General features: G+C 42.1%; 1 protein-coding gene across 2 annotated transcripts; it reads right to left on the bottom strand.

Moving 5' to 3' along the window:
* Positions 1-74256: 74256 nt before the first annotated feature.
* Positions 74257-142392, bottom strand: TFEC (transcription factor EC). 2 transcript variants are annotated; one of them, XM_028746793.2, is made up of 8 exons: positions 142194-142392; positions 105853-106098; positions 104568-104663; positions 91300-91414; positions 88486-88536; positions 86796-86871; positions 81472-81619; positions 74257-78831 (listed from the first exon to the last, which is right to left on the bottom strand). In XM_028746793.2, exons 1-8 carry the CDS (start codon positions 142284-142286, stop codon positions 78454-78456), a joined length of 1203 nt encoding a protein of 400 aa, XP_028602626.2. In that variant the 5' UTR covers positions 142287-142392; the 3' UTR covers positions 74257-78453. The 2 variants fall into 2 exon arrangements, with proteins under 2 accessions (XP_028602626.2, XP_028602625.2); XM_028746792.2 differs by having other exon boundaries at positions 88486-88542; positions 142194-142391.
* Between the last annotated feature and the right edge of the window lie 1787 nt (positions 142393-144179).

Below are 144179 nucleotides of genomic sequence, written 5' to 3'. Positions count from 1 at the left end.
ATGAATAATCAAAGCACCAACTTATATTTGTTAAAATAAATTAAAGTGACAGAAAACAGTTTAGTAGTTTAAGAGTTAGAAGGAATAACTGAACACCTGTAAATTTCTTCAAATTAAAGGGAACTATTGTACTTTCAAGTCATCCCCTCGTGCTCAGTCATTGAAGAACACAGAGTTGCGCATAGATCAGAGGACCGCAGTTCTAGCTCAGCACAACAAGGTGAGCGAAACGCTACCTGCCTGCCTTTTGTTAGTTCATGTCACAACCTTAAGATTACTTTCTGATGATGAACTGCTGCCAGGGCATTGAAGCTGCTGTTTGAAAGAGCTTTAAGATTGTGAAAGCCCAGAGCCCAATTGCCTTATCCAGCATTAACAAACTATTTTGAAGGGTGGGTGGAAAGGCACGAACCTGTTCACATGAGATCTCATAGCTGATCAAATCCAAATGTATTGGGCAGCTAATTTAATTTCCAGAGGGCATGACAGAATGCCCCATTGACAAGAGAGCCTCTCGCCTCATACTGACTCTGTCTTTCATGGATGTTTCCTTTATCAGCATCCTCAAGCAGCTAAAAATGAGAAGAAACCGAAAGACAAAATTGAAGAGAGTTGCCCTACTATGTGACTGGCTTCTTGAAGTCATTCTCCTAAGCCACCACCTGGCCGCTTCCAAGACAATGCGCGCTTGATTCTTTTCAGCTGCATCGATACCCTGAAGGCCAAACTAGATGCAATGTTAATTGTGAGAATGCAAGACATTTTTTTACTGTTATGAAAACAAAGTCTGATTGGAGTCAATGGGAGGTTCCCTTGAAATATAAACAGTAGTTTTGAAGAGGTGATTTTTGTCAAGGCTGTGAAAGGGAGACAGTTAAATTTCTCTCCCCTTCCCTATCCAATAGTCCCAAGACTGCTCAGGCTTACCCACAAAGGCCATTTACACAGACGGTTCAGGAATTGGATAATTCCATACCCTCCACATTTCTCCAATGAAAACAGGAACATCCTACCATACCCTCCAACATTTCTCCAGTGAAAATATGCACACTGAAATGTATTGCTTAAATTGTACCTAAGGAAAAGCGAGACATTCCGCGATCAAAACAGAAACAGGGATGGCTTCTCTAAATCAGGGACGTCCCTGGAAAATAGGGACACTTGGAGGGTCTGAAATGGGCCACAAAGAGAGCGCAGAGCAGGCCTTGCAAGAACCATCCACTTCTAGGGCAATATTTTCCTGACAAAAGTTGCTCCAGCTGGTCATTCTCATTTTTTTAAAGAATGCACTGCCTTTCTCTTAAATTCAAGTAATCAAATGTAATGTTTCGTTCACAAAATTCATTATTTCTCCCTTTTATTTAGGTTCAAATAAACTGATCTCTGGGATATTTGTTTATATCCCATGTAATGGAGCATTTTAGTTCATGGCCTAGGATGCAATGAACTACTATTAAATATGTAAGAGAGGGGAGGGAAACACTGCTAAATATTGAAACTTTTAATTGAAACTGATAGCTGATATTTTTACAGTCTCACAATCTTACTGTCATAAATGCAGTTTCAGTGTGGGATCCATTCCCTGATTTAATTGGCATTATCTGCTAATGCCAAGGCAGAGCAGCATATTTTAAAATGTCGAGATGGATCGACAAGGAGACAGATATATACAGAGGTGGACAAGATGAAAAGAGAAAACAGGATACTGATTGCACAGACTAAAGTCTGATTTCCAGTTATTTCCCAGAGCCAGGCTGTGCATAATCTGAAACAGTTGCCCTTAAAATTACAGGAGACAACTGCTAAATAAATAAAGGGCCATAAAATAACATAAAATAGAGCATCAGTGTTGGATGGAATAAAATATCAATTTGCCATGTGTTATTAATGCCGACATTTGAATAGATTCCATATGATAATTCCTTCAGTTTAGTTTAACAAGAGCAAAGATTAGAGGCTTTTCTAAAATCATCATGAAGTTCATGCTGTTTTTTTAGGAGCCAAAATATAGCGCTGAGTTGTGAGCCAATTTAGCTCTGTACTTGAGAACAAAGAGTAATTTTTTCCCGCTCAGCGCTTCTCAGTGGATATGTAGATGAGCTGTGAGATGCTGCCTGCCTGAAATATTCAGAAGAGGATTCCCAAACAGAATAAAAACTGTAATGTAGAACATATCATAGCTTCCCACCCCCCTTTGACTAATTTCTAGCTCTGGGCTTTATTCTTTACAACATTGCTTCTATGACTGCTGGCTTGTGGAACCTTTCTGGGCCCGGTTGGCTTCTCAGCTGCATAAGGCATACTCCAGTCTCTTAACCATAAGAAGAAAGAATTGCCTGCAGCTCAGCCTAGTCTGAGTGGCACATATGGCAATTGATTAACTACATGCACTATCAGAGGATTTCAGCTACATTTGCCTGTTCGTTAATTATCTTTTCTCTTAACTTCCGATAGTCAAATGCTCAAATGGAGTTCCGGATCTACTTCGGTGTCGAAACTGGTGTCGGAATGCATGCCCTTTTTAAGATAAAGGGAATACACAAAGGGTTGGAAGGCCACCCTACTAGCATCCTCATGTCAAGGTACTTTTCTTGCCCCTCCCCCCCCGCCCAGTATAGATTGTGGCAACCTATTACATGGGCAGAAGAGTGTAGACTTTATGCAGTAATGTGGCTAATCCATGCACATCTGTTAATTGTCAAATCATTTATTCAGGTACTCAGAGAAGTCTAGGACACTCAGTAAGGACTTGTTCCTCCTCTCCTTCCTTTAATGTAACTTAATGTAAAATCATTGTGTTTTAATAATCTGTTGGAAGCCACCCAGAGTGGCTGGGGAAACCCAGCCAGATGGGCGGGGTATAAATAATAAAATACTATTATTATAATTGGTAGTAGTAGTAGTAGTAGTAGTAGTAGTAGTAGTAAGGTAAAGGTGGAGGGATTCCTGACCATTAGGTCCAGTCATGACCGACTCTGGGGTTGCGGCGCTTATCTCGCTTTATTGGCTGAGGCAGCCGGTGTACAGCTTCTGGGTCATGTGGCCAGCATGATTCTGGCGAACCAGAGCAGCACACGGAAACACTGTTTACCTTCCCGCTGGAGCGGTACCTATTTATCTACTTGCACTTTGATGTGCTTTCGAACTGCTAGGTTGGCAGGAGCAGGGACCGAGCAACAGGAGCTCACCCTGTTGTGGGGATTCGAACCACTGACCTTCTGATTGGCAAGTCCTAGGCTCTGTGGTTTAACCCACAGCGCCAACCACGTCCCTTTATTAGTAGTAGTAGTAGTCTACAAAGGGTTCAAGGCAATCTCTGTCCCAAAACTGTGACAGAAACCAGACTGATATGGATCCAGGTGATCAGTTTCATCCAAAAGTGCCTGGCTATCACTCAGAAATGGCAAATTAGAGACTGGCCTTTAGTTGCCAGTTTCAGCAGAGTCCAATGATGGTCTTTTAAGCAACGGATTGACCACAGTCTCTTTCAAGGCAGCTCGAAGGCACCTCTCTATCAATGAGGCCCTAGCCACCATATTGACTTGGCTAGAAAAAAGTTGGCTGATATCAGCTATGAAGTGCAATGGTCAAGCAGCCCAGTCATGGCACTCACCTTGTCCTCCAGGAGCTCAAGTGAAGAAACTACCTGCAAAGTGCCTTGCAAAGAAGTCACAGTGATCTGCAGATGGCTCCATATGTTTTGTAAATTATGACTGCGCAAGTCCCTTAACCCATCAGCAATATACAGAGGAAATGTTGGTGGAGAGAATTTCTTGTGGGCTTTCAAATAGGGTCTAAGCCATGCTTGGTAAGATTTGGTCAGATTTCTCACAGATTTTCCACCTAGTCATCATTCTAACAGCTTCATTTCCAGCAATTTCCCTGAAAACCCAGGACTACGCTCAACCTAGGATTAAATTCTGTATTCTTGATGACTTTTGGGTACCAGCCTACCATTAAACAATAATTGTCATAGGTTAGGTGGCAAGCTGAGGCGGCCTCCAAAACCCTCATGGCTGAGGATTATCAGGAAAGGAATAATCACTACTCGCTTTACTCTTCTCAATGGTCCATCTATACCCAAATGCCATATCTATCAAGTTGCCACCAACGTACCATCTTATCAGGAGGTCCATTCCATACAGTATAGGAACTGGGCCTTAAGGGTGGTAGGCCCTTCTCTTTGGCACTCCCTCCTGGTAAATATCAGACAGCCCCTACCTCTTTTGTCCAAGACCTTGCTTTTTCAACAAGCCTTTTAAGTGGAGACCTTTATCCCAGTCTGTATTATTGGGCCTCCAATCATTTCCACATCATTCACATATATATATGTGTATATATATATATATATATATATATATATATATATATATATGAGAAACTGTATAATTGTTTTTATAGCTGATGCTTTTATTGTGAAACCGCTTTTGAGAGTTGGCAGGCGCTGGGACTGAGCAACGGGAGCGCACCCCGCTGTGGGGATTCGAACCGCCGACCTTTCGATCGGCAAGCCCTAGGCGCTGAGGCTTTTACCCACAGCGCCACCCGCGTCCCATACACTCCCGTACACTCTACCAAAACCAGTTGCTTCCCTTGACACACCACTGCCCTGACCCACCCTTCTGTTGCTCCACCAGGTACATCAATGGCCAACTCACCTGACTAAACACACCAAAGGTTTCTAAGCCTCTCTTCCCCTATCCACATCCTTGCTCTTTCACCAAAGGATTGACTGAAGACCACCCTAGTCTTGTTCTGGGAAGAAGAGGTAACAAAGCCCACTTGTTAAGCCCCTGCTTCTGTGACTGAGCTGGGCTAGTCTGCTTGAGGAGACTAGATAAAAGCCCCCCACCTCACCAGAAGAACAGAATTCCTGACCTTCAGCCTTGCATCTACCCCTCTGGTAGACATTCCTCTGCACTGTCCTTTGGTCATGCCAAATAGAGCAGAGCAAGGTAGTGTTTTTGGTCAGAGGGGATGCAGGCAGGAAGGTTAGCCTGCCAAAGAAGTTCAATACTGACAGAGTCTGTGTGTCAAAGGGTTGGAGATGTGTACACCCACTCTTCGGAGAAGCCGAGGAACCAGGCCTCCTTTTCACCCAAGTCTCAAGCGCATGGCCTTACCCAGGGCCCAAAATCTCCTAGGGGACTATTGAGAGGGCACTGACACCGCAGATGCTCAGGCAGTGCAGTAATTTAGGATTAGGATGCTTCTTTCCACCTTGACTAGATTGGTTCCTTCTGTCCCAACACGGAATAAGATCATCTTAAATACCAAGCTCTTTTCTGACAGCTCACAAGCTGTGGGAGGGGGAAAGAAAGCAGCCTGTGTCGTTTTACCGATTGTTCATTTAGCTTCAAAAGGTGGATTTTCTAAACAGCATTTTCTACATTGTTTTCCCCCCCCTCCTGTTAATTCATTTTAATTCCATACTGCATTTTCCTGGTTTTAGGGCTGGGAGGTATACTGTACATGCACTGCATTTTGCAGGGTTTTAAAAGGCTGCTTTAATGAATTCTTAATTACATTATTCAAAAGATCCATTATTCAGTATTCATCTCACTTCTAAATGAAAGTCTTTACCTGACATATGAATGAAATGAGTCTAAATGCTTTGCATGCCACCTAGGGATTCATAATAGACTCCTTGCTGAATGGCAGCAGCAGGTCCCCCCCTTTTTTCTGCTTTAAATTTACAGGGATTGTTTGTGGAGATGAACAGATATGAGCTACTCTGCCAGACCCTAAACTCTCTCCAGGCACATTCTAAACCTCTTAGTGCCTGGGAGATGAAGGTAACGCCCTAGTTATTGCAGTGGCAGGGCTGGAAGCCGAGAAGCTGATAAATGGGAGCAGATACCGATCTAACAGCACAATCTTATACATGTCTACTCAGAAGCAAAGATGAAGGAGAAATTAGAATTCGAATCGCACATAAAGACAGACCTTCCCAAGTTGCACTTGCTGAACAAATACATAAACTGAAACACAGACATTGTTCAAAATCCGAATTTTGCAATGCGTTTCTCCAGCCAACCAGCGTTTACAAAAATGTGTAGTCTAGGGTAAAGTGTGCATTAAAATGCTCAGATCAGTGAAAATTACACACAAAAATTCATTACATTGGGGAAAATTGCTTTGCAAAAATGTTTACACTGGACGAAATGCCATACAAAAACGTGAATATTTGGAGAAATTCGCCCTAAAATGATGATGAAATTTCAAGAGGGCCAAACAAATAAAGTGATATGGAAATATGAATTAGAAATCTGAGAAACCAAAATTGACAGATTAATACAATCCCTATTTAGAAGTAAATCCAACTGGGTTTGGTGGGGCTTAATCCCAGGTAAGTGAGAAGATAACAAAATGAATTTTGTGGCACCTTAAACAGATTAATATCAAACAGATTTATTGTTATACAAATCTGTGCTGTAGAATGTAGATGTTTGTGCCAAAATAACATTACAATTCTAACCGTGCTTACTCTGAAGCAAGTATCACTGTGGCCTATTCCCAGGTAAATGTATAGAGAACTGAAGTCTATGTATCTACATAACTGACAGTAAATCCCACTGAACATGATGGGGCTAACTTTTGAGGAAATATGCATTGAATTGCACTGCCAACCTACTATTGGTCTTGCAAGGTACCACACAACTCTTCTTTGTGTTTGCAGCAGCAGACTTAGAATAGCCACCCCTTTGGAATTTGCATCCAGATGATTGTTTTACTGTGCAATAATAAAAGACACAGTTGTTGTAAATAGCTACATGTTCAAAGCATCTGTTGCAGGGAAATGACATTTCCCCAATACTGAGCCTGATAGAGAATAAAATCAACAATGATTTTAATTATGGAAAGAAACAGATGGCAAAAATGCAGTATATTCACAAGTGGAGCAAGTGTAATGTTTTAGATCAGCCTGACAATATTGACTTTTCCATTCTGTCCACCATGATACTTTGTATGAAGCAGAAGAAAATGTAAATATTAATATATGGGGTCATCTATATTTTTAAAAATGAGAGTACAGGGAGATTTCATGAGTGTTAAAAGTGAAATCATTTTCTTGCTTGTAAGGTGTATGACAGCGGTGGTCCAATGGGGGCGCAAACTGATAAAAATTGGGCAGGGGGTGTTGAGGCCGCTTTGTGTCTTAAGAGCAGCAAGGCCGAAGTCCCAATCTCCCAATGGATGAATGGCTAGCTATAGATGCCACCCACCTTAATGGACCTATTTAAGAACTGGAATCCACACAAGAGACCCAGTGTGTCATGGCTCTAATTATTATTTTCCTCAATTATTATTTCCTTTCTTTATTCCAGTTTTTACTGTGATGAATTTCCCAAAGTCAAAGTACAGGATTTATTATATGCTGATTCCTTTCCAAATATTTGCATTTAGTAAATGGACACTTCAAACAAGCGACAATTTGGGAGTCTGCCATAAAATGTTGGAACCAATCATAACAGGTGGGGAGAGATTTTTATTTCATTTAAGAAGTGGCTTCTTCCATGCCCCCTTTGTTAAAGTGAGGAATAGGTGTTGCCTATGTGATCCATACCAAAATGATAGAGACTTAAAATGGTTTAATCGTCCTCCCCGAGGAACCTTGGAAATGGAACTTCTGTGCCTGAGGCCAAGTCAGATCAGATCCTGGCTTATTAACCTGGTTTGTTAACTGTCATTAAGCCAGAATTTTCTGCTTCAGATGTTTATGGGCGAATGTTGGCTTAATGCAAGCCAAGATTTCCATACCAAGACCAGTGTGCAACCAGAAAAGGGGAGGGGTTTATGAATCTCTGGGGAAATGACTGAGCATGGTGAGAATCTTGCCTTCAACAGAAGAAGAAAAATGGTCCATTTTCCAGTTCTTTCCTTTAACCACCATTGTATTTGGTTTGGGGTTCCTATTAGGTAGGATAGACATCATTGTCAGTGCCAACTATATAGAAACCACGGAAAATAATGACTTATTTCTGTAAGTCAATTGCCTTCTCTGTAGAATACAAATATAACAACATATAATAACACATTCCTTAACTTCCTGGGTACACCAGTAAGACTAAATGAGGACATCAGGAAGTTTAAAAGAACCATTTGATGTGATAACAGTGTCTTTATACTAATATGGTGTCTAATTTCCTGTCTTTCCCTCTTAGAAAAAAATTATTAAAATGTATAATCACTTCCTCTATATAACTGTCATTTGAGCTAAAAAAAACCTTCATTTTTTTAAAATGGTGCTGTCTTTTGTCATTACAACTGCAGGAATTTCAAACTGGTATTTGAAAAGATACAGCCATAGGTAGAATTTATCAACACAAAACTATACCTTGCTCAAATCTCTGAGTGCTGTTTTCAATGGATTTTATCACTCAGGGGAAAGAAGTGTGATTATATAGATAAAGGAGCCAAATGAATGCTCAATAAATAAATAAATGGTCTAATAATAGCCAAGAAATTCTGAACAATACTGCTCAAGGAGTAACAACTAAAGGATGATTCACGGGGCTGAAAATTGTTCTTAACTGTGCAGGGAATTGAATGCCCATTTTAGCTGGCTGTGCTGTAAAGTGGGTGTCAGATTGCTGCATAATGCGGACAGAAGACTCTGGTGCTATCAGGGTCAAACTTTATTTTTATATAATAATTTTTATTAGTTTTCAATTACAATAATCTCATAATAGCCACATTATAACAATGCCAAATTATAATACAATTAATAATACCAATAATTGATATGCCGAATTATACAATTTAGGTGGCCTCCCGCGTGATAGAATTGATGGTTTGACGATTTATAGGGTCAAACTTTCAGGCAGAAGCCCATGACCCCCCCACCCCCCAATGTAGCAAGGCTGACTTACCACATTTTGAAGTAAGCAAAGCAATGTGCGTTACAAACAGGAGAGGATCAATCCCTGTAAATTCATAGTTCATAGTCTGAAATTACCTAACAGCACTGCTGTCAGGATATTTTTTCAGCACGTATTTAGGAATGGTTAGGGTTAGGGTTGCTGTGTTGGGATGGTGAGGCTGATGGAGGTCAGGATGGGCAGTAGTGCATCTCCCCACCCTACCTCCCACTGGCCATATGAAGGTATGGAGGCATAGGTCAGCTGGCATGTGCTATTTTAAAGCTTTAAACTTAGAGTTAACGATGGGTATAAAACTACACGCTCCAAATCACCTAACCTTCTTAGCTGCTTAAAAGAGTATATAATCTGCTCAAATATTATACAACCTTTGAAGTGAAACAGTGAAAATCATCCGTGCTACCAGTCTTCACTCTGCCTCAAGGTTTATTTGCAGGGACATTTGGATCACAGATCTGTTGCTGTTGTTGTTGTTTTTCTTCCTGAATACTGAGCAGTGGATTACGCACCTGAGCTTTGCTCTAGCCAGGACTTCTGGAGCTTATAAATCTTGAATTCACTTTCAATTATTCTAGGGAGAGAACACACCTACAGTCATAACTTCAGTTGTCAAGCTCATGGAACCTGGCTATTCAGAAGCCAATGCACCTATTTTCTTCTTTTTTGTTTCTTCTTAAAATTTCATTCCAGACATTATACACATACATGTGCACACACAGTTAGTGATTAACTGCATCCTGCCAAGATCCAAAACAAGCTTACCTAAGTTTCTGCTCAATTACTGTCTGTCTGTCTGTCTGTCTGTCTGTCTGTCTGTCTGTCTGTTTACCCATCCATGTCTTTTCATTCATGTAAAAGAGCAGGAATTGTTGGTACTCAAGAATTTCACTGGTACAGCACAGTAAGAGATAGAAACTCTTGTCCCTCCAGATGTTAAACTCCAGCTTCCATCTGCCCCAGCTAGCATGGCCAATGGTCAAGGATGATGGGAGTTGTCATCCAACAATATCTGGAAAGCCATGTGTCCCCCATCCCTATTGCCCATAATGAGCTCAGGTTGAGGCCTCTACTCTGCCATGAAGTAAATCTAAGCTACCTCACTGGGTCATTGATATGACTAACTCTTGGCCCCTGCTCTGGGTTCTTGAGGTTGAGCAACAAGGGAAACAAGAATGCTTGCTGCCAAGTCTTTCACTCCACCATGCTGGTGACAATGACTAGTCAATGGCCTGGTTCACACTTGATAACTGCGGCGGCAAGGGTGACTTTTCATTGCCTATTGCCATAGAGAGACCTTTCATATCACCTCACCTCAAGCCCAACAGTTTTCAATGGAGTCTAGTTACACATAAGCTCTGAGTCTCGGAGGCTGTCATAAATCCTAAACACACTTATGGGTGAGTAAGTGCCAGCGAAATAAATAGGGATTACTTCTGAGTAGCTGTAAAAATGTTGAGCAAGGTAGTGATGAATAGGCATGTGTGAAGCCGCCCAATGGAAGAGCAAGGAAATATGTTACACAGGGCGGGAAAGCATGTTACACAGTCAATTTTCGATTTGCAAGCAAATTGAGGCAACTCATGATTCCACACAGCGCCCTCGACAAGCCCCTCACAATATGCTTCTGATTAGCAGTTGCTCAGTTTTATCCTGCTGGTGCCCTGCACTGTGGAGATGTTTGTCTCCCAAATTGTAGATTCCTTTTGAAAATCCTCAGCTGTCTTACTTTTGCACCACACAATCCAATACACAAATAGCATTGTGCACATATGGAAGTCTTCATGGCGACGCATACATATTCCCAGTCAAAACTATTTTACAAACCCTAATGCTTTGCAGATGAAAACACAGAAAAGACGACAGTTTTTAAACGGTAATGTTTTTTGACATTGTTCAATCTTGTTTTAGTAATTGACATAAACATGTTTAAAAAGGACTATTAATAGAATGAGCATGCTTGATTTTTTTTTAAAAAAATGTTTTCAGTGCCGTACAGCTGTAGAATTAGTAATCTTTACATTTTTCTGTTTGTGATTATTTGGCTACTCCTGTAAATAAAGAACCAGCCTTTAAAATATTCTCATTAATCATAAAAATGCCATTGTCTCAACTGGCTGCAAGAAATTCACACTGATCTCTGCCTTGCCTTGTTGCTGTTCTGTGTTTTCTTTTTCATATGATTAGTATTATTAGTGGCGGTAAAATATGGTTTACCCCACAGGTAACTAAGGAAAATTTTCATATTGTTGCTCATCAACTTTGAGCTTGTGTATTCTGCCTCCAGACCTATGTTACATAGCAATCTGTGCCTGGAATGTACCCATAAAATTGGTAGCAGTCCAAAGTATCTGGATTTGCAGGGCAGAAATAGTATATTGGTGGCCAGCTAATAGCTGGAATAATCTTGAGCAGCTTTCCTCAAGACGTTTTGGACTACAAGTTTCATTATCTTGGAAGACAGTGTGCCTGTTTGAGACTTCTGCTTTGTTTTTTTTTTTGTTTTTTAAATCAAATTTAATGGTGCCCTTCATGATAACCTCTGGAAGTATCGGCCTACAATTTGGCAGGCTAAAACTGCTCTGGAGGTACAGCTAGGCCAACAAATTTCATCCGTTTCCTGATTATAGTTCACTTTGAGCTGTTGTGCAACAAACCCGCTTTCCCCCCCCCCCACAAAAAAGTGAACTTTTTGTGACAAGGGAAATGACAGTGGAATGCAGTGGGATGGGTAGGATAACACTTGCTTTGAGGCAATGTCATCTAACCTGCCCACAAAGAAACCAGAATGAATGCTCATCGAATAGCCAACATTGTCTAATCTCTCAGCAAACAAATCAGGATGACTGCCCAATAAACAGGTTGTCTGGAAGTGCTCACTGTCCCTTCATGCCAACAAGGGAGAGCCATGTGTGGGGCACTGCGAGCCTCAGGACGCAATGGACTACAAACACATTTGTGTGTGTGTGAACATGGAATTTAAAATCTCATCACCCCATAGCACCCATTCTATCCTCCAGTTCGTTTATCTCGTCTAATCCTAGAAATTATTCACTCTGCCCTTCTTTTCAATTAGACTCCTTTAAAGGAAAAAGAACCTCAACGGAATAGCAGGGAAGTTAAATTTGAAATCAACTGAATGCCCTCAATTGTAGGGGCATAAGGCGCTTTTCAGCTCAGCTTCAACTTTGTCCCTAATGAGGGTCCTGTGGAAAAGCTCATTCAAAGATCAGAATAGGCCAGACTGTTGTGCATTTCAGCTCCTTCCAGGGAGTTCAGTCGAACAATTTCCCCTTGTCAAATGGTAGCAACAAAATTCAGGTGATCTAAAACTGATCATTTTAATTCTGCCATTTAAGTGTAATTGTAATTTTATTTTATTTGTTTTTATCTTTTCTAAAGCACTCCAAGAGGTCCAAAGAAAGGTGTTTTACAATTGCAAGTGCTGGAAGTGATTGACAAATTATTTTACAACTGGCACTTATTATTCCTTTTATTAAGAATAAAGTGGCTTTTAGAGCAAAAACAATAGGGTGAAAAGGGGATCTTTTATGCACTCATTACAAATAGAAAATTGGAAAGGAAAAGTTGTAATAAAAGCTAAGGGTATAATCCACCAGAAAGTTCTCCCCTGAAAGCTCCATTGAAATGAATGGGAACTTTGTATGAGTATTCATTTCAGTGGGGTGTGCATAGGAGGAATTCGTGGCAAATTGTGCTCCAAATGGTTTTATCAGTGCCTGCACTTCTCAAGTTGTATGTTAAGAAGCTGTCAAGTAATCCAATGGACGGACAAGCAGTGGTCCTTTGGTAGGATCAGAGAAAGATTGCCATAAGGAGTAAATGGCACACTAAGTAATAACCCACCTCATCATAGAACGCTGAAGGCCCTGATCCAGCTAAGGTCAAGCATAACTAGTAAGTAGGAATGGGGGAAAATTCAATTCACATTTATAGGTAAACCTACCTAATTAACATGTCTCTGAATTTTTCAGTGCAGTTTTCTAGCCACGCAACATGTACAAAAATGCATATCCTAGGGTAAGGTGCATAAAATGCATATGTGCCTGAAAACATAATGCATTTTATCGCAGAAAATTGCTTTGCCAGAAGGCAAAATTGCATACCAGAATGTGTATATCGGGAGACATTTGCATAAAAATGCTGAGTAATTTTCATGAGGACTTGCTTAAAAATTGGAAACTGATGTGGATATGTGGAGAACTGAATTTCAAGTAGGAAAAAAAGAGCAACCGAAAGAAACAGAAATTGACAAATTCTCCCATCTCTACTAGTGAGTCATAACTCTCATTTAACCCTACTGGAACAAATAGGTAAATATGAATGTCACTCCCTGATGCTTTCAGTGGGACTTAGTGGTGGCAAACATTAGCTGGATTGAGGCCACTATACAGGGAAGCTTCTTTTAAAAGTTGTTTTCACTTGGGATTGTTGTTGAAGAAAATGCATTACATAAAAGGCTCCTCTTCAACACCTGCCATGTTTCTTTGAAATCACAGTGCACAGGGATGTACATTCCTTTTAGGCGCATGTACATAACACATTTCGGCCCTACTCTACATATATGAACATACTGCATTGCATTCCTACCTGACAATTAAGAAGTCAGATTCTGGCAGCACCAGTCACTTGGGGGCATTGCTGGGTTGCTGTTTTAAAGGCAGGCAGGAGATGGAGTTGGATTCAGTCCTAGAACCTTCATTCGGCCAGGAATCATCTCTGCATACGGCTGCCAATCCAACCAAATCTATATTCAATAAGGGAGCTACATTTGGAAACATAAAATCCAATTTAGTGATAAATTAAGGTCTTCAGGGGCAAATATATGAGCTAATCTTCTTAATTGTCAGGTATGTGTGTGGAGCAGATGTTGAAAAATCTTCCATCTTTTTTGCAGATGTTGAAAGCAGATGCTGTACAAGCTAACGCAATGCCTAGTTTTCAAATGAAGCTCCCTTCTTGAATATAAATCTCATTGGATTGGCAAAGGAGACACAGTTCCTGAATGAATCCACCTTCTAGGGCTGAATCCAATCCCATCTGTCATCAGAGCCCAGGGGATTGGTGCTACCAAATGAGTTTCTTTATATGTTTTCCATTTTGGTTACTATGCGAAATGAGAGTGCAATTTTAGACAGGCCTTTGAAGAAGCTGACTTGCAAGTATGTGTTTTAGTTGGTTTAAACAGCTTGTTTTATAGATGTTTTACCTGCTTTGTTTTTATATTTGACTTATTTAGTATGCTACTGCTTTTTTAAAAATTGTATTTACATTATTGCTGTTATCTGCATTGAGCATCATTTGGTGAAAGGCACAATAAGGATTTATCTAAAAAATTTCCTTGGAGGCCGTTTGCATATGTCTTCAGCAGCATTAGCTATCTCTACCAGTTTGGTGTCATCTGCAAATTTGATGAGCATCCCCTCAATTTCTTCATCCAAGTCATTTACAAAGATGTTGAACAACAACAGGCCCTGCACAGAACCCTGTGGCATCCTACTTGTCACTTTTCCCCAAGATTATGAGGAACCATTAGTGAGCACTCTTTGGGTTCGGTTAGTCAGCCGGCTACAAATTCAACTAACAGTTCCCTCATCCAGCCCACATTTTATCAGCTTCTCCACAAGAATATAATGGAGAACTTTGTCAAAACCCTCACTGAAATCAAGATACACTACATCCACAGCATTCCCGTGATCCACCAAGCTTGTAACTCTGTGGAAAAAAGAAATGAGATTTGTCTGGTGTGACTTGTTATTGAGAAACCCATGTTGGATCTTTGGAACCACAACATCCTTTTCTAAGTGCTCACAGATCAACCATTTAATTATCTGTTCTAGGAGCTTTCCTGACCAGTCAGTAGTTACACAGGTCTTTCTTTTTACCCCCTTTTGAAGATAGGGACAACATTTGCCCACCTCTAGTCTGCAGGAACCTCACCTCTTCCTCAAGAATTCTTAAGGATTATAGACAGCGGCTCTGAGATTACATGCACAAGCCCCTTCAGTACCCTTGGGTACTAAATAATCATTGGAGAAGAGAAAGATGGGAATAAGCAAGATATAAGGGGAGAGAACGAAAAGTGTATTATGACAGAAAGATACACAGCAGGAGCCAGGATTGTAGAATATACACTGACTATACCTTTGGTGATGGAGCACATCAAAGGATAAACATAGTGAAAAGACAATGGGATTCACAATGAGGAGGAACATGCTGGCACTCGAAGACTCAACTGAATACGTTACAGGAATAATTTGTCTCACCAAAGACAGTGATTTGTCTGCCAGGAGTAATGTTAAAGGCAACACTGAGAGGGAACAGACTATATATATATATATATATATATATATATGCCATAAGATTGCTTCATTTGGAGTGCTGGGTATAAATGACATTAAAGTGGGAGAGGGGGAGCATGTTTGCAAGATAAAACCAAGACATCTTACTTGAAGGAGTGTGGGGGAAATCATATGTTAAAGGGTGCTTTCATGTTTGCACTGCTACTTAAGAGATGACTTTCTGATGATGATTAGGGAGTAAATTAATGGTTTTCTAAATGTAGATAGGATGGATATGTGCAACCTGCGGATAAGCAAGAGTGATTTGAAACTAGGGGAGGAGACAGGTTGTCTCTTAAAAGAATGCAGCAGAGCAGACAACTGCTGAATGGGAAGATGAAGGTGGTAATTATTTAAGCGCTTCCTTGATATCAAAGCAGAGTTAACTTAACCCTCCCACCAGTGATCTTGCTGCTTGCTGGAAAGAGTTTTGAGTCATTGTTGCCTACTGGATGAGGAAACCGTCAATGTGCTTTGCAAGATGTAGGCAACGGAGAACATGCAGCTCTTTTCCTGGAAGCTGTGAGTTTGAGCCTCTCTCAAACTAAGGAGAAATTCACACCATGCCCATTTGAGTTGGAAAACTCAAAGGCTGTTCTGTGTGATTTTTGTCAGTTCTGCTCACTCATATGGTGTGCAAGATACTAAAACTAACACGTTTCAACGTACCACTTCACATATGGCACAATGTTTCACCCTGACACATGATTCAGATCTGCTTAAGAGGAGAGGAATTGGATGGAAAATAGAACTGGTCATTCTCTGATAGTTGGGAATGAGGAGAATATAATCTCACCCGGTCATTGGGACTTGATGTTGACTCTTCTTTTCTTATCTCTGCAGATGCGGTCTCCTGGGTGATGTGGACACCATTAGACAGTTGAATGCACATGTGTACTTCATCCTTTTCGCTCCCTTCCATGTGGCTCCAGACACTGGCAACCCACGCTATGCCACTGGTCTTGCAGAAACAGGGATTCATTTTGTATTTCACATTTCACTATTATTATTTTTACACCATTCCCTGTAGGCCAAACTAGGTGTGACGTGAAAGCCAGATGTATTTATTCTTGTATCCTAAACCTTCATATGTAAAACAGGTGGAGATTGTCTCCTTTTCTAAAATGAAATGGATGGGGTGAATCCTCTCCTACCTTACCTCATTGTGCTTCATTGCTTCAGCCAATTTTCTCCTGGACCACCCATCACTCGTGCTAGAAGTGTGCCAGACTGGATAAAAACACTTGAAGCAATGGAGTGCAGTTTGGTAAGGTGGAGAAAGAGAGGTTTCTCTCACCTCAACCACAGTCTTCTTTTGTTTATACAGTGGTGCCTCGCAAGACGAAATTAATTCGTTCCGCGAGTTTTGTTGTCTTGCGATTTTTTTCATCTTGCGAAGCACGGTGTTGGGAAAGTTTTGGGGGAAAAAAAGCTTCAAAAATCACGAAAGTCTTTAAAAACCTCAAAAAAGGCTACCACACCGCGTGCTATGAGTTGCTCCTCGAAGTCAAGTTGCAACTGTATTAACGGTGTTAAGAAAAAGGAAACAAACTTGCAAGACGTTTCCGTCTTGCGATGCAAGCCCATAGGGAAAATCGTCTTGTGAAGCAACTCAAAAAACCAAAAACCCTTTCGTCTAGCGAGTTTTTTGTCTTGTGAGGCATTCGTCTTGTGAGGTACCACTGTATATAAATGCATCCACACAGTATCTTACCATTTTCTGTGTCAATGGGGCAGTTTCATAAATAAAATACAAGATGGCATTACTGGAAGGTGGGGTGAGACTTCTCTTCTCACCCAGCAGATTTTGGAGTATAATTAACGAATAATAATTTGACAGTTCTTTAGCTTATTATATTTTTTACCGCCACAGGGGTATCATTGGGTCTTTCTGCCTCAGGCACCAAAATATATTGGGCTGTATTTTCCAATGTAACTATCATATTTCCTGCTAATCTTCAGGCCCATTTCACGAGCATGTGAAGCAATGGTGCTGTTTTTATGAGAATACAGAGCTGAATCTACAGCAGGGTTGGTGAATCTCTGGTGCTTTGGTTGATGTTGGACTGACTGCACTGGCCGGGGCTGATGGGAACTGGAGTCCTTGACCGGCAGCAAGGCAAGGTACGAGTTACTGCCTTAAAGCAGATTATGGAAGTGCTGGTGTATATGTCAATGAACAGAAAAGTGTTTGGGGGTTCAATCGGAGTAACAAGGAAGTGTTCAGAACACTACTGGAACTGACCAGCGTTTATATTACATATGCCTGTACTACAACATGGAAAAGTACGAACTGATACACAAGTACAAGAAGGGGAAATTGATGGGAAGATGATGCCACTGTTATCAAAGGTGAATGGATTTGACTGTGAAAGTTGCTCCATTATTCTTTCATGTGTTGTTCCAGGATAAATATGACCATTGCACATGTATGGTTTAATTACCAATCAGTGACCTGAAGCAAAAGGGTGCCCACTTCCCAAAAGCATAATGTTCATTCTGCCCTGAACACTATAGAATTGAATATATTGGACGATCGTAGAGGGAACTCTGAAAATAGCCAGCATTTCCTCTGTATTTTTGAAATTAAGGGCCAATTGATCTCATGTCTTCATTTCAGAATTGCCATGAACCTTGAGAAGGCCAAAGGTGGCCTGTTAGGCCTTAATATGCCATGCTTAACTTGCCATTTAAGCAGCCAACCCTCTTCCTTCCACCCACAATCTGGCCTTTTCTCTAAGCTGTCACATCACGTGACCAGAATGTATCTGGCCTTAATTTTATCTATTTATACACATGAATTTTATTTTTGATGCATTGGCTATTTCAGTTCCATTTTTAACTAAAACTGAAAATTAATAATACTAGGGAAACTTCTGTACAAATCAAGGAAATTGAGTTATTTCTATTTGAGGTGTTTTATTATTATTATTAAAAAAGAGATTCTTACCTTGAGTAATTTTTTTTTACTGTACTGGCCACCATATCCTTGAAAAGGTTTAATTGCTCTTCAGGGGAGAACTGTAGAGCAATTATACAAATGATACCATAGCTCAACGATTTAAGTTATGAGGAAAGACTGGGGAAGTTGATTGTATTCTCAGTGGAATGGAAGAGACTTCGTGTAACCCAACTGAAGTTTTAAAAATTATGAAGGGGATTGATAAAATTGATCCAAGCAAGCTCCTTACACTTGCAAGACCAGAGAGTTGAAAAGATATGATCTAAAAAATGGAAAGGTGGGAACAAGGGGGTGAGGGGAACGAAGGCAAAACTATTTTACACAAAAAGGGGTTAGGAGCATATGGAATAAATTACTATAAAGGGCCCCTGAAGCAAGGCGCATCACTGAATGCAAGAGGGAATCGAGGGAATTGCTAAACAAAGGGAGCATAGAGAATGAGATGGTGGGAGGTAGGCAAATGGAAATAAAGGAGGCAGGGAGTATGAATACATGAAGCCTTTCATATGCTCTGCTTTCTGCTGTGGCTCCCTGGTTGTTGATGCCCTCTGTATTTTAAGACCAGGCCTTAGAAACACAAACATTGGGATCACCTCTGTGGTGCTTGCTCATCTGGTTAATCTGCTTTGAGTGGCTTCTTAGATTCACAATCCAGACATTAGATGTGATGTGCAGCAGGAGATAAGGCAGTTGCAATTCCTCTTGCTTATCCCTCCTCCCCTCCCACTGCCTGTCCATCTCTTCCACCATTTCCTCACCTGCTGCTCCAAGTATCCAGGTATGTTGCACTGGAGGTGCGGAAGAGCTGGGAGGTAGCAACCAGGAAGCATTAGTGAAGTGTGGAGGTGAGATTGGCCAAAGATAGGAGATCATAAAAACCACTCACTCCAGAGGGAGGGAGGCAGGAGTTCCACTGGGGAGACCTAGAGGAAGGCCTCTGAGAATGTCTGTAACACCTATGCAAGTTCATGCAGGTAGAGATGGTACTTGAGGCACCAGGGTCCCAAACTATTAGGAGTTTTAAAGATTAAGGCAGATGCTTTCTAACTGCACTAAGAATTGGACCAGGAGCCAGTGTAGGCATTCCATAACTGGCAATATATCATTCACACACATAGTTTCAGCAATCTGGTTGCTGCATTTTTAACTAACTACAGCTTCAGAGGCAGCCCATGTACAATACATTGCTGTAGCCCAAACAGGATGTAACTAGCACAAGATGACCACGTGTCCTACTTTACAAAGGACATCCCTCTCTTTGAAGGGCTGCCTGGTCCAAGTCTGGTTTAAAGCTAAAGAACCAAATGGTGGTGGAGTCTTGCTTGCCCATCACCGTTAACACCCAGAGAGCAAGCTGAGCAGGAACAGAGGTCACCTGGTTAAAGCCTTCCAATACAGATGTATTTCTACTTAAATTTTAGCAATTATTTCTAAAGTTGTACCTATACATATAAATTTAGCATATGCATATTTTCAGGACACCTGGCTGCTCCTCTGACCTCTTTTTGGGTGATGTATTTCCTCTTTTGATGATGATGAAGATGATGCATCTGTGGTCACCCTGTACCAAAGTTTGGATGCGTATGGCCTCTCTACCTCTTTTTATCCAGGAGGATCTGCAGATGCTGCACCAATCTAATTTGATGGAAGGTGCTTTCTACCACAGATGTTACATAATGTTAATTTGCCTCTACTACCACCAGCTTATTCAGCAGGGCTTTGCCAAATATAGGGTGTCCCTTGGGAACACCCAGGCAGTTTGGCACAAAACAGGCCAACAGAAAATTGATACAAGTCTAGTCCTAGTTTCCCTTTTACATAGATTTTCAGTAATTGTATTTGATGGACTATATTAAAGCGTTGACCTTAATTTTTCTTTAAAATGCCATGCACTGTGCACCAGTTAATTTTCTGCAGTTGCTGGTGAATCCTCATTTACTTTCCAACTTATTGGTATTAGTTCGGTTCCAACTAACCTCAATAAACAATAAACAACACACAGCTAACTCTAAATATAGAGCAGCAGCACAGTTAAAAATACCATTCCCTTTTTATTATTAGTGCCAATTGTTCTTCAAAATTATGGTGAGGCAGCATACACAAGTATTTTGTGTATGCAGAGATTAATTTCCAATATGCAGGTTCTCTAGGGATATTTATATTCTTCCAATCAGCGCAGAACTGTCCATCAAAAGTAACAATGTAAATATGTACATTTTAACTTGCTGCTGGAAAGTTTGAGATCTGGAGGAGTATTTTTTTCCCCTTTAAAAAAAGATATGTAGTAAGATGAACCATATCCTTCAGCACAAATGACCTGTATTTCTAGCTTGGCAGTTCATTATAATTTGAAGAAGAGGGTTTGTTGGCCCCAGTGGCTAAGCAACATTAATAGTGAAGGCTTAAAAATTCATGGGTCTGTAGAAATCATATTCCCTTGTGTCTGTTGTGGGCGCAAAATGAAGTTATTTCATTGGTGGCAAGGGTGCCAATAGGGCAAGTACATAGGAACATGAGCAATGGCTCAAGAGGCTTCTAGTGGGAACAGGACTGAGAGAAAAGACAAAATGGCGTCCTCTTCCCCGCCCCACCTCACAATTCCACAAAGAAGAGCTGACTAGATGGGCTGCTAAATTGTACTTCATCCATCAAGTCACATCCAAGGGCAGCAGGCTAGCTTCTTTGGGGAGAGGGGAGAGGCTACATGGAGCACACAACTCTGTCCTACAACACTGCTATTCTTCCACCCACAATTATTCATGGCCTGAGGGAACTGCATCATTTTGCCTAATGGTAGGGCTGGTCTTCTGAGTGGGAAACAAACATCAGTTGGGCTCAAGGGCCAATCAGCAGGCTTGTCTCATAGTAAATGGGGTCAGGCTCCCCCTGAGTTAACATGTGAGGGTGACACCTCCCTGTGGCTGTGTGCTTCTATTATGTGGCCTGAGGGCTTGCAATAAACCACTCCAGGGGTTATACTTTGCAGTGGAATCAGGTAGACTGAGGTCTGTGGGAGCCGAGGTATCCAAAAATAGCCAAACACCCTTATTTTTTTATTTGACTAATTTCATTTACGAATCGCTTCCCACAAAATATCCTACGAAATATATCCTATATACAGTGGTACCTTGGGTTACATACGCTTCAGGTTACAGACTCCGCTAACCCTCAGGTTAAGAACTTTGCTTCAGGATGAGAACAGAAATCGCGCAGCAGTGGCGCAGCAGCAGCGGGAGGCCCCATTAGCTAAAGTGGTGCTTCAGGTTAAGAACAGTTTCAGGTTAAGAACAAACCTCCAGAACGTATTAAGTTTTTAACCTGAGGTACCACTGTATACATATCCCATCTGAAGCCTGAAAATACAATTACAGGCTGGGATAAAAAATATCTACTTAAAAGGCTTCCCTCCTTTTTTTGGGGGGGGGGGGTTAAAATTACTCGACAGGAAGATATTCAGACAGAGCCAAAATAAAAATAAATTGCTTGTAAGGAAATGGACATTTAAGATATAAGGGCAATATAGGGACAGGGACATAGGAAACTGCCTTATGCTTCAGCTGTCGGGGACGGGCAGGCGCCCAAAGATGGGGGAGGGAATGTGTGGGCAGAAGAGGCAGGTGAGGAGGAAGATTCATGAGAAGGGGGCCAAGGACTTGTGGGGAGATGTGCCCCCCTTGAGGAAGGTACCGGTGGTAAAAGAGGGGAGCCAAGAGGAGATGATCAGGCATCCAGAAACAGGATAAGGAGATTGGAGAAGAGGCATGGCTTTGGAAATCCCTTTTTCACACACACACCCCATTGCCTCTGTGCTCAAGAAGGGGCTTGAAGGCCTGGAAGAGCTGGAGTTGCCATTGAGGAGGAGCCACTGAGTGCTTGAGCACACTGCATCAGGCAAGGGAGTTTAAGAAGGCAGGAGAGGGTGGGGCCAGGCTGTTGCTTCAACTGTCTGATAGGGAACACAAGCCTGCAGCTAGTTAGCGTGGAGTCCTGTTATTTTCACTTGCATGTTAGGAGCTGATGTAACTGAGTGCTTTGCTAATAAAGAAGTAAAAATCCAGTCGCTCATCCTCATTGGTCTGGGCGTATTTGGGACATCAGCTTAGTTTACACAGACTGGTTGTGGCTCTCAGCCAGGAGGGACCTACCCTACCCTACCAGGCGATGCCTGGAACTGAACCCAGGACCTTCTGCAAGCCAAGAAAATGCCCAACCTCTGAGCTAAGGCCCTTCCAAAAGGCAGAGCCATTTAGCACTTCCTTTTTCTTCTCCTGCCTGGTTTTCCTTTTTCTGAAAACAGCCAAGTTAAACAAAGTGAAAAACAAAACAAAAAAGTCGATGTCACGAGAAACAGAAATAGTTAAAATCTGGGGAGTGGAGAGGTGATGCCATTGCATCGTATTATACATATATTCTTCTCCTTTGTTCTAAGTCCAGTTACTTGCTGCCTAGAAAACAGAGCAATAAGATAAATGCTCCAAAAGGAGCATACTTCTTTAAAAAAAAATAAAAAAGAGAAATACACACACACACACACACACACACACACACACACACACGAATTACTTCCATCATTTCTGAACTCTGCCAAGCATTTTTAATAGATATGTGCCCTCAGCTCATCTTTTGCATGCTAACAATTTAATCTGAATACCAATATAGACACAAAATAAACGATTGTTTCCTGCCAGAGGTATCTGCCGAAGAAATCTTGGAGTAAAACATTGTCTTTGCAGCTCATTGTGTCTCTAATTAGAGTGGAAGGAGGCAGAATCTTGGTGGTGTCTGTCTGTGTTTAGCATGCCCTGGAGCTGGGAGCTCTCCTCTGGGTATCAAAGTGCCCTAATTAAATGAGGGGTCCACAATACAGCACTAAACATCAGAGTGAGAGAAAGAGTCCAGTGTCCTCAGTGCCTTTGAGAATCCATGGCCCACGCTAATTACCCATTGTTGAATCGACTTCCCCATTCTGTGAGAAATGAATGGCTCTTCTTGCCCTCCCTCCCTCCCTCCCTCCCTCCCTCCCCTCCTCCTCTGCCCACCCTCCCTTCGCCCCCTTATATGTTACCATCTTTGCTTGGGCCGCCTAATTAATCTTATGGAAATCTCCCGAAGCCAGATTTCAGCAAGGTTGCCCCGATGTTTATAATTTGATTTGTGATGATAAAAGTGAAGGCACCCGGTGATGGAACAGTGTCATTTTCAACACTCTTGAGAATTGAAGAGGCTATCAATCTTTCCCACGTGCATGGCAAACTGATATCCTAGAAAATTAACTTCAATTAATAACAGAAATCCCCAGACGCTCAGGGAAGTCGAGATGCTTTGAAAGAGAACCTTCAAAGATGTCTCCGGATTGTCTTTTATATGCAGCCTCTGCTTTTTAGATATGAGAGATTCTCAATGAGGGAATATGCAGAGAATGTTTTGCCCCCTCTCTAATTTCAGTGCAACGAGTTAACATTTTATATTTCATTCTGGAAGAAGTTAACCAAATGTCTCCAGGTTATATCAGTCCTTATTTTGTCTCTCCTTGGTTTTATTTCGTGAGCATTTCACCAAGCAAAGGAGTGATGAAATAAAGCGATTAAAAACTCAACACACACACACGCTTTTTACCGTAATACTTCTGGTTTGTGTTGGTTGTTTTTTTTTTAATTATTTGTCAGCATTATCCCTGTTTATGTTGACAAAACATATGAGCTACAGAGGAATATTCCCTCAGAAAAGCCTGATTATTTAAAATGCTGCAATAAGTGGAATGGTGCAGGGACTATACTCCTATAAAAAGCAAGCCTGATTTCTGAGGAACAAACTGCACTCTACAAAATATTATTATGTCTGCACTTTTGAGTGCCATCTGCACATTTGAGTTTGAGAGAAGCTAATGGTTAGACAATACTTCAGCAGAAATTCCTGGGGAAAATGGAAGCAGATGTAACATTTCACCACAGTACAATAAACAAAATTTCCTATGCACAGGAATCTTGTGTGTGCCACTGTCCAGTCCAGATTCGAAATGGTGTTATATGACATAACAAAATAATCTGACAAAATTATGCAGGGACGGTTAATTAACTTGGTGTACGTTGCAAAGATAAAATCATATCCAGCATTATAGTTAATTCCTTCCTCGTCGGGGCACTTTGATAGAGATGCATATGTGAAGATACAGTCTTAAAAGCAGGGAACGGGTTAAGTTTACAGCTTTTTTACATTCTTGCTAGAATCATCGCGGGAATGAATTCGTGTTTTGCCATTTCTCATTCTCATTACAACCTTTGTTACGAGAATGAGGTATTAGGATTTTAATGCCTCATATAGCCTGTGAATTATGTTAGTGTGCCTTACTACTTTGACCTTCTAAGTATTCTATAATTTGATTGGCTGGCAATTCCGGTCCAACTCTTGGTTGACAGCCGTTGTAACCTTTCATGCAAAGGGGGACTGCCAATCCAATCAAACACACAGAATATTTGAGAGGTCAAAATCCATTGTGTACTGTCACTATAGAGACTTCTAATCTGTTGGACATAGAGACTGCTAATCTGTCGGATGCCTAAATGTTTTGATATGTAGAAAACAAACAAATCACCCTAAGAAATGGAGATCAAGATAACAAAAAGAAGTCAAACAAATGCAAAGCCAGCTTTATTTCCAGCATTTCTTTTCCTTTTCTTTTTTGTCATAGTCCTTTGACAGATACACTTTAGAGAGAAACTGATAAGAAAAATAAACTCTTGTATTATAATGCTGTCAGGATTTTCTCAAATCTCTAATTAAAACTAAAAAGGAAGAAAACGAAACCCTAAGAGGAAAATATGAAGAAAATGAAAAAAAGATAATGAAGGAAGCTTTCTGCAGTTTATAGGAATGCATGCATGTTGCATTGCCCAAAGGAAGTGCAGTGCAATTCTCTGAATGTTTACTCAGAAGTAAATTCCATTGAGTTACATGGGCTTTTTTGAAATAGCTTTGTAGGGGATTGCAGTTGTAGCTAGACATACAGGCCACGCTAGACACCTAGAACTATAGCCATCTCTTAGGATAGTAGTTGCTGCTTGTGCTGGAAGCAAGGAAATAGTTATGTACCACCTTTTCCCAACGTGGAACCCAACATGATTTCCAGGTGATTTCTTTTATCCCCCCCATAATTTTTAATCAATTTTCATAAGTTTAACAAATTCAATTTAATTTCAATACAGTATTTCCTTAGCGTTTTGACATCCTATCATTACTTCCATGATGTTTCTGTTTAAATCCTTTATCTACTGTCTTGAATACAATACTCCCCCCCCCCCCGTAAAACATATATCCTACATTGCATTGCTTTATCATTCTCATTCCTTTGCTTGTATTTCAAATCCTGCCTGCAATTTCATTTGACTGTAGTATTTTCTCAGACAGTCCAAAAAGGGTTTCCACTCTTCCACAAGCATTTCATCTGTTTGGTCTCTTTATTTTTGCAGTCAATTTCACCATGTCCATATAGTCCAATAGTTTTAAAGTCCACTCCTCTTTTGCTGGAACTTCTTCTTTCCATTTCTATTTCTACCCCAGGCACTGACTTCTTAGCATTAGCAGACAAGTGGTTTCATACAGCTTCAGAGCATATTGTAGTCACTGTTGTGTTGTCTTTGACTCCACAGAGGAGTTGGCAACCTCACCGATTCGTTTACAAGGCGATATATAATTCTAGCTTAGGCCTGTAGCAGGGATTCCCCTAGTCCAAGACTGGGGGAACTGTGGTCTTCCAGAAGCTGTTGAGCTCCCTCACCTGTCAGGTCCAGACAGCATAGCCAATGGTCAGGGACAGTGGGAGTTATACTCCAGCCATTAATTTGTGGAGGGAGGGCTGGAGTCTTCAAGGAGACACCTGACACAGATTTAGTGTGAACAGTTCACCTGCACAAGGTGCCAAGCTGAGAGGGCACCACAACAATGACTTAGAATAGAATGCAAGAGACAGGAAGCACCAACTTTTGGCATCGCACAGGGTGCCGCTGAAATTTGAAAGCCCCAAGTCTGCTACTGGAGACACCACAGGGTTCGTTTGCTGTCCCTGAACATAACACGGCTGTCGCAGGCGGAAATGTTCATGTGAGGTTCAGCATTTTTATACTGCTTGCAGAACCCTGCCTGCATTAAATTTTAGCACTCCTCTATGAAGTGTGTAGGGATGCGGGTGGCGCTGTGGGTAAAAGCCCCAGCGCCTAGGGCTTGCCGATCGAAAGGTCGGCGGTTCGAATCCCCGCGGTGGGGTGCGCTCCCGTTGCTCGGTCCCAGCGCCTGCCAACCTAGCAGTTCGAAAGCACCCCCGGGTGCAAGTAGATAAATAGGGACCGCTTACTGGCGGGAAGGTAAACGGCGTTTCCGTGTGCGGCTCTGGCTCGCCAGATGCAGCTTTGTCACGCTGGCCACGTGACCCGGAAGTGTCTCCGGACAGCGCTGGCCCCCGGCCTCTAGAGTGAGATGGGCGCACAACCCTAGAGTCTGTCAAGACTGGCCCGTACGGGCAGGAGTACCTTTACCTTTACCTTTATGAAGTATGTGGAGACAGCCAGAAACTCAAGGGAAGAAGAGGAAGAAGGTCCCTTTACCTCCAGGTAGTTTTGTTTTAATAATGACGAACTGAACAACCTGAGGAAAGAGTCCAGGGATGTATAATGGAAGATTGGAGAGGCATGTGCTTGGGTCCTGGAGTATGTTTAAGATTGAGATGGGATTTACAATGTATCTTGGACTGCTTTTTGAGGGATTTACAAGGAAAAGCCCATACAGAAATGTGTCAATCAAAAATGTATTTTATCACAAATATGTACTTAAATGTGTATTGCTATCTCAGTGTATGCAGTATTTATCTTAAAACAGGCATTTTTTAAATGCATGGAATGTATTTTGACTTTATAACTGTATCGCAGGGTTTGGAGATGTGCAGAACCCAAAGTATGCACATCAATCTGGGAAGTGTGGAATTGGTTAAGTTTGGCTTAAAAATGAGGGCCACACAAAATTCTCCTCCCTCTCTTAGTTCTAGTTCCCCAAATTATCCACACTGCAAGTATCTTTTTTCATTTAAGAAAGATAATTTCTTAATGGCTCCAGTGGAAGAGCATGCATGTTATTCAGTTCAGTGAAACTTGGTCCTAGATAACTGTCAATTGCCAAAATAAAAATACATTGTAAATTCCATTCCATTTTTCAAATAAAAAAAATCCAATTCAAATCTTTATCCATCCAGCCCAATTGCAATATAAATTAAAGTGACAATTGTAATAAAGAATTAGAAGGAATGTATGAAATTTCTCACATTAGTCCCCTCCAAAGACTTGTAGCTAGTTTTTACATATCACCTAACTTATCAGTAATTGTCCATTACAGGAACAGAAGTCTCCCTCTCCACCCAGGTGAAAACTGCAATTACCATTTTAAAACAGGATTGGTTTCTCCTTTTTTTCCCTTTCTTTTTTTTGCCAACAGCCGGTCACTCACCAGTAAGACCTCTGGATGTGATTAGCTTTTCACCTTAGATATTGTTTGAAACGTTTGCTGTTAAATAAAGAGGGAACACCGCCATGTAATAAATTTTATCTGTTCAATAAGATAATCATCCTATTTCATGTCTTTCTCATTAGAGTGCCTTTCTATCCTTCAGAAATGACCTGCAAGCAAATGAGCAGTCGCGTTACCTGTATATAGACTTTGTGCTTTGCAGTGTTAATCAAACATTCCATTTGCCCATCTTTCGGCTCATGTGCATGATAATGCAAAGCAGTCCGACCAAAGATAGAAAAGTACAGCGGGCAGTCAAGTCTGGGTCTTCGAAAGACTGCTTCAAGATGGAGGCTCTCGGTTTTGTTTGAAAACAGGCAGGCACATTGCTTCATAAGGGACTGTGATGATCCCTGTGTGGGTCACTGCTGATGTTGCAAGATCACTGGTTGCACAGTCAAAAACACTGCAGTGTAAACTAGCAGATACCTGACTCTTTTGTGCTGTCCCCATTGCTTTCAGTTCTGATTTAGTATTATGCTATGAGAAACACTAGAACCAATGACTTTTTATGCCATTCAGGGTGTACAGTAAGATCTTCAAATAAAGCCCTTTCGCCAAATGGTATTTTTTTAAAAAAATATTTTTTATTGAATGATTTTATGTTACAAAAAAATTACAACCATACTACCACTAAATATAATTAAGAAATAAAAATTGCATACATCAATATTTAGTTTATTTGTTATTTACCCTCCTATTTCCTCCCAAACATTCCATACAAAAACACACATATGTGCAGACACCCACCCACAAAATGATAATAATGAAAGTAAATATTTCCCCCCCTTTTATCTTCCAAAATTTTTTCTTCAACTTTGACTTCCTGTCAAGTCCCTTTGCATATATTTTATCTTACAATCGAATGTACACAAAACAATAAACCTTTCTATATAAATTTTCCAATACATTCTGAAAACATAATAAATCCTTACTTGTTGTCCACCGCCTTGCCAAGTGGTATTTTTTGGTAAAGTGTTGTGTAGATACAATGGAGAATGCCTCTTCCTGTCAGGCTTCAGGCAAATCCGATCCTACCCAAAGTGGGCAGCCAAGAATTAGATAAACAAGAAGAGTTCTTACCAAGTCTTTTATTCAATATTCACAGAGAGAGGTGTATAAATGCAGCCTCTTTGGTAATGGTGTTGCTCCGAGTAAAGCCCCATCCCCTTCCTCTTTCCTATTATACGTCATCCCTTCATTGGCTGATCTGTGCTTTCGGCCTCTGAGCTTTCTGTTCTCCTACTTTCAGTGCCCGCTGGGTTCTGGGATGGGGGGGGGGTCTGGGATGCTTTCTAAAGACACTGAGTCTGTCAGCTGTTTCTCCCCTGGTGCTTCTTCTTCTTCCTGCTCCTCTCCCAATATCTCCCAGCTTCTCCCCTCTGCAGCCTCTGAACTGTGACCTTCTGCAAACCACTGTTCTAAATCTAAACTGTCTCCCTCTTCTCTGGGAAGTGCAGGAGGAGGAGGGGAGCTCTCCACCATTCTTCCTTAGTTCAGTCCCTGACATTTCCATAGAATCAGAGAATTGTAGAGTTGGAAGGGACCTTGAGGTTAATCTAGTCCAATCCCCTGCAATGCAGGAATGCTGCCCACATCTGTCCCTGGGTGGGCTTGAACCACCAATCTTGTAGTCATCAGCCAGACACAGACCCATTGCTCCTCAAAATGTATAATAAGAAGAGCCCTGATATATCAGGCCAAGAGCCCATCCAGTCCAGCATTCTGTTCTCACAATAGCCAACCAGATCTAATCTAATCCTGCCCTAGAGGGCCTTCCTTCTCCTGACCACCCTCCTTGGTCACTCAAGTCTCCTGTCTCCCAGCTCGTTCCTTCTCCTGACTGCTCCTCAATGTCCCACCACCAGGTTCCAGGCTCTAAGGCAGCAGTTCTCAACCTATGGGTCCCCAGATGTTGTTGGACTACAACTCCCATCATTCCTGAGCTCTGGTCTTGCTAGCTAGGGGTGATGGGAGTTGTAGTTCAACAACATCTGGGGACCCACAGGTTGAGAAAGGCTGCTCTAAGGTGTCATCTTTGGATTTGTCCCTGGGGGGCTCTTGGGAGACAGGCCTCCACCAGTCTTCTTCATCCAGCCAGTCTGAGCTCTCCTTGGGTTGTTCTTGGGCTGGTGGCTCCCACCACTTCCCATCCAGCCTGTCCCTGATAACAACCTTTACAATATAAGGAGAAATAATACGGACTTACAGCACCCTTCCCCAACTTGGTGCCCTTCAAATTTTTCTGGACTACAGCTCCATTATCCCTGATCACTGGCCATATTGGCTGGGGATGGTGGGAACTGGAGTCCAGCACTATTTAGAGGGGTACCAGGCTAGGGAAACCTGCCTTTTACAGGTTTAGCATAAGGTTGAAAGCTAGATAATGCACCTGAATCTTTTTGACCACTTGAAAGTGCTATGCAAATGCTAAAAATAAGTGTCAGCCTGTTGAAATCTCTGCTGTACTTTCCTTTGAGGGTCAAGCTGCAATTCTACATTAGTGGCAGAAGGACAGATACTAAAAATCTTGACAGGTGTTCTGATCACATTTCAAAAAAAGTCACACAAAGATGCTCAGAACCGCTTCCAATTTAGGATGATGACAACTTCAGCAGGATTTGACCATAAATTAATCCAGCTATCTGAAACAGGGACTATTCTTTTTGCAGAAAGCCTTGTCACAAGTTAAAATTAAGTCCACTATTCTCTCAGAGCCTCTGGTTTTACAGCCAGGGCGAAAGCAGTGGGTGAATCAGAACAGGAGACAAGGGAAATAACTCTTCTTTCTTCTGTATCAGATTACACTTCCTTAGAACTCTAACTCCTTCTTCATTAACCATTTACATTTATTTTTCACAGATTTCTCACACCATTCCATAAAAGAACAAGACTATTCCAAATCCTTAGGTGAAGGAAGGTAGTGAAAAACGCAAAGGGGCAAATCTTTTGTTGCAAGAAGCATTTACATTGTTATTCGCTAGCTCAATTGGTGAAAAGTTGCGCTATTGCCAGATTTAAGTTTCACCTTTATCTCTCATCATTTTTATTTATTTATTTATAGATAGGAGAGAGAGAGAGAGAGAGAGAGAGAGAGAGAGAGAGAGAGAGAGATATGATAAACAGATGAAGAGCCCTCACTCAGAAATAGATTTCAGGCAATTTACAATGACAAAAGCATCATAGTATAAAACACACAGGTGATATAACAGAATAAAGAGGGATAAAACCATTCAACCAGGCAAAAATATCACAATCTAAAATCTAAAACTTTCATTTCATCCTCCGTCTGTCTGTCTGTCTGTCTGTCTGTCTGTTTTCTGTCTGTCTGTCTGTCTCTCTCTCCTCCCTCTCTCACACACGAACAAACACACCCCACCAGTGGTCTAAAAACCCACCCTGCAGTTGAATTGCCCGTTGAAGATAATAGATGGTATTTGACCCACAATCACCCAATGAGTTCCATGGTGGAGTGGGCATTTGAACCCAGATCTCCCCAGTCCTAATCCAACACAGAATAAGAAGATCCTGCTGGATGAGGCCAGTGGCCCATCTAGTTCAGCATCTTGTTCTCACAGTGATAACCAGATACCTATGAGAAACCTGAGGAACCTCACAGCACTCTGCAGGTTCTGATCAACTGGTATTCAAAAGCATGACACCTCTGAGACCAGAGTAACACTTTCTTGTTATTGCTTTCATTTTGGAAGGCTGCCCATGGTATCTTTAAGCCCCTGCTGTGCAGTACAGTGGTACCTCGGGTTACATACGCTTCGGGTTACATACGCTTCAGGTTACAGACTCCGCTAACCCAGAAATAGTACCTCGGGTTAAGAACTTTGCTTCAGGATGAGAACAGAAATCGTGCTCCGGCAGTGCGGCGGCAGCAGGAGGCCGCATTAGCTAAAGTGGTGCTTCAGGTTCAGAACAGTTTCAGGTTAAGAACGAACCTCCAGAACGAATTAAGTACTTAACCCAAGGTACCACTGTATTGCTGTTTTGTTTCCCACCATTCTGGACAGAGGGGATATAGGACTGGTGTCTTTGGGGCCCAATATTTATCTCTCTGGGGAGACTTGCGAGGTTGAGCTAAACTGAAGGAGCTCTGACTGGTCATTTCACGAGAGTTCAAACGCTTTAATCTTGCCTGCAATTTTAGATGCATCACCAAAATCACACATCAGAACTAAATGCTGACTCTAAAACTATCATGCTCCCTGCTCATATAACCAGATAAATGCCCGGGTGGCAGAGGTCATGCACCATGTAAATTCATAGGATCCATGACTCACAAAGCAGCTGTGACAGGAGTTTAACGCATAGTGATGAATACGAATAAAAGCAGTGTAAATGAACTGTCACTGCTTAATTTACATTTTACCTACTTCATCCTTTCTAACCATTTCTTTGATTTTTCAGCAGGGGAAGGGGAAGGGGGGGGAGAGGCACGTGGTAGCAGGCATTGTCAAACTGGGGGGATGAAGTTTTGCTTCCAGACAGTGGCGTAGCGTGGGTTGTCAGCACCCGGGGCAAGGCAAGTAATTTGCGTCCCCTAGAGTGAGTGAGCCAGGTAGGGGCAGAGAGCTGCGAGTGCGAGCGCCCCCCCCCCAGATGTTGCGCCCGGTGTGGCCGGCCCCCCCTGCACCCCCCACGCTAGGCCACTGCTTCCAGAGGCTTTCTGGTAATGGGCTAGAACTCAGAACCACTCCAAAATGGCAGCCAAACCTCAAAGCTTGCCCTATACTCAGGGCTTTCCCCTGCCCCTAGCTGGAGCTCACCAGAGCTCAGTTCCAGCACCTCTCAGGTAGGCACCATTGCCATTCTAGGAGAACAAATGAGAAGTTCTGGCACCTCTTTTTCTAGAAAAATAGCACTGCCTATATCTGCAACACAAAAGAAAAGGTTGAAGACATAAGTAGACCACCAGTATATTGATATGCACACAGAAGAATCCTTTCCCCTTGGTTAAAAGTACAGAATATGTGAAGGAACTGACCGTATGCTGTTCACACTGACAGATTTGGATTTTATTTATCTGTTTGTTCAGCAGTAGCCAACATGATGCACGTCAGATGCTTTTGGACTCCAACATCCCATGAACATTGTCTGTGCTGGCTGGGTCTGATGGGAGATGCAGTTCAAGCATCTCCAGTGGTACCTTGGTTTATGAACTTAATCCGTTCCGGATGTCCATTCTTAAACCAAAGTGTTTTTAAACCAAGGTGTGCTTTCCCATAGCAGTGGGGGACTCAGTTTACACATGGAACACATTCAACAGGAAGCGAAACATGTTCATATTCCAAGGCAAAGTTCACAAACCAAAACACCTACTTCTGGGTTTGCAACGTTCTTAATCCAAGTTGTTCATAAATTAAGCTGTTCTTAAACCAAGGTATCACTGTACTTTGTTTCTGCCAGTTTACTGCATTTGTAACCGGTCTTTGTTCCAAAGAGATCGAGGGAACTCCATAAACTCCTTCCTCTTTATCATTATAACTAGGCTAGGTCAAGAACTGGCTATCTAAAACTAACTAAAAGGCCATCAAGTTTTTTGGGAAGGGGAAGAGGCGGAATGAATAGCTGTAGCTGAGTTACAGTCTCAACTTTTGCACCGCTGACATGATCCTACATTCAATAAATCTGTGCAATAAATTCATGTACGGGGAAGAAGGATTGCATCTGAAAAAGTGTGCATGCACACGAAAGCTTATACCCAGAACAAACTTAGTTGTTCTCTAAGGTGCTACTGGACAATTTTTTAATTTTTTAATTTATTTCGAATGTGTCAGACCAACATGGCTACCTACCTGAATCTAGAGTCCTTTCCCAAGTTATCTCCTATGTGTATGTGTGATGCACGTCTGCAATGTGCTTAAAGGCATCTGTGTGGTTTGAGACCCTGTAAAAAGCACAGCCTCTTTGTACGTGTGCAAGTCTATGCAGGTGCAGTTTTCTACGCAGAGGGCTATGTACTGGACATGATGCTTTCCTCCACTACACACTCCCCCATAAAGAAAAGTAGAGGTAAAGGACCCCTGGGTGGTTAAGTCCAGTCAAAGGTGACTATGGGGTTGCGGTGCTCATCTCGCTTTCAGGCCAAGGGAGCCAGCGTTTGTCCACAGACAGCTTTCTGGGTCATGCGGCGAGCATGACTAAACTGTTTCAGGCGCAACAGAACACCATGACGGAAGCCAGAGTGCACGGAAATGCCATTTGCCTTTCCACCGCAGTGGTACCTATTTATCTACTTGCACTGGTGTGGGAGCTGGGACAGAGCAACAGGAGCTCACTCTGTCATGGGGACTGGAACTGCTGACCTTCTGATCAGCAAGCCCAAGAGGCTCAGTGGTTTAGACCATAGTGCCACCCGCGTGCGCACACTCCCCCATCCCATGATCCCAGACCCCTTTCTATGTGCATAGGGTCATGTTATGGTCCCTCTTCTTGTGTGCTCAAGCCGTGGGTTACAGCAAGGCTGAAGGCACAGACCCCTTGCACGCCTTCCCTCACAGAACACTGAACATATCACCACATGCTAGCTGGCTTTCTCTTTTCTCATCTTGCTGCTACAGCTGCACCAGAAGGGAAAGAGAAGCGCAATAGAAGCGGTAGAGGGAGCAGAAAAGATGAAGAATGTTATGACACAATGCCCAACAGCCTTAGCCACCTGCTGGCCCAAGTGGAAGAAAGACTCAGCCAGCATGAAGTGCCACAAGCCCGCTCACCTTCGAAGTGCGGCGGCATTGCGGGCCTGGCAGCTGCTCCCAAAAAAACCCACAGGGGAGACTTGAGGTGGTTCCCTACCTGTGTGGGTGGGTGGGCGCAATGCCCCCACTGCCTATCAGGTGTTGAATCCAAGCCTGTCTACAGATTTGTCCAATTGCGGGCAGGCTTGGATCACAGCTTGGGGGCGGTACTGACAGAGCTGTAAGGCTTTCCTCAGTTCTGCTCCCAGGCCATTTAAACAACCCGCACCTGGGAGCCTTACCTGGATTTTCCCTCATCACCTCCTCTTCACTGTTCTCTTCACCATGTCCTTGGCTGTTGCTGCTCGACTGCTGCTCCTGCAAGATATGCCACCAATATCAGGATTGCATGATGCTGAATAACCATTTACCGGTACTATGATTGTATCTTTACTGGTGGACGTGAGTAATTCCCTGGTGGGCCCTTGGAAAATGGAGTTTGAGGCACCCTGCACTAGAGCATGGTAGTGGACCTTGGGGGTCTCTCGGGTTAGCCATGGGAGGGGGTAGATTTTTTTGAGCAAACCTACACTAGAACATGGGGCGCGGGTGGCACTGTGGGTAAAAGCCTCAGTGCCTAGGGCTTGCCGATCGAAAGGTCGGCGGTTCGAATCCCCGCGGCGGGGTGCGCTCCCACTGCTCTGTCCCAGCGCCTGCCAACCTAGCAGTTCGAAAGCACCCCCTGGTGCAAGTATATAAATAGGGACCGCTTACTGGCGGGAAGGTAAACAGCGTTTCCGTGTGCTGCGCTGGCTCGCGAGATGCAGCTTGTCACGCTGGCCACGTGACCCGGAAGTGTCTCCGGACAGCGCTGGCCCCCGGCCTCTTGAGTGAGATGGGCGCACAACCCTAGAGTCTGTCAAGACTGGTCCGTACGGGCAGGGGTACCTTTACCTTTACCTTTACACTAGAACATGCAGATAGGGCCTGGAGTTTCTCAGGTGGACCCTGGAAGAATGAAGTTTAAAGGCCCTTGCACGTGAGGGCATGTTGAAAGAATGGTGTGGGGTGTTAGGAATATGCCCTTTTATTGTTGCAAGAAGTATAACAATCCTGCTTTCTCATCTTTCCCCACACTAATTAAGGAAATGTGTTTTCTTTTTTTCACTTACACACAAGGCTTCGCCACATACATTTGGCAAAAAAGCAAACCAACCAACCACCCTGGTTTTACAGCTGCAGGGCAGGCAAGACAGAGATCACACATAACAATGTTTCAGACTCCCGTGAATCTTCATCAGCTCCTGAAGTCAATGGAATATACAAGCTTATCATATACTTTCAGAGCGGCTGCCTAAAATGGTTCAGAATCAGATACCACAGATAGGTCAGTGACCTCTTTTAGAACACCACTTTCATTGAGCCTTGCATTTGAAACATCTTGACATTTTCTCTTGCTGACCTGATTTCAGCTTCTCTGCGAATCATATTGAATGGGCTCATTCAACAAGTCTCAAATGGTAAAGCACCCTACCTGCTATCAAAACTAGCTGAAATCAACCTGATGGCGCTATTCCCCCCACCCCTCTCTCTCTGTTTCTTTCTCTCTCTCTGTATGTGTATTCCTCGTATTAATAAATCCATGCTACTATGTGCACTACCAAAGCCTGATTGTATATACTGGTTGCACTGTTACAGTCTGATGTTTTTGGTGTGGCCCAAGTGCACCAGCAGAGCCAATCCAGGACTCCTGCTGCCACCTTGCCCCTACCTCTCTCCGCCTCGGAATGCAGTAGCGACTTAGCCTGAGGGAGGCCAGGTGCAGCCCCACCACCTTCTTGGTAGTGGCACCCACCCTGTGAAATGCTCTCCCATCAGATATCAAGGAAATAAACAACTATCTGACTTTTAGAAGACACCTGAAGTTCATCAGCCATGCTGGATCAGGTAAAAGGCCCATCTAGTCTGAGACTAAGGACGAGAAAGCCGACAGGCAGTGCCAACCCCTGGATTGGTTGCAAGTAGGAAAGCAAACAGGTGGGAGGCTGGATGAGGGCAGACTGAGCTTTGTGGGGCAGCTCCCCATTCACCCTAATGCAGCAGCCTCCACTGTGTGAGAGGAAGATTATGATGGTGATTTTGACCCTGCCCATCTGGCTGGGTTGCCCCAGCCACTCTGGGTGGCTTCCACACATTTAAAGGTAAAGGGACCTCTTACCATTAGGTCCAGTCGTGACCGACTCTGGGGTTGCGACTCTCATCTTGCTTTATTGGCCGAGGGAGCCGGCATACAGCTTCCGGGTCATGTGGCCAGCATGACTAAGCTGCTTCTGGTGAACCAGAGCAGTGCATGGAAATGCCGTTTACCTTCCCGCCGGAGCGGTACCTATTTATCTACTTGCACTTTGACACGCTTTCAAACTGCTCTTGGTTGGCAGGAGCAGGGACCGAGCAACGGGAGCTCACCCCGTCGCGGGGATTCAAACCACCGACCTTCTGATCAGCAAGTCCTAGGCTCTGTGGTTTAACCCACAGCGCCACCCGTGTCCCTCCACATATATAGAAACATAATAAAATATCAAACATTAAAAACTTCCCAATATGGGCTACCTTCAGGTGTCTTCCAAAAGTTGTGTAGTTCTTTATCTCTTTGACAACTGATGGGAGGGTGTTCCACTGGGCCAGTGTAACTACTGAGAAGGCCCTCTGCCCGGTTCCCTATAACATCACTTCTTGCAATGAGGGAACCACCAGAAGGCCCTCAGATCTTAACCTCAGTGTCTGGGCTGAACCATGGGGGTATACAGGACCAAGGCTGTTTAGGACTTTAAAGGTCAGCATCAACACTTTGAATTGTGCTTGGAAACGTACTGGGAGCTGGTGTAGATCCTTTAGCTAAGGCTAGAGTCCTCCTGCCTGATCATTTTTAGGTTGCATGGGAAGAGAATGGATGTTTTCGGGAGGAAGTGTGCCTTACAACACTGGGCCTGGCACCTTAGTATGAGATGTCTCCTGTTGAGGTAAAAACTACACTGCTCTCAGAATGCCATCCCTGCTGACCTGCCTGGCTGCCCACATCACCTGCTTGCCTCTGAAAATGGCCACCAAGAAAGCCACATGACTACCAATATATCCAATAACCCATACAATCTAAGCCAAGTCCTTCCTTCTAGCAGAAAGCATCCTTCAGTAGCAATTGCAATATCGGGAGCGACGTGCTTACAATTTTCGAAATGTGTCAAAACACCTGTCTACAAAGTTTGCAATATTTTTCAAGCATCCTGGCATGCGTGTATTTAGCATTGGGGAGGAGGAGTGATTGGAACATGGAGCGAGAGCTGACGTATGAAAGCTAAGCACCAGCAGGTTGATCTAGGAGGATAATTTTGCCCTTTTGTTATTTATTACATTTAATACTGTATATTTACGTTGGTGGCGTATACAACTCTTGACAGCTCGAGAGTGTTATGAAAGGCTTAAGTGATGGATTAAAATGAAGGAAGGCTGGGGGAGAGAAACAACTAAAGTTGACTTTGAGACCTCTGAAATGACTGCAAAAGAATCAGCCAGTAAATGACTTGCTTTTATTTTGACTGTTTTAAACAAGACTTGGTGATAATGAATGTCTTTAACTCAACTTGATACAAATAAGTTGGCATTTTGGGAAATATAATTTTTCAAAGAACAGGGGAACTATCCCACAAAAGCACAGTTGAGTTGAGCATCAATTTGACAGGCACTGTAATTTCCCTATTATAAGCATTGGGTGTCACACACAAATCCTCCATGGAAAACACAGCAAAATAAGGGAGATTGTTGCGTGGAGTCTTGTTACTGTGTCATTTACAGGGACCAGGAGAAGAGCAGGGCAGGTACTGCAATGTCTTTGATTGTATCAAAAGTTGTTTCTGAACACACATCAGGAAAAAAAATCCACCCCCCAAATCAGTATGAATATATCAAGGCAGAATGTTGAAAAGTGTGTGTGTGCATGTGTGTGTGTGTGTGTGTGTGTGTGTGTGTGTGTGTGTGAAGTATTAGTTCATAACTACAATCTTCCCATAGAAAAAGAGAACATGACATGCAACTGTTTAAAAAGGGATCAAATCTCTGTAAATATCCTGCTTTGTGTACATAAATGAGCTACAATTATTTATTTATTTATTTATCTATCATTTATTTACTTCCTTTTTGTATAATGAATGTTCTCTGGCTTTCACGAAACTGCTTCAGGTGAATATAATGAACAAGAATCTCTACATACTCCCTAATAGTGGATGGTAGTTAGCACATAAGGCAGGTCACAGATCACAAAACTGACTGTAAATGAGAGCACTGTTGGAGGTTAGTGATAAGGCTAAGTGATCCCGAAGACCAAATGTCATCATGTACTGAATTAATGGTCATGACACCATGCGATCCACAACCTCCTTATTCCAAACAAGTTCTGTAAAATTCAATGTGCCTGCAGTATTGGAGAGTTTGTGGCCTATTTGCTTGTCTCTGATTCCTTAGAGCCAGTACAATAACCAGGATCAATAACCATTTTGCTCTCTGTTTACTATAACCACAGATATCTGGAGCAACTTTCTGATTGTTACACACACATGCACAAACAAACACATGCATACACAGAGAGGTTTCAGACTCAATTCAGAGATGTTGGGAAGGTTGCTTGTCAGTGGAAGGGCAACAGAAGAACTTCTTAATGTGAAAGAAGAACTTCATAATGTGGGAATGTAGTGTTGCCATTGTTAGTTTGGCCCTGCTTTACCCAACCTGGCACCCTCCAGATATCAAGATTCAAATTCCCACCAGCCCCAGCCAGATAGTCCAACCATTAGGGATAGTGGGAACTATAGTCCCAAAAAACCTTTAGGGCACCCAATTTGAAGAAGGATATTTTGATTCAATGGTAGCTAAACTCATCCTCAGACAACATCTCCTGGTAGAGCTATGAATATTATTATTAGTATTAGAATTTTGTGTTTCATTTCTATACTACTGGAATGAAGAGGAGGAGGAATGGTGGGGATCACCCCGCCTTCTCCTGTAGCTTCCAGAGAGGAAGAAGGCAGTCTCAAATTACAGCAGGGCTTTGAGGAAGATAACAGCTCAGAGACAGGCGAACAGCAGAGTTATGAGGTGTTAGGAGAAGGAGGAGAGGAGGCAGAGCAGCTAGCTGACACATCACTGGACAGCATAACTGACCCCCCTTCTCCTAATACGTGGCGTTCGTTAAGGGCGCAAGAACAAAGGGCACAAAGACAATTGTCCACAGGTGAACGCCGTAGCGGCAGGCGTTGTTGCTAGAAGGGAAGGGGGAGGAGCTCAGTGCGAGCAACGCCATCATGGAGGAATTACTGGATTTCTTGCCTTTCACCGTGTCGACTGAATAAAATAATAAGTAAGCACTTTCTTGTTTCCTCCCTGCTTCTTGGTCAGGCATAGGCAAACTCGGCCCTCCAGATGTTTTGAGACTACAATTCCCATCACCCCTGACCACTGGTCCTGTTAGCTAGGGATGATGGGAGTTGTAGTCCCAAAACTCTGGAGGGCCAAGTTTGCCTATGCCTGTTCTTGGTGCCATTGGGGGTGGGAGAGAATTCCTCAGGCCTGACATTTTAATTTTTAAGAAAAATAATGATCCCAAAGCAGTTTACAACACATTAAAACATCAGATAAAACAATCCAGAAGAAAGCCAACTATGAAGTATACATTCAAAGCAACATAATTAACAGGAAACTAAAATATTATCTTCAAGAGCTCAAAATAAAATATTGCAAAGCAAGTCAACTACAGAGTGCACATTTAACACAGAAAAGTTAACATTTTATTTAAAAAAAATAACATTTCAAAAGGAAACATTACTAAAGGAAGTCACATATAAAATGCACATTTAAAACAGCATAATTAACAAAAGAATAAAATATTATCATAAGCATAGAACAGATCTTCTGCTGTTGCTGCCAATCCTGCCAGTGTTGGTTCATGGCAGCTGGCAGCTGTGGAAGCTCAGCCTTAATGACCTGGGTCTGTGCTAAGAGGCAGCCAAGATGGCAACAAGAACTGCAGCAATTTCCACTTCCATTTCCATTCATGTGGTTTTCTCTAACATCCCTACTCTGGATAACGCTGCTCTCCATGTTCCTAATGGAGCTGTAGAACAACTGAAGACAGCATTGGCAGAACCGAGGTGAGCGTGGTAACCCTGCTAATCTGAACATGCCTTATTTGTGAAGGCAACACAAGTTCTGTTTTGAGCAGAGGTGAGAGGCTCAAACAAAGATGAAGACACACAATTAAGTAAGGACTAACGTGAAAGGAAGTAAGTGACCACCAATATTGGGCAACCCAGCTGACTACCAGGCAGAAATCATTGTCAGACAGGTTGGTTACTAAAATCCCAGGACATCTGCAAAGCATTCAGAGAGTAAGATATTTTGTTATCTAATACTTCATGTTAAACTTTACCGATTGACAGGTTTGAGCCTGAGTCTACAAGTTAGGTAACTCCACATCCTTGATGAATAATGATGCCGGGTCCCTTGTTTGTTTGCTTATTCTGAAATCAGATCGTGCTTATTCTGTGCCCCTTCCCAGTTCTGATAGATAACTAATTGTTGGCAGATGTGGCAAGTATCTGGGGCCAAGATATATTTGTTTGCACAGTTCAGCCATAGCCTGTATCAGGCACTTGCAGCTGTTTTTTATCAAGATCCTGTCCATGCTAGACAGTCCACCTGGCAAAACAAGATTCACTCATGTGACCTTCATCTAAACGCTCTAAATAGGGGCGTTCTGCTTAAGTAATACTGAAAATAAAAGCCGAAAACACCTAATTAAATTAACAAATTGCCATGAAATGCTAATTTGTGTTTATATATGCAAAAAGTGCCCTATGGTTCACATACAGTCATGTCCCAGCCTTATTTGTCAACTTTGATTTAAAACCGAAATTGCACAATGAGGCCATTAATTTTCCAAGACAACCTTTATTTGTTCTGTGCAGTGTAATTGGTGAATTGGTTTTAATTATGAAACCTGTAAAATACCCAAAATGCTTTGTTTCTGTCTACTATTCTAAGTCAAATGGGTGACAGCAGCAGCAAACAGCATAAATCTTGGTTTAAAGAGTCACACCTAGAAGATGCCTATTCCCATCATGGAGAGACAATTCCCAAGGTTCTGTGGAAAGAAGGATTGACTGCTAGCTACTCAGTGAACTGTAGCTCCACGAAGGGAATTGGGGGTCTCCTAACAACTTTCTGCATCCTTAACAAACTACATATCCCAGCATTCTTTGGTGGTAGCCGTGACTGCTAAAATGGTATAATACAACTTGAAATGTTGGAACAGTTGGCGCTTCACTTCACTTGTTGAAAAGTGAACAGGATAAAGAACACTTACATAAGATTTCTATCTTGAAAACAAGCACATTAAATGACTGCCATGGGATATATTGCTTCTTTTCTCTCTGTGTTGGGATTGTGTGTGAGCGCGCACACACTCTAAGGTAACAGGTTTCTTGTAATATTATTTTTTTTAAAAAATATATATGTATGCATCACATTTAACCCATTATAAATTTACTACTATTATTTATTTTTAATGGAATAGTGGTACTTCTCCCAACTTTCTCCCTGCCATATTTGGGTTAAGTTGGGGTTGGCTCACCTATTAATGAGATGGCCTTTGGGTGGGATGAAGCGCAGCATTTCTGTCCAGTCTACTATTGTTCCCGTGGTAATAAATCGTATTTTCATAGGCATGGAGAGCAATCGATATACTCAAGCTGCTCTCATTGATCTGAAGAAGACCCTTGGTCTAACAAATCACCAATTATGGCTATTTAAAGCGGATTCGATGGTTTTAGGCAGACCTGCAAGGGCACGGTTGCATGGTCAGTTTCCTATGCATCCTAGTTATGCTTTGCATAATGGTGTTAAAGGAGAGGTGAAACAGTTGGCGGAGATGGTATTTATGAACTTCTGTTTCACCCTCAAAGACGCTCTACCAATATGGCTGCTTTCTCTGCCACATGTAGGCATTTATGCTGTGGTCTACACATAGCAAACAGAGGAGCTTCAGAACCATAGTATGTATGCCTGACAACTGCAGCTGTTATTTAATTAAAAATAATCTAATTTATATGTTGCTGCGCTGTGCCTTAATATTTCCTACACTGGTTAACGTGATCCTCACAGTAAAACATACGTTTCTAATAGTTTACTTTACTCCAAGATAATATGATTGAATCCTATGTTGATATTCCTGCTGCCCAAGTATGTGAATTTCAACAGGACATAAAAGGAGAAACCTGCAATATTTTTTTTCACCCATCTTATATAGCAATATTATTTTTGGTTGGAGTTTGTTCTTGACACTCCCTTGAAGGTTCTTTTAAAGTGCTTTAAACGAACAGGCTCAATGCCATTCTTAATATTGTCTAGATTGTATCATAGTGAGCTATAGCAATATCTCATTTTGCTAACTTTCCATAGATATTAAAAAGGAGGTCCAATCCCACTCATGTTACCTGCTCAACTCTGCTAATCTGTTGTTTGGTGCATTGGTTCTAAATGGAAAAACAATACTATTGAACTGGTGCAGCAGTAGGTTTGCTGCTAAAGAGCTGGCTAACTAAAAAAAAAAGAAAGAAAGAAAGAAAGAAAAACCCAATACTCATCAATCCCACCTACAGACTAAATTATCTCTGCTCTATATCATGTTGAATTCTAGAGGTACCCCTAACACTTAGGAGCAGTTTGGGAGGGATGACAGGGGTAATCAGTGAAAACTGAATGCCCCAACTTGCATGAGCTTAAGTTCTTTCCAGAAAGAACTTAAGTTCTCATTGAGAAAGGCAAAGCCACCGCAGGATGCAACAATTCTCCATATCAGATCCCCCTGATGGTCTTGGTCTGACCCCATGTTGCTGCTTTTCTTGAACTTCTGCTTGTATGCTTCCGCTTAACTGACAAAATATAGGAAGCTTCAGCAGTGGAGACAGCCCAATAAATAGTATTCCACCTCCTTTCTGAGCATCTACATCTAACCACAAGCATATGCTATTTTTGGAGAGCAAGAATAGGGAGACAATAGGTTTGTGGGACCTAATTTGATTTATGCTAGAACACTTAAGTTCTAATAACTTGAAGCCAGGTGCAAACAACTGGCTGGAGGTGGAGCCAGATACAAACAAGTGTCTCAGCTTGCAGAGTCCATTATCTATTGCACCCGATGATCCATACACTGGGATGACCTGCTTGAACAATACATGTGAATTACTACAAATCTGGGATTCTCATTTGGAATGGGGGTAAGAACTTAAGAGCATCACTGGATCATGACAAAGGTCTATGTAGCCCAGCATCCTGTTCCCACCATAGCCAGCAACATGCCCAAAGAAATGCTGCAAGCAGGACCTGACAGCACTCTCCCAGTATATGCCAGAGGCATATATTGGGGTAGTTTGTCCACCTTTGGTCCCCACCCTGCCCTCACCAGTGGCTCCTGGAAGCTGTCAGCATGCGATGGCAGCCACACCCCAAGAATGGCTTTGACTGGCTGGCTAAACCAGGTGAGGGTAGCTGATGGGTCTCAAACCCTCAATGAGTTAGGGACTTCCCCTGCGTGTGAAGACAGGCTCCAGGAGATTGGGCTGACGAAACCAACAGTGGGTCCAATAGTCAAGAAGGCAGTTTCTCCACATGCTGTAAAGGGGAGCCAGGGACAGATGAGGCTCATTGGCCTGGGAATGTAGCCGAACTTGGAGAAGGAAAACTCTGATCCTAAACCTCCGCTGCCTTGTGGGATATCCTCAGGAAAAGAAAATGCTAAGGCATGGGTAGGCAAACTAAGGCCCGGGGGCTGGATCCAGCCGAATTGCCTTCTAAATCCGGCCCGCGGACGGTCCGGGAATCAGTGTGTTTTTACAGAAGTAGAATGTGTCCTTTTATTTAAAATGCAACTCTGGGTTATTTGTGGGGCACAGGAATTCATTCACCCCCCCCCAATATAGTCCAGTCCCCCACAAGGTCTGAGGGAAAGTGGACCGGCCCCCTGCTGAAAAGGTTTGCTGACCCCTGTGCTAAGGAGTAAACCTTGCACAAATCCAGAGTGGAATCCTTAAGATAGTTGGATGCAGGGGAGTATGAAGGGGGGTGCGGGCTGCCCCGGGTGTCACCCTGACAGGGGGTGACAAAATGGTGGGCGGCACTCGTCACCGCGGGGCCTGCAGTGCGCACGAGCCATGCACCTCGGCGCCTGCAGGCTCCATGCTGTCCGCCCACTGCCTCCCCCAGCTGTAGGGCAGCTGAGGCCCCACCGCACGCCTTGTCCCTATAGGTGCCACGTCTCGTCCCTATGGGCACTCCGCCCCAGGTGCTCGAGAGGCTTCCTCCATCGCTGATTGGATGGTGCCTTGTATGCCTTCTTCCAGCAACTCCTGCAGCCAAGCTGGTTCAAAATGTATTGGTCTGCTTTCCTTTGGACCATATCAGTGAGGCCCAAAGTGGGGTCTTGTTGTCTGGGCAGCCCAGGACCTCCATACACATTCCCCAGGCTTGCACCCCAGGGAGTTCACTTTGGTGCTGCTAATGCAGTGGTTGGAATTCATCCTCAGAGGCACACTCCATTGTCTTTCAAGACGGACAGATTCAAAACAACAACAACAACAACAACAACAACAACAACAACAACAACAACACAACCTGTCTCTGACAGTGGAGACAGAACATGGCCATTCATAGCCTGGTCCACCATTAATTTGTCTAACCCTCTTTGAAAGCTTCCCAAGTTGGTGGTCACCTTACATCTTGTGGGACAAATTCCAAAGTTTAGCTGTGTGCTATTTGAAGAAATACCTCCTTTTGTCTGTCCCAAATCTTCCAACATTCTGTTTCTTTGGATGACCATGAATTCAGGTATTAGGAGAGAGAGAGAGAGAAAGAGAGATCTGTCCAATTTTCCCCATGCCATGTATAATATTATACATCTCTATCACCTCCCTTTCCTCATTTGCTTTTTCCTCAAATAAAAAAGAGTTAGCTGTCTTGCTATTCCTAGCATTAAACAATTGCTTTCCTACTGTTCAACTGCTCCTCTCTTGTAAATCATCCAAAAGCCCCAATCTACTTTTTACCCCCTCTTTAGAGTACATCCAGTCTCAGTAAGAAATGTCAGTGTGTCAAGATAAAACTAATGCATCAAGATAAAAACCAAGGGGTGTGTTTTCCAGGCTTTCTGCCCTTTGTCAGCAATGTTAGGTCAACGCAAAGGAATGTTAGCTATTCATTTATTATTGGTAAAATTCATTTTAAGTTGCAATCCTTTACCCGCTGATGTGCGAGTGAACCCTGTGGGACTTACTTCTGAGTAGGCAAGAAGAGAACTGCTGTGTTAAGAAGTTATCTGTAAAATAATAGTTGGGTGTGGGACAGAGGAGGAGACACTGGGGACAGGCTGCAAGAACACAAGAAATGGAAGAAAGAAATTTAGTGCAGGAAGTATGTAAAGATAGGAATTAAGAACTGCAACGTTGAAGTCTGCCCATGTGTAAAGAAAGTTAATTATAACAGACATGAAGAATTAGGCTCATCAACATCTGGTTGTTCAACTACCAGATTTGGCTTCAGGAATGGGAAATGAATTGGTGAGACCTTATGTCAGCGCCTTGTGGGATTCAGCTCATCATACGCAATGCAAAAACCTAAAAATATGAGTACATATGGATTTGATTGAGCCTGCACCCTGTGAAATGAGATAACTTTGCCCTAAGAAAACACATGGCTCGTTTTTATCAAGGGCTCACGTTATCCACCCTCATCCAAAACTGTACCATTTACCTTAGCAAAATATTTATTCTGAACAAGATAAATGCACTCGCAGATGTATTCTGAGCTCATGAGTCAACTTTGCTGGGCGTATCTGCACAACAGCCTTAAACTGATGTGTGAGTGATTCCCTCTTCCCCTGGACCTCTGGGAATTCGAGGGGAGGTTCAGAGATAATAGGCGAGTTGGGGTTCTCTAAATATTATTGTTCCACCCAGAGGAACATGGGTGGCGCTGTGGTCTAAACCACTGAGCCTCTTGGGCTTGCCAATCGGAAGGTCGGTGGTTTGAATACCCACGATGGGGTGAGCTCCCATTGTTCTGTCCCAGCTCCTGCCAACCTAGCAGTTTGAAAGCATGCCAGTGCAAATAAATAAATAGGTACCGCTGTGGTGGGAAGGTGGTGGTATTTCTGTGCACTCTGGCACTCATCACGGTGTTCTGTTGCCTCAGAAGCGGTTTAGTCATGCTGGTCACATGACCCAGAAAGCTGTCTGTGGACAAACGCCAGCCCCCTCAGCCTGAAAAGCAAGGTGACCGCCACACCCCATGGTCGCCTTTGACTGGACGTAACGGTCCAGGGGTCCTTTACCTTCCCTTTTTTACCTTTAAATATTGTTTATCTATTATTGTGCTTTTATGCCACCTTTCCCCAAAAGAACTTCAGTGGTGTACTTCAGTGCTACTCAAAGTAGTGGTCCATAGACAGGTGCCAGTTCAGTATTCATAGGTTCCTGATCTGAGGCAACTCCATCACAGCTCAGGTTGGGTTAGGATGCTTCAGGAACCAAATATGGCCCCAGTTCCTGGCACATGAGGCACAGGGGAATTGCAAGTCTACCACCTCAGACAGTTCTGAGAAACACTCATGTGCATTGTTCTTCCTCGCCTCATTTAATTTCCACAACAGCCTGTCAGGTAAATCAGACTGAGAGGCAGTGACTGGCTCAAGATTACCGTACTCAGTGAGTGGGGATTTAAACCCTGGTCTCCCATATTGTATTTGGACACTCTAACCATTACACCACACTGGTTCTCTCAGGCAACTGGAGTTCCATTTCAATCCTAAACAGTTCCAACTGTAACTCAGGCTGCAGACACAAATGTTGCTTCAACAAAAGATAACTCTAGTCTGAGGTTTAAATTAAGGCCGCAGTCCAATTTGAGTGACTAGCTCCACCCCTCACTGCAAGAAGCCTCTTGTAGTTAAAGGGCCCTTATTTGATTTAGCAGCTTTTGGTTCCAACAGCATTGAGGGTGTGGGGCTATGACTCTGTTTTGGTTTCTGTATTTCAGTGCTTAGAGTCTGAGGATGATGATAAGAACAATGTCCTCAGGTTAAGGAGGTGGTGAGAAGATGGCTTCTTCATGTGCTGGTCTTCTCCTACTCCATCTCCTCTTTGGAATACGTGGTCTCTTTCCCCAAATGTGAGGATGTGATCCAGGGCTGTGAAAGAAAATTGATCATTCTGGGGAGGTCTCCTGAATGCTGGCTTGCCCAGCCACCAGTATCAATCTTCCCTTGCTGAGTATAGCTGCAGAACATTGGGTGTACATGTAAACTATACTCTCAGTTTAAGCATGGCCATGTCAAGACCCAACAGACTTGACCACGACACCATATGAACTGAATATGTGGTCTAGAACAGGCTTCCTCAACCTCAACCCTCTAGATGTTTTTGGCCTACAACTCCCATGATCCCTAGCTAGCAGGACCAGTGGTCAGGGATGATGGGAATTGTAGTCTCAAAACATCTGGAGGGCCATGGTTGAGGAAGCCTGGTCTAGAAGTTGTATCTAACCCTGAGTCACCAGTTGTGCTGTTGGACTAGAACTCCCATTTACCCCAAGCAGCTTAGCCAGGGCTTTTCCCCCAACTGGAACTTAGGTGAGTGCCATTGCCATTCTAAGAGAACAAGGTTCATGGTGAGTTACACCACATCTTTTCTAGAAAAAACAGCACTGAGCTGTTGGCTAACAATTGTGAGATATGATGGGGACTCAACCTGGCCTACAGCATCCTCAGAATTCTCTGTCGTGCAACAATATTTCATGCCAATTACGTTGGGTGGGTTGATGTGGACAGCGTTGCTTGGAGGTATACAATTTGAGAACCGTTGCCTTAAGGTTGTTGGTGGTTCAAGGCTTAAACAATCATAACAAGTGATGAAGCTGGCTTGTGAGGATCATTGCTCAATTGCTGCCTTTCTCAACCGGGTGCCAACTTCCATGAGACCCAGCCAATGCCGATGACACCAAACAGAGAACAGCTGCTGTCACGGCATTTTAAGTAAGAGATAAGCTCCCCTCATTTTTTTATTTTTTATTTTTGCCATTACATATTGATGGTGGAAGTGACACAGAAGTGAAAACTTAGACAATTAAGAAACTTGCTCATCGAAGTAACATCTTGGCTTCAGATAGTAAAATAAAAAGATACACATCGAGATCACTGATGTTTGACTGCATTGCAGTCTGCTTAGGTAGACGATCTAATCTCTGTGTTTTGTTGACCTCGTGATCTTTCACCCCAGCAGAATGTCTGTGCTCCATTTTGCAAATGTAAACATTATTAGTGCACATATGAAGACCACCTCAGCTGTACAATAGAAGATAAATAAATCCAGGAGATCTTATCAAGCTCCAGACCGAATGAGTTGCATATGGTGCGATCAACCAAATTGTGACGAAAGGAAAAGCAAATTCTTGTGGTGGAGGAAAGTGGAGAAAACAAAGAGAGGGGTGGATCATGCCAGAGTAGGTTGAGAGATGGTTCTTCCAATTTAGTTTTAGTGAAATGTGAAGTGCAATAATTTTTCAGGTGTTAAAATCTCTTCAACTTCTCTGTATATAAAACGAATGCCCATTTGTTGTAACGTGATTTTTTTTGGGGGGTATCAACCCTTCAATTTCCAATATTCAGCCTATGTCATTACTTATGAACCCAATATGGACCAGATCACACATGCACAAGTGGGGTGCATCAGTAGGCTTTGGGAGAACCCTGAGGTTTGAAGTGTGCAAAAAAAAGCAGATTTAGGAGAAATCCCTAAGCCCTCCCGCTAAAAAACCCTAGCCTAATGAGGTCTGAAGGTGCTCATGGAATGTTCACTGCCTAGTAGGACCGGGCACCATCTTAGATTTCCCACAACACAATGCCTGATGTCTGGCTCCTGCACCTGAGAAGTTGGTTAGTGCAGGTTGAATTGCTACAGACTACCAGGAAGCCCTGTTTATGTCTATGGGAGGCCCATTTGCCCTATCTTCCAGTCAGCAGTCCTGACACTCAGAGGTCATCAAGGACAACTGAGTCAAGGTTTCGGAGCCCATGGTTGAGGGTAATTGTTTGTGGTTCATCCACAGATTGGTAACAATATGGAGGGGAATGAGGACACAAAACCTCTTCCTTCCATTGAAACGGGGTGGGAAAACTAGTCATTTCCAGTTGTCATTGGGCCCTGATGGCATGGCCAATGGTCAGCGATGGTGGGAGTTGTAGCCATGAACATATGGGCGCCACAGGTTCCCCACCCCTGCATTTGAAGAATATTCCTTCCACCAGAGGAAAGGGCACTTTAGATCCAATGTTATGTTTGTGCAAATGTATTTCCACACTATGACTTCTGGATTTTTAACATGTCCTTGAGAAGCACTTGAACACTACAGCTTGCTGCATGGATCTCCTTCGTTGTGCTTCTAACTGTTTTCCAAATCCTGAAACCAATAGCAGGTAGACCAGAGGAAGGAAAACTGTGGCCTTCCACTGTGGCCTTCTACCATTCCTATCACCCCCTGACCACTGGCCATGCTGTCTGGGGTAATTAGAGTTGGAGTCCAACAACATCCCAAGGGCCATAAGTCTCCAAAGGGAGATTTAGGGGAGTGCAAACGGTTTCAGTCACACTGGGTGCAGAGCCTTAGGGGAGCCACAGGGGATGCCACCAGAATGGAAGGCAAGTGGTTGGTGAGTGCCAACTTTTAGCATCACACAAGGCGCTGCTGAAATTTGAGACCCCAATATCTGCCACTGCTAGTGCCCCATCCCTGTCAGAGTTAAAAATCTGTACAGGAACAGGAAAAGAAAGAAAAATGCTATTCATTCTTCTCCACGTTGTGGAATAGACAATTATAGTGTAACTTCAAAAGGATGCCAGCTAGGGAAGTGAATTCCAAAATTTTCATGTAGTCATATGTCATTAGATTTAGTGTCAAATCTTCAACGTGAAGGATTCTTGTTCGCTTTCTTTCTTTCTTTCTTTCTTTCTTTCTTTCTTTCTTTCTTTTCAACCCAACTTCCTTTTTTATAAAAAAAACCCCCAAAACACCCAAAAAACAACAGTCATTCAAAAAGTCTCAGTGAAAGCCTGAGCCAGGTTATGTGATGATGTTCAGGATGGTATATTTGGGAACTCGGCCAGTTATGCCCACACTGTTAATTGAAAACTATTTCAAGAAGGAAACTACTCTCTTGTTTGGAAATGAGAGAGAGGGAATGTTTTCAGAAGTCATGTCTTAAATAAACTACTTACAAGAAAATGACTGTACCATTCCACGAGTTTTTAAGCGATAGGAGGGGTATGTTTAAGACACACTGACATAAAAAATAAATCAGCTTTGACTTCAGTTATTAAGTGCTAAAAGTAGCATTCACTGATAGGGGGGGAGAAGAAGGCTGGGTTTTCTGCTTTTAAATGATAAATATGTATGAAAAAGAAGTGTCACCATGGAAACCAAAGTCTTGCCAGAGTTTTTCAGGCAGGCAAGTGTTATAATGGAAACTTGCGACCATTGTAAAAACAAATAGCTGGAGACTAAAAGGGGAGCTGGCACTTTACTTTTGCCCTATTTCGTAGTTGCAAGCTCTCTTCATCGCTCTCATCTTCCAGTCAAAAGTGAAGAGTTTTAATTTTTAAAGGTTTTTTTTTTTTAAAAAAGAAGGTTTTCTGTTCTTTTCTTCAGAGCAAAGATTCTACCTGTAATCCTGTAACTGCTTCTGTGGAAGTAAGCACCAATTGCATTCAGTGGTGCTTATTTCTGACTATACCTTTATAAGATTACACTGTTAAAAGTTTTTAAAGCGTCTTTAGCAAAAAAATCTGCCCCCCTCTGTGCTACGCCATTGGACGGAAGAGCTATGTATCTGCTCCTTGACCACAAGAAGATATTTGAACTAGGCCATAGTTTCTTCTCTTTCCAAGAAACAGCAGCAGCAGGAGGACAAAGAAAAGAAAGATGTATGAGTCACTTGTGAATGTGGAAAACTAAGGGTTAGGCATTGCTTTGCTGTTAAACTGTTTGCCCTTTTTACTTTTCCTCCTCTGAAAACCTCCAGAAGCACAGATGTAACTTGTAAATAATTTTGGCTTGGTAAGCCCTTCTGCTTGCCAACAGTTTACATATTGTTTTGATTAGAGAGCCAAACATGGTACCAAATATGCAGACGCATTTCAGTTCCTGATGACAGCTTGCAGATGACTTGCAGGGTTGGCTGCTAAAGGCAATTGTTCTCGTTCAATATTCCTATGTATTTATGCCAAGATTTCTCTGTAAACAAAGCAATTGAGCTTATGTTATCATATCGCTACCGGGAAAGCCATTTGAGAAGCTCGGCGGGAACATAAACCTAGATGACTTTGGAAACCACGTAAATAGGCCAATATCATAAAACCAACGGTCATGAGATAAAATCTAGTAGAAACCATGGGTCTTTCCAAACTGGCGTTTGGGCTGCTTTTGGCTGCTTAAATCCCTGGTCCGAGATATTATATTTAAAGAAATGTGGTGAGATTGAAACTTGAAACCGGGGCAACTGTGGATGAGGAGTGGAGCAAGAGAAAACTCACTTGAATGGCACCTTCAGTTTTCCAGCTGCTCTCATATTTTCAAAGCCTTGTTCTTGGAACAGTTTCCCAGTTTCAAATTATTATTTATTAAAATCATTTTTATTATGGGATTTTACACCCCGTTTGTACATGGAGATATATTTGTTTCAGTACAATTGGCTTTCTTGTTTGGTTGTTATCGACTGCCAGACATTGTGCAAAGGGGTGCTTATTACAGAGTGCATCGCCTTGGAGGACAAATCTGTGTTTCCAGTACTTTTCTGCCACAATGATAGCAGCCCATCCAGAGGCTAAATAACTGTGCCGGCTGCCAGCACTTTCACAGCTCTCCCCCCCCCCCTTTCTTTTTGCAGCGTTGTTCTGTTCAACGAGGCTCTCGTGATGCAAATATTGTTCCTAAATATCTGCTGGCACATGTCACAAGACAATATTTCAATGTTAATAGGGAGCGGGGACGGGGGGTGGGGAGCAGTAGCGCCTGGAGACTCCTCTTGGTGCCCCTCCTTCCCCCTCTCCATTCTGCGCTCGCATCTGAGCCATCTTACTCATTTCAGTGTAATTGCTGCAACCCTAAACATCCATATTGCACAGCAGCTCCCACCGAACTCAGAGGGACGACCTACTTAGAACTGATATGGATTCCACCAGAATGCAGAAAAAGTAAAGGATGTGCCAACCACTTCTTTATGTTGCAATAGAGTTTTAGAGGTCTTCTCTAGCATCCTAGAATGCTAGCCTCTCCTGAAATGGACATGCAAAAAGAAAAGAAAAACTCAGAAGGGCCATAGCTCAGTGGCAGAACACATGCCCCAGATTCATTCTCTCGCATCTCCAGCTAGGGCTGGAGAGCCAGTGGCAAGTCAGTGCGCACCATACCAATGGGGTGCTAGGGCCTAGCAGTACATAGACCAGCCCAATGCCTCTATCTGAAAAGCAGCTTTGGATAGGCTTTGCCTGGAAAACCATCCCATGCATATTTTTTCAATATAAATAAATAAAGGACAACAGTCATTCAGGCAGCCGACTTCACAAATCTTTCAACGGGTTTTTCTCCCCACAACAATATTCAAAACATCACATTCCTTACCTCAGCTGACAATATGAACGTTCAGTTTGTTAACATGTGGGTTTTTAGTCCTCGTGGCTGTGAAGATGTGCTTGAAAATCCGACGGAAATCACAGAAGCCAGAGAGGATGGCTGAATCAAAGTTTGAGGGTTTCAATCCCTTGCCACTTCCCCTATGACTAGGAAAATCAGAACAAAGTAGGCCGGATGCAAACACTGCAGAACGATTGTGCAATACAAGAGAACGTGCTCAGTTCTGCCCAACTTTTATAATGTAAATAGGTCACACCATAAACTTTTATTTTATTTTACCTGCAACAGAATTTGGGCATAACAGCTGAGCACTGGAGATCTGTGGCATCATTAAAGTAATACTTTATTTTTGAAATGCATAGGTTGAGTGGACATTTCTGAGGCACAAAACCTAGCACACAAGCAGGCAACATCAACACCTCCGGGCCCTTCTCATGGTTTTAGTTGCTGTATATTCTTGTGCTCAGGAAAGAGCCATTTGAAGAAGCCTTATAAGACTACTTGGAGTCAAATTTAAATGAAACTCTTCAATATACTCTTTCCATTTCCTGTCCCCCCCCCAAAAAAGGGGGGAAGTAAAGGGAAATCCTAATAATACGCTAAACCTTTTCTTCCATAAGAAGTCAGAAAGGGTTCACTCTTGCAATTATGGGATCTAAGTCTATGTTGGATCCTTGGCGTCTTCTGAGGAGTGTCACACTGCCTTATCTCCCAACAGCAAGGTATTTTTACTGTATTGTTTTTGTCTGGTCAAAACGTTCACTCTTTGGAAAGCCAGGGTGAAAGCTCAAACTTCTGTGTCGAAGATTACCCATTGTGTATTAAAATATCCAAGATGATTCATTCAGTCAACCCAACATCTACTCATCAGCAGGAGAACGGGCTAAGAAGGCATTATATCTTTCTCTAGCATAACAGCTAAGGTGAGGAATTCCAATCTAAAAGCTAAAATTGTTCCTTTGAGTAAAATAATTAAAGGAGCATGGCCAAAAGAAAGCTGTTACGAGAGAGACCTCTAGTGGCAAAAGTTGTGTGTGACTAAAAGGGTGAAATCCCCCCCCCCCACAGTTGATCTTCTACTTGTACAGTTGAAACTTTTGTTATCAGAGGATGAGTGTTTTGTTCTCCTGGCCTTTTCAGTGCGGACACTAAAGGAATGCAGGTATTAAACTTTGTAAATAGCCAAATGAATTATCAATGCTATAGTAAAAAATATTTCATTGCATTAGCCCAATCCTACATTTATCAAGTATTCAGTAAGCTATGATTAAGTAGAAGAAGAAGGCATGTTGCAAGGAGTCACTAAAAGAAAAGAAAATATGCATTCTGTCAAACTTACACAATTCTGAAAATTCAGCATTATACTTAAAGGCCGGAGATATGCAGTATTCCAATGTACCAAAGTATACAGAGTTAATTCAGTTTGGCCTTGGCAAGTTTACAGGATGTATGGCAAGGTATTATTATTATTATTAGTAGTAGTAGTAGTAGTAATAGTAATACCCCACCCATCTATCTGGGTTGCCCCAGCCACTCTGGGAGGCTTCCAACAAATATAAAAGCATAATAAAACATCAAACATTAAAAACTTCAGTTGTCTTCTTAGAGTTATGCGGTTCATCTCCTTTATATCTGATGGTAGGGTGTTCCACAGGGTGGGTGCCACTACCAAGAAGGTCCCTCTGCCTGACAGATTAATCCTCCAACACCTCTCTGTTACTTACCCACACCATTAACAGAATGTCCATACATCAATTGCATTTAGAAGTTGGCAGGTTCAAGCCCTGCCATCTTGAGGTAGGGCAGAGACTGGCCCATCTGAAAATCCAGAGAGCCACTGCCAGTCAGTGTAGGAAAAGTGAACTAGGTAGATGAATTGTCTGACTCTATCTCAGGGCCAGCCCAAAGCATTTTGGTACCTGAGGCGAACCACAAAATGTTGAACCCCCTCCCCACCAGGGAAGAAGGAGTGAATGGAGAACTACATCAGGAGTAAAGGGGGGGGGATAATGATCTGCATCTGGGGCAAGGCAAGTAATTTGCGCCCCCTAACCCGTGGATTTGCGCCCCCTAACCCATGGATTTGCGCCCCCTAACCCGTGGATTTGCCCTAACCCCAGATGTTGCGCCCGGTGCGGCCGGCCCCCCCCTGCACCCCCCACGCTACGCCACTGTTCAATTCACATTTAAATACAAATCTACCTAGTTTGAATTTTGCACAGGCTGTGTACAAAAATGCATAGGGTGGAAATAATGGGAAGCAACAATAACTGGTGCTTTAAAAATAAATAAATTTCACCATCTAGATGGCACTGGATGCACATGGATCAAAGGACCAGAAGGAAAGGATAGGCTGGCTATGAAATAAAATATTCAGCTTAGAACAAGGCTTGGGAAATGGATCTCTGAACACCTGTATCCACTTTAACCTGTCCATATACCGAACTGCACACTACAAATCACACACATAAAATGAAGAATACAAACTATATTGGGGTCATCAAAGTGATACCTTTTGGCCCCAGTATCTCCACCAATACTCCCTATGCCTGGAGACAGACAGTCATGTCATGCATTCATAGCAGTGACTAGAGGAGGAATGACCACTGGGAGCAGCGTAGAGAGAAGAAACACCATAATGCATCTGCAGCAGCACAACTGGACGCCTTCATCTGCCCCAGCTACAACAAAACATGTCTCTCCCCTACCAGTCTCTGCATCCACAGTAGGTGCTGCAACCTTCCAACTGTTTGGCTTCCCCCTCAAAGGGACATTCCTCCATTGCTTCCCAAGGCAGACGGATGCCAACAACTTCCTACGACACTCACTCAAGTTCTCAGTAAACATCCCCTCACAAATTTCATAATTCTTGAGAGAATTCCTGCTTAGTTCCTGTTTACACTGACTTCATCTCTTCTTTATTGAACTGTACTCCTTAAACAAGCCCACATTTCATTGGATGCCAGGACTGGCCACATATGCTGCCTTAAAAGATTATGGCAGCAGCTTCTGTGGCTGACTTTTTTCATTGACAGGTAAGCTGATACCAGGGTAACATGCCTGTTGGATCATATCTCTCTTTCTGTTCTTTTAGATGTTGAAGCGATTTTGTCTTATGCCACGCCCCCGCCCCCAGCAGCCAATTTATGTCAGGCATTCACAACACTTTATCAAAGTTCCAAATCTGCCCACTGGCTCCAAAGTTTTGGCCCCTGAACTATGTTCTCATTAGCTGTGAGGATAACTTGGACATCCTTTGTCCTATGCCAAACCCTTAGAAGGCTCCAAGATACCGAGTTAGGGCTAGTAGCAGAAGCTTCTACCACCTCTGAGAGAGGAGGAGGGAAGGAGCGTTGGAGCATTTGCCAAAGCTCTCCTATTATTTTCTTAACATTGAAGCCGCTGGTTTGGTTTTTCTTTGGAAGAAGAAGGAAGGCCTTTCTATTCACCAAGAACTTTGAGATAACTCATTGTACTCTGCTCCTCTCAGTTTTTAAATCTTAGTTGTAACTTTGTGTTTGAACCAGCCTGGGCCTGTAGTCTTCATCAGAGGACTTTATCTGTGGCCCAAGGAAAGTATGGAGGGTGTTCACACAAGAACGGACTTTGTCAGTAGTGGCTTCCCATCTGTCAGCTTTTAGGTGTCAAGTTAAGACCTTTGTTTAATTACTGTTTAAGTACCTATGGTGGTGCCCATCTTTTAGTGGGGTGGGAAGGACTTGGTCCTTATTAGCATGCTGCTGGATCATAGAATCATGGAACTGTAGTTGGAAGGGACCCCAGGGGTCATCTTGCCCAACCCTCTGCAATGCAGGAATCTCAGCTAAAGCGTCCATGACAGATGGCCACCCAACCCCTGCTTAGAAACCTCCAAGGAAGGAGAGTCCACCACCTCTTGTGGGAGTCTCTTCCACTGCCAAACAGCTCTTACTGTCAGAAAGTTTTTCCTGTTAGTCAGAACCTCATTTCTTGTAACTTGAAGCCATTTTATGTAGTTTGCATGGTTAATTGCTTTATTTTTTATGGTTGTAAATTGCTTTATTTTGGTCAAGTTCCTTTGAGAATTTTGTTGTAAAAAATGGCTGATAAATGAACTGAAATGAAATGCAGGGTCACAGTGAGTTTTTGTTTCCTTGTTTGATTTATTTAGATCTATACGTCATAAAATTTTATGTGTGAAGCAGAACCTGTGCAGGATCAGATTCTTCTGCTTAAGAAGTGAAAGGATCTGATCCTGCATGGTGCTAGTGGGTTCTTCTTCATGAGGAGCGTCACTCGTGTGCAGGGAAGCCACTCGAGAAGGAGGAGGAGCCAGTACTGCACAAGGTCAGATCCTGCCACTTGACAGCTCTTAAGTAGGAGGATCTGATCCTGTGCAGTGCTGAGCACCCCCAAACTTTCAAAGGGGCTTTAAAGGGTTGTTGAAGCCTTTTAAAAAAACCTTTTAACTGGCCCAAAATGTTTCAGGGATGAATTGCATAGGGTGAATTGCCACGATATGGGTGGCCCACAGATCAAGACCACAAGGCAGATTTTGGGGGGTGTGTGTGTGTCTGTGCACAGCCCTAATAAATACCTCACAAGCAGACAAGGATGGATGATGGATGAGCGCTCAATAAAGGCTGGTCAGACACCCCAACTTTAGGGGGCTGAGGTGTCTCCAATCCCCCCAATATTTGTTTGAATGGGGTCCAGACCCCCTCAATATTGGGAGAAGGCTGCACCGGCCTGTGCGGTGATGGGAGATGTGTGTGACATCACGTGGTGCATGTCTGACATCACACACACGCAACACACACCAAGCCACCTCAATCTTGGGAGCAACCTGGCACCTCCAAGGCTGGTTATAATCTAACTTTCATGTAAGCTTTGTACAAACAAATAATTTGAGGAAAAAACACTATTTTTAGATACCACTCAAACATGCACGCTAATATTCCTTTGAGCACAGGTTGGGTGGAGGGAGTAACTGAAGAAACTGAGGATATTGTGGCATCCTGCCTTTGGAATACCTTTCCCAGGGAGGCTCACCTGGCACCAGGTTTGAGGTCTTTTCAGTACCAGGTGTTTCCTCAACCCAGTCATTTTAGAGCTTTGAGTAAGACCTGCAACGAAATGTTGCGGCAGGAAGGGGTGCTTTTCAGGATTCCAGCCACTTCATGCCTTGTCCTCCCATTTTATTTTCTGTTTCCTTCTGTGGCCCTGAGCACATTTTGTCTTCATGGACCCACCTGGTGTCAGGTAAGATTTGTACTTTTGTACATCTCGGAACTTCCCCCAGCTCCTGACGCATGGATGGCACCATTTTGGTTACAGAAGCGACAGCAGTCACACCCTGGACGTTGAAAATTGAGGGAATAGTGTTGTTTCAGCTGCTGCCCTGCTGTGTTTTCACTGCGTTACTGTGTTGATTTTTCCCCCTTTAATGTTTGTTTTAACTTGTGAGCTGCTCTGGGAACCTCTTGAGCTGAAGAAGCAGGATATAAATCATAAAGAACAGGAAAAGAGATTTTCTGCATATGAAATCAGGTGTGTTTTATGGCAGGGGGAACTAAGAAACTGAGAAGCTGGATTCCGAAAAAGGAATCTTTCCTTTCCTGATATTTTTCTTTACTTCTAGTGGTTTTGGACTGTCATCGGTATGCGCCAAACCAACACCTCTGGCTGCATTTATATTGGAAAAAAGGGGGAAATGCCTAGAAAGTCAGACCAAGGTCACTTTGACACTGGAGCACTGGGGTGCTGATGAGGCACGGATGTTCTGCAATCAGAGGGAAGCACAATTAAAACAGTTGTTCCACACAACCCTGTTTTCCCCAGATCTTTACAACAAAATCTGTGTCCAGAGGAGATATGGTCTGAAGCTCAACATAAAAAAAAACTAAGATCATGGCCACTGGTCCCATCACCTCCTGGCAAATAGAAGGGGAAGAAATGGAGGCAGTGAGAGCTTTTAGTTTCTTGGGCTCCATGATCACTGCAGATGGTGACAGCAGTCACGAAATTAAAAGACGCCTGCTTCTTGGGAGAAAAGCAATGACACACCTAGACAGCATCTTAAAAAGCAGAGACATCACCACCTTGCCGACAAAGGTCCATATAGTTAAAGCTATGGTTTTCCCAGTAGTGATGTATGGAAGTGAGACCTGGAAGCACAGGTCCTGAAGCTGAGGCTCCAATACTTTGGCTACCTCATGAGAAGAGAAGACTCCCTGGAAAAGACCCTGATGTTGGGAAAGATGAAGGGCACAAGGAGAAGGGGACGACAGAGGACGAGATGGTTGGACAGTGTTCTTGAAGCTACCAGCATGAGTTTGACCAAACTGCGGGAGGCAGTGGAAGACAGGAGTGCCTGGCGTGCTCTGGTCCATGGGGTCATGAAGAGTCGGACAGGACTAAACGACTAAACAACAACAACTGTCAAGATCCTGAAATATGTTTATTCTGAAGTAGATCCTTCAGCAAAAAAAAATATTGCTTCTCCTGCCTGCCAGTCCTATCAGTTAGTTGGTTTCTCCTCTCTAGTTCAATGTGGTTCAAGAGGCTCCTATTTCTTCTGATACTGAAATTAGCCCCATAATTGAGAATTTTCTCATCTGGGCATAATCTCTTTCTTTCTCACAATATTGTATTTGCACACTTGCTGTGCTTCAGGAAAACAAAACAGAGACACAACTTACCTACTGCATTGTTCTGAACAGGATCGCATATATCTACCGGAATGGCAATAAATTGCTTATTACACTTGTGGGTAAAGGTAAAGGGACCCCTGACCATTAGGTCCCGTTGTGAGCAACTCTGGAGTTGCGGCGCTCATCTCGCTCTATAGGCCGAGGGAGCCGGCGTACAGCTTCCGGGTCATGTGGCCAGCATGACCAAGCCGCTTCTGGCGAACCAGAGCAGTGCACGGAAACGCCGTTTACCTTCCTGCTGGAGCAGTACCTATTTATCTACTTGCACTTTGACGTGCTTTCGAACTGCTAGGTTGGCAAGAGCAGGGACCAAGCAACTGAGCAATGGGAGCTTACCCTGTTGTGGGGATTTGAACCGCGACCTTCTGATCAGCAAGTCCTAGGCTCTGTGGTTTAACCCACAGCGCCACCCGTGTCCCTACACTTGTGGCTACTGATCCATTAATTGTCGCTACATCCTGTCAAAAGTACTGGGATTCACGTTAGATGGGATAACTTGTTCTATTAGTCCTTGAGTGGGATTTAGGATGCATAGTTACATGGGAATAAGTCCCATTCAAGTCAGCTAACAGGTGAGTAAACATGAATGGGATTGCACTGTTAGACACAACTATAGTGATGACTCTTCTGTAACTACATTATTTTTTTATTCTTTTATATATAAAAAAAGATGGATTCTTTCCTCCTTCTTGGGCCTGCAGATCTTCGTGACCACAGGCTCTATCCAAAGACAACAGCCTTTTGGACTGCACCAATGGATGGCTAACCAGGCAAGGCGTGGAGTTTTTATTACTTAAGGCAGAGAGGAAATACACATCCTTCAGAAACAGTCCCAGGTGGAGCTGAGCAAGAGAGAGCTGAGTAGAAATCCACACATGCTTTCAGAAATAATAATCTGTCTATTCAAAAGCAATAAACTACCAAACAGCATACAAAGAATGAAAAACATAAAAGGAACATCACAAAAGGCATAAATGAAAAAAGACTCATTCAAAAAGAATTCACTGACTTAACCCTGCAAGAAAAGTCTTATTTTTTTCAAAAGATTTACCTGCTGTTGTGGAAGTCGATCTTAACCTATTACGATGATGTAGCTGTTTATTGACCTCAGTCTGTCTAGCGACTTTCTTTAAAACTGGATGGGGGGGGGGGAGTTGCAGAGTTATGTAAAAGAAAGGTGGCTACATTAAAAATCCTTAAATACAAAATCTCAGTACATAAAAATAAAATTTCAGATGCTAAAATGGGAGATGAGAATTGCAGAGCATTACCATACAGGAACTGGCATTTTCAGTGGTGACCTCTCTCTGTGAAATGCTGTCCCCAGGGAGACTTTTTGTAGTAAAAAAAAATGACTAATAAATGAAATTAACAACAACTTTAGGGTCCCAACAAGTTTGGTGTTCCTATTTTATTGTTATTTATTGAGTTTATATACTGCCCTATACCTGGAGGTTTCAGGGCGGTTCACAGAAAAGATCAACATAAAAACCACAATATATATACAACAACCCAATAACACCCCTCCCAAAAAAGGATCACATTTTAAAAGGGCATAGGATGTCAATCAGATCAACTAAAGGCCTGGTTACAAAGGAACATTTTTGCCTGGCGCCTAAAGGTGTATAATGATTTTTTAAAAATGTGCTTATTTTGTTTTTATACTCATTTGCTGTAAGCTGCCCAAAAAACCTCACGTTTCGAGGTGACCTGTAAATGCCATAACTAAATAAACCCTGTTTTTATTTTCAGTCAGAAATTTGCTATTGGTTTGGGAGTGGATAGAAATGGCTCACGAAAATGCTTTAACTATTTCTCTTTCTCCAATCCGTTTTGTTACTGTTGTTTCTGCTGATTTGTGAATAGTTCATTAAGTCCATCCATGTGGACCCGGTGCTTCTTTCAGCACCGCTGTCCCTGTGTCAGCTCTCTCAACCTGCCGTCTGGGAAGCCTGAGACCACTGGGTGAGCGGCCATTTTGCGGCTCCATCAAGCACACTTCACCCAATGCCTCCTGATAATGCCAAAATCTGTATTGGCTATATGCTGACATCTCTGAGAACAAAGTCAATTCAGAAAGAGGGCCTTTATTTTTTGGAAAGGATGTTTATAAAAATAAATAAATTTGAATGCTGTAAACAAAACAATAAAATGCTCATTTCATCCTGACGAGACCAAACACTTGTGAAACAACTCTCATAAAATCATCCCAAAGGTGGAGGGGGGAAGTTGGTGGAACTGGGGGGTGAGGGAGTTCCAAAAAAATGGCAAGCATTTTTGCCTTGGCCTAGTTCTTAATGACATTATATTTCAGTAACAGAAAAGCTGCCAATTAAAACATGGGATGTATGTTTAGATGAGAGAAGAGAAACTGTGGAATGCTGAGGAAAACAAAGGTGTGATAAGTGTTGGCTTCAAAAGAAAAATCTCTCACCACAGCAGGTCCCGTGAATTCTATCAGCTAATGCTGTCATCTTAAAGGTTTATGAGGCAAGCTAATCCAGAATGAGTTTCTGAGGATGCTATTTTCTGACTTTTGGGGGTTATTAATAATCATTACATTTTAAGTGACAGAAAATTGAACATCCACAATTCGTTGTTAGTGCCTTTCACTTGAATTGACCTTCTCATATGTTTGGACAGTAAGTGGGGAATCTATTTATTACACAGTCAGGTTATTTTTAATTACCTTTTAGTTTTTAAAACTATAAGCAAAGCTCCTTAAAAGTTGAAAGTTTGAGGATTTTTTAAAGCACACATTAACTTGTACTATTCTCTTCAACATATCCAACAACTGGCCCATTTATTTGTGCATTTTCATTTCGCAAAAAATAATTGTATCCATTTCAACCACTTTTTCCAACAGAGGAACATTTTTCTCAATTATTGTATAGATCTTACAATTTACTGAAGCTATTTTGGCCTCGGTATATGCAGAGGCAGAGCAAAATTCGGCTCTGCAGATTTCTTATTTTAGAAAAAAAAAAAAGCTATTGGGCCTGAACAGTTTCAGATAGGTTCATACACATTGCAACCAACATTATGAAAGCCTCTTTATTTTATTATTCCAGCGCATCATTTTCACGCGATGTACTGTTCACGTTCAGTAAAATGGCTCTCCAAAATGGCTCCTCAGATTTTCACCTCCCAAAGAGGAGGTGAATCTCCCAGATAACAAACCCTGGTGATGGAATGGTGACAATAACCCAATCCATACGTTGAGTTGCTGCACACAATGAGCTTTAAAAAGTTGCCTCTTAAAAGAGGCAGTGGTTCAATCACTCTTGAAAAGCCAACCTTCGACTCCTTAGTTTGTGACAATGACTGCTCAGTCACAAATATTCTTCATCAGGAGGTTCATTTTATATGATGCAAGAATCAGGCCTTTGGTGTGGTGGCATTTCCTCTTTTTTTTTTAGGCAGAGATGCTTATCCAAGCCCATACCTGTATTGGAAATGGAATTGCTTTTATATATGTTATACTGTTAATCCCTTTAGGATGTTTCATGGGAGTGGTTCAAAAGTGAAATGACATGAATAAATGTTTTATTTTAAAAGGTTACAGCTTTGAAGAAGTTTACACAGCAAATGGCTCAAGGTGGCAAGTCTATTAATTTCTGGTAAAAAATACAACCCATTTTTACCCCAACCTTCATCATGTTCCCACAGAAGCTTACAAGAAAATGAAAACATGTTCAAATAAAAAACAATTGGCTGGCAAAACAGAGGGAGGCAGAACCTCCAAATGAACAAAGGCCAGATTGTCAGGATTGAAACATCTTCAAATGATGGCAAGAGATGGAGCTGACTTTCTGGTAGCCGGTGAATGCTTAAACATGCTGATTAGCTTGCTTGCTTAGGGGAATTAGAAAGAATGGCAAAATTTATTATCATAAATTAAACTAAAATGGCCTTATGGCAGTGTTACAAAATGGAGAAGGTGTTCAGTTCACTACAAGGAACAGAACAGGATGAAGTGGCTGTAGGTAAGGATGTTCTGAACAGAATGAACAGGAGAAGGAAGTGAGAGACATAAGGCACAATAATGTGATGAGCAAGGAGAAATTCCTTTAATAATTCCAGGGTGTGGTGATGACCTAAAGGTACACAGTTGGACACAGAGGGATTGGGGGGCTGTTTGTGAAGGCTAGTTGTTTCATGGAGTGATGGGGACTCCTCTACAATTAGACAGAGTTGGGACAATCTAGCATTGTCTCCTGTGAGAGGAATCTTTGGAGCCCTGAAAAATCTTGTTCCCTGGGTCCAGTGATGGCTGGTGCCCACTGGGACTGTTAGGGTTGAAGGCAGTCAGTGAATCAAGAGCCAGTGAAAGAACCAACTCCTTATTGGTTTTAAGTAAGGCGGCAGGCAGGAAGGAAGGTAGGGGCTGACTGATGGCAAACTGATGTTGGTGGTTGAGTGCCCCATCCTCCACTCAAGTTTTCATTGAAGGTAAGCAAAGCTTTCACAGAGAGCTCCTGAGGCAGGACTGATTCCCTTGAGTTTCTATGTTCACCCATAATAGAAATGACTTGCTTTTTGGTAATGTTGGCTTGCGCTTCCTGCAAAAGTTATGACTAGTCTGGGAGGATGATAAATATAATTTAGAGACAGGGCAATTGGGGAAGGAAGCAAGGATGGGAGTCTAGCTAAAGTAAGCGGTGTCCAGCTCCCATGGAGATCAACAAGGTTGGAGCATCTTCAAAAAGCTGTCTAGTGAGTGTCTGATCCCCAGGACTAGACTGAAGTGGGGAACAGCCTGAGTGGGGAAGATTGTGGACTGAGAGATTCCCAGTGAGAGGAAAGGGACTTCTAGACTGAAATCTTGACATGCAATGGAATTTCCTCTGCCCCTCCTCCCTCCCATGCAATTGCATCATCCCTACAATCTGCTATGGGGGTCCCCCCCCCCAGTCATCCAGAGCAGATTGAGGAGGGCACATGCGGAAGCAGAGGGAGGCAAAGTTGTATTGTACGAACAGAAGTCGCTGTGCTCACACAATGGCTGTAGTAGATTCAATCCTAGGTGCACATTAGCAGACTGACTCCTCACAAATACACAAGGCACTGCTATTGGGCTACAGCTCTGCCCATATCACTTGTAAGAGGGCCAGTTTCTGTGGCCAGTTTTTGTGAAAAATAATACTAATTATCTAGCCCACATGAAGACAATAGTAGCACCTAAGAATGCAAAAGCAGGTCTTTTTTTTTCTACAGAAAAAAACAAAACACAGCACTGGAAGATCTAAAGATGTAAGTTGTGTTAAAGTCTGTACAGTAAGATAACACTATTTGTTGTGTAGAAATGTTTAGCAACGTTACTAGGAATTTTGCTCTAGGATATTGATCATGCTTGCACCATTGTACAAAAATATACCGGATCTTCCCCCATTGTCTCCCCACCACCACCACTAAAGAGGTTATTAAACATATTTAAGATACTCATGAACTGTTTTGGCAGATACTTATCGATGCATTTTAAACCTTTTGTTAGCTATAGTCTTCAGTCATTTTAGTACATTGAGAAGTAATCTTCAAGTCTGCCAGTCCCATTTTTGCATTACAAATCATTTGTAGTTTTATAACTGTCATTTCCAAGGACATCTGGAAAAGATGGATTTATGAAAGGTTACTGTGCATTCTAAGGAGGCCGGGAATTAGCATGACTTTGTAAAGGTTCTTGTAAATTGAGCAGCAGCTATAACTGGCAATAAGCTGTTTTCTGCTCTAGTCAAGTATCTTTATTTAAATATTAAGGGAGAGGTATGACCCCTGCCCTCAAAGATCACTGTGATACAGCAATAGCGCAATCTATTAACTGTCAATGAAGTACTATGGCCCCGGATCTCTCAAGATACCTATTTGTGGACACTGCTATAATAATCCTTCCATTAGGCATCCCCCCGGCAAATAACCTTGGCTTTAACAGAGTCAGTTTAAAATTCCTTGGAGTAAAATTAAGCGAATATCTGGGTTTTGTCAGTTTAGGATGGACTGCCCGTATTAGCGTTGTTCTGTAAATTATAAGTAGCTGCCATTTTAACAGAAGCATTTCAGACATGCCCATAGGTAAATACGAAATGCAGAGGGGCTAAAAAGCCAAATCGTTGCTTTGTGTCATTTAACCACATTTAATTATTTGCTTCCTTCTGTATATATTTCATCGCTTTTCTTGAAGGAAAACTTGGGCTCGCTAAGAATTAAACCTTGGAAATAAAAAAAAAAGATAGAAAAGAATAATCCCTCACCGATACACAGATAATATTATAAAAGCAGTTGTTTTTTAAAAAGTTACCTAAATGGTTCACTCGCAATTAGATAGGCAGTGTTGAAAAGTAGAGGAGCATTCTAGTTTTGCTGCATTTTGAGTAAATTCTTTTAAAAGCAGATATATAGACAGAAAGAGATTTTGAACTGTATGATGTCTCCTCAGTGATATTAGTCAAGTTCTGCTCTGCTATTTTCCCAGTTTGCCGCAGTTTAGCTTTTAGAGTAAGGGCCCCTCTAGACTTTTTTTTATTGTCCATTCATCATGATTTGTGCTTGTGATGCAATCAGGTTATTTATACGTGACCTTTCAATACCATTTGTTCCTGCAATCATTTTGAGGCAGTTCTAGTGCTTCAACTGCAATTGGTTCGTGTCCAGCAGTTTACTGCTAAAACATTGTAACTTTTCAATACTGCAAACATTCCCATTCTTTCCCATCTCTTTTTCCTCCTGGTTTTAAGGCACTATTGTGGAAGAGCACCTTAGCAATGTGTTAAAATGCTTTTGGCATAGCTGCTCCCACATACTTCCTGTTGGTGCCAGATATTGGCATTCCTATGGGTTTTTGTGGAAACAGGAACCCTAGGGAAGCAACTCAAAGCAACAGTGAGCTGACATGTGGATGATCCAGAATAAATCCACTTCAAATGCACTATTAATGCATTTATAATATGTTGCTGCACACACATGCAATGAGACAGCAGCCTGTAAATCAGGGTAAAGGTAAAGGGACCCCTGACCGTTGGGTCCAGTCGCTGACGACTCTAGGGTTGCGGCACTCATCTCGCTTTACTGGCCGAGGGAGCCGGCGTAAAGCTTCCGGGTCACGTGGCCAGCATGACTAAGCCACTTCTGGAGAACCAGAGCAGCACACGGAAACACCATTTACCTTCCCACCAGAGCGGTACCTTTTTATCTACTTACACTTTGATGTGCTTTCGAACTGCTAGGTTGGCAGGAGCATGGACTGAGCAACTGGAGCTCTCCCCGTTGCGGGGATTCCAACCGCGACCTTCTGATCGGGAAGCCCTAGGCTCTGTGGTTTAGACCACAGCGCCACCCACGTCCCTGTTAATCAGGTTACAGTTCCACAATGAGACCAAGCTAAAGGGACAACGCCCCCCCCTCAACTTCCAAAACTTATATCTGCTCTCTGTCAGTTTGCATTTCTTAGTGCATAAAGTATTGATCTGATGTGAAGATCTCTTTCCTGTTCTGGTTGATACAGGAGGGTTCTGGAAGCTTTTCTGTTTGAAAGAAACAAGCAGAAGGTTCATGATGTTTGGGTTATTCCTTCAGAGAAGCTGAGTACAGCTGGCTTAAACTGGTTCTGTTACCTCTTTCAGTCAAGGTCATGCTTACTATAAAAGTAGGGCCATTTTCTCTATCTCTTTTCCTTCTGGTGTGGTGTTCTGTACATAGTGTTCTTATAAGTTATTGTAAGTTTAAGTTAAGTCTGCTGCAACTGGATTTCTTATGGACAGGGCCAATCCTGAATGTATTGGATTTGTAACCATTATGCTCATTTGCCTTCAGTAGCAGTAAAGCTCTGCTGGATGAAATATAATCACCTCTGGTCTATTTTTGGGGAATCCTGCAACGTGTTTACGTTTTTACTCTGCTAACTATACATTGGAATCTGCTCTGGATCAATATTGAGTAGAATTCAATGGCACTCACATGATCCTGCACCCAAGACCTATCATAGAAATGTTTACCACTTGCTAGTGAACAACAGCCGGGGATAGATTCCCAAAGGCATCCTCTTGACCGCTGTGGCAAACCGGATCATGGGGATAGATAGGCTTTTGGCCTGATCCAGCAAATCATTTTACTTGCTCAAATTAAATAACACAAATTTCTGAAATATAATTTTTTCACTCAAAAACCCACTTTTCCAGTGTCTCCTCCTCATTCATCATTGAAGTTGGCTTGTTTCAAGCAAACCATAGTTTACATTAAGCACCGTTGGTTACGTTCAGATGATGCGGCAAAAATGGAAGCATGTGCTTCTGATCTTTTCCAAATAGCCACACTGGAAGAAGATGGGGGACCACATGAGCCCAACATAGCTTAGGGTTTCTTCCCCGTCGTGATAAGCCATGGTTTGTAATGCAGACCTGAATTGGCATTGCACAAATCACATCTGGATGGGTGTTTCACATATGGAAGTCTGCTTCTACCAGCAGATCCCCATTGGTTTGTGCATGCCAACTATAAAGATTTTTAGGCAGAGACTGCTAATTTCCCTAAATATTATGTTTAATTTTTGTCTATTTTAAAAGGGAGCCTCAGGTGCCTAAATCAAGGACACCATGGAGCACGGGAGATTTTTAGAGATCTCTCCAGAAATCAGAGCTGCAGAGGGTGGTGCAGGCAGAAGGAAGTGATGCAGCGATGGTGCCACAGTGATAGGTGCTTCAGAGGTGGAGGCAGTGGTATGGGCAGTGCGGCAGAGTAGAGCAGGACTTTCTGTTCCTCGCCAACCCTGGGTGAGGCTTAACAAGGGCTTTCCCTTAAAAATAATCGTCCGTTATCACTTTATGATACAATCCAGCATGGGAATTCAGTGGATTTCTGCTGCCCTACTGAATCATAATTGTGTGGTGCCATATTTAAAAAATAAATCAAAATGGCCCAGGGACTTAGCTGCTCTGCACCTCACATTTTTAAAGCGAAGCAAATTATATAACTGCAGTTCTCTAGCAAACGTTTGTAATCATTGAGAGACTGTAGTTGTATATGTATTTACCTCAGATTAAGCCCCATTCAGCACAGTGGGGTTTACCCCTGAGGAAACATGCATGGGATTGAATGGCAGATGTCAGTTAATAGGTATAATGGTGCTCAGTATGCCTGACATCAAAATACAGTGGTACCTCGGGTTACAAACAACCCAGGTTACAAACGCTTTGGGTTACAGACTCCACTAACCCAGAAGTAGTACCTCGGGTTAAGAACTTTACCTCAGGATGAGAACAGAAATCATGCGGCGGCGGCAGCAGCAGCAGGAGGCCACATTAGCTAAAGTGGTACCTTAGGTTAAGAATGGTTTCAGGTTAAGAACAGACCTCCGGAATGAATTAAGTTCGTAACCAGAGGTACCACTGTACCTGGTATATGTCCAAGCCTGAACCATTTCGAATGCCAATTTATGGACATAGTATCTAGCAAGGGCATGAAGAGGATACCAAGCTCCTAACATTCTGATGCTGTAAGTGTTAAACTGGTATTCTTATATTATATGAATATAGTAATATAGTATTTTAGTATCAAGGGCTTTGTTCTGACGGTCAGCAAAAGCCTTCCAAATGTGGAAATATATGTTAATGACAGATATATCGGCAAAGAGGGGAGGGATGCTAAGTCTTCCAGGAACTTTTACGAATGGCATTTTTGAAACTATGATTCAGTAGACATTGTTCCATATGGCCCGTTTCAGTGCTGACACATTTAGGACCATGGCAAGAGACAAATAGACATATGAAGTTGCAAGAACACACGTTTCATTTTCTGAAAAACAAATGCCTGGAAATGCAGCGAATGTGTTTGCTCCACGTCCACCGATTTCACTTAGAATGAATGCCGAGGGGGTCACATGTGTCATCTCAAGTGTTAACAGCAGCTGTGGGGCAGGAGATTCCAACCAGGAGCAAAGGGCCCCAGAAGGCATTCACTATTTCCGCTTCTGCTCTGGTTCTGATGAAAAATATTCTCCTCTGGTGGCTATTACCTCTAGAGAGCAAAGACACTTACGGGAATGTGCCTTCCAGGACCAATAGCTCCCATGGGTCCATATGCGTGTACAACTTTTGTTGGGACTATAGCTGTCCTTCCCATGCACTGTGGTTCCAACACGCTGTGGACTCAGATGACACCCTCCACCCAAGTTATTTGTGCTGGTCCAGGGGGGAGGTTACCGTGGGGCGAGGTCCAGGACCTGAGTCGAGGGTCGGCAGACAGTCCTCCACGGGCGAAGCGAGGTCCACAGCGAGGAGCTGGGCAAGGACAGGAACTCTGGGGGGACCGGACTGGGTGCTGGCCGAAACAGCTCTTCAACGACGTTGCTCCCGCAACCTGGAACCGGGCTGACTGGCCTCTATCTTCTCTGAGGCCAGGGAGCGGTCCCGGCTCCCAGGAGACCCGCCTCTTCTGGCCTTAAGGCGAGCACTCCTCCTGGGAGAAACCAGTTCCCTCCGCCTCTCTGCCCTGAGCCTCTGCAGTTCAGGAGAGGCTGAAGGGTTACTGGACCCAGGGGGAGACTCACTTGTAGGCACTGAGTCCTCAACCACCTCCGGAGCTAGAGTGGATTCACCTGGTGCCTGCTCCTGAGGATCCGGCACAGGTGCAGGCGCTTCAGAATCAAGGCCCTGCCCCAGTTCAGCCGGCCCTGGAGGCAGGGACTCCTGTGCAGGCCGGGATTCCTCCGGTTCAGCCTCTGAATCGGATTCCCAGGCCATCACATTATTAATACTCAGGGGGTCAACGACAATTATTGTATTTCAAGTAACTCATTTAGCATCACATCTACTTTGGTCCTAGGACTGTACGTACATTACAATGGTGTACAACAAGAATTATGGTGTGAGGAGATGCCAGGGCAGTGGCATACCAGACACTCTTAAGAGCTTCTCATTCTGCTCCAAGAGAGAGTAAGATGTGCTTGAAAGTGTGGCAAGGCCACAGTCTGGAGAAAAGGGAGATGCACAAGCGCCAGTAAGATAGACATGCTAACAGCTACCATTTCTGAGACCAATCCCAGGGAGGAGGAGCTTAGAATAAAAGGAGCAGAGATGTGGAAGAGATGCCAGTGAGATAGAAGTTCTCAGGTGGGGAAGCATACCAGTAAATATGGTGGATAGTGAAGACAAAAGAGGGAAGGGTTGGACAGGGGGACAAGGCCAAGGGGAATGAGCAAGCACTTCCCCAAAGGAGCCATAAAAGGCGAGAGAGGTGAAAGGAAGGACTGAGGGGTGAGAGAAACTACCTGAGCAGGAAAGCTGGTTTCACCAGGGACACAGCACACAGATCTATGTGCAATGTTGGGTATTTACTGTAAAGCTATGTCATAGAAGGGATCCCATGATGATAAGAGCTCTAATGTCTGTCTGAGTGCTAGGCCTACCAGGAGTCAATGAAGGTAAAGGACTTCTTGGTGTTCCAAGGATCCTTGGGGTGTGGGGAGGAAGATTTGGAGAAGTTCACAGAGGCTGCACGTGAGATCGTGATCACAAGCTCTGCTTCCCCATTCGCACTCTCAGACCAACTTGTGAAAGAACCTCCACACTCACAAATGGACTCACAGTATAGACTCTTTCTGCATGATCAGGGACAGAATTTTTTTGCACAAACCAAGCCAAAGCACCTACAGTGTGTATCCATACAACTCTTTCATCATGGGGTTCATGAACACAAGGGATACAACCTCAGTCTCTTGGCCACTTGTTGATTGTTCCACAGTGTCACGCATGCATATTCTTCTGTCTTCACCCTTGGAATGACTTCCCCCTAAGTAAATGCATTTGTTTGTTTAGTTAAAAGCATGTCTATATCACTTAATATTTCAAAAATCTTACCAACACAGTCGCTAGATTAGCAATGATCTAAGGACCCTGAGGGACGCGGGTGGCGCTGTGAGGGACGCGGGTGGCGCTGTGGGTAAAACCTCAGTGCCTAGGACTTGCCGATCGTCAGGTCGATGGTTCGAATCCCCGCGGCGGGGTGTGCTCCTGTTGCTCGGTCCCAGCACCTGCCAACCTAGCAGTTCGAAAGCACCCCCGGGTGCAAGTAGATAAATAGGGACCGCTTACTGGCGGGAAGGTAAACGGCGTTCCGTGTGCTGCGCTGGCTCGCCAGATGCAGCTTGTCACGCTGGCCATGTGACCCGGAAGTGTCTGCGGACAGCGCTGGCCCCCGGCCTCTTGAGTGAGATGGGCGCACAACCCTAGAGTCGGACACGACTGGCCCGTACGGGCAGGGGTACCTTTACCTTTACTTTAAAGACCCTGAGAGAGGTCCCTGCTGAGGCATAAGTATTTATGTGTGTTGCAATGTAAAATATATAGAATGGGTGACTGTGCTACCCTATACAGGGTCTGTCACCCTACTCTCATTGGGTCCAATTTCATGGGTTTCTGGAGCTTCTAACCCCTGTCCCCAGGCTACATAAACTGAAAGGAGGGAAGCAGATGTTGCTATTATCCTGCCCCCTGGTCCTTGTTCTTTTTATCCCTTGTTCTGGACAGGTGTGCTGTATGTTTATAAAGGTTTGCAGTGGGTGCCAAGAATAACATCGCAGGGCATTCTGCATTTGAATTAATAATGTCAGCTGAGTAAAATATTCCCCTTAAATTTCAGACATAAATTAATATCTTCATATTATCTTAATAATGACACACCAGTGTCACATATGACCTCAATAAGAACAATTGTCATTTTTAATGAAATCTGGAAGAAAAAGCTAGTTCTTGTACAATATGAGAAATGTTCCTATCTCCTACAGTATATGCCCTCCCCATGAATCTATAATGCTCACCATACAATTGTTTTTCAGCACTTTCTCTCACTCTAACCCAGCCTCTTATTCAATTATAATGCTCGAATGAGTCACATGCAATATTTCCAGTCCACTTTTCCTGGCTCATGAAACTTTTTAACGAAATGTTAGCATTTGCAGACACCAGATGTTTTGACATAAGGAGAAGCAATATGCAAATTTTAATCCATGCTAGGAACAATAGCCTGCAGGCACCATTTTTTTATTACATGAATCATATACTTAACCACAATGTGGTGGATTATATCAGAATCATTGCCATCCTGAGCATTCTACACTTGTCTTGTAGTTGCCAATTAATGAAAGTGATATATATTTAAGTTGATGGGTATCAGTGATTTAACCGAGACCACTTGGCACTTAACTACCAGAGCATCCCTGATTAAATTTGTGGTCCTGACACTGATTAGTATCAAAACTTCACAGGTGTGTCTCTAATCGGCATTGTCTGTCAATACACAGGATGCTGACATCAAATTTGATTGTAAGCGCTTTTGTAATATCACTGTCTCTAATCAGGTAGGCAGCATGCAATGTTTTCTTAATTTGAATATTGTGATTCAATTTCTCCATGCTGTATATAACCTTTAACGGCTCCATTCTACCAGGTGCTGAGCATTCTTTGGATTAAAATGCACTAAGCCCTTTGCAGATTCAGATCCCTAGTGTGTTACCACACACGAGAGTCACATTTCCTTTTCGAGTTCATCAAATTCAAAATTAACTGCAAGAGTGCTAATTAGCCTCCACTGTTTGCAACACAATAATTAAAAGAGTTATAATTAAACAACTCCAAAGCAAATAAATCTGATGTATGACTAATGGTCTCTAAAATAATAAAAAAAAAACCTGTGTTTTAAAATGTGCACCACCAAGACTACAAAACTTTGCTAAATTGTATTCATATTTAATCACAGTGTGCCATTCTATGATACACATAAACTAGCATATGCATTCCAAGAATGGAAGTACTCTTCGTACAGGGAGTTTTAAACGTTAACAAGCAAATCCTTACTAAAGTTCATTAAACATGGGTATCTTCCAAGTGCCAAAATGTTGTCTAATTATCGGCTTTCTGAAATGTTTTACATCCTAAAGTACCATATTGTTTATCCTAGATTGTCTGGGGAACATCTAGTATATTAAAAAGGGTTTCCAGCACTTCTTTGTGAATTAACTGATATCATCTTGCCTGCTAGCAATTTCGCAACATTTTAAAAATGTTTCCCATAAATCAAAGCCTTAGCAGCAGGAATAAACAGAAAGGAGGAGATCGTATTAAATGTATAATGGGAAGCTACTGGATCATGATGTCTTATAATGGATGCAGTGTTTAGCTGCTGTTCGACTTTGTCTCTGCTGGGTACCCTCTCAGATGTGCTTAGCTGGTGTTATTATATTGTCTCGCTGGATGTGGTGCTTATTGTCAGTCTGAACAAAACAACTTCATGTGGGCTTTACAAAGACCTATTTTACTTTTGCTTGAGAATTGTATACCTATAATAAATATAAATACCAGCCCATATTAAAAGTAGTTTTAATAAAGATTGCATAAAGGTAGGAAATAAAGCACCTTCTTTCGCATACTTAGAAAACAAGAGATTTGTATTAACAGGAGAAAATAGCAATTACTATAAAAATGACTCTACAGTCTCATAATAGCAATGTAAATGTCTTAACTGATCTAAAAGACTTAACATAATTTTAAATTACAATAATTTTACATTCTCCGTTTTTATATACAACCCTATTACAGTCAAATGTATTATAATAACAATGTTCTTATTAAGATTAAGTGGCTGAATTATTCTCAGCCCTTTATAGTATAAAGCAACAGCATTTCTAGCTCTTAAAAAAATGGTTTCACTTTTAGCATTTGATATCTACAATGTCGGCCATAAAACACTCTAGGGTTCAGGATTTTTGTTGTTGTTGTTCAATGAGGACCTGTGTCCATTTCACAAATTAGACAAGATAGCAATATTTCAGTTCCTCATTTTGCATAACGATGAGTTTACTGGTCCATGTATTCTGGAAGAACAAGATAATTCTCGAATGTCTGTTATTAGCTTGTGGGGTGGGGAGCTAACCAGCCCTTCTGCTCCAATGAATATTTCAGTTCCTAAGGCTTCCACCATATGAACAGTACATACCTATTACTAAGACTTGATTAAAGCTGTATTGGAAGCCTCTCGGACATATTTCTCATAAACTACACTTGTAGCATACACTCAAATATTAATCTGGTCTGCTTTCCTTTCCCATTCCGGGGAATGTTGTATGAACTAAGACAGGAAGTTCCATCTCCTTTCTATAAAGAGCTCTATATGAGATCTCCCAGGGTTTGATCTTGCCAGGTGCTGAGTGTCAGTAAAATAACAAAGGCCTGTAGCCAAAGGCACTATGCAGATACTTAACACAATTTGCACAGCAATTATTTTTGAGATTGGTGCAAAACCTGAGTGTGACCAAGCATACTAGAGATTTCAACCTGCGCTGGGTTGCTGTCCATTCAAATGGCAGCCATATAATCCGACAGTTGGGAGATTTGTCTGCTCGTGTTATATAATGGAATTGCTTTTTAAAAAATAAATAAATAAAATTCAAAACGAACATTTGAAACACTTATGCATGGGTACTGCAATGTCTTTTTCAGAGAAGTAAGGAGATTCAGTATCTCCTAAAATCCAGAGTTCAAAGGAACGACCAAGCACGCCCATAGAAGCTGAATGAGAAAACCATGTAGAACATTCATATTTAATTTCTTTATCTCCATTAAGGACTTGTCCACCAATGTCTTTAAAATAATGTGATTTCTATGAAAGGCCAATCTGAAATACTCTCTCACTTTCCACTTCTGAAACATCACTTAACTTTTCTAAGTGCAAAGTTGGGGGCGGATGAGTGCCAGCTTATTTCCTGATTATTAGTATTTGATATAGAATTATTCTATTTATTCAGTTCAACAACCCACACTATTCTCCATGATCCCTCTAGATATGAAAATGATGTGAGTAACCCATGCCCTCTTACTGCTAAACCTCTATTATTTCATTAATCTATATGTACCATTACAAGTGTATTACCACCTTAACACATATAGTTACCCTAATAATCTGCTGCGATTCCAAGGTCACCTTTTGGATAGTAAATCTAGACTGATAAAATATCACCAGAAAGTTAAACCTCACATCCGTCTGTACTGTAGTTTTAGCATAAAACGTTGGCAAGAGGAACAAGACATACCATAGTACAGCAAAGTAAACAAGCTACACTTCTTAAATATTACTTAGCTGCAATTATTATGGTTGAAAATAATATTATACTCTAATGATTACTGACTCCAAAGAGTATAAAGTTGTGCACTAAGCTCGCTGCTTTTTGCATTGTTCACAGTTCAACCCTATTCATGTCTACTCAGAAACAGGACAATGAATTCAGTAAGATTTCCCCCAGGTAACTGTTCATAGAACTGCAGCCTTAATTGTGTATGATATGTAACATCATAATTGCAGGAATTATGCATCTTTTCTAGTCTATTTGACTGACATAACTTTATCGATTCCTTTCTCTGATCAATAATGTGAAAATACTTGAATTTTTCAGGTAACAGATTTCCATAAACTGCAAAACAATGTTTTAAGCATTGCCATTTCATTTTTTAAAAAAGTAAATAAATTCTTCAACATTCCTGCTGCATTAAGGGACAAACAACATCCCAGATAGAGAGATAGAAAGTCTTTAATATGTATTATCTAACTTGTATTAACTAACTCTCCAGTTGGATAATATTCCCATTCTCCAGAGTTTTAGAACCAGTATCTATATGTCGTTTATAAATCACCAAACATTAGGACTGAGCCCATACGGAGCTTTTCCTCAAATTGTGGGGATGGGAAAGATTTAGGGGCATAAAAAGGAGGTGAAATGGGGATTTTTCTTTTCTTTTCTTGCCACTACTTTCAGCTTCATGGCAGCGGGTCCTCCCAGGATGCTAGTGGCCAATTTACTCTCACAATGCTCCTGGAACAATGTTACCTTTTCACAAAGAATTGTTTTATGAGGAATTGGGGCTGCGAGTGAAAGTGAGGCTGAGAGACTTCAGAGAAGTGTGACTAGCCTCAGGTCACCCAACAGCTGCATGTGGAGGAGCAGGGAAGCAAACCCGGTTCACCAGATTACGAGTCCACCGCTCTTAACCACTACACCACACTGGCTCTCATCTTCATCTCCCAAAACAGTTGAAAAGTCCATCTCCCCAGCCTGCGAAATTGGCAACCGTCTCAATTCAGCCCTGATAAACACATTATCTAATGTGTCTCATTCACTTTGGGAAAGGTGGGTGATATCGGTTATTTAGCACAGCCCTAGGATGTATTTCCCTTAGCAGTGATAGAGACTCCAGTGCTTAAACCAGGTGCCTCTCAGTTTCAGGCCTAGCTTGGTTAGCTACTGTAGACCAAGAGTATTCTCAGCTCCTTTGGGAGAGCAGTGCTGGCCAGTTTATATGGTCCAGGAGCAGACCGGACTGAAAACTACCGCTCCAAGGTCGGCTCCTGAATGCCCACCCCCAGGCCACCATGGATTGGCTGAAATTCAAACCAGGTCTGACAGGGACCCATGTTGCTCCATGGCAGCCAGGAATAGAGCTAACAGGAAGGTGGCGGTGCTCTGGTCAGTCACAGAGTCTTTGCGACAGGATCCAACCACCGTCCACCCTTGAACCGGGTAAGCGGCCATTCTCAGCTCCTTTGGGAATAACAGATTCTGTTATAAACAGTAGCAGCCTAGCTTTTTGCCTTTGATTGGTCAACAGAACAGTACCATCTGCTTGCTGTACTTCAGATTGTGGCTTCACCATCTCTTACTTCAGGCTCCCAAATTGGTATACCCATCTCCAAATCTTGAGTCATGTATGGCTGCCCTTGGGCCCAACACAGCCCCGACAGTAGTTCACTGTTTTTTTGGGATACAACCAGTGCTTTTTTCCAAGGGGGTATTCAAGGGTTTGCAGTACAGGCACCTCTTTTTGTTGTTGTTAAAAAGTGTGGCACTTACTGTAACAACTTCCTGGTGAATACCGGCACCTGTTTGTCTAGAAAAAAGCACTGGGTACAATATTGGTGTATAATTGCAAGGAAACACATCTGCAGCATTATTAGTAAATAAATATGAATCAGTGGATTGGATCCAGACTGGGTCACACTGAGAGCAGATCCATTGAAATCAATAAAACTGAAGTTAGTCTTAACTTAATGGATTCCTACAAATTTCAGTGGCATGACTAAGTCTAGATCTTATCCATTGCAAAGTGTCAGCTGTGAAATATCCGTGTTACTGTGATCACTTCCAAACAAAGATATGCTTTTCACCAGAGCTTTGTTTCAGGGGGAACTCACAGGAACTCAATTCTCGCACCTCTCAGGTGGGTTCTGGCATGTCTCAGGTGCCATACTAAGAGAACAAGGGAGGTGACTTCCGGAACCTCTTTTTCTATAAAAATAGCACTGCATTTCACTCTATTGCTCATCTGTGTTGTATGCACAAACCTAAACTATATATTCCCAGGGAGGTTCTCTCAACAACAGCTGACTCCTTTCTTTTTCCAGTTGAGCTGAGCAACAACATAAATACGTTTCATAATTTTCTTAGCACCAACGAAGTCAAAACAAAACAAAACAAAACAGCAGCACCCAAACTATGCAGTCCTTTCCGTGCTATACATCATCTCCATCATCTGAACTGAAGCTACTTCTTCTGCTGCTACCTTTGGACACAGCAGGAGACACAGAGGATAAGAGTGGATCTGTCCCAAATGGTGATATTGTATCGTCCAGTAATATGTCATCCAACCTCTGCTCTTTCAAAGCGGCACTGAAAGACAAATCTGTAAAGTGCGAGAGTGGATCCGAAAAGGCTGCAGAGGCATCACCAAGGTCAGAGTGTTGCTCATGGACCACAGCAAGATGTTGAGAATAGTCTACTGAATTCTCTTCTTGATAGACCTGCTGTTTCATGACATGGGATGCTAAGTCCACTGTGCTGATTTTAGGCATGATTGGCAGGCCATGAGCTCGTGCTTGTATTTCTAGTTCCTGTGGTTGAAGACAATAATATTTAGAACATCAAAATAAAAAATTAGAAATTACTTGAAAGAAACAAATAGGCCTAGGATTAAATTAAGTTATAATTAAATAAATGGGATTCAGAATGTTAAGAAAAGTGAATAAGATGGACTATAACTGGAAATTGTTTTAGATGAATAATGATATTGGAAAGCTGTTACTTTTAATTACAAGGAAACTCAGAAGGGAGGGATTTGAGGAAGTCAACCAAGATGTTTAAAAGGTTGGATTTGTGAAGAATTAAGTTTGTTATTATTGTCTATCTGTTTATTGTTCCCCCCTCTTTCTTCTTTTTCCTTTTTCCTTTTCTGTTTTTGTGTATCATCTTGCTTTGTGGTTTGTGTTATCACGGTGGAAAATCTAATAAAATTTTATTTTTTAAAAAAATAATAATATTTAGAACATCACTGTAAAAGGTGAGTTGATTTTGTTTCCGTGAACCAGAATGGGGAAACTGTGGCCTACCAGATGTTGTTGGACTCAAACTCCCATCAGTCCCAGTCAACATGGCCAATGGTCAGGGATAATTAGAAGTGTACTCCAACAATATTTGGAATGTCACAGAGGTTCCCATCTCTGCTGTAGTCTGAGATGTGATGATGAGGGAATTGAAAGCTACATCTGAAATAATTCTGAAATCTATTTTGACAGTATGTTTAAAATGTGCAATATTCATACTACTGACAAACATTGTACAGCATGTTGTTTTTTAGTAGCATAACAGTGATGTTCACACGTCATACTAAAACAGGCTTCCACAACCTGATGCCCTACAGGTGTTTTGAACTAAACCCACCATCATCCTTGACCACTGGACATGTTTGCTGGGGCTGATAGAAGCTTGAGTCCTACAACAGGTGGCAGGTACCAGGTAGGGCAAAACTGCACTAGAACACAGTAGGTTGTGAAGCTGGCTTGTTTAATGAGCCAGAGTTTGCTTTAAATCACAAACTCTGCTTCTTGCATAATGGCAATCCAGGATACTGTGGAAGTGAAACTACACACTGACAAAATCCTTCTTCCGCCCTTTTTTGAGGACAGGGGAACACACAAGGCTGTTCAGGCTCGTAAATGTTATACTGAACTATGGTTAGCATGATAGGGGCATGTGGACATTATGATTAACTATGGTTTGTCATGATGGTAATGAGCCTGGGAGAACTAGGAGGAGGATACTGGAAAACCTCGGGGGGTTTTGCTAACCACTGTTTAGTGTTATGTTCAAATTTCAACAAACTGTGGTTAGTGTTAACTGTAGCTTACAGAAATTAACCTACTACAAACCATGGCTTATTAGTTAATGCATTTCAATAAACCATATTTAGTTTAACTACAATTCAGACATAAAGCTAACATATAATTAATTGGAAATGGAAGTAAAATGTTCTGATCTCCTCCTCACAGTTGTGGCAGAGAAGAAGAGGGAAACAGTGGGTGCAGAATCCTAAGACTCATTCTCATTATGACAAGTCACTTTATTGATATGTTTGAAAACTGGCAATATCATCGGCATTTTCAAAGCATAAAAGAGTATATTGGAGACTTCAGTGTTTAAATTTTTTTTTCAGCGAACCATGTTGTTGAAAGGAGTACCATGGATACGCACAATGGACATCTATTTACATTTCGTCTCAATCCACCCAAAGTTAAGCATTTTTTAATTCCATTATTTCAGTGAGAAAATTACAATGTAATCATAGATATTTAACCATCTACTATGACCTGTTAAACTCAGCAGGGCTTACTAATATGTCTACTCAGAGGTAAGTCCCATAGAGTTCCGTGGGCTTACTCCAAGGTGTGAGTACAAGATTGTAACCTTTAATTTCTCATTTAAATCAATGGCTCCTAAGAATGACTAATTGTGACTGGATCAACGGTTGGATGCATGATCCAGCCAAACCTAAGCCCTTTGGAGTTGCCTTGATTTTAATGGGAGATTTAAGCATATGCTTAATCTCCCCCACTGAAATCAGCAGCTTAATTTTCAATGGATTGTGCCCTGCATTAAGTACTTAGAAGTGATGAGAAAATCCTGCCAGCGTTTCTACTTGCTAATTATCTACCAAAATTCAGGAATGCTATCTAGAAGCACACCAGATACCTTACCCAATTAAATATGTTATAAATCATGTGCGCTCTGCTACAGAAAGCCGCGGAAAGATGATGTGTGCCTTAATTTAACGTGGCACAACATACCCCAAGGTAACACAATGTCACGGGCATTTTTCAAAGTGCTATGCGATATCCTGGAGTCTTGAGTGTTCAAATACTATTTTCAACAAACAAATGAAATAAGGAGTGGTTTCCCCCCCTCCCCACCTTCAATACTGTGGATTTTACCTAGGTCCAATATACACAAAGGGCATAATGTCCTTACAGTATTCCCCTCTAAACCACCGCAATATACACTGTTGTGCAGCTAGCCCTACAAGTACTGCTGCACAAATTAAATACTGCAATCAGTAAGATTTTTCAGCATTGTTCTGTTAAAGTACTATGGATGATTGGGAAGATACTGCAAGACACAATTTGATGATGGAGAAGCAGGGGCGGGGAGGGGGGGGAGAGAGGAAACTCGACCCCGAACGGGTCCATCCTGATACAAACCTGAATTCGAAGCAAAAGCCTCCTATTGGCCTGTTCTAATTTCTTCTGTCTATGCTCTAATTCTCTGCCTCTTTGTTGTTCTTTTTGTAACCACTTGATATACTCCACCGATGCTTTTAAAATAGTTCCTTTGTTCCAGCGCATATCACTGCAGAAAGTGGAGATAACCTTTTCACAATTGTGCATGTCAGCAAAATTCATAAGAACGTACAAAATCTTTTACATTAATATGAAATAATGATTTACATGACCATTATTCACTCTTAGATATTATTGCTTCTGAATGGAAATTTTAATAGAATAGTTAAGAAGCCCTTATATAGTAAAATTAATCCCAGAATGAAAATAAGTGTCAAAAGAAAGTAATAAAGTGACTTTTTGTGTGTGGAAGAGCTAAATGCAATATCATGATTCTACCATTACAGTTTTTATATTTTTAGTGAAAATTGCTTTTATTATTAACTCCAAGATTAAAATCTATGTGCAGTATTTCTACATTAATGAACTAGGAAACATACATTACTGAGAGTTTAAGCCTAATTTTTTAAAGATCATTTCAAATATACTTCTCTTTTTTTCCTGACTTTCTAATGAGGATGCCTTTATGCTTATTGGAATAATAATAAAAAAGGCTCAATTTTGATCCCTACTGCTGATGATACACAGAAACCATAGTTTAGAAACTATTATGTCATATTACAAAACCTGTGTGATTAATGCAAACTAAAACAAACTTCTCAATATACCGTATGTATGCCTATTGCCTCGTATTGCATTGCACATTCATGCTGAAGCCGTTCTGAAGCAGTTTAAGAGGAGGTGCCAACAACTGTAGTTGTACAATTACAATCACACAGAGTTGCATGCATCAAGGTGTATATCTGAAGTGGTGACATAAGGAAAGACAAACACTTGGTAGAGTTGAGAGGTCACCTTGCCCAGATCAAGTCTCATAGGGTGTCACAGAATCTATGTTAGTTTCTGCCAGCTTATACACTTTCACAACTGTACAGATCTTTAGGACCAAGGTGCCAATATAATTGGTTCTGAGTAATGAGCTGCTGCTTCTTACAAGGAGGTCTGGCAAAACAATGCAAATAAACAGTGTGGTCATTCCCTCAAAACATCTGGGTTTAATCAACAAGTATAGAGATTTTCAAATGAGGGCCAGTGAAGCCAAACTGGGTATACTGGTCCTGGCTTAAGCTGTGATCTATACCCTAGCGACCTGGAATTTCTGTCTTTCTGGAAGTTTCATATTTTTATCAGTTCATCCCCTCCTCTCCCAATCTCAGTGATCCAAACAGAGCCAACATCAAGTTTAGTTAGGTCTGGATTGCAACAAAGAGATGCCAAGCAGGTGATATCCAACTAAGTCATACATAGAATAAAACCACTAAGATAAAGGTGCTTAATTTACATAGGTCTGTAAATGATGTTGCATTTAGTTCTTCCAGACACAAAAAAGTCACTTTATTACTTTCTTTTGACACTTATTTTCATTCTGGAATTAATTTTTACTATACTGTATAAGGGCTTCTTAACTATTCTATTAATAGTGGGTTTACTCTGCATATGACTTAGTTGGCTATCACCCATTGTAATTTATACGCTATGTTGTGCACTATGTTGCATTACTATTCAGGGAATCTTTTCCGGGATTTATATGAACAGCGGTAGTTAACAGCGCAGTGGGGTTGCCTTACTTGCCTGTCTTCCCTCTGGCTGAGTTGCTGCTGCAAACAAGGACAGCGCGGTGCACTGTAAATATATACATATGTATATATGGGCGGGGGGGGGGCTATGACTGCACTAAGTTTATCGCTGGTGAGTTCATTCAATGCAGCTTGTCACATCAACCGTATACTTATGTTAGTCTCACATAGCTTTGTATTGTTATAAAAATCCTTAATTTAATCAAATATTTCTTAGCTCTTGGAAGGGGGAAATGTGTCAAAGAGATATTCCACCCCAATATCATGTGGAGCTGTATGCGCGAGAAAATGAAAGGCATAATGTTTGTATAAATAAGCAGCTACATGATTGCATCACAATCATAATACCGCATACCATTTAGGCTTAGTGGAGTGGCATTAGAACTCCAAAGATGAAAGCATAGGCAGTAAATAATAAACTGAGCAGTTAATTCTAATGCCGCTTTAGGCTTTTAAAATCATGCTATTTACAGCAGTCTTTTGCCAAACCCCCTCTTGTAGGAAGCAGAGGTTTACAGCTCACTCGGTACCAGTTGTGAAGTGCACAGGAAGGCATTTCCAATAGGGAGGTGGGCTTCAATCAGGGTTTCCCTTTTTTTCTGAACTAAAAAGCCCCAGAGAATTTTGGTTGTACTATTGGACACTTTTTACAGTTCTACGATGTCCTTTTTCTGATATGACAACCAGAACTGCACTCAGTATTCTAGGTGTGATTGCACTATGGACTTTTTAAAGGTGTTATGATATTGGCATTTTTGAAAAATCAATCCTTTTCTAAATTTTCCCAAACGTAGAATGCTTCTTTATCATAGCTGCCACAAACTGGGCCAATGCTTTCATTGGATTATCCACATGACCCCAAGATCTCCTTCCTTGTCAATCACCACCGGTTCAGAAGCCATCACCATGCAAGGTTAAGGGGTGGCGGAAGGATGACACACAGCTCACTTTACACTTAACTTAAAATGAACTGCAGTTGCCATTTATTGCTGATTCATCCAGTTTGGAGAGATCCTTTTGGAACTCTTTATATTCCCCTTTTGTTTTTACCACTCTGAATAATTTGGTGTCATCACCAAAGCACGCACCTGATGGCTCACTCCAAATCATTTATGAATTACTAAACCATCACCCATCCCAATACAGATCACTGGGTAAAGGTAAAAGGGTAAAGGACCCCTGGATGGTTAGGTCCAGCCAAAGGCACCTATGGGGTTGCAGCGCTCATTTCACTTTCAGGCCGAGGGAGCCGCCGTTTGTCCACAGACAGCTTTTCAGGTCATGTGGCCAGCATGACTAAACCGCTTCTGGCGCAACGGAACACTGTGACGGAAGCCAGAGCGCACGGGAATGCCGTTTACCTTCCTGACACAGCGGTACCTATTTATCTACTTGCACTGGCGTGCTTTTGAACTGCTAGGTTGGCAGGAGCTGGGACAGAGCAACGGGAGCTCACCCCATCACAGGGATTCGAATTGCTGACCTTCTGATCGGTAAGCCCAAGAGGCTCAGTGGTTTAGACTACAGCGCCACCCACGCCCCCAGTTCTTCCATGTGTCTGATGTCTGTTTATTCCTACTCTTCCTGTTTCTCCTTGTCCAGTTATTTTCATCATTTTAACTTAAACTCTTTCTGCCAACATGTTCAAATTCAAATAAAAGAAATGGGGCAACCATCCAATAAAGTCCCCCCCCTCCAAGTTAAAAACAGGTCCTTTTGTAATCCTATTTACCACAATAATTTTAAGAAGATTTCTCAGCTTTTTGGGGGGAGGTGTGTGAAACCCATGAAACCATAAAGCTTTTTTGTTATTTCAAAGCAGAGAGGAGCAGCGCAGGTTTTTCACCGCAATGCGCTCTATGTGGGGCTGCCTTTAAAAGTGACCCGGAAACTACAACTAATACAGAATACGGCAGCTAGACTGGTGACTGGGAACGGCCGCTGAGACCACATAACACCAATCTTGAAAGACCTACATTGGCTCCCAGTACGTTTCCAAGCACAATTCAAAGTGTTGGTGCTGTCCTTTAAAGCCCTAAACGGCCTCAGCCCAGTATACCTGAAGGAGCGTCTCCCCCTCCATCTTTCAGCCTGGACACTGAGGTCCAGCTCCGAGGGCCTTCTGGCAGTTCCCTCACTGCAAGAAGTGAGGTTACAGGGAACCAGGCAGACGGCTTTCTCAGAAGTGCAACGCCCTCCCATCAGATGTCAAGGAAATAAACAACTATCTGACTTAAACTCTGTTTAGGGAAGTTTTTAATGTTTGATCTTTTATTGTGTTTTTAATATTCTGTTGTAAGCCACCCAGAGTGGCTGGGGAAACCCAGCCAGATGGGTGGGGTATAAATGAATTATTATTATTATTATTATTATTATTATTATTATTATTAATTTCACTTCAGCCAAACAGCAAATCTAGCTGGAGTGGAGAACTGATTTAGTGTGGGGAAAGTGGCCAGCATATAAAAGGTTAAGTAGAACCCCTTCCCCACCCCCAACATTTCTTCTCTCAAAGTCATCTTTAGAAGCTGCTTTTCTTTAAAGAAAAAAAATTGCTGACACTTTAGTACACTTATCAGGTCTTGCTTGTAAGCTGCCAATAGCCCCTGGTAGCATCCTGTAGGCATGTGCAAGAACAGGATGCTGAACTGAATGGGCCTTTGGACAGACCTGTCAGCACTGTTCGTACATTCTTATTTGTGTATTAACATCTCAGTTATAACAATTCTTTGCTCATAATTCCTACGTGTAGGCCATCCCATATAAGCTATTAAAACCCAACAATTATGCAGAGATTCTTATGAGCCACTGTGGACCCTATAAGTACGTGCGCCATCTTTGTGGTACCACAGTTACATGCTTGCCCAGTTGCCATTGGACAGTCACAATACCTTCTCAGTGGCAATTCTCCAGTTGTGGAGTGCCTTCCCTGATACGATCCTCATTATTAACTTTCAGGAGGGATTTAAAAACATTCCTGTTCGCTCAGTCAATTGACGGCTGAAAAATAATATTCCTGGAAACTTTGCACTTATCAGTTGTGAGAATAGGTGACTGTTTTACTTGTTTTTGGAGGAACAGGTTTTGAATTGTTTTTCAAAAAAGTTGTTCTTTTATTTTTAATTGCGTTGGAAGGAAAAGTGAGATAGAAATTTAGTAAATAAATAAAAATATTTGCAAAAGCTCTCTGTTCCATTGACTTGTCAAGACAATACCAGACATCATAGAGCCAGGGCTTTTTCTGAACCAGAGCTCACTTCCAACACCTCTCAGGTGGACACCATTTCCATAATAAGAGAACAAGGGAGGCAGTCATGATGAGTTCCGGTACTATATATATATATCATAGTATATACATATCTGATCATGGGGATTCTGCCTAGAATGCTATAAGTATTGCATGTGAACCTGAAGAATTATGTAGGGAAAGGGGAGGTGGATCTGAATTAATCAAATATCAACAATTCCGCAGACGTCTGCTAGGAGAACAATGATGTGAAACCAAACTGTCCAAGTTAACCTTGACATCTAGCAAATCTATTTCATCTTCAGCCCCTTTCATTATATTTAAGCAGTAGAAACAATGACAGAAATGACAGCCGAACTCACGGATCATTAGACTTTGGGATAAGTGTACCAAGCTCCTTGATCCGGTAATTAATGTTGTACCGTCTTCTTCTTTCAACTATGAAAACAAGAGATTGTAATAATAGCAGCATGTAACAGAACGGATGTAATTCATCAGTAGGCAGTGAAATGCTGTGCTTGTTTCGAAACATCACAACGCCACCCTCTTTGTAACATTTGAAAATACTCAATCCGTTATAACGGGGGGTAGGGTGCTAGTTCAACCACGCTGGAGCCAGGAGGTTCAGTCAAGAGGTTACTGCTTGCTCTCAGACTACAATTGTGGCATCTAATGTCAGCCATACACCCAGCCTCCACATCTGAGTGCTCTCAGCCTAGATCTAATTACTAATTAGGAGAGCAAGTTAAATATTTTGACTCCTCTTCCTAGACCACGCCCTCAAAAAGTGGGAGGCCTTGGCTTGGTTTCCCAAGCATCCATCTCTGGCAAGACAGCCCCAAAGGATTCCCCCTCCTGGCCAACCCAACTGTGGAAATTATTTTTATTTTTATTAACGCAATATATTTTATTAACGCAATATATTAACGCAAAGGATCCCTCAGGTTGAGGGGCACCGTTCTCAGAAACTGAACCATTCCTGTTGAGTTATGACGAACTCAACCAAATCAATGAAAAGGAGATTGAAGTACTGTAACTCTCTGACCCGGACAGAATGACACATAAGGTGAAAAGGCAATGTGACCAATGGCCAAGCACACATCTATATCTTATATCTATACAGTGGTACCTTGGGTTAAGTACTTAATTCATTCCGGAGGTCCATACTTAACCTGAAACTGTTCTTAACCTGAAGCACCACTTTAGCTAATGGGGCCTCCTGCTACTGTCGCGCCGCCGGAGCACAATTTCTGTTCTCATCCTGAAGCAAAGTTCTTAACCTGAAGCACTATTTCTGGGTTAGTGGAGTCTGTAACCTGAAGCGTATGTAATCTGAAGTGTATGTAACCCGAGGTACCACTGTACTCAAGAACCACTGCCCTAACCAGCTATAGTCTGCAGTTGCATCAGTCCTGGTTTTGCTAACTGAGAGTCAAATTACACGTGTCATTTGGGCATAAAAGTGGGGTAGAAATGAATGAACAACAACAACAATAATAATAATAGGGCATTAGTCATATAGCTCTGCTTTTAAGTGCAAGGTTCTTTTGCTTTCTAACAAACAGCCAGGGCGGGAGAGCAAATCCAAGAATGGCAGATGGTGTTCCCTTCTGGCTTTGATCAAGATCAAAGCCAGTTAATCTGCAAGCCTGGCTTGGGCCAACTTCATCAACATCCCTGGGCTCAAGAGGCCTCTCTCAGTCCTGCCAGTTGAGAACCTTGCAGCTGGAAATGCAAGTGATTGAACTTTAGACATTCTGCATGGAATGCATAGCCGCCGCCACCCTTCAGTAGGCAAGGCTATGGTCTCTCCCCTAGGTAAACGTGCTATTTCAGTGCAGGCAAAACATTATATATGTAAGACAACGTTCTGGGTGTCAGGAATGAGGCTGATCTCCCTTTACGCATGTGCATTTTTGTACTGTGTCTGCTTCACACATAAAGGAACTTCAGCATTATAAAAGTATACATAAAGTAGATCCTTCAGCATTAGCAGGTATACTTCCCCACTCTGTACAACCTAGGGACAACAGTTCATGTAAATATACTCACTGAGATTATGGTTATCCTTTTTTTGCCTCTCCTTTGCCATTGCTCGAGTATCTGTTTCTGACAGAAAGCAAAAGCTGTTTAAACAGTCATTGGGTCACAGTTCCAGAAATTGCTCTGTGTGACAACAGGACCTTTTAATTGCACAACTTTTTCAGGCGAAAACCTTCAAGCAATTTTATGTACTCTCTGATTTACCGAAGATGATTGTACCACTTCCTGCAGTTTGTCAGTTGCTGTTTACAGCATGTGTTGCCGTTCTCTGTGTGCCAGGGATTTATTTATTTTTATAGCCATCATGCATTTTTAATTTTTAGAAACTGAAAAAGAAGATCATGGCATTTAGCAATTTTCTGTACTTTACCATGGGGAGGGTAAGCACCCAGAGTGAATTTGAGTTTCCCTTCCCATCATGCAAGAAATAATCAGATTTCTTAAATAGTCATATTGGGGAAGGGGGAGAGGAACCCCCCCCCTTTGTTCCTTTTGCATTGCACTGATAACACTGTACACAGTTGTTAGCATTCTTTGGATTAAATGAATGTAACTTTTAAAGTTGTTAATCCATTAATACGGATTTTCCATGAATAGATGTATTGTGAACCTTTAAGAGAGTCATTTGTGGCAACTTGGAACAAATTTTAATGGACGGTAACTTATTTATACCATCGATCAGAAGCCCAAATGTGCCCGAATCTGCTATGTTTCCTACAGTAATTAAGTTTATTAGCAGCGTTATATCCAGAAAGATCGCTGCTTTGAAGCTTACCCAGCTAGACAGAACTAAGAAATAACTCATCTTTGGGAACATTCTGTCCTGAGGAAGCCGGACAAGACCTTTACAAGGCCTGAGCAAGGCCTTGCAAAATCAATGAGGAAATGTAAAGTTCAGGGCAGTTTTGAAAAACAAAATTAAAGTATTAACTTGTTTTGCTCCTGCTTTATCCCTCAAAACATGCATTTCAAAGGGCTCAGAAGGCAGTAAAAGACATCTGGTGCAGTTCTGTCTCAGAAGATAAAAGGACAAACGTAGGTGTGATTATAGGTACGAATGATTATGCTTGATTTTTGTATGCTGGATAGCAGCCACAGGAGGGGCAGATCCAAATCAGGAACTTAGTGTGAGTAGACAGGGAGTTTAAAACCACATCCCCATCACATTCAATCCAGCTGCCCCCACGTGGTTCCTACTTAGTAAAAACCAAGTGAGCAAGGGCCAATCACATTGTATCCTCAATTGATGATGGAGACCAAAGTGGGGATAAAGAGAAGAGTCAGTGTTAGACTATTGCTGCCTGAACCAGGCAGAGGGCCTTCTCGGTAGTGGTACCCGCCCTATAGATTATTAGACAGTCATTCAAAACCAAGGGGAGATAATGCAGTGTCTTCCAGATGTGACATCCTCCATCAGCCCCAGCCAGTATGGCCAATGGTGGGGGATGATGGAAATAACACCTGGAGGGCACCCAACTCTCTCACACACAGCCCGCTCTAAAGTGTGGAGGAAATGGTCAAAACTAGTGCAGAGCCAAAGGTGGGTGGCAAACTATGTGTGCATAACTGAGGGAACATTGAAGGAGCCAAAAGTTGCTGCAGGGCATCTCCCAGTGGCTGCTGGCTGACCAATGCCATTTCTCCAAGAGTCTTAGCTAGCTTTCAGCCAGAGTTCACCAAAGCGCAGTTCTGGCACCTCTCAGGTGGGCACCATTGTGGACCAGCACTCCCCCTACCCACTTCTTGCCTTTACTCACTTCTGAGAAGCCCAAAACAAACGTTTCATGTCAAAACAGAAGCTGGCCAGTGTCTACACTTTTTTTTAGATACATGACTCAGCTGGCTCCTAGCTGTGATTGGTCAAGCTACAGGACAGAGACAATTTGTATTTCCTTTTCTTCAATCTGTCTTCCGTGTAGCAGCAGTGGGCTTTTAGCTTTCCTGCCAGGCCTCTACATGTGCGCATTTGATGATCTCCTTCTACCAGTCCACAATAGAAAATATCCTTTCATACTGCATCACGGTGTGGTACGCTGGTTTGTCATCAACTGATAGGAAGTGCCTACAGAGGCTGGTGAATACAGCACAAGATATTATGGGCTGTCCCGTGAATCCGTTGGATGACATTGAGGAAGAACATTGCCTCAGGAGAGTGAGGAAAATTCTCAGGGATGATTCACACCCTGGCCGGCACTTTCTTGATCTCCTGCCCTCGGGCAGAAGATATAGAAGCATGATTAGTTGCACCACAGGGTAAAGAACAGCTTCTATCTGTGGGCTGTTAGGCTGCTGAATGAAAAGATAACAACAGGGCAACTGACTTTCGGGTTTGGTGGGTCTGCGTCAGTAAATGAGGGGAATTAAGACTAAGAGAGCTGAGTGAGAGTTGCTTGTGTAATCTCACTGTATACAAGTTGTACAAGTGACAATAAAGTATTTCAATTTCAGTTTCCGTGAGATCTCTTCCGAGCTGCCCTAGCCAAACACCTGAATCTAAGATAACAGGGGAGTGGGGACACATTTATTTGACTGCACCAGAACCAGGGGCAACCCCCGAATTAGCTAGGGAGACAGCTTGCCATAGGTTTTAGCACTTCCGCGGGCAGTGAACGCAGCTGTTGTCAAACCGGCATCTGTTCAGGGCTGCCCTGAGTCACTTGATGACTTACTATAACAGCTTCCTGGTGAGTTCTGACACCTATTTCTCTTGAATAAAAGCACTGGCTAGGATCATGCAGAATGGACTTCCGTTGGGTGGGAGAAAGGCGGGTACTGTTATTTTCAAAATGATAAGCCTGTGCCAACATCTCAGCGTTATATTACCTGTGATTTCCCTTTTAACAGGCAAATTAGATGGGCAGGATGCATTCGTGAGGCCCATATTAGCAGCTGGCATTCCTTGGTCACTGTTGTATATATCCAAAATGCTACTTGAAAGCTGTGGGGGAAATAGAGGGATAGGGAGAGGGCGGGGAGGGAGAGAGTCAGAAAAGTTAGGGATGAGTGAATCAGAATAAATTCATGATTTGTAAGGTGAAAGGCATATGCAGACACTTAAGAACAAAATTCCTTTTCAGATGCGTATTCATGTCTTAATCGCAGCGGGAGGTAGAAAATATGCATCTAAAGGCAGACTTTGCCCTTATCTTGTATAAAACAAAATTAAATGTTAAGGGTCAAAGACTGCCATTGTTCCATATTCAGAAACTTGAGTGAGGCTGATGTGCGTTTCATATGCAGAATGATGCCTGGTTATGGCCCCTGATGTCCGATTTTGAATTAATGCCATAGCATATTTTCCAATAACAGGATTACTGCAACTACACTTCGAATATGAGTTAAGTTGAAAGGGAAAATAACCTTGCTGGTCTTACCTGAGACCTGAGCGGACTTGTAACTATCTTCCTGAACTCAAAATTCATTTCTCGGTTTGTTGATACTGTGCGGAAAGGAAGAGGCACTGTGATACAGAACACCTTAAAATAGGTTTGGGGGCCATGTTGTGGACAACTGCTTTAAAATGGTACTGTGCTAGATAAGAAAAATCATTCTGCACCTGCCATATATGCCTAGATGTTAGCACTGTTGTTCATTAATTTCTTATGTGTAATGAGAAATATGCAAAAAACAGTGAATTTGCTTTATAATAATAAATTTTATTTATACCCTGCCCTCCCCAGCCAAGACGGCGGCTAACACCTGATATAAAAACAAATTGATTGAAATACAACTTAAAAACAAGATTAAAATACAACATTAAAACATTAAAATACAGCCTCATTTCAATGGAAACTCAAATCAAAAACTTTTTTGGGGATGAAAACGTCAAGTCTTCACCAAGGCTAACTTTCCAGACTGGTCCTACATGGGCCAGAAAAAAGCCAGGGAAGTCCCCAAATAGGAGTTCCATCACAGGAGCAGAAAGGAAAAAAGAAGAGGGGGAGGGAATCAAATTGATTCCAAGCCGAAGGCCAGACAGAACAACTCTATCTTACAGTCCCTGCGGAAAGAAATCAGATCCTGCAGTGCCCTGGTCTCAGGAGACAGAGCGTTCCACCAGGCCGGAGCCAGTGTTGAAAAGGCCCTGGCTCTGGTTGAGGCTAATCTGACTTCCTTAGGGCCTGGGACCTCTAGGGTGTTGCTATTTATGGACCTTAAGGTCCTCCGTGGGGCATACTGGGAGATGCTGTCCCGAAGGTACAAGGGTCCTAGGCCGTGAAGGGCTTTAAAGGTCAAAACCAGCACCTTAATTCAGACCCAGCACTCCACCAGGAGCCAGTGCAGCTGGAAAAGCACTGGGTGAATATGCTCCCATGGCAGAGACCCCGTGAGGAGCCTCATAAAAATACAAAATGTGAGCACAAAATATGTAACAGAAGCAAGACCAAGAACAAAAACAAGCCAATAACCCTAGATAACCAAACATCTAGAACCAGACATTTCTTTGGCTACATATCCAACAGTAACTGAAGATGTGAAGAACTTTCTTGGTGCTAATATCTTCTCCTATCAAAACTGGAACACGGCACCTTATTTCAAAGATGTGCTTTGGCCATAACTTTTCTCCATTTTGTGTTAATGAGCACAGAAACAAGGAGGCAGATCTCACAGACGTGGCCCAAATGGAAAGGAAAAAAGCAGGGGTGGGAGAAGAACATAGCAAGAACAACTTCCTTCAGGAGAGGAAATAGTGGAAATCTATTGAAGTGGTCTTTAAGAACCCAAACATATTTGAGCAGTGTAATTATTCTTATGCTTCATCCTGGCTCCAGTCAAACAGACAATTTCTCTTTCCTTTCAAGATCTTTTTTAGTATTTTCACTTTATATTCCAAAGTTTATTTTATTTCTGTACTGGTGGGCTTCTCCGTGACCCGATAAGAGCATCAAGTACAAATGGAACCCAGTTAGACTTGCCATGGCCTGATGATTATTGACTTATGATGTGGAAGACTTCGTTTTCACTGGTGGCACTAGTGGTATAGAAAGTACTCTTTGCTGAAATATGAGAGGTCTCATCTGTACTGGCATACCACCGGTTCCCTTGAAGAGGCACCTGCTCCCACATCTTTTCAACTTGACTATCCTGTTTTAATTGTTGTGTTGTTTTAATGCACATTTCAATTATGTACATGTATATTTTAATTATATATTATTATGTACATGTATATTTTAATTATATAGGGACGAGGGTGGCGCTGTGGGTAAAACCTCAGCGCCTAGGACTTGCCGATCGCATGGTCGGCGGTTCGAATCCCCGCGGCGGGGTGCGCTCCCGTCGTTCGGTCCCAGCACCTGCCAACCTAGCAGTTCGAAAGCACCTCCGGGTGCAAGTAGATAAATAGGGACCGCTTACCAGCGGGAAGGTAAACGGCGTTTCCGTGTGCTGCACTGCCTCGCCAGATGCAGCTTGTCACGCTGGCCATGTGACCCGGAAGTGTCTGCGGACAGTGCTGGCCCCTGGCCTCTTAAGTGAGATGGGCGCACAACCCCAGAGTCTGTCAAGACTGGCCCGTACAGGCAGGGGTACCTTTACCTTTACCTTTATATTTTAATTCTCGTGTAATTGATTTTTATGTCAGGAGCTTGTCCTACATTTGAGTTGGACCCTGGCAGAGACACATGCCCGACTGGCATGTTCTCTCCCTCCTGGTCTATCGTTCGGGAGCTTCAAAAGCTTTCTTCAGCCTGAACACCACACCAACTGATGCCAACAGACTTCGGCACACTTAGGGATCCACAGAGTCTTTGCAGCTTGCATAACAGACCTCAGCAACTCAGCATTTTGGCTAATCAACTTTATTTGCATATAAACACACACGGAGCACTGCAACATAGCTCCCTCTCTCTCTAGCATCAGATAGCAGAGAGAAAGAACAAAGGACAATAGTCCCACTTCACGGAACACAGTAACACAAACATCCTGTCTCTGTCACTTCCCACTCTGTGGAGTCAAAACATACACTGTCAACAATCCCATGACTGCAATCACGGAGCAGAAATTCTAACAGTAATCTGCTGAGAAGCCTATTTTAGCATTAAGAGGTGTATAAATGTTAATTATTATAATAACCTTGCATGAGATACACAGGAGTCACACAACTGTTGCACGCCACCTGTATGTAACAGTATCACAGTACTGTAACTCTACCCTCTTTTTCCGTCAGTTGCTTGCTCCATATAAACACAAAGATATGGGCAACTGGCAGTTCTTCCCAACTATTCTTACTAATGGGATGTAGAATAAAAGTCTTCAGCTATCGCCGAACTGAAGCAACTACCACTGCTTAAACTGTAACCAGCAAGTGCCAATTGGAAGCCTTGTGTGTCTTTATCCTGTCACTTCCAGAAAATTCTCATATCTTTTTATGTCTTCATAGAGATAGGTTTTAAAGAATGTTCAGAATTCTTATTCAAGAGCAAGCTGTGTTTAATATGTAGGATTTGAAAGCTAAGCACATTTCCAGCTTAAGCACCTTTATTTTATTCCTGAGTAGTAAGACAAAATGTATTCTTCTCATCATAATTTTCTCATATATATATATATATATATATATATATATATATATATATATATTCTAGTTCTGTCGCCTTTCCGATCATTCTTTAACTGAATGGTGACAATTAAATTGACATGCACATTGTAGACTACACTGGCTTGCTATTTGCTTGAAATTGAAGTATCTACAGGATCCTTAATTGAAGATCTTAACAAAATAGATGATCTTCATAGTTATTTAGATTGCTTCCTCAATGTCCTCTGAGATGAATAAGCATCACCTACAAGTCTTTATACAAGCGAATTCTACCAGGTTTTATTGGGGGGTGGGAATAGGAAATTACAGATATTAATAAAATTGGGGGGGGGGGTTGTGAATAAATAAAGAATATACCCAAAATATTTAAGCAGCTCAAATCTTTAATCCCCTTTCCACATGCATAGTGAGCATGTAAAATGAGGAGCAGGACTGTATGCATCAGCCCTAACGTCCATGTGGTCACAGAACATCTGAAAGAGGACTCTATGTGCACACCTATATGCAGGCTCCTTTCTGAGACACCACCAGGCAGAGTGGAGCTGGCAGATTCAATTACATTTACTCTTTGGCTGTGTAAGTGCAGAGGAATGAGTAGACATAATGAGCTCTTAGTCAAGCCGCTGTGTGTCAAGTTTCAGTTTAGTTAATCTCTTCCTCTACCCATGGAATTTCCTAGCATAGTAAAAGTGCATCTCTTTTTTTCCCTTGTGGCACTCGAAGGGAGCTTCCAAACCATCACTATTTTCACATCTGCCATAGGGACTGGCCAGGTCTTCCAGACCTAGGAATCTCTCTCAATTTTCAAAACACATGCCTTCTTATTAGGGATGGAGGAGCAATTTAAAGCAGAATCTATCAAATTTGCACTTCTGAAACAATGTGCAAACTGAAACACAGCTATCCTTTCAAATTTGCATTTATCTGAATTTTGCAATGCAGTTCTCCAACCGTTTTCCAAAAAGGGGGGGGTGAGGTGAGCATAAAAATGAAAATGGCACAAAAGGCAATGTATTAGGTAGATTTGTTTACAAAAATGCGAACAGCATATAAAAATGTGCTTGTTGGGAGAAATTCACACTAAAATGCTGGTGGGATTTCATGAGGATTTTTGAACTGCAAATTGCTGCCGAATGTGGAGAACTGATGTTAAGATTGGAAACATGAGAAACTGAGAGGTCCAAAACTGACAGGTCCTACTTCTTATACAACTACTTGGTGGGGAGTCAATTTGCATCAGCACATAACTTGCAGATGCACCATCTTCTGCATTCTTACTTCTCATATTCCAAAGCTGATCTCATCCTTCGGCATATGAAAGGGTTCTGGAGCTGAGCTCTGGTGATCACCACCTCAAACCAAGCCCAGCTGTAGAAAATTCTATGTGTCAGTTCTAATCAGGCAGTCACTGCGGCAGGCCCACATCCTATTTATTTTAGGCCTTTTTAAAAAAAGCAACACATACATATTGTCTGTTTTTAAAATGCAAAAAAAAAACAAAAGGAAAACCAGCTTCCTGGTTTGCACCAGAAATGACCGACATCTGTGAAAAAGATGATATGCAAGCAAAGGGGCAGCAACTGAAAAAGATATTTGAACTTAGAACACAGAACATGGGATGCATCAGACCACTGGTCCATCTCGTAGTATTGTCAACATTGACTGGTAGTAGTGCAGACAGGAATCTTTTACAACCCTGATGGTAGTCTCACCACCCTCAGAAAGTCAGATGGGGCATTGGCACAGGGAGTGCATTCTCTGCAGTAGCCCCTAAGCTGGGAAATTTCCTCCCCACAGAGGTGTGTTTGATATCTCCTGTCGTTTTTGTTGTACGATGAAGATGCACCACTTGACCCTGGCCTTTGACACCTGAGATGTATATTTCAGAAGGCTTGCCCATTTTCATTGACTGTGATTTTTAAAACCAATTTTAATGTTGTATTTTTAAACGGCTGCAACCGCATGATGCAGGATTGGTAAAAATATCTGCTATTATTAACAACAACAGCCATACCTGAGCTCCAGATCTTAGACATAAAGTGTAGCTACTTTTCTTGATGCGGTATTATTCCTGAACTACTGCTAGAGTATGAGTTTCCCGTGCCATTCAAAAGGCGGATTAAAATAAGGAAAAAGACAAACAGATCAAGGATTCTTATTATGCAATCAAAATCCCATCTCTCTTACTTTAAGGATCAAAGCTAATATAAACTCAAGAATGTCACCATCTTCTAATTCGCCAAAGGCAGATCAGTGCACAAACTGAGTCAAGAAAACCTCCGTCCAACCCAAACTAGCATGACAGATAACAAAAATATGCTTCACAACATGATAGTCAAGTACTCTGAACCGCTGAAGGCCAGAATATATTTATATAGCATGCACATGCCAACAAATACATTTAGAGAAACAGTACCTTTCAATTCAATGCATTTTGCGCTCTTCACTGTCTCAGTCACTATAGGCCAATATGCATCTCTCTCTGTCTTCATGCAACCGAATTGTAAATCATTTCACTCAGTGATGAGAACTGCACTAAATGATTAACGCAGCAAATGGTTAACTAGTCCCTGTTAGATGGTACAACTGCACTGAAGTATAACCGAAGCGCCAATAAGGGAAACAAAATGCATTTACCCAGGGTAGGCTCTGTGAAAAGATTACTACAAAACCTCAATCATCACATAATAGTGTCTTAACATTTCATTTGAATGAAATATGGAGCTTCTCTAAACTTTAATTATGTCGATTAAGCCAAAGTAGCTGGAGATTATGATAAGAACGTTGTTAACAATGATCTTCTTTTTATCCAAAGCTCGAGGTGTTGTGCAAGTTTCTGCATCTATCTATTTGGTTTACTTATGTATTTATTCTAACTCATCTAATGGGGGACCATGAGTTTCTGCATCTCCACTAGGATAGTGGTTAACACATCTAGGGATGGTAGATCTTGCCTCAGATATGCCCTGGTTATACCCAGACTGCAGTGTGGGGCTGCCTTTAAGGGTGATTCTGAAGCTTCAGTTGCTGCCTGGATGCTTGTGGGGGCAAGACACTCAGACTGTGTTACTCCAATATTGTATCAGTTACCATGGTTGCCTATGCACTTCCTAGTTAAGTGCTGGCTTTGACTTTTTAAAACCTGGTAATGCTCCAGCCAAAGCAACCTGCCCAGGTTTTGAGATTAGCCACAGAGGCACAGCTCACAGACGCAGCAGTGAGCATGATTAGGTTGGTTGGAACATGAGACAGGGCCTATTTGGTGGTGACTCGATGCCTAAGGAATTCCCTCTTCTGAAATATACATGTGGCCTCATCCCTATATCCTCTCTGAAAGGATGTGAGCCTGGATAGCTCGCTTAGTAGAGCATAAGACTCTTCATCCCAAGGTTGTGGGTTTGATCCCCAAGTTGGGTGAAAGATTCCTGCATTGCAGGGGGTTGGACTAGATGAACCTTGTGGTCCCTCCCAACTCTATGATCCTATGATTCTAAATGGGCCCTAAATACACCCCCCCCCCAAATCTTCCTTTGGTTAGGAAATTGTTTTTGGTTAAATAAACAAACAATGCAATGTTAAGAGCACTCTTCTCTCCTTCCAGTTAATATGGTTCACCATGGTCAAAATCGAACACAGATCCTCTTAATACAAGACTTATCAGAGCCCAATGCTCAATCAATTATTTAAGTGAACAGAAAGTATGCTCCTTGACTGACTTGGTTAGGTAACAATTGCCCAAAAGTAGAATGTATTAAAAATCTTCAATTTAAACATCAACCATATTGATTCATTTTAAACATAGCCACCACTGAGTTAATAAAGTTTAGGAGCTGCACTATTTTCATCTGTCAAGTGGATAGCTGAAATTAGAAGCATGTTCTCATTCATTTCCTAAATTAACTAAAATACAATTTGTTCAATGTTTGTTTCATTTTCTTATCATTTGCTTTTTGGGTTTATTCAGTATAAGTAGCCAACACGGATTGGTTTAATCTTTGAAGTTGGCAGATGAACTAGAAAATATGCATTGCTTTTTGTCCTGTTAATGCACACTCGTCTTTTGCCACTGCTGCCGCTACTCACACAATGATATCAAAGCTATCAAAAGATATTTCCTCTTCAAACTCAAAGGGGAAGCAGAGCTGTTTCTACCTTGCCATTTGGTCTAGCATTTCAAAACTGCTCACAAACAGAAGGGCTGAAAGACCATATGTAATGGTTAGTTTCAAGCATCACAAATGACCTTGAGGATACCTAATTCTGAACTCTTAATTCTCTGTGGCTTAACTGACCATCTGTGACGTATTTTACCTACGCCTGCCTTTGTAAACTGCTGAACTTGATGATGCAGTAAACAGATGAGTGAGACGGATAGTATCTGAAGACCAGAGCCCTATTCAAGTGTTCTTCCTCTAGGGATGGGCAGTTTCTCTCAGTATCCCATTTTTCTAAAATTTGAGGGAGGTTTTAAGTCATTATGAAAATTCAGCAACATTTTAGTGCAATTTTCATTTTTGTACGCAATTTCATCCATATCTCTGCAAAACAATTTCCCATAATATAAAGCATGTTCATATCTTATTTCCCCTGATATATGTATTTCTAGGCATGCATTAACCCAAGTAAGTGCATCTTTGTACACACTGCTTGGCTTAATTTTGCACTGTATTGCAAAATCTGGAGAAGTGGAAATTTCAGTTTGCCTGCATCAGAATAAAATAGGTAGGTCTGTCTTTAGGTTCAAACTGAATTGAATTTACCCCCTTCCCTATAGTTTCATCCACACAATTATCATCCCGTGAGGAAAAACACCCCTTCATCACATCAGTGTCACCACTCCAGAGCCCTCCACACATTGAGGGCTGAATTTCTGAAGTGGAGAACCTCTTCTACTCTTGTAGGCTCCCCATTCATTTTAGGATCCTGGAAGATCAGACTTCTAAACCTTATGGAGAGCCTACCTTTATAGAAAAGGCTACCTGCTGTTGAAGTTTAGACCTCGAAACATAAATGGCTGCAGGATTGGTAACAATGACTTGGTTAGCATGACACAATAAGCCAAACCATGGGCTCCCCAAGACTGCAGAAATGTCTGGGATCCCAGAGTCTTAATTTTGCTTAATGTATCGTCTGAATCTAGGTTTGTGGTTAAGCTAGTCAGTGAAACATTAAGCCAAACCTTGGCTTAGCTCAGCATGTGCAAAATCAAAAAGGATCAGGAGCAAAGTGACCGCAAGCTTTATCCCCAGAGTCTGCACATTCATGTGGGCCTGGCTAAGCCATAGTTTGGTTTACCACGTTGTGCAAACCAGACCAGTGACTTGTTGAAGGGTGTGTAGCCGGGGCCCATCCTTCCCACTGGCCCCCTTGCACATGATGGAAGAATCCTGATGAGGACTCAGGAGGTCACTGAACAAACTAGACGGGCTAACACCACTGCCATGTTTTCATGATCTGGAAAAGCCCATAATAGACTAGGTCAGTAGCTGCTTAGTGACCACCATGTGGTTCATTTTCCCCCATTGGAACCAGACTGTATATAATGATGACATGGCATCTCAGTGCTAAGCTATCAATGACAAGTGTATACCCATCTCATTTCCAGCAGAACACAGTTTTCTTGAAAGCAGGACTGGCCTTTTCCTTATAGGATGGCAACAACTTCCCATCAGTCATTTTTGTCATTTTTGTCAAAGTCTCTCTTCAAACAGCTGCACTTTATGTCAAAAATTTTGCTGTTTCCAAAGTAGGAGATCAAGAACCCCTTCCCATCAAGCAATACAAGGAAACCTACCATTTCCCCTTTCCTTATGGAATGGATTTCCTCCCCCAATTGAAAATAAGTACAGTGGTTGTTGTTGTTGTTGTTGTTTAGTTGTTTAGTTGTGTCCGACTCTTCATGACCCCATGGACCAGAGTACTTAATTCGTTCTGGAGGTCCATTCTTAAGCTGAAACTGTTCTTAACCTGAAGCACCACTTTAGCTAATGGGGCCTCCCGCTGCCTCCGTGCCGCTGCTGCGCAATTTCTGTTCTCATCCTGAAGCAAAGTTCTTAACCTGAGGTACTATTTCTGGGTTATCAGAGGCTGTAACCTAAAGCGTATGTAACCCAAGGTACCACTGTAGAGGTATTCCACTACAATGGTCCTCCATTTGGGAAGAGTCTTCTTCCCAATTTCATTAATGGAAATAACTTTTTAAAGGAGATGGTTCGGCACTCAAATTGGTACCCATCTCTTTGGGGGTAGCAAAAGAAATACCCACCTGATGTATGGCATAACATGCCATTTCAGATCGCAGTACACACTGAACGTGTGGCACATGTTGTGAGAAACGTCTTCTTCTCTTTTAAAAGATTAACAAATCCCCTTTCCTCTCTTTTTTTTCGCCTTTCTTTTAAAGTACAGTGTGAATTGGTTAGGCCCATCACATTTCTATTTATAAGTGACTGGCAGCTCTAGAATAAAATCTGAGCACTTGAGCAAGGAATGCTTCCCTTTACAGCTTTCACCTACCTTTCAAAGGCTGAACGCTCAACAGGAAGGAAGGGAACAGCCTTCCTTTCGTTCCTACTAAATTACCATGGAATACACTTCAACGGCATATATTCACCAGCCTCTTCAGATGGCATTTATAGAGGAGATAAGGAAATGGGCCGATCCAAGGACAAATGTGTAACACACAGTCTTCAGTGGCGTTTGCAAGGGCCGGGAACAATATGCACCACTCACACACATAATTAACAAAACTCTCTTCACTGACAGTAGACCACATGAAGCCCCTCGCACCGGTAAATACCACAGAGCAGGGCATCTTGTCACTTGGCGGACATAGATCTGGGTTTTATGAAATCTGAGAGTAGGTCTAGTTTTGGAACACAAAAATAGTTGCAGAATGTTATAGACACAGTGTGAGCCTAAATGTACACACAGGTGGCTGGTTAGTACCTGGACCCTTATTAACATTTTCAAAGCTGGTTTGTGGTATAGACATTAGCCATATACATACATTCCCTCCATGTGTAGGGATAACTCATAGAGGGTGGAGTAGTGGTTTGTCCAGACCCTGCAAAATGTCCCCAGGGTATCAGCGGTTGTTTGAATGCTGGCACTGCAAGCAGGGCTCCTGATCACATGGAGTGCCTACAATGAAGTATACTTCCTGATATTTAGGAGCCCCCTTTGCAGACTTTCCATGGACAATATAGTGGCACATGATATTGAGGGTGGCGCCAGGAGGCGCAGCTCCATGCCATACGCCCCACATTATTATCATCATTTAAATTTATTAGTTGCTTTTTTGCCACCGCAACTCAAAGCAGCTTACAATACTTTAAGCAAACACGTACATACATTAAAACTAGCAATACCTCAAGGACCGCCTCTTCCCATATGAACCTACCCGGACCCTGAGATCATCTTCTGAGGCCCTCCTTTGTGTGCCTCCTCCTCAAGAGGTCCGGAGGGTGGCAACATGAGAACGGGCCTTCTCTGCAATGGCTCCCCGTCTGTGAAATGTTCTCCCCAGGGAAGTTCGCCTGGCGCCTTCATTATACTAGGCACCAGGTAAAAACTTTCCTTTTTAACCAGGCCTTTGGTTGATTAGATTGACATCCTATGCCCTTTTAAAAAGTGGGTGTTTGGGGGGGGCTATTGGGTTGTTGTTTTTATTTTGATTATTTTGTGGTTTTATATCTTGATTTTATTCTGTGAACCGCCCTGAGACCCCCAGGTATAGGGCAGTATATAAATTCAATCAATTTGTTGGGTCTCTGGACCGTAATAAAGATTGTTGATGTAAATTCAATCAATCAATCAATCAATCAATCAAAACAGAAGCATCCCAACAACACAAAAAAGCCATAGACTAAGGTGAAAATGTTGCTCTGCAGTGCTGGCAGATGACGAAACAACCAGCACATCATCGTAAAGTGCATGGTGCACTGTGTCTCTATGAGCTGCTCCATTCTGTCCTGTCTCTGCGCAATTGGGTCCGCTAAATGCCCAGAACATTGTGAAGCTTGCTTTGGAAACTGGCATGACTTTAAATGCCATCTCCAATACAGTATCTTATATTAATTGCAACGATGTTCATAGCAATTCATGAGAGGGGAGTTGGGACTGCCACAAATGAAGTCCGAAGTGCAAAATAGTTCCTCAGCAGTGATCGGTCCAGTATGTATGCAGCCCTCCTTGCAAGAGTCTCCTGAGCTGTGGGGGAGGCACATCTGATTCCATTCCATAGTCAGTCCTCTCTGCTCCTCTGTCCGAATTTCACAAGCTCCTTTTGGCAGAGTTTGCCAACCAAGCCTTACCCCCTTTGTTCTTTAGGAAGAGTTTCTAAGCTGAAGAGAAACGTCTCGTATTTATTTTGATCTGCACAGTAAGAAGGAATATTGATGGCTACCTGTTTTCACAGTAGTAAGTTGTTTGCTTGTCGCGGCCATTTCTCTTTGTGCAAATCTTGTTAGCGGAACCTGGAAATGCAGTGCTGAGCCTCAAATATCAAGGTGACCTTTGAGACTTCCTTGGACTTTTAAGTACATCTAGTGTAAAATGTGCCTAGCAAAGACTTTTGCCGTGCTGTTGTCTTGTGCAGCCTTTTCCAGTTACCCAAGATAAGGCGCTGTTAATATTTAGTCTGGTCCTTTCCCAGCAAAGATGTACTCAGCTTTGAAGATCGTGGTAATCACTGACGAGAAACTGCTCGTACAAATAGCACTAACTAGGGTGCAATTAGAAACCTGAGCCTGGGAGATCAGAACTGCAGGATCTTTGTGCATGTGCGGGCAGCCGGGAGAGGGGAAAGGAAATTGTGCTATCAGTTTTATTGTTTATGAATTTTAATAATTTGCATGCAATTTGATGGCATGAATTTTATAATTTGATCAGCTGGTTTCTTGAGCACATTTCATATGTTTTTGTGAATCAGCTTGGGAAAGTGGAGATGGTGGGCTTGGGGTTGAAAGCCAGCCTATAAATTTCAATAATAACATAATAAATAAAATGGTTAACTTAAAGGTATACACAGGGTTCTGTTCCGTTCTTTTTGATGCACGGCGACAATAGGTTCAACATTTTTTGAATGTTTGAAACTATTACTTAAGTAGAGAAACACAGCTTATTTTGGCCGTACAACATTTTCCCATGTTTGAGGCAAATGTTAAATCAGTTGCTGACTATCAGGTTTGTTAGGCATTTATTACTTCTGGTATGTTCTTAAAAAGCATCTGAGCTTACTGAGTGTTAAAACATTTGATTATAATTTGTCAAGGAAATCAAGATATAGAATCAGTGTGTTGTAAGAAGGGAAACTTGAGTTCCTATCAGCAGAGATAGCCTATAACACAGATAGGTATACACCTTTGTAACAAGATGGCATTCTATTGCTCATTCCACCATCCTGAATTTTGTCAGTGGAAAGGATAATTTTCTCAGATAGATTTATGCAAGAGAGGAAGCCAGAGAACAAATATCACCTTTGTGCAACAATGAATTACGGTTCTCAGTTGTATTCTTCAATAATTTTTTTGAAAGGGAAGTGTCAATTACTTACAGTGCTTTGCAAGAGAAGCGGTGTTTCAGAGCAACCTATCCCTTCATCCTTAAAACTAGATTCCATGTTGATTATGTCATCGATAACGTCCTCCATCTAGTAAAAGAAGTTGTCAATGAATGCAAGAGGATGGTGAACGGAGGAACTTATTCTACAAATATTCACTTTTTTTAAAAAAAAAAGAACAAACACTAATCCTTTGATAAAATAATTCTCTTTGTGATCAGAATCGCTTTCAGAAGAGGCATACAAATGAAATGATGATGATAGCCAATACTGTTTGGCTGAATAGCATCATAACAGCATCTCATTTATAAATTGACCTATGATTAAGCTAGGATCACCCGTTTGTGATCCTATAAGGAACAAAATAGTGCTGAAGATGAGCATGCAGGGGAAAGGATAACTGTGAATAAAAGTATCCTCACACTCAAAGCATTTCGGAAATATTTATGTCCTTCCAAAATTTATGTCCTTCCAAAATTAATACTTTAGGACCAACCCCCCCCCCCCCGCCGCCAAAAATGAGAGCCCTACAACTGAAGCAAACTCATACTGGGGGAAGGTAAATTTTCAATGGCAATCCAAGTCACATAAATGAGGAAGGCAACATATACATAGGACTTTAAATTCACAGTCTGAAAAGATTCCAAGATTGAGAAAGGGGTGGTTTCTAGTAGCAGCCCAGAATGTAGCTATGCATGCAGAATATGAGCTCTATTTGCTATTTATATGCATATATCATGTAAAAACTCTGCAGTCCTTATTTACTGGAACAAGGGGCTGCTATAAAATCCTATAGTTTGTAATTAACAATGGTAGGTTTGAATCCAAACTTAGGTCTTAGTTTGTCATAAAAGTGGGTCTGTAGCCTTATTGGAGGCTATTCAAACTGCCTGCACAGTCAGTTTTGGGTTTGGGAAAACCCATTCCTTCAGGTCTGCTCTAAGCATGACTAAATCTGGCTCCAACCTGTGCAAATTTGGGAGGTTTTCTTTAGTCCCGAGACTTGATGTTGAATTAATCACCCCTTAACACATCAGAGAGCAAACATCTCTTTAAGCAATGCTTACGTGATTATAAAAGGACCGTTGACAATGGTGCAAATCCACAGTGATGACATGGAATTTCATGCATAAGCCTCCAGATCTCAAATGTAGTTTAACTCAGGCATATTTAGGTGTAGCAATGCTGAACAAATGGGAGACCTAACTTGTAAACTCCATCTAATTTGGCAAACCAACATTCAAGAGGCCTTAGACTATTTTACAGCTCTATGACATACCGCATTTTCTTGTTCTCCTCCAAGACTTAATAACTTGGTCACTGGACTCCCAGGAGTGCTGATGTTGGTCGGAGGCATATGCCCACTCCTTAATATGGGCATAGCTGCTGAAGAATGGATTGAATGGGAATGAGATGACAGGCTTTGGCTAGACAGCTTCGCATCCAGCGTTAGGTACTGCTTCACTTGATGCCTCTGAGTTTGCTGAACGTGATACCTAGATGGATTGTCCAAGTGGGTCTGGACCTATGGAAGAAAAGAAAACGATGAAGTACAATTTCTTTTAGATTAGGCTCGAGGACCTTTAATAATACAGTTGTGAGCAACTAAATTGCAGGTCATGGAAACTGGCTGACACTGTGACCTACAAGCTATACAAGATCTATGTCCGCTAAGTTATACAGAAGCATGGTAGTTTATCTGGACAATGCTACTTCCATAAACAAACAGAGAACCCCAGCCTTCAAGAAATCCATTCAATCTTCTCTGCTCCCCAAATTAATTATACAGTTAATTCTCCAGCCACAGAAACAATCATCTCAGGAAATAAAGCAATTTCAAGAACGCAGAGTAACCTCAGCATACCTTTGAACATTGTTTTTACACCAAGTTTGAGTTGAAACCCATGCCTAATGTGTACAAAGATCACTGCATAATCTGCCAATAGAGACTTCCATTGGATACAAACTACATCATTGCTCTTCATTAGTAAAATGAGAAACAGCACCCAAACTAGCACTTGTTTTCAATAGCTCACCTGATAGTAAGAGCAATCTGTCAGATGAGGCATTTTTAAGTTCGGCACTATCAAATAATCCAAAAACAGTGCAGTAGATTATCCCTGACCAACCTCAAGCAATGTGGTATTCTCGATGCTCCTGTTAAAGACTGATAAAGCTTTCAAGCAGCCAGAGAGACCTTATAAATTAAGTGGTCATGCCCAAATCAGCTAATTATGTCAGAGCAGGCCATCCTTTGATTGTGCTGATTGACAGCCACTACTTCAAACAACTCCCATCTCAGATCCTTGCCACATTCCTACAATTTACCCACTACAGGGATACTGAGTACACAAATATGTACTGTCACATTCACCCTCTGGCTTTCTTGCAATATTATAGTATGACTAATGACAAATTTCATCTAATAGGTTTTCTTCAAATGACCCTTAAGACTTAAAAAACAGTGTTACAGCTCTCGTTTTGTTTTCTTTCCACTTAAACTATCACAGTTCAAAACATGTGTGCTTATATTCCACAAATTTTGTAAAAGGCAAAAGATTTATACGATCTTAAAAGAATTGCATAAGAGTATACATTTTTATACACATCATAATGTTTTGGAATTAATTGTAGCATACAATTCTACTTCCATTCTAAATTAGCCAAAAGTTATTTCAACCAAATTAATTTTCAAGGAAATTTGATTCAACGGATCAGTCTCAGGCACCCATTGCTGTCACCACAGTACATTATTTATGTACCTTGTCCATCTTGCTATTCTTACTTTCAGTCATTGCGTGGACAGGCGGAGTCCCAGATCCCGAGTGGTCCCCCCCCCGTCATGTGGAATAACGACTCTCGACAACGTGCTATGGGATTAAATTGGCCACAACTTTATTAAATTTCAAATGTGGGTAGACCTTGGCTCAGGCATTGGGCGTTCTCCCTCCCCAGTCCCCAGCCGGGGACCTAGGGAGCTTCAGGGTTATCCAGTGTGTGTGTGGGATGGGCTGGCTCTGGAGAACATATGTTCAAGCAGAGACAGCCGCCCCCGTTACGCCGCCGCCGCAGGGGAGAGCAATGACGACCTTTCGGCGTACGGTCAAAGCCTCCCTTCAGAAACCCCCTTTAACGGGGAACCCTGGTATCGCCGCCGCAAAGAGGAAGATGGACTAAAGGATTCCACCCAAGGCCTGATACCGCCACCCGAGACCGCAAAGATTGCGGTCTCGCCGCCAAGACTACCTACATCTGAAAATCCCCTTTGCCATCCTCCAACCAGTCAATCAGGCCATGCCTGATGTCGCTCAGCCAACGCTCATTACCACGGTCTGATAGGTGCACGCCATCGGGCCGAAATAGCTCCTTCATGTAGACTTTAATGTTGGGGTGTTTCGCAACCCGACCTCCCATGCGAGTGGTTGCAGAGCGCAATGCCCTATTGATTTTTTCAACGGTGTAATTAAGTCTAGTGGGTTTGATGCTGCCACGCCAATGCAAGCGTGGCAAAAGTTCGGACCAGAAAATCGTGATGTTGGGGTGAGCGGCATGTATGCTTTCCAGGTCCGCGATCGCTGTTTTGATCAGAATTATGCTTTTTTGCACGACCAAGTGAGGATTACCAGGTAAGATCCTCCCTCTATTGTGTGGGCAGGTAATCCCTCCCCTACCTGGTCTGGTTTCCCTGGCAACGCTTCCCCCAGGTGGGATTGGACAACTCACTGAAGTAGGCGGTGACCTCCAGGTATCCCACCTGAGGGAAGGCAAAGCCTATGCTGATGGGGCCACTCCAGATCCAGGGCTGCACGCGTCCACGCAAAGGGCGCCCCCCGTTTTAAGCGGGGAGCGGTCATTACCAAACATTATAATTTATAAACAAGGTTAACCTAATCTTGTCTGAAATGCCTTTAGTGAGTCTTCCCAAGTCCATTATCCCCTAATCTTTATTCCATGAATCCTCCACAGCAAAAATAAAAGTATGTCCACTTATGGCATAGAAAACAAGTTTGCAAGCCTTATCTAAGATTACACTAAAATTCCTTCCAGTAGCACCTTAAAGACCAACTAAGTTAGTTCTTGGTATGAGCTTTCGTGTGCATGCACACTTCAGATACCTTCTTCAGGTATCTGAAGAAGTGTGCATGCACACGAAAGCTCATACCAAGAACTAACTTAGTTGGTCTTTAAGGTGCTACTGGAAGGAATTTTTTTGTTTTGACTATGGCAGACCAACACGGCTACCTATCTGTAACTAAGATTACACTGTTTCTCAATCACACCAAAATTGACACTGGTCTCAACCCAACCAGTCCTATACATGTATATCCATAAGTAAGCCCCACTGAATTCAGAGGGATCTACTTCCAGGAAAGTGTATATAGGACTGCAGCCTTGACTTCCCTTTTCTTTTAGTAGGACAGCTAAGTTGGCATTTGAACTCAATTAAGTACTTAACTTTGCATGGTCATGTCATTACTGAAACTGGGCCATAATTTGAATCCAAGCCTTTAGCTCTCAAGCACAACAGTTTATCTATCCATCTGAACTAGCTCAGATCAATGAAACCAAAACTGTATGCATTTATCAAAACTGAAGAAAACACTCACAGGTGATGGGGTGTGTGGGTGTGGGTGTGGGTGTGTGTAACATTCTACAGTGAAACTCAGATCCAGACCATTATGATCTCTTTATTTTTCAGAACCACCACATGCGGTTCAGAGATCACAGCTAAATGTCAGAAACATGTGCAACCAATCCTCTGCATGTTTGCACATTCACTGTCTCAAATGGAGGCTCCCTCCCTAGTCAGTGCGCAGCTTTAATCTTTGCCTTTTGGGTACTATATTTGTCTTGACGTAAGAGACAAATTACTGTAAAACTTTTGCAACATCTGCCTGCCTGCATGTTTTCAGTTTCAAATTTTCTGTAGGTCTCTCACACTGTTAGGACTTTTCCTCCTTTACATAAACAAAAAGAACTACAAATGTGTTAATATACATAAGAATAGGAATCTTTGCTAAAAAGCTGGCATTTTGTACAATGAAGACATCACATTTCAAACTAAGGGAAAGCAGCACACATCTGACAAGAAGCTAACCTCTTCAAAACATTTGGTTGATCTGTTAAGTTCCTGCTTGTTACAAGCAGCACAGCAAGTAAATATAAAATATGGGAAGTTTTCAACGTCATCTGGATCACCAGAACTAGAGCTATGTATGCTTTGCAACAAGGATAAGAAATTTGTGTGCCACCCAGCATCCTTGGCCATTGTTCGTACTGGCTGGGGCTAATGGAAGAGTCCAACAAAATCTGGAAAGCCACATGTTGCCCATCTGTGTGGTACAATGATAAACTACAATGGTACCTCGGGTTACAGACGCTTCAGCTTACAGACTCCGCTAACCCAGAAATAGTACCTCAGGTTAAGAACTTTGCTTCAGGATGAGAACAGAAATCGCATGGCAGCAGTGGGAGGCCCCATTAGCTAAAGTGGTACCTCAGGTTAAGAACAGTTTCAGGTTAAGAACAGACCTCCAGAACGAATTAAGTTCTTAACCTGAGGTACCACTGTAATTCCATTCAACAGCAACATTTGATTTCCCACAATATGTGACTTTGAGGCTTGTGCAGGACCAGGCCGGAGCTGGACTTTTTCATTCCAAGTAGGCATGCAAGGAACTGTGAGAAGTGCATGTACAGACTTTGCCGCTTGTGGGAAGCACAAATTCTGAATGTGGACCTTAAGGATCTTCCAGGCACTCACGTAAGGAAACTCATGCAGGAACAGGCTAAAGGAACACCCAGTCTATCATCCTGGCCAACCAGATGCCTCTGGGGAGCCTGTGAGAGATACAAATACACAACAACACTTTCCTCCCTTGAGATTCCCAGCAGCTGGTATTCAGAGGCCTACTGCCTCTGCCTACAGCCGCAATATCCTCCAATATTTTGCCTCATCCTCTTTTAATGCCATCCAAATTCATGGCCATCACTATGTTGTTGTTGTTGTTAAGTCGTTTAGTCGTGTCCGACTCTTCGTGACCCCATGGACCAGAGCACGCCAGGCACCTCTGTCCTCCACTACTTCCCGCAGTTTGGTCAAACTCATGCTGGTAACCTCGAAAACACTATCCAACCATCTCGTCCTCTGTCGCCCCCTTCTCCTTGTGCCCTCCATCTTTCCCAGCATCAGTGTCTTCTCCAGGGAGTCTTCTCTTCTCATGAGGTGGCCAAAGTACTGGAGCCTCAGCTTCACGATCTGTCCTTCCAGTGAGCACTCAGGGCTGATTTCCTTAAGAATGGATGCGTTTGATCTTCTTGCAGTCCATGGGACTCTCAAGAGTCTTCTCCAGCACCATAATTCAAAGGCATCAATTCTTCGGCGATCAGCCTTCTTTATGGTCCAGCTCTCACTTCCATACATCACTACTGGGAAAACCATGGCTTTAACTATACGGACCTTTGTTGGCAAGGTGACGTCTCTACTTCTCAAGATGCTGTCTAGGCCTGTCATTGCCCTTCTCCCAAGAAGCAGGCGTCTTTTAATTTCATGGCTGCTGTCGCCATCTGCAGTGATCATGGAGCCCAAGAAAGTAAAATCTCTCACTGCCTCCATTTCTTCCCCTTCTATTTGCCAGGAGGTGATGGGACCAGTGGCCATGATCTTAATTTTTTTGATGTTGAGCTTCAGACCATATTTTGCGCTCTCCTCTTTCACCCTCATTAAAAGGTTCTTTAATTCCTCCTCACTTTCTGCCATCAAGGTTGTGTCATCTGCATATCTGAGGTTGTTGATATTTCTTCCGGCAATCTTAATTCCAGCTTGGGATTCATCCAGCCCAGCCTTTCACATGATGTATTCTGCATATAAATTAAATAAGCAGGGAGACAAAATACAGCCTTGTCGTACTGGCCATCACTATATGGCTTAGCTAATTTATGACTAAGTAGCCATTCTTGCATAATGCTGGTGATGTGGGAATTGCTAGGGTGACCAATTCAGAACCAAATTCACTCTGAATGGAGGCAGGCACTGACACTGCTGGGCCTTTCCTGACTTTTAGTATCTATTGGTTTAAATTACAACAATGGTACCTCAGTTTTTGAACGTAATCTGTTTGGGAAGTCTGTATGCGTTCCAAAATGTTCAAAGACTGGAAACTGAAAGTGGAAGCCTCAAAATGGAAGCCTCAATACAGAAAACTCAAAACGGAAACTGCTTTTCCTGTTTGACTTCTGAGGTGCATTCGAAAACCAAGGCATTTACTTCCGCGGTTTTGGCATTCAAGTTCTGAGACGTTCGACTACAGAGGCATTCGAAAACCCAGGTATTCTGTTCATGTGTATGTGGTTTTATTGTTGTGTTTTTAATGCCAACTCCGTAGAATCATAGAATCACAGAATTGTAGAGTTGGAAGGGACCCTGAGGGTCATCTAGCGCAATGCAGGAATTTGCATAGTATACCTTTCATTGTATGAAAATATTTTAAATAAGTAAAACCTAAAGGAGGTGGTAATGAAACCTTTTCAACCTGAAGAGACTAGATAGTACTCTCTTGCATACCCTCCAATATTTCTCCGATGAAAACAGGGACGTCCCATTCCATAATGATAATTTTACTATTTATACCTCACACCTCTTACTAGGTTGCCCCAGCTACTTTGGGCAGCTTCCAACTTATATAAAAACATAACAAAACATTAAACATTAAAAAAAAAAATCCCTACACAGCATTGCCTTCAGACAGCTTGAGGATCAGATAACTCCAACATTTCTCCAACAAAAATAGGGACATCCTATTTTCCTAAGGAAAAGTGGGACATTCCGGGATCAACTGGGATGGCTTATCTAAATCTGGGACGTCTCTAGAAAATAGAGACACTTGGAGGATCTGCTTTTCTGAGGAACTTACACCAAATCTTAGGAGATGCTGCTTACAGCACCATATCAACTCACGTGATCAGCCTATAAATTTTATAGCTGATTTTATATATATAAAAAAACCGTAATACTTTCTTTTCTCAAATCTTTACTCTGAAGATAGAACTTCCTTTATATTCATCTCAATGAAGAGCAATTACCGAAGAACACATCTTGTCCTGAAGAAAAGTTACTATGTGAAGAAGCTTTGAAGTTAAAACAAAACAGTCATGTGACATTAAATATAGTCTTTTACATTCAATTTAACCTTTTGACATCATACTCTTCAACAAATTTTGAACAAAGGGAAGCAGATTCAAGCAATAACTATTTTCATGGTTTCCCCCACACGCCACCCCTTTTTACTGCATAGGCCACTCAAAATGTATTATTGAGCTGTCTATTTTAATACCAACATCCTAAAAATAGTCTGCATCTGTAAATGTGTGTGTATGTGTAAGAGAGACACACACAGAAAGAGAGAGATTCTTTATCTATCATAGCTGTCAGGCATTATTAAACCTTCGTCTATTATAGCTCAAGCAAGGAGAGCTATCTTTAGATGTCAAAATCCGTACAGTGCTGCTGTAAGACCAATAAGCCAGCACAAAAAGCCAGGGTAATGATGAAATAGATAAAGCGTTGGACTTGGACAGGGCAACCGGGGTTCAAATTCTGCTTGGGCTTACTAGATGGCCTTGGGCCAGCTACTGTTTCTAAGCCTAACCCATTCATTTTTGGATTGCACTGGACTTCAATCATATCCCAGAAAGGAGAAAACGAAATTAAGGAGCATTCAGCTATGATTAACTCAGAGTAGACCCATTGAAATTAATGGAGCAAACTTAGTCACATTTACTCTGAGTAAAACTTAGCTGAATGCCACACTTAATGCATCAGTGTGAACAGCACATAATTAAACTGCATGCCCACAAGGTCACAAAGGCAGCACAAAACAGTAAAAAACTTTACAGTGGTATCCTAAAAGTCTGAGAAAATGAAAAGATATACAGTGGTACCTCGGGTTACATATGCTTCAGGTTACATATGCTTCAGGTTACAAACTTCGCTAACCCAGAAATAGTACCTCGGATTAAGAACTTTGCTTCAGGATGAGAACAGAAATCGTGTGGCGGCAGCGGGAGACCCCATTAGCTAAAGTGGTGCTTCAGGTTAAGAACAGTTTCAGGTTAAGAACGGACCTCTGGAACGAATTAAGTATGTAACCAGAGGTACCACTGTACAGGAAGCTCCAATGGTTGTTTTTTGAGATATCTGCTATTAGATCAAAATATGGCCTCTTGTTTAGCCATAGCTGGTTCCAAACCCTCAATATGATAACCCTGGACAAACTGGTATTCTAAGCCTTTAGTGAATTTCAAACATAGCTGAGAACTTGCTAACTGTAACTGCTAGCTTATGCATTAAAAGGAACTGCTAAAGTAACGATCCCGTATAGTGTTCAGATGAGCTCACCTCTACAAGGCACAAGAATCCCTTGAAAGTCAAGGCCATTCCATTGCATCCTGACTTTCTACCTGCCCATTGGTGAATCACAGTGACATGGATCGTGGACACGAAATCTTACACATATTCCTAGCACACCTGATGAGTTGTACCAAAGTGTATAGCCAGAAAGCAAGAAACATGTCATGTAGATGCTGATCTATATGGTGATGGCAATGTATACACCGACTCAATACATTTAGGAGTAATGGGTAAGGCATACTGTAGGATGCATATCAGAGGACTAACTGGATAGAAGACAATTTATAGGAGACTAATGGAAGATTTGAGAGCCAGTGAAGGGCCACGACTGAGGAGATCCAAGTTCAGTTACCCCCATTCAGCCTCCTCACTTGGTCGTCTTCCCTGAAGGAAGTGCAGGATAAAAATGTAATAAATAACAATTACCAGAAAGCTGTTCTTAAATATGTACTTACTGGTATAAACAATCTGATAGCTTGTAATTTCCATGTAGGCCTCCCTGATAGAGATAAATATCATTACAGTGATAACTTGAATGGGGCCACACAGAAGATGGAAATGCCCTCATAAAGCAAGCAATAAGATTGTGTTCCTTATACGAACTACATTATAATGAGGCAACGAGGAGATCAGATTTATGGTAAAGAGATGGGTTGAATGACACAGCAGTTGTTTCCCTTTGGCTGGAAAACCCCCACAAAATTAACACACAGCAAAACACTAAGAAAGGGATCTTGATGTTAAAAATACATATTTGAAATTGCGGCTTCCCACAAATCCCACTAAACTACAAGCCAACTAACTGAAAAAATGAAAAGAATCAGTTGGTTTATTTTCAGGCATTTAAAAAAAAAAATCTAAAGTTTCATTTCTGCTTCAAATCACTTCATTCTATAAAGCAGCAGCAAAAGAGCATTTTGAAAGCAGAACTTTTATCTGAAGTGACTCAAAGCAACGTGAAAAACAAAATAAAAACCTCAAGCACACTAACTTCACAAAGATCAATGTCCATAATACCATTAGGCCTCTTTGGGGATGAAGGTTTGTGGATTACAGCCCTATATTTAGTAGATGCCTACACTATTCGACAAACTTGTAGCAGTTTTAATTGCCACAGCTTACTCTTAAATAATCTTTGAAACTGTAGCCTGGTGACACTGCTACAACTATTCTGTTCAAAGACCCCAAACTATAATTCCAAGGGCTCCACTGTGAAGAGTGGATGATATCAAACTTGAAAGTCTACAGCTTGGAATATTCCTCCTTTTGCAGATATTAAAGCAAGTACTCATTATTTATCTTCCATTGTAGCAAGAGTCCTAATCTAGACATTTTCTTCTTTAAGGTTTGCAGACGTGTGTACTGTATAATCCATTGACAACCAACCATGCTTAGTGGGCATGGAATATGGGTTGACTATTGGGGTAGGAGCCATAAACAGAATGAAGTACCCTGAAAGAAGACATAGCTGGCTGAACATGAGAAATCAGCCCTGCAACATTTTGTTACACGTCCCACTTGTTTACATTACAATCACTTTATATCCCACACTTCCATCTGAAGTACTTTGGCATGGAAGATTTTATAGACAGCGGAGAGGACAATATAGATTCCTATGGCACACAATAGCATAACTACCATAGGGCAGAACAATAGCCCTCCAAGTCAACCTTCTAGAAAGGAGCAGAACCGTTCTCCATCCTATATGATACCTTGGTGAATAGTATCAGAAGCTACCAAAACATCCCAGAGAATCTGCAGGGCCACATTATGCCTCTCCTTGTCCCATGCTAGATTACCCACCAGGATCTCCAAGGCAATTTGGGTACCAAACCCAGACCTGAAGTGAGACTGAAATGGATGCCGATCATCAGTTACCTACACCCACATCAGATGCCGATCATCAGATACCTACACCCTCAGCTCACTTAGCCACACAGCTGCCAGTTGCACAGGTGGCGAGAGAGCCTGAATGTGGAAGCCTTGTTCCATGCCTTCATCCTTTTGCTGAGCCAGAGATGGATATATGCAACTACAGTGACATTAACATGCCATAAATGTCCTGACATTTTAGTTTCCATACAACAGGCGCTAAAGATTCCTTGTCTGGTAAGCTAGCCGCGCTCTTAAAGCAATGGGAAGGTTTGTGTTAGTTGCCTTCGCCTGAACATGCAAAAGATTAAAGTGTGCAAAAGATTAAAGCAAGAGCTCATATGCAAACCCCACCTCCAATGTCCCCAGCTGTTCTTCAAATCTTTGGTCAATTAGCACAAAGATCTGGACAGAGTTTTTCAGCAGGTTTGGTTGATCACCTGAAGATTGTGTGAGGGGATGCACGAGAACTTGCATGCAATGTCAAGATCAATTCTCTATCTCAGATTTAAGCTTGAAACATAGGGCAAATGCATTTACGCACTTCTTAAAAAGGGGGGGGGAAAGAAGAAGAAGAATTAGTATTCTGTGAACATCTACCTTTGTAGGTTAACAAAATATCACAAAACTAGCATTATATCGTGGAATAAATGGCCAAGCAACTACATTTTTTGAAGCAGCTATTCGGATATAAATTTTGATCTATTTCCATAGTTCACCACATGCTAGAAAAGTGAAGGTGCAATCCTATGCACAGTGACCTGGGAGTAAGCCCCACCGAACTCAACTGAATTTACTCTGAGGAGATCTTTACAGGACTACACTGCGCATAGGAAGAGGAACCCCTTATTATAAACAAAAATCCCCTGCAAAAATGCCAGAAATAGCAACGCAAATAAAAAACCATAGATCCTAAAATAAGCTGAGTATAAATTCCACAGAATTTACCAACCTTATACGAGACCAGCATTCATGAAAGATACACACGTTTATGAGCAATCATTAAAGACATATACACATCCTTTGCCAACGTGGTGCCCTCCAAATGCTTTGGACTACAACGCTCACCAATCCCAGGCAGTACTCCAAGAGCAGCAGCGGCAGTCAAAGGTTTTACTACATTATTTCTCAAAAAAGAGGCAACAGAATGCCCAGGTTTTTTGTTTTTCTTAAAGCGGACTTGCATAAACTGATTTTGTTCGTGCCACTTAACTGACAGCCAGAAGCCACGACACCTCGGCAGCCTGGTTACCTACCAGCATTTATTGGATGTGAGCAATTTAAATAATCGCCCCTGTAAAACAGCACCACCTCGCAGACTCCTGTTGCCAGAATGAAAGCAGCTTGCTAATGACAAGTGAGTAAGGAACAGGGCATTAAATATTTGACAATGAATAATGTATGGCTAATTAGTTTGTGTAAATCTGGAGAGAGAAGAAAAGGAGAAGTAGCAGACGGAGGTAACTTCCTGAACTCTGGCTGGAATTTTGGATAAAGAAGAAGAAGTGACACAGCACTTTCAAGGGGGGCGGGAAACTTCTCCAGTTACCAACTGAAGAAAGGATGGTGAATTAACCCCAAATGTAAAGGCATGAATGCTTTTATTTATTTGTCCGTTCACTGTGTATTGATTTATTTTCACACAACTGCAGCATTTGATTCGCAAATCCTTCGCAATCCCTTTCTTCCACTTTCCCCCTTTATCCCATCAATTCATTCGCAACCACAGCCCAGCACATGCCCACAGATAAAGTCATTATTTAATCGCCCAGTTACATTATTTGTTTGGTAACTGTACATTGTAGAAGAATGGACCAAAACTTTTAATCTGATCTATGCTGAATTATGCTTTTGAATTATGGTGCTGGAGGAGACTTTTGAGAGTCCCATGGACTGCAAGAAGATCAAACCTATCCATTCTTAAGGAAATCAGACCTGAGTACTCACTAGAAGGACAGATCCTGAAGCTGAGGCTCCAATACTTTGGCCACCTCATGAGAAGAGAAGACTCCCTGGAAAAGACCCTGATGTTGGGAAAGATGGAGGGCACAAGGAGATGGGGACGACAGAGGACGAGATGTTTGGACAGTGTTCTCGAAGCTACCAGCATGAGTTTGACCAAACTGTGGAAGGCAGTGGAAGACAGGAGTGCCTGGCGTGCTCTGGTCCATGGGGCCATGAAGAGTCGGACATGACTAAACTACTAAGCAAACAACAACAATGCTGAATTAACTTCCTGTCTATAAGAATAAAAAAAAAAAAAGATTTATTGCATATTACCAGCACAATTCAGTTAGGGCTCATGCACACACTTTCCCCTGGGAGAACCTGCAATTTGGCACTGGATTGGAACAAATGGCAATCGGGTTTTCTCCAGATTACCATTTATTCTGATTTAGCGCTAAAAAGTGGGTTTTCTAAGGAAAAGCAGCCAAGCAAAGGTAAAGCCACTAGAAAGCATCAGACAAGTGGAAAACCACTTGGATTCATGCTTTCTACGCATGGTACAAACAGAAGTGTAGATGAGCCCTCAGTTTATCTAAACCAGTGTTACCCAAACTTGGGTCTCCAGCTGTTTTTGGACTACAACTCCCATTATCCCTAGCTAGCAAGGCCAGCTGCCAGGGATGATGGGAATTGTAGTCCAAAAACAGCTGGAGACCCAAGTTTGGTATCTAAACCAAGGGTGGGGAACCCACAACCCTACAGATGTTGTTTATAACCTACCCTTCACCAGAAAATCTCAGAGCAGGTTACAGCAATATAAAATGCAGCATAGGAAACAATTTAAAACAAATTTCAACCACAACTGGTGTGTAGCTGACACTAGTGTCTAAAGCATCTGAAATAGTGTCTCCTCTTGGATGTTAAGAACAGCCAGGGAGGACCCTCTTGGTGGAAGTTTGCAGTTTCCAAATCTTCTTCCAGGGCAACCAAGCCTAGAGCGCATGCATATTATTCTATTATATTACGTAAGTTGCTTTGAGATTACTTTTCATTTTAAAAAGCAGCTAATAAGTGCCTAATAATAATAATATAATATCAAATGTCTGTAAAGAGCTGCATCTTCAGCATACTGAAGGTGCCAGATGCAATACTATGGGGACATAATTTTACAACTTAGACTCAGCAGGGGGGCCAGTCCACTGTCCCTCAGACCTTGTGGGGGGCCGGACTATATTTTTTGGGGGGGGGAAATGAATGAATTCCTATGCCTCACAAATAACCCAGAGATGCATTTTAAATAAAAGGACACATTCTACTCATGTAAAAAAATGCTGACTCCTGGACCATCCGTGGGCCAGATTTAGAAGGCGATTGGGTTGGATCTGGCCCCTGGGCCTTAGTTTGCCTACCCAGAGGCTGCCACAAAGAATACTCTTTTCATAGTCACCCTCCCAAAAAACTTATGAGGGTGGTAGAACTACCAAGAGCAGCAGGGAATCAGGATACTTTGATAGTTGTGTTTATAGGTGAATACCAATAAACAACAACACTCAGCACATTGGCTAGGACGTGCTACATAAGCATGACTAAGGTTCCAACTAGTTCCTACTCATCTCTGGAAAGAACCACATCCAGAGAGCGGAGGGGAGTTTCTTCTAAAGACTAGGCATGTTTGTTAAAGAGACAGACCAAACACACTGCATCTGCTACCAAGGATTTTACCTCTGCCTATGGGCAGTAGGCCTGCCAACTTGGGGAAAATATTGGGGAGGGCTGGTAAGCCACATTCCACATAATTGATCACAAGACATAGTTGACATGCACACCATTTGAATGGCAGTTCTCATCAATTTTAGGGGGGACGACGACCTAAAAGGATGTAAGAAATGCTATTTTAACTGCTCTCACTGGGGAAAATAACTCCCTACCAGATGAAAGCAAGATTTAACAGGGAAGAAGGTTCCCAGATACAATGCTGACCTAGGTTCAAAGAGATGTGGGTTCAAGTTCTCACTCTGGCACAAAATTTACCAGTTCAATGTACTCAAGTCATCAGGTCTCTTTTATACTAACTGAGGATAAAATAAGATCATCCATATACCACCCTGCGGTCCTTGGAATAAGTCTGAGATACAAATATAGATAGATGAGTAATGCATAGTACTCTGTTCTGATCACAAGAGCTTAAAATATGGTACAAAGTGATATGTCCCAAAAGATAAAAGAAATTTCACTACTATGAACTTCAACATTTCCATTGTTACTTGAAGTTCTGCCTCTCCTGTGTTAGAAACTGAAATTTCACATGTGACAAATTAACATTTCAGTCTCCAGGCTACCTAAACTTAACTTACATTTTCAATTCCTGCAGCACGACTTTCATGTTAACGACTGAAGTTTCATTTTCACTTCCAAAGGTTCTGCTCACATTGCTGTAGACATTATTTTTCTTCCCCTTCACAAAAAACCATTTTAGTGCTGTTGATTTGACATTTGTGTTTGACAAGAGAGCGAATAGATTGAGATGAACTCTCACACCAAAACACTTCGCCTTTTGCCTGAAGAAAGCCTTCATAACCTCAAACAAAAAGAATAGAGTAAATGGAAAATGGCTGAGCCACTTTAGGTTTGTAACTGGCATGATCATATCTCCTAGAAAATCTTTCCTGATCACCATTTTGAAAAGGAAGTACGGTAGGCAAGGAGGAATAGGAAGTTACCATCCTTCACAGTTATGTTTCATTGATTTCTAAGCATGCAAACTGTGACTTGCTGTTGAATGTACTGCAGAAGACAAAAATGCATATCGACAGATAAACTAGAGATTCCTCAGAAATTCCTCCATTTGAATTTATCCTGAGATTTTAGGATTTTAAATTATAGGTGTTATTTATTGAACTGTGCCAAAGGATTAAAAATCCAATAATAATCCACTTTTTATTTCCAGGCTTTTGTGCACATGCAGTTTCTCACTGCTTTCAGTTCCTCCTGTTCACTTTCGTCTTTTAATTTTGTCCAATGTGCAGATGTACTTTTGTGCATTGATAAAACCCTTCGAGGAAAACACAAACTTCAGTGATGCGCATGGTTGCATCAAGAGGTTCATTTTGGGAAGGGTTTCACCAGTGTGCGGAAACACGTGAGCACAAAGGTAACGTTGAAGTAGGAAATAGATGTGACTGAATGGAGGACCTAAAAATTTCAAAATTCTGCATTTTAAATCAGAAGAAAAGCATCTTAGAATATGGACCAAGTCAACTTACAAAACAACAATGTAATGTAAGTTGAAAATCTATTAATCTCTTGTAAAAAGTAAGTCAATTAAATTAATATCTTGTGTTCAGGTCATAGTGGACCCTGGCAGTGCAGGTAGCTTAAATGACAGACTGAATATGTAAGAAAATAATTAAAGCAGGGTTCATGAGCAGAATTTAGCAAAGAGCGAGTGGACACATGTAACTGCCACGTCAACTAAATCATGCAAATTGGCAGCATTCAAGTAATTTGATGTCCATTCATCATAAAAGAGAACATTATAATGGTATCAGAAATATAGCGTACTTGCAAGCACTGATAGTTCCTGGTTGATACTGCAAACCCTATACTCCGCCATTCTGTTGACATTTCTGTATGCCACCAGAAATCCCTCCCATTTGTAGATGGTTCAGGTGTTTGAAGGTACCTCTCTCAACAAAGCAGTGCCATATCCTCACTTGCAGCTTCCCATTCTTCTGGTTTTATTTTTGTGCCTGAGAGCTCCTTTTATTAAAGACATACATACATATCTTCTCTAGCATCACTGTGTATAGCAGGGATTGAGCACCTGTAGTCCTCCAGATGTGGTTGGACTGCAACTCCCATCATCTCTGATCATTAGCAATGCTGGTTGGCGGGGATGGGAGTTGGAGTCTGTCAGGAAATAATAATAATAACAATAATTTATTATTTATACCCCGCCCATCTGGCTGAGTTTCCCCAGCCACTCTGGGCGGCTCCCAATCAAGTGTTAAAAACAGTACAGCGTTAAATATTAAACACTTCCCTAAACAGGGCTGCCTTCAGATGTCTTTTAAAGATAGGATAGCTGCTTATTTCCTTCACATCTGAAGGGAGGGCGTTCCACAGGGTGGGTGCCACTACCGAGAAGGCCCTCTGCCTGGTTCCCTGTAACCTCACTTCTCGCAATGAGGGAACCGCCAGAAGGCCCTCGGCGCTGGATCTCAGTGTCCGGGCTGAACGATGGGGGTGGAAACGCTCCTTCAGGTATACAGGACCGAGGCCGTTTAGTGCTTTAAAGGTCAACACCTGATGGGAACTGCCATCAGCTCAGAGGTGAGAGGTGGAAGAGCAGTTGTGTTACAGGGAGCCTCCAAAGATTGTGCGAAGCAGCTGGTGAGGAGGGAAGCCACGCCTCCAGTGGGAAAGGGATGCAGGCCTCGGAGGATGCTAAAGAGAGCTGCAACACAGAGCCTGAGCAAAGCGAGGGGGAGGCAGGTCCCCCTTTGCCCACGCCCTCTCTGCGCAGTCAGTTTAAGTGCAGAGAGCGGAGGAGTAGGATGGGGGTCAAAAGACTGCTATGCTGGGGAAAGTTTAAGGACCGCCTACTCCCAGATTCTGCTAGCGACTGAGCAGACATAGAATTGAGACGCTCTGCACAGTGAATGTTTTGGACAGATAATAAATCCTTGAAAAGACCAGTGAGAGTCTTGCCTGTTTGCTCTTGAGCAACCACGCCGGCACACATAACAGCGAACAACATTAGGAGTCCAGTAGTTACCCTGTCTCTCGTATACAATAGACTTCATGCCCCCATGATTTAAAAATATGTAGAGATTAACCTGTTTAATGCTCAGACCTATAGGTTGTTAGGGATTATATTTGCACAAAAGTTCAGATTTCTATTTGTTATGGGAGTACCCTAACAATTTTGACAGTCCTGTCAGTTGTTCTATGTGGCTCCATCATCATCATATGTGAAGGATGACATCTGATGTGGATGACAAATGTAAACAGTTGCAGGAGACATTTTGATGAGTTTCTATGGGTTTAGCTAAAAGAGAGAGGAGAGCATATCCCTTGCCCTTTGCCTTTTTACTGATAAAACATGATGATTTTACCCATAGCTAGAGCTGTCTCGCCTGCTCATGTTTATGCAAAATAGGAAATTTTGGAGGAGGAGGAAGAAGAAGAAGTAGTAGGAGAAGAAACGAACACAGTAACATCAGAAGAAAATATCAAAGGGCCTGTCACAACATCTTAAGGCTTTTATCAAAGTAGTGAGGGAATACATTAAAGCAACAATATATGTAGCTTACATGTGACAAGACTACCAACTCAGCCATATGTTTGATGAACATAGGTGGGTACAGGATTAACATGCGTGCTTTGTTTGTGAGCCAGGCTTCAGCTGTCGGCTTACAGCTGAGGGAGGGAGAAAACTGGCAAAAAGTTTGAAAGATAAAGTTTTCAGCCAATGTACTTCGTTTTCTACAATTTTACAGCAGTCAGACAGAGAGAATGTATTACAACAAGCCCCTCACAGCTTTCATCTTCCAAACACAAGCTCTGTTTGAAGTTTATATGCAGCCTTTAAAATAGATTTGTATTCAGGACATTGTGCAAGAGCATGTGTAAAGGTAAAGGTAAAGGGACCCCTGACCATTAGGTCCAGTCGTGACCGACTCTGGGGTTGCGGCACTCATCTCGCTTTATTGGCCGAGGGAGCCGGTGTACAGCTTCCAGGTCATGTGGCCAGCATGACTAAGCTGCTTCTGGTGAATCAGAGCAGCGCACGGAAACGCCATTTACCTTGCCGCCGGAGCGGTATCTATTTATCTACTTGCACTTTGATGTGCTTTCGAACTGCTAGGTTGGCAGGAGCTGGGACCAAGCAACGGGAGCTCACCCCATCGTGGGGATTTGAACCGCAGACCTTCTGATTGCCAAGTCCTAGGCTCTGTGGTTTAACCCACAGTGCCACTCGCGTCCCTAAGAGCATGCGTAGATAAGCACCAAAGTTTTTTCTAAAGCAATAACTAATTTGATATGCAAGACCCTGTGGGATGGGCAGGGTTTCTACTCTCCCTGGTTTGGTTTTGGGGTTGTTGTTTTTAAAGAGGACCTGGTCTATCGATAATGTGATAGGGGCTTCCAGTGAAGGGCAGATCGTATTTCTAAAATGGCTGGTGGACTGTCTTTTTGTCACATTTTGGGGAACTAGTGAATGTAAAGGATTGCCAAGCTCCAAGAATGGTGAGCACGTGTGTCATTTAAAACCAGGAAAGAGAGCACTCAGAGGCAGGGGCATAGCAGGGGTGGGGGGCTTCTGGGGTAATAGCCCAGGTGCATTGGGGGGCACACTGGCAGGGTAGTTTGAGGGGGATGCAAGAGGCATGCGCCTTTACAATCAGTCCGTTGTGCCTTGCTATTGGAAGAGTGCATGACTGCCCTTCTACAGTTTCTTCTGATGTTGTCTCGCCACTCATGGTCACCAGCACAATTCACATTGTGAGCTACCACAGAAGGATTGTTTCCTAATAAAAACGACAAAAATTGTGTAAGGTGCTTCCCCACTCTTTTTTTTTTTTTTTGTATATTTAACTACTTAGGGAGCCTCACAAACAGATCAGCTGCTATCTCACAAGTGGCCATCTTTCAACAAAGGACAAAATATATGCCAGATCACAGTGAGTTAAGAAAGATAGCAACAAACAGAGAAAAGATTTGACTCATTAATTATCTCCTGCTACACACACTTGAAGTACTGACAGGAAGTCCTATTTTTAAACACATTTGTGCAGAGACCCAGCAGGGACCATGTCAGCCTTTTCAACAGACGTATGCATTCACATCTTACTACCACTTATGGAATAATGTCACCATTTGTATTGATCAGTCAACAGTCTTTTTAAAAGAAGTAAGCAAAATAAAAACCATCAGCCATAGAATACACTGGCACCAATATACAGACTACCTTAGCCATTATGATGGAAAGAACGATATCATCATAAGGCAATGCAGTGAATTAACCCATCTATATTATCTCTCTCTTTGCCATCAGGACCACAGTAGTTCAACTGTTGGAGCTAACATCTACCATTCAGAAAGCCTAAACATCAGTTGAGGATAAAGGCTTACCCCATTTACCTGGGATTCAGCCTCACTCAGTTTGATAGAACTGACTCTGTGAATAGGGACAGTATAGAAATTCCCATTTAAAGGTGAACCTATCTAATTCACGCTCTCTGAAAGCAACAAATGAATAAAAAAAAAGCCATCCTTCAAAATCTGCACTTTTCTGAATTTTGCAATGCAATTCTCCAGTACAAATAAATACACTGTACAGTGGTACCTCGCAAGACGAATGCCTCGCAAGACAAAAAACTCTCTAGATGAAAGGGTTTTTTGTTTTTTGAGCTGCTTCGCAAGACGATTTTCCCTATGGGCTTGCTTCGCAAGTCTTGCAAGTTTGTTTCCTTTTTCTTAACACCGTTAATACAGTTGCGACTTGACTTAGAGGAGCAACTCATAGAACGCGGTGTGGTAGCCTTTTTTGAGGTTTTTAAAGACTCTGGTGATTTTTGAAGCTTTTCCAAAACTTTCCCGACACCGTGCTTCGCAAGACGAAAAAAATTGCAAGACGACAAAACTCGCGGAACGAATTAATTTCGTCTTGCGAGGCACCACTGTACACTTGCACAGTTTTTTACATGAGACACTTCATGTACAGAACGGTTGAGCTCCACAAATCAACAAGCTCCCCTTTTCATTACACTTTGCTTTATTTAAATTCTGAGAATCCAAAATATAGAAGAAAAAGTCTGCATTTTCCCCCTGGGGGAGGTTACGTAGAAATAATTTTTTAAAATAAATAACTAATTAATATTAAGTCCACCAAATAACAAAACTATAAAAGCAACAGAAAGCATCGTTGCTATTGTGAGCGTACATATTTTCACACAAACACTTGCATCTGTGTAGAGACAGCTTGAACCTGTGTTTGGTGCAATGTGTGAACAAGTCTTTTGGGGTTCCAGGAGGCCTGCCTTCCTGGCTTTTGACCAACAGCACTGCAATGCCAACCTTACCCAAACCCACTTACTCCATGCAGCTATATGCAATTCATTCCGAGTCACATTATGTGATGAAAGGCGAATTGCCATTTCCTTCAGCAACCGTACTCCTAACCTTTTCAGCCATATATTTTAAGGCCAAAGGGACAACAAAAGATAACATTAGCAGTGGGTTTAATTCCATGATTCTCATCTTCGGGGGGCAAGGTTCAGGGGTGGGATAGAAGAACACATAGCAGTAACGTTCTGAAGTGTGTGGAGGCCTGAGGGACTTGCTCCCAGGTAAATAAGTATAGGGTAGTAGCATCAATCCTTTGCCAACATCCTGGAAAGCAGGGCTTCTTTTCAGCTGGAACTCAATTCTGGCACCTCTCAGGTGGGTGCCATTGCCATTCTAAGAGAACAAGGGTCCAAGGTGAGTTCCCACACCTCTTTTCCTAGAAAAACAGCACTGACTAAAATGGTTCTTCTCATTAGTGGTCAATACATTGCCTTCCAGTTGTAGTTAGACTCCAACTCCCATCATCCCTGATCTGCTGGCTGGGTCTGATGGGAGATGGAATCCAGCAACAGCTGGAGGTAATGTAAAAAGGTAAAGGTAAAGGACCCTTGGATGTTTAAGTCCAATCAAAGGCAGCTATGGGGTTGCGGCGCTCATCTCGCTTTCAGGCCGACGGAGCTGGTGTTTGTCCACAGACAGCTTTCTGGGTCATGTGGCCAGCAGGACTAAGCCGCTTCTGGTGCAACAGAACACCGTGACAGAAACTAGAGTGCACAGAAACACTGTTTACCTTCCTGCCACAGCGGTACCTATTTATCTACTTGCACTGGTATGCTTTTGAACTGTTAGGTTGGCAGAAGCCGGGACAGAACAACGGGAGCTCATTCCGTCGCGGAGATTCGAACCACCAATCTTCCGATCGGGAAGCCCAAGAGACTCAGTGGTTTAGACCACAGCGCCACCCACGTCTGCAGCTGGGGGACACCTCATTGGCTATTCCTGTTCTACATGATGGCAAGGCTCACCAACAGGCAGCAAGACCATCCAAAGAGCAGGACATTAGTAAGACAACTAATATGTTTCTAGCCCATAAAAAATGCATCTTGAGCCAAAATCGCTGGTGCAGTTTCTGTGTGTGGGTAGAAAAGTGGGGGGAGAACTGTGATTCCCCCCGCCTCCTCCAAGCTCCTACTGGAGCAAAATGATTGCTATGAAGAAGTGCGGAAATCCTGTCCCCTTCTCCCTTCATTGGTCAGTACATGCAATGGAGGCGAACGGTGCAAGACACTGCTGTGTCCTGGCCAGCCAATAATGCCTCTGCCTACCACTCATTAACCTCAAATAATGGAAAGCAGGAACAGATTTACTCTGTCCTGGGCAGTTGGGGGAAATGCTACCTGCCCATTTCCCTTTGTTTCTTGCATTAGAAATAAGAATTGGAACATAACATGAAAAAGCATCCTGCTGGAAACAGTATCTAACCAGGCATCCTGTATCCAACAGTGGCCAATCTGATGCCAATGAGAAGCCCTGAAAATTGGACATGACAGCAGCTGGACTCTCCTATTGTCGTTCTTCACTACTGGTATTGAGAGACATGGCGCCTTTGATAACTGGAGATACTGAATTATTTTTTAAAGAAAAGAAAAGAAAGAGGAACATTGAAGGCAAGGACCAGGAAGATCCTGGAGGTGCAGAGGTCCAACAAGTCCATGCATAGCTATGGTCCTGATCCGCTACCCAGTTCTATGATTCTTGGTGCCTGTACAACAGATTAGGTTCAGAAATGTTCTCCCATATATTCTAAATAGCTGTTTGGGTAGGACCTATACGTCACCCTGGTGGCTTTCAGACGTTTTCGACTACAACTTTCATGAGCTGCAGTTAGCACAGCTCTCCTAGCTGGGACTGCTGAGAGTTTTAATCCCAAAACTTCTGCAGGATATACCAGGTTAGGGGAGTTTTCTATATGCCATAAGCACACAATATTTTGTGTACTGCTTCTAGCCACATCTTGTGACAGCATTCTATGTTCATTCAAGTTTTTCAAGCATCACATTTTAATTTTACTGAATACCGCCATTGTTTTCATGTTACAAGCAGCAAATGAACAGGGGCGTTGACCTCCTAACCTTCCTACCCGGCACATCTTTTTCACAGTTATTTGAATAGATTTTGTTCTGTAACTTTAGGTCTGTGCTATTTTATATTTGATAAACTTGAAGCGGAGAAGTATACTTGCTTGTGTGGTCACTTGGAAAAGCCTTTGTAAGGCATAAACATGTCTTTTAGAATCAAGTCCATTGATGTTTCAAATCCAATTACAGCGACATGATTTTTTTTTAAAAAACGCAATGTTTCACATTATAAAATCAATGGTATTAGCGTTAAAGATGCTCTCCAAGACTTAAAGCCCAATGATAAGGCTCTCATGTAAACGGAAGAGTTGAAACAATATTCAGGCATGCAGTAAAGGAATTGTTCTGAGTCCTCTTTGAGACAGATGGCAGGGCATTTCTTCTGTTCATTCTAAGAACTAAATTTAAAAGAATTAAGTTTTATCATGAAGAATGAAATTAGCGTTATTAAATAAAACAGGAACTCTGCAGTTTGGAATTATCCCACAGAAAGGCTTTTTAAAAAGAACTTAAATATGACTCTTTTTGGCTCCTCCAAATGTTCTTGCTTGCTATTTCATGTTTAATTTAACCCTTTGAGCATTTTTGCAGACTACATCACAAATAAGCATTGTGGAAATCAAATAGACAGATAAGTTTTATTAATTCGACTTGGGTAGGAATATATCAACCTAGTATCACGTTATTAAATATGAAGATAAAGCAGGATTCCTGTTATTGTTCATAATTTGGTTGGAAATTATTTCAGGGAGTATCTGACATGAAAATGCAAGAAGCTTCTGAATTGGCTAAGGGGCATCGTGCATGTGAGTTAGGAACTCTATATTCCTAGATCAGTGGGGCCCAGAGTGGTTTATCCCAGGGGAAATGAAGACATTTGGGCTGTAATTCCCTACATGAGATGCTGGGAAAGCAAAGCATCTTTAGAAAACCCAACATTCAAACGTGAAATGCATCCTAGGTTGAATGGGAGATAAGGTTGCCTCACCAATTTTCACTCCATTGTGAACCTTTTGGTCCTCATCTCTCTGCTGTCCCGTGGTACCTGCTGAATGCAACTTGCAGAAGGATGCACAACATAGTTTGCTTCGTCTGATGTTTTCACCCCTATTGTCACGATGCCACCCACATTTAGAGTAGCACTGTCCAGTCTGATCCCACTATACATTGGAGCCCATGGGTGTTTATTTTCTTTTCAAGATTTATTGTCTTATCAAGACTGTTGAAACTAGGGTTGGACAAGTTATCAATGAACACATCACAGAAGCTCAGGCAGCTAATAATCCACCAACCAATGAATGTAACAATACCTCCCCCCCCCGAAAAACATCTCTATTATAATGTAAAGCATGTATAATGTATACCCTCCAATACCTTTTAGGGAACAACTGGGACCCCATCTTCCCAGACGCCATTTTTCCACTTTTTCTTCAAAATAGCAGCCATTTTTGCCACTGTGATCTGATGCGATTTTGCATCACAATTTCCCTCTGAGAAAGTCTTTTTCTGGGGCAGGGCACCCCAAAAAATGGAATGTGCCCTTTTTTGCCCCCAGGACATTTGTGGGTATGATATTGTATCTGACTTACTCCAGGTAGACACATTGAAATAAATGAAAATGACAAACCGAAGTTATTTCAGTGGGTCTATTCAGAATATGCCTTAGTAGGGTTGCAACTCAAGAAACAGAGGGATTTTGTATGAGGTTGTGCACTCAAGCCAATCAATAGGCTTCAGCATGCTCAACTCTGCATAGGACCAGACCGCAGCTTCCACTTGTGCTGTCATGGGCCATTTTGTCAGTGTTTGAAAAGGAAAAAGTTCCTGACCTCCTTTTTACTCCTTTGCCTAGTCCTTGGACCTTAGTTGGCACAGAAGAGTCTTTAAGAAAAAGTATTCTTGCAGAGCATTGCTGCTTTTATTCTTAAAAAGTCTTCTTCTCCAACTATGACGGACGGCTTTTGCATACACCAAATGCAACCAGCTTTCTACCATCCCACCAACCCACACCAAACACTAACATTGACCACTCTATATATACAGGTACAATTTGGTGAAAGGTTGCATGAGTCATTGTAGGCCGCTGACTCATGCTGACTTAGTTCTTTTAGCATTAAAGAAACAGTGGCCAATTTTTAGCCATGACACATTCCTCCGGGGAACACACCCTTTACTAAATGTCATCTTTGGCCACCACTTCATGACACTGCAGAGATCACTCTGTATACAGAGTAAATGCCTGCAAGAAACTATTGTTTCTGCTCCCTGTTTCTGGGGTAGCAGTTCTTCACATGTCTTCACATAGCCTTATACAGGATTTATGCACTGTTATCACCTGGGATGGTGTGGAACCTGCCCCCCTCTATTTTTCAGGCCATAAGCTGTAATACTTTGGGAGTGCTATATCTCTAGCCACCATGCTAGTTCTAAGGTAAAAAGGTAAAGGTAAAGGACCCATGGACGGTTAAGTCCAGTCAAAAGTGACTATGGGGTTGCGGCGCTCATCATACTTTCAGAGCTGGCATTTGTCCACAGACAGCTTTCTGGGTCATGTGGCTAGCATGACTAAACTGTTTCCGGTGCAACGGAACACCATGATGGAAACCAGAGTGCACAGAAATGCTGTTTACCTTCCTGCCACAGCAGTACCTCTTTGTTTACTTGCACTGGCGTGATTTCAAACTGCTAGGTTGGCAGGAGCTGGGACAGAGCAACGGGAGCTCAACCCGTATTGGGGATTTGAACCGCTAACCTTCTGGTCGGTAAGCCCAAGAGGCTCAGTGGTTTAGACTACAGTGCCACCCGCATCTCTATACAGTTCTATACAGTGGCTGGCTCAGTGTGACCCCTTCAAGAAATCTGATTCAGTATACCTGAGTGTGATAGCCCATGCGTTACAAAAAAATAATAATAGCAACCCCCCAAATAATAAAATAACCAGTCATTTGTGTCGCACAACTTCAACTGGTCTTCTAATATCACACACTGTATGCATATATACACTTGCTTTTCATGATCTATGTAGAAGCTGGTGTAGTAAACTGCATTGTTTCACAAAATGATTCTCTCCGCCTAGCCATTAATCTTTTAAACATCTCGGCCATATACCATCTTATGCAGTACAAATGTAACAGTCATCTAAAGAAAATGGATTAACCGTTACATGTAGTTAAGAAAGCTTTGCGAAATGTATACTCTTAAATTACTAATTTGAAGTGAAAATAAATCTTATGCTTTAACAAAGTTCAGCTGTGTAGGTCTAGAAATAAATATGTTGAGCTCTATACCATAATTGCTCAGGGACATATAATTTCACTACGCTATATTTAGAACTTGCTTTAAATAGAGTTCCACCCCAAAGATTATAGAATGAAAATAATTAAGAGGATGGCTGTAGTGTAATTTGTACAGAACAAAGGAAAAGAGGGAGAGTGAATCTTAACCATCTAAATCAAGAAACCAGAAGTTCTATTTATTATCCTTTTATCTGAGTTAAGTGGTAGCATTTCAGATTTCCCAAAATTAACATTACAACCTGACAGTGGATTGCAATCTGGTGAATGATTTTATTCCGATTTCTATCTCTAAATTATTTCTCCAAATCTGACAATGTGCAAGTTACATGGTGTGCATATAAAGATACTTTATTCTCTTATGCTCTTTTAGGATTCTTGGATCCCGGTCTTCCTAATCTTTGTATTTTTCCTCAATGAATTATATACATGCTATATACATGAATGGACCAAATGCCTCGTTTGGCCCAAACGCTTGGACTTGTGGGAAAGAACATGGAGACCTGATTGTTTTTCTAAAGAGAGGTCACAGAAACAGGACGTTATTTTAGGGATTGAGAAAAGGCTTCCATATTAGAATGTGATGGGCGAGGCAGACCCACTATGCGCTAGGTTCTGAGCAGGTGGACCACTTTTGCTTACCAAGATAAAGAAGGGGAGGGGAGACATGGTGCAAATGTACTGTCAGAATCAATAGTGATCCAACTGCCAGGAAACCGGTGTAGTGTTTCTGCCCCTTTGAAAGGGGACACATAAGAAAGGCAACTGATTTCTTGGTGGCAAATATCCGTTGATGGCAGTGATAGACAAGTCTAGCATGAACTGTGATATATTTAAGCAGAGGTTGAACTAGATGGCCCTTGGTTTTCCCCCCAACTCTACAATTCTATGATTAGACACTGAGAGCCATTGCAAATTTCAGCTCGGTATCTTTAGTGACAAGCACTGTTTCAACACCGAAAGGCAAATGTGCAATGTTGACTTTTCCTTTTCACACGCTATCACAGTTTCCGTAATTAAAATGTCTTAAATATTGTCACATCAGAGGTAAAAGAGATGAGAGGGAGGGAAACGTTGCGTATGTGGTGCAAGATCCAGAAATGTTAAAATGTCAGTGGTGTCCTCAGGATACTTTAACAAGCTGGAGTAAGTGAGAAGGGAGGGTCACTATTTTTATGCTTAATTAAAAACAAATTTAATTTTAGAAAATATAAAAAAAAATCCATGACTTGCTTAACCCTGATTAGTTAGGGTGCAGCACAGTAGTGATGGATTTACAATGGTTTAATTGTGATTCGAGATCTCTGGGCAGCTGGCACTGAAAATAGCATGTTAACCAATCAGCCTCTGTATCAAAGCAAATGCTGTACATTTCATTATGGCTTGAGCATGTGCATGTAAATTAATTACTGCTTTCTTAATTAGAGATTCAATTAGAGACTTCCTAATCCCAGCACCAGCATTTACTCTGTGTTACAAGATTGTGAGCTGTTGAGCCCCATCTTAGTACAGCTACTCTTGAGTTTATCAGTAACCACACTATTTCCGACTGGTGCTGAGCACTGGTTTCAAATTCTCAACCCATGTATTCACAGCAGAAGCACACATTTCCCCTGACTTCACATATGATGGGGTGCCATTTTTCCTACATGGAAACTATAATGCAGGGTTGGGGGAGAAGTGGAGCAGAGGGCTAGAGCAGATATAATTCCCACCATTCTGATAGCTGGCCATTCTGACTGGAGCTGAGTGATGGATATCCGACAAAATATGGAAGGCTGCAGGCTCCGCAACCCTGGTCTCAAAAACCCACTGCCAGTAGTAAAAGTATGTGTGTGAAGTGTCAGGAGCTCAGTCTACACTCGAGTAGGACCCTGGTAGAGACACATGCCTGACTGGCATGTTCTCTCCCTCCTGGTCGTTCGTTCGGGAGCTTCAAAAGCTTTCTTCAGTCCAAACATCACAGCGACTGATGCCAACAGACATTGGCTCACTTAGGAATCAGCGGAGTCTTTGCAGCTTGCGTAACAGACCTCAGCAACTCAGCATTTTGGCTAATCTACTTTATTTACATATAAACACACACGGAGCACTGCAACATGGCTCCCTCTCTCTCTAGCATCAGACAGCAAAGAGAAAGAACAAAAGACAATAGTACCACTTCACGGAACACAGTAACACAAACATCCTGTCTCCGTCACTTCCCACTTTGTGGAGTCAAAACATACACCGTCATGTGAAAGACAACAATCCCATGACTGCAATCATGGAGCAGGAATTCTAACATGAAGTGTGCACGCAGCATCAAAAGCCCATTGCTTTTTTTCTTAAAAAACAAATGTTTAGGGGTACTCTCATTCCGTCTGAGACTCAGGAAACACCGTGACAGGAAATGAGGCCGCCATTGGGTGTAGCAATGGAACTGACGATTTACCGTGCTAGAGAAGAAGCTATTTTTCATTTTTTAGTTTTAGTTTCTTCTTCCGTTAGATTCACAAAATGTTTAAGGGTATGCGTACCCTTGAATCCCCCTAGAAAAAAAGCACTGCAAAAGCCCATTAAAGACTGCCAATGTGAATACTCTCAACAAAATCATGAGAAAGTCCCCCCCCCTCACAACGTTCTCCCTTCCCCAAGAAAAAGAGGGGCATTTCCCAAACATCCTCCACCATTTTTCGTGGCAACCACCATTTCCTTCACCCCCACAACATCCCATAACAATGAACTGTAGGAGGTGCAAAATGGTGGTCAGGCTGACAACACGGGGGGGGGGGGGGGAGAGAGAAGGCTATTCTGCTGCCACTGCTACCTGCAAGCCCACCCCTAAGAAACCATTGGTGAATTTCTCTTCCCCCTGAAGAATATTGGACAAAGCAGTTCCCATCTGCTTAGGGCAGTGAATTTTGGAGAGGTCATTGTATTTCAGGTCCAGCAACAGCACAGGTGAACCCATTGTCATCTTCCTCAAGTGAAACCATCACAAGAAAGTCTCAATGAAATACAGACATACTATAGATTATATATATATAAAAACCAAATATATTTGGGAAGTTTCCCTTTTGCTGAATAATGCATAAAGCAGAAGAATGGCTGATAAAGATGATGGACTATGTCAAATTGGTGAAAATGATCAGGGAAATCAGAGATCAAGAGGACAATAAGTTTAATAAAGAATGGGGAATTTTTTTAAGTTACCTCAAAAAATACAGTAAACAACTGAAAACATTGGCAAGGTTTTAAAAACACTTGCAATGAAGCGAGAATTATGTTAAAAATTGAGGTTTAAGAAAATATGTGAAATATGATATGATGCAGTTTGAAAAGAATATTTGGGGAAACCACGGAAGGGGATTCTGAGAATCCTAGTTGTAAAATGCTTATGATTTGTGTCTCATGAAAAATGTTAAAAGTTAAAATGTGTGTGTGTGTGTGTGTGTGTGTGTGTGTGTGTGTGTGTGTTATAACACATAAAGCAAATCTCAGTCACCATCTCCCAGCTTAACCTACTGCACAGGAAGGGCCCTAACTTGAGCCCCACAAGTGGGTGTCCAGTGCACACACATACACTCTGTTGTGATGCGATGACATCACACATGATGACACCATGACATCACATGTGATGGTGCAGCACTCACGCTCCAGCACCATGGCGCTGACTGGACCAGGGCCTACACCTCTGCTGCAGGGAATTGAGGTGGAGGTGCAGGGCCCGGTCCAGTCACCGCCACGGCACCGGAACGCAAGAGGTAAGACCGTGGCTGTGGTGCGTGGCAGGCAGCAGCGGCGCAAGGCATGTGGCACGCAGAAGCGGTGGGCAGCATCAGTGGGGTGGGGGAGACTGGGTACCCACAGGCACTCGCAACCAAAAAAATGTGGGAGCCTGGGAGATGATGGTGCTCGCAGTCTTCTTGTGAGGAAAAAATGGGAAGAAGGCGAACCATACATACCACCTTGAACGCCTAGGGATAATGGTAGCGCATAAATGTAGCAAATAAATAAGTATCCATCCGGAAATAATAACTTTCACCCCCACCCCCCAGGAATAAACAGCATCCCATAAAGTGGAGAGGGGAACCTCCAGCCCATGGACTGAGTTTGGCCATCCGAACTCTTGAGACTCTCTCAAGGCCTCCCTGAGTGCTTTTGCTTGGCTGAATCATGCCCATGAACTGCAATCATTTCCCTTACTTGCCAGAGGAAGAGAAGGGAAGAGTCACCTTGGCTGTCCTGCCTCAATTGCCTCTGGCCCCACCTTGGAAGTTTGCCCACAATACAACGCAACCCTGAATTCCCTCACCTACCCCTGCCATATCTAAGTAATAAATTATAATAATAATAATTTTTTTATACCCCACCCTTCCCAGTTCAGAAAACCGGGCTCAGGGTGGCTAACAACAAATTTAAAACCTTTAATTGATGCAACAAAAAACAGCATAAATACAGTATAAAACGTGAATAACAATAAAGTCAGAATTCAATTTAGGGGGGAAATCCATCCAATAAACATTAGATGATCACCAGGGCTAGCTGGCTAAATCAGTCCTGTTTGAGCCAGCAAGGAGACCAGGGGAGAATTAGCTGTGGGATCCCAGAGCGGGCAATCTTCATAAAAAGGGGAGGGGGAGGGAAGGAAGGGGAATAAAAGATCAGGCTAAGTTCTGCATGCAGACACCGAACAGGAGAGCAGGTGAGGTAAGAAAGGGACTCCCTGACCTCGCAGAAAAATCATGGGGGGTGGGGGGTGGGGTTCAGAACAATCATGTCTCCTTCGCCAAATCCTGGAAAAGGGTGAGCAAGAGTCACTCATGCATGCTGGCCTCAAGCTGACCAGTTGGGTCAGGGTAGCAACTATCAGAGCTAGGCTGGTTCAGTTGGTAGAACATCTCAGGGTTGTGGGTTCCAGCTCCATGTTGGGCAAAAGATTGCTGCAAAGCAGGGGATTGGACTCGATGGCCCTCGTGGTTCCTCCCATTTCTACAATTTTATGCTGGGAGATAAGTTGACTCCACCCTGCACTTCCAGAGCGAGCAGGAGAGGGGGAATTAACCTCAAAGGAAGCTTTCTCGGAGCTTAATTCTACACACACACACACACACACACACACAGAGAGAGAGAGAGAGAGAGAGAGAGAGAGAGAAAGAGAGAGAGAGAGAGATTCAGTATGTGGGGAGGGAATAAAAAGAGATCTGTCCCTTCATTCCCCTTCTTTTCCAGCGCTCAATTGAAGTATAACTAAAGTGTGTTTTAAAAGAGGTCTTGGCATCTTAACAAGAGGTCAGTAGACATAAGTGGTGAGCACTTTTAAAAAAGTTGTTTCATTTTGTCTTAAAACTAACAGTTAGTAATTGAAGCCTGCCATCCTAAACTCCCTTACAAGGAAGCAAAATCCCTTCTGTGTAAACTTACACAGGATTGCAATGCTGAAATCTCAGGAACTAAATATTAAATACCACATATTTTGAAGGAATGCCAACCTAAAAAAAGTTGTGTGTTGTTTGGTTTATTTTTAAACAGTGACGATAATGATGAAATAGCTTTATTCAATTCATTCATTTTTTTTTAAAAAAAAGATTGGGATATTTATCAGCGTTATTACTTTAGATGTGAAAAATGCTCAGATACGTACTGGCAGGCTGCCTCCAAAAGTAATAGCATAATAATATTCAAGATACCCGACAAAATTAATACAGGATGAGATGACTCTTTCATCACAGCAGGAAAACGAAAATGGGGGGAGGGGACCACTGTCCTGAATATGGATCAAGGTTTTGTGCATTTAAAAGAGCAAGCGAGTCAGGTACATGGTGATGCAGAAATGTTTATCTTAGACTGAGATTAAGACGTGCTGTCTGAGTACGGAGCAGCCCTTAAAATGCAATGATGTCCTTGGAATTCTGAATAATTTTCATAATCAAAGACATATACCATCCCGCACTGCAAGATAAACTTCCTACATTACATTTAGGAGACATGAACGTACCTCTGCGTTATAAAGGTACCCCTGCCCGTACGGGCCAGTCTTGACAGACTCTAGGGTTGTGCGCCCATCTCACTCAAGAGGCCGGGAGCCAGCGCTGTCCGCAGACACTTCCGGGTCACGTGGCCAGCGTGACATCGCTGTTCTGGCGAGCCAGAGCCGCACACGGAAATGCCGTTTACCTTCCCGCTAGAAAGCGGTCCCTATTTATCTACTTGCGCCCGGGGGTACTTTCGAACTGCTAGGTTGGCAGGCGCTGGGACCAAGCAACGGGAGCGCTCCCCGCCGCGGGGATTCGAAGCGCCGACCATGCGATCGGCAAGTCCTAGGCGCTGAGGTTTTACCCACAGAGCCACCCGCGTCCCTCTGCATTATGCACCTCTGCATTATACACCTCTGCATTATAGCATGTCTAAAATCCTCTTAACACATATGGGGCATATTCCAGACCCTCCAAGTGTCCCTATTTTTCCGGGGCAGTCCCAAATTTACAGAAGCTGTCCCGGTTTCTGATTTGATCCCAGAATGTCCCACTTTTCCTTAGTTTGTCCCTACTTTCATCGGAGAAATGTTGGAGGGGATGGAGTTATGCCACCCTTGAACCAACGAGAGAAGTTACTATACACCCCTCTGAAGACATCTGAAATCACACCTGTATACGATTTTTTTAAAAAATTGAATGCTTTATTACATTTTTATATATGTTGGAAACTGTTCAGAGTGGCTGGGGCAACCCAATCAGAAGGGTGGGGTATAAATAATAAAATTATTATTATTATTATTATTAGTAGTAGTAGTAGTAGTAGTAGTAGTAGTAGTATTAGTATTTAGGGCATCCCTATTTTCATCAGGGGAAATGTTGGAGGGTATGATATTCCAGTCCTCTCCTTGCAATCTGTTGAGCATGCAGAAAGGAGTCTTTGAATGTATATTTCAGTGTCTGGAGCATGAGAAACTTGTATGCACAGCCCTGTAGAGGAGAAGCATGGGTGTTACTACATACAGAAAGCGCAGGCAGGTATCCCCTAGCAGAGAACTGTCAGTATCCTGTAATGTCTACGTGCTCATTAAGCCCCTCCTGCATGCACAAATCTGCCCAAAGCGTATTTGCCTTCAAGCAGAATGCTGAGAAACCCAAGTCTTTTTTGGAGAGAGCAGCACTCTTCACCATTTATATCTGAATAAGATTTCAAGCGTTAGGATGAGATGCAGGGCCACTCCTGCAACACTCAGTAGTTATAAAAAACTAAGAGCCCAACACGATGCTAAATGTGTTGTTAGGACATTAGATAGTGGTTAGATAGGTATAGATAGATGATAGATAGAGATGATAGATAGAGATGATAGATGATAGTAAGATAGATAGATATAGATAGATAGATGATAGATATAGATAGATAGATGATAGATAGATAGATAGATAGATAGATGATAGATAGATAGATAGATAGATAGATAGATATAGATAGATAGATGATAGATAGATAGATAGATAGATAGATAGATAGATGATAGATAGATAGATAGATAGATAGATAGATAGATAGATAGATAGATAGATAAATGATAGATAGATGATAGATAGATAGATAGATAGATAGATAGATAGATAGATAGATGATAGATGATGATAGATAGATAGATAGATAGATAGATAGATAGATAGATAGATAGATAGATAGATAGATGATGATAGATAGATAGATAGATGATGATAGATAGATAGATAGATAGATAGATAGATAGATAGATAGATAGATATAGATAGATGATAGATAGATAGATAGATAGATAATGATAGATAGATGATGATAGATGATAGATGATAGATAGATAGATAGATAGATAGATAGATAGATAGATAGACAGATAGATAGATGATTGATATATAGATTAGATAGATGATAGATGATAGATAGATGATAGATATAGATAGATAGATATAGATAGATGATAGATTAGATAGATAGATAGATAGATAGATAGATAGATAGATGATAGATAGATAGATAGATAGATATAGATAGATACAGATAGATAGATATAGAGATAGATATAGATATATAGCCATTGCAAGGGCCCCAATTTTAATCAGGATCATAGCATGCAGGGAAGGGAGGTTTAACCCTTTCCCCGCTCACCATGATCCCAATGAAAATCCTCCCCTTGCTTCTGTTAGCCCTTCTTTGTGAGGTAGAAATTGTCATTTGAGTAATGTAGGGGGGAAGGGTTAAGCCTCCTACCTCCATACAATACAATATTGATGGAAATAAGTTCCATTGATGGGCTTCTTAATGAGGTGTTTAGCATCGCATCTAGTTTGGCTGTAAAGTAACTCCCAAGCTAAGAATTAATGTGGAATGTAATATAACAAAGGAAGAAAGCAAAAAAACCCAGCATGGATACAGGTGAGTAACAGAGAAGTCTAGTCGTAAAGTCAGAGGAACTATTTGCAAGATGCCAGCTTCAGCTGCTGTCAATTATTTTCCCCTTCTAACAAAGATATAAGTCTTCGGTCTTTTTGTTATGCACACCGTAACATATGAATGCAAAATCATTCAACTAAAAATTGAGGCTGAATTTCAGAAAGAATCGTGCAATGGAAGGGATTTAAAGTCAACAAAAAGACAATTCAAACTGTTCAACAGCCCATCCCATTAAAAGCCACATATTTGGAGAAGAAGAAAAGATGGGGGCAATTTTTTTATTTTTTTTTGCCATAGGTGGCATGCCATAGCGCAGATCCTTTGATGTGCAGTGCTTCTCAAATGGGAAAAATCTCTGATATGTATTGCAATATTTATAGCTTAATTCACAGCTCATAAGTGACAATGTTGAAATCAACTGTTGAATGCTTGCAACTGGAAATTTAAGAAGCCCAGCTGTTCTAACTTCTGGCCACCTTTGTCTTTGAATGTGACCATTGCACATTCTTCAAAGATTTGGTTACTTTCATGCATCTGAAGTAAGTTATTAATGTCATATTAATAGTGCAATCCTATGAATGTCAGCTCCTTACTCCTGAGTCTCATTGAGTTCAATGGGACTGCATTACCTGGAAAAGTTTCAGTGCTTCCCTCTGAAAATGAGCTTTCCATGCCAGTTTTTCCGGTGCAGGTTTTGAGATTCTTTTCATTCCAAACAATAAATTTCAGACAAGGAGCAGCAGCAATTTTCAAAGAAGAAAAAACATTTATGCATATGATCATTCGCTATAATTTGATTTATCCAAACAAAGGGGGAGATCAACCTAAATATTTGAGTTGCCAGAAACTAGCAAGAGAGAAAGAAAAGTGTGTTAATGGCTGATTCACACATATGCACATTTTATTCGATTTCATGATGACTGGCAGCTGAAATGTGTGAACTAGAAAATTATTGTGCTTGAGATAATATATGCAGCGATGGGAAAGTTCTATCACATTATATGCATAAGTCATCATCATGTTGCAGTCATCAATTGATAAGCTTGCATGTGACAACTAGCCATAAGTTGCAGAAACTTACAGTGATATAAGACCAGGTGTTTAGATCAGGAAAGGGATGTTATGACTGCATGTTGTGTAAACCATTTAGAGAGCGAAGGTAATGTTATACATAAACAGATCAGATAAAGGAAATTGTGTATTTTTTCATTCAGTGAATATAATTAAATGTAGTAACGGCAAGCACCTAGTTAAAGATTATTAATGTTTCCGGTTCTATACAAAATTATACATTGTAGTGTGTAACATAACACAGCAGGAAAGTAATGTAAAGATGCTTTTTTTTTAAAAAAAAAGTAGTACTTTGTAGCTTATTCCAAATCATTTTACATCATTCACATGGTACTATTGTCTAGAGACAAAAGCTGTGCTGGTAGCTATTCCACAGAAAGTCTTATCCAAAGTTTATTGCAATCGACTGAAGTTTCATTGACCTGATTCCCAAGATCTTTGAATTACGTCATCCAATCATTGAACTAAGGATGATTCTTAAACATTTCACAATATATAGCCTGCGACTGCTTCACATGCGATACATCAAGTTTTATACTTCCCGCTTCCGTAAATCCAATGAAAAGGCTACTTTGATTAGACTGTATATTTACGAATAGATCCCTTCCATTTTCTACTCTGTAATAATAGCATTTATACACGTCAGACAAGCAAATGCATTTTAGCATCGCATATGAAAATTTCCTAATCCTGCTCTTGAACGAACAATGTTTTGCTGTGCATGCATTATAAACAATCATATGTTTCTTCTTTAAAAAGTCCAGTTTAGGGTACAGTCCTGATAATGACGGCATGCCTCATAAACTAGGGAAACCAAAATATAACGTCACACAGATGTTGGTTTTCCCCAGCTCCCCAAGCTATTCAGTAACTGATCAAAATTGATCGATATTTAGCCAAGAAACTGGAACAAAATAACCTTTTGAATGACATTCACAGAGATTTATAAAGTTAACAGTACACATTATATACTCATCCAAAATGAATACTAAGAAGTCTGCCCTCGCTCTCCACTCTGCCTTGCCTTTTCTTCATCCAAAGTTATCCCACATCATTAGTGATGGTGGTATATGGTGGCCATAGCAGTACCTTCCAAAGCCAGAAAAGATTTTCTTTTCCTGCAAATATTTAAGCATTTTCTATTTCTAGTTGGGCGATAAAACAAAACAAAATCCAGCGGGAGGAAAATGAAACCACCCGTAATCACATTTATGGAGCAAATCAGCCCTTTTAGGGACCAATAAGTGCTCCCAACAATAAACGGCCATTATTGGCAAATAAATAGTGACTTGCACCTGTGACACATGGCGTCAAGCATTCAGCCTCATTCATTATATTGGAAGGCGCACTTTCTATCTCTCCCTCTCTATCCCTGCTGCTATAATAAGACAGCTTTAATTGGAGCTATACATACCTGCCCATACCAACTGTATTCCAGCATTGTGACTTGTAGGGAAAGCCAAACCTTAGAAAACTCGGAAAAGTTTGTGAATACCCACTGTTTCATTAAGTGCAAAGCTAATGCCTTGCACCGCTCCTTTCCCTTTCAAGCGAGTGTGCGCCAGTCCACAACTTTTTTTTTTACTTTTTCTTTTTTTTTTACCGAGCCACCAGTACTGCTACAATCCCAGCTTTGTTGAAGTGTTGTACTCTTGCAGCTAAAACCTGTTGATAATGAACCTGAACCCATTATTTTGAGTCAATGAATTGAAAGAAATAGGGCAAAGAATGAAAGCCACAGGGCCAATTACCAGCATTCTTTGATGTATTACTTGCTAGCACACACCAAATCACTTTGTGTCTTTGTCTTGATCCTCTCTGTTATTCATTAATTATTCTGGAAGGGTTAGAGTTCAGATAGCTAATTGCGCAGACAGTCTTTCTTGGTGGGGATTCTCCCTACGCTGACACTTTTCCCAACTGTGCCCAACCACCTTGTATTATGCCAATTAATCCAATTCTTGGCATTTTTGTACAACCTTCCAGGCTCTTTTTAAAGTTATGCCTAAAATGTTTTCTCACTCCCCAGTCAGAAGGAGAAGCTGCTTGAAGAACTGACTAGATAATCAAGACTTGAAGGAGCTACCTGGTTCTCTTTTTTTGCTACAACAACCAGCCTACTGCTCTGGAATTTGTTGACTGAGTAATATTTTCCCACATTCGCCAGCCATAGACTTCCCACTGCAGTCCTCACTAATCTATAACATGCGTTCTTGTACTGTACAATAAATATACAGGTGATAAAATCAGGCGACGGGAGGGCAAGGAAGTATGGTTTTTCTCAATGCAGGTTCTCGCAGAAATAATATTTTATAATAATAATAATAAATTTTATTTATATCCCGCCCTCCCCAGCCTTAGCCGGGCTCAGGGCGGCTAACAACAATAAAACAGTACAAAAGTACAGCATAAACAACACTCTAAAATCATTACATTCTAAAATTAATTAATTCAAGCCACTGGCAGCCATTGGGCCAGAGCTCCGCGAAGATTGCCGAAGGAGGGAGTCAGGCTGTGCCCTTGCCAAAGGCCTGGTGGAACAGCTCTGTCTTGCAGGCCCTGCGGAAAGATGTCAAGTCCTGCAGGGCCCTGGTCTCTTGTGACAGAGTGTTCCACCAGATCGGAGCCACAGCCGAAAAAGCCCTGGCTCTCGTTGAGGCCAGCCTAACTTCTCTGTGGCCTGGGACCTTCAAGATGTTTTTATTTGAAGACCGTAAGTTTCTCTGTGGGGCATACCAGGAGACATTCAAACTATTACACAATCAATGTAGAGTGGTGGTCTCTGAGGCCAACGACCAGCTTATGAGATATGACGGAGCAGAGAATGGCCTACATAGTATAGCTTGTTTTCAAAACATTGTTAAACACAACTTTTGTATTTTGGACATATTGCCTGTGACTCTTAGTATGCAAAAACCAATACCCAGCAATAGGTTCAAAAGAACAATTCAATAATTATAAGAGTCTTTCATAATCTGTAGAACACCTAAGAGCATAAGGGAGTTGTCAAATGTTTGTTTATAGATTTGTTTATTTTATTTTTTTGCCATGAGAATCTAAATAAGCCTGGGACCATACTTTCTCCCAGCATGAACATACTCCATCATAGAAGGTTGTTAGTAATGGACTTGTGTTATTTCACACATACATCCAGTACCACTCAGGCTCCATCTTCAGGTGAAAGTGTGAGCAAGCTGTCGCATTTTAGATTGACCTGTTGGCTAGGCTAATACAAAATCTGTAAGCTCTCAAACTAATGAAATATCCCATTCCAAAGTCAGTTACAGAAATTGCAATGTCATCAAACCTAATAGGGCAACAAACGGTTGACAGGATTAACAAACATTTCTACATCTTGCCCTTTCTACGGCTTAACTGCTACCTGCCTGAAAGGATGAGA

This window comes from Podarcis muralis, chromosome 10, assembly GCF_964188315.1.
Source record: "Podarcis muralis chromosome 10, rPodMur119.hap1.1, whole genome shotgun sequence".
NCBI lineage: Eukaryota > Metazoa > Chordata > Lepidosauria > Squamata > Lacertidae > Podarcis > Podarcis muralis.
This window is presented reverse-complemented; position numbering and strand designations above follow the sequence as displayed.

Bases quoted from the DNA above. Each gene is read 5' to 3' on its own strand.
- TFEC (XM_028746792.2), bottom strand. From the start codon at position 142,286: ATGAAACAGTGGGTATTCACAAACTTTTCCGAGTTTTCTAAGGTTTGG. The intron at 91,415-104,567 runs GTAAGTAATTGA...TTTCCCCCACAG, and splicing joins CGCTTCTCTTGCAAAGCACT to CTTTCAAGTAGCATTTTGGA. The intron at 88,543-91,299 runs GTAATATAACGC...GCTTTCTGTCAG, and splicing joins TGTTAAAAGGGAAATCACAG to AAACAGATACTCGAGCAATG.